General features: G+C 34.4%; 5 protein-coding genes across 6 annotated transcripts; 4 read left to right on the top strand and 1 right to left on the bottom strand.

The window, feature by feature from the left end:
• The first annotated feature begins 12,193 nt into the window (after nt 1-12,193).
• LOC121738907 (coatomer subunit gamma-2-like) lies at nt 12,194-17,629 on the top strand. Its single transcript, XM_042131177.1, has 2 exons — nt 12,194-12,830; nt 15,443-17,629. Exons 1-2 carry the CDS (start codon nt 12,285-12,287, stop codon nt 17,489-17,491), a joined length of 2,595 nt encoding a protein of 864 aa, XP_041987111.1. The 5' UTR covers nt 12,194-12,284; the 3' UTR covers nt 17,492-17,629.
• Nucleotides 17,630-30,092: 12,463 nt separating this feature from the next.
• Nucleotides 30,093-72,815, top strand: LOC121739130 (period circadian protein). Its single transcript, XM_042131467.1, has 25 exons — nt 30,093-30,412; nt 33,667-33,775; nt 46,804-46,878; nt 47,260-47,432; nt 49,103-49,200; nt 49,597-49,704; nt 50,335-50,466; nt 50,828-50,888; nt 51,930-52,127; nt 52,607-52,835; nt 53,139-53,250; nt 53,864-53,983; nt 54,872-54,994; nt 55,276-55,388; nt 56,819-56,902; nt 57,257-57,388; nt 58,187-58,361; nt 59,951-60,080; nt 60,444-60,560; nt 61,116-61,243; nt 62,366-62,533; nt 63,532-63,642; nt 69,159-69,260; nt 70,447-70,584; nt 72,585-72,815. Exons 2-25 carry the CDS (start codon nt 33,687-33,689, stop codon nt 72,693-72,695), a joined length of 3,027 nt encoding a protein of 1,008 aa, XP_041987401.1. The 5' UTR covers nt 30,093-30,412; nt 33,667-33,686; the 3' UTR covers nt 72,696-72,815.
• Nucleotides 64,374-65,452, top strand: LOC121739136. 2 transcript variants are annotated; one of them, XM_042131476.1, is made up of 4 exons: nt 64,374-64,571; nt 64,732-64,896; nt 65,003-65,047; nt 65,362-65,452. In XM_042131476.1, the coding sequence occupies exons 1-4, from the start codon at nt 64,480-64,482 to the stop codon at nt 65,396-65,398; spliced, it is 339 nt and encodes a 112-aa protein (XP_041987410.1). In that variant the 5' UTR covers nt 64,374-64,479; the 3' UTR covers nt 65,399-65,452. The 2 variants fall into 2 exon arrangements, with proteins under 2 accessions (XP_041987410.1, XP_041987409.1); XM_042131475.1 differs by having other exon boundaries at nt 65,003-65,379.
• Nucleotides 67,257-68,801, bottom strand: LOC121739133 (THAP domain-containing protein 1-like). The gene is made up of 3 exons (XM_042131470.1): nt 68,556-68,801; nt 67,917-68,440; nt 67,257-67,639 (listed from the first exon to the last, which is right to left on the bottom strand). The coding sequence occupies exons 1-3, from the start codon at nt 68,737-68,739 to the stop codon at nt 67,619-67,621; spliced, it is 729 nt and encodes a 242-aa protein (XP_041987404.1). The 5' UTR covers nt 68,740-68,801; the 3' UTR covers nt 67,257-67,618.
• Nucleotides 72,816-77,891: 5,076 nt separating the features above from the next.
• On the top strand, nt 77,892-116,402 carry LOC121739135 (protein grindelwald). Its single transcript, XM_042131474.1, has 5 exons — nt 77,892-78,054; nt 97,302-97,504; nt 110,428-110,493; nt 112,213-112,346; nt 115,784-116,402. The coding sequence occupies exons 2-5, from the start codon at nt 97,303-97,305 to the stop codon at nt 116,093-116,095; spliced, it is 714 nt and encodes a 237-aa protein (XP_041987408.1). The 5' UTR covers nt 77,892-78,054; nt 97,302; the 3' UTR covers nt 116,096-116,402.
• The last annotated feature ends 5,100 nt before the right edge of the window (nt 116,403-121,502 follow it).

Below are 121,502 nucleotides of genomic sequence, written 5' to 3'. Positions count from 1 at the left end.
ATTAGCTTTATCCACACTGTGCCTTTTTCTGTTCGTCAAGGGCATGCGTTATAGCACGCGATATATGCGTAACAGCGAAAGTGAGGCATGCCCGCGAGGCATGCCCTCTGACCGTATCCAAAAATCAAAAATGACAATGTTGGCGGTGCGTACGGTGACGTATTAAATTATTGAATACGCCAAAACGAAAGTTGAATGAAAGAAGATGACGAAAATTGAAGACTAAAGCGCATGGTGTGGACATAGCTAATTAGATTGTGACGACACGGTATACAGTGGGACGTTAGGGGCCATGCATAAAGTATGTGACAGGGTGTGACAAGGAGGGGGTAGCGGTCCTAAGTTTTGTGACATCACAATATTTAAAATTTAATAAATTGAATAACAAAATTTTAAATATTGAGGTGGTTTTAATTTTTAGATGTAAAATTGTGACGTCACACTAGGGAGGAAGCCGGGAGGGGCTCACCAATGGGGGGGGGGGGGGGGGTTTTAAAAATCATGAAAATCGTGTAACATACTTTATGGATGGTGCCTTATTGGTAGCTACGAGTATTGTACACATGCGCCTCAAGTAATTTTCAAGTTGTTCTTGTGTACCAATAACTATATTGTAATCATATTTTGTCGATGATTATTTTAGTTGTATTTTGTTCACTAGAAAACAAGTCGAATGTGCCAAAGCTATAATTGTTGTGATTTAAACCATTGCTGTACGAGTTATTGGGTAAGACTCTCGAAAGTGTTTCCGTGCCGGCCTGTTCTAAGTTATTTTTGTTATAGCTAATTATTTCTAATCTGTGATTGTTTTCTTGTCAATAATGGTAAGCGGTCTTCACGCACACCGTAAACGTATGACGTTGTAAATAGAATGTAGTGCGTAATGTAGTGATAATTATTTAGGTTTTGTGTACGTAGGTGAACGTTGAACGATGGAGCGAAATGGGATTAGGCTATAGCATAATTATTAGCATCTTGTCGCCTTGTCGACAAGAGCTATTTTATACGAGAACCTTATATATACCATATTGCTACATCCCTCCTCTCGAGCAGTGCTCTAGATGTTTCCATTTTGGCACAAAAATGCCAGCTCTGGTCAGTGAAGTGTTATTGACGTTAAAGTTTAAACAGTTAAACTCTAGTCTCTACAATTTTAAATGTCCATTATATGACTACATCATAAAGTTAATATACTTACCTAGCGGAATATATTAACTTTATGGACTACATATTATATTGAACTATGGTCCGATAATGCAAATTGCACTCTTGTCTCTTTCTTTCACGAAAAAATTATAGGTTTCTCATTACCAAAGCTCATTATCTTTGGTAATGAGAAACCTTTAAGAGGATTCCACACCGCCCTTTTTTCCATACAAACGTTGTCCCCTGTTTCCTCCCTGGATAATGCTAGTAGAGTTATAATTTTTTTCCTGAATATCTACGGCCACTAATACAATGTCCCTATGTTTTCTTTTTTTTCATAATTTAATTATTAAATAAGATATGAACGTTCAAAAACCCAAAAAAATGGCCAGATTTTCCACTGTGTTCAAATGTCCAGAAAACAGATTTGGCTAGATTATACAAAAAAAGCAAAACATAGGAACACAGCTCAAGCCTTTTTTTAATCTTTAATGAAAAAAGTACTTAAATCGGTTAAGTTTTGGAGAAGGAATCAGGGGACAACGAATCGTTGATTTTCTGGATTTTCTGCAGTTGTCTCTATCGCGTTCTGCGGTATAGGCTTGAGGTAAGGGAGACAGCTATAGATATTACACGTACTTTTTTTTCATTTCTCTAGCCGCTGTTGTATCCTCTTAATTTATATCGCATCACTATGCGATATAAATAAAGCAATATTTTCGGGCGCTCAGCGCAAGTGAACGACACAGACAAGAGAGTTAAATCGAGATCGAGATATTAAGTATAATTATTATTATGTTTGTAATTGTTATTTATAATTACTATTATGTCGTCTCAATATTATGATTCACCATCCACAGGGACAATTAATCAATACCATACAAGCAATTTAACATAATACTTTCAAACAGGTACTACAAGTACGTAACAAGGGTAGTACTCAAATATTTTCCAATTACTATTTGTGATTAAAAAATCTAATGAAGTACACAGTTTTAATAAGAAACATATAAAAAACCGTAATAACGCGCTAGTTTTTGTATTTGAACATTTGGAATCGAGTATTGTCCTGGAAAAGTAGTACTTTCAGCGGAGTTTTTCTAGAAATTATTAGTAAAAACTGCACAATTTCGAAACATAAGGGTGACCAATATAAGTATAGCCTCAAAAACCTTCTGATGACGTTTTGTAATCGATAAAATTAAAACAGATTTTCTCATTAAATATTGTATAAAATACGTTTGTTAACGAAATAGTTAAATTGAAAACAGTAGCTTTTAACGAGTCGTGTAACGTAACTAGAATAGTGTGAAATAAATGTTTATATTTAGATAATCGTATAAACTAAAATAACGTCATAATAGCTACTATGTATGGTATTATGTAGAGTACCTGTGTACTATGTTTTGGTCGTAACTCAACATTTTCTCATATTAATTAATATTACGAATTACGATTTTTAGTAAAGACTACTGTAAGTAACTTTACAACAGCTGTGTAACGGTAAAAAGTAATATGAAACTGAGGTTTATTAATTATTAATATAGAAATTACGTAAATATTACCTATGTTAAAATCTTTAAATGGGTACCTATCTGGTAAGTTATATTCGCATTTGATTTCTTACAAAAAACTGTATCCCTTTTAAGTTTAGGCTACTAAGTATGATATTAAGTCTGGCTTTAATAAAATAATCATTAATATGATAACGAAAAAATAACGAACACGAACCTCCGATTTCACCAAAATAAGTATATTTTTCACATTTTACCAACACCAGCTGTTATCTACAGCTGTTAATAATTGGCTTATCATATTAAGTAATACCTATTATGTTTTCAATTTGTATATAAGTAAATATTTAACGAAAGATTTATTAACAGTTTTCGTGACATAGTTATTAAAGTATTATTAATTTTAAAATTCCTTTGCATTAAACTTATTTCTCATCAACAACCATTTTGAAAAGCATAGTTAGCTTTCCTCATAGATTCCTGAAGGGATCAGTTTATCTGTTTAAACCTTATTACAAATTAGTTATTTTGCATGCGACTTTGTATATTTACCTAAAATACTTACAATAATATTCGTCCGACAAATCGTAGACATGCTTAGTCATAAAAATAAAAAGACAAATAAGAAAAGTCCATACCATTCGGACAAACGTTTAATGACCGACTTCCAAAAAGGAGATGGTTACTTAATTATTATGTTTGTCTAATATCTATTTATATCATGTTTATAGTAACTTTTGCAGGTTTTCATCAACCGCACTTTATGACTAGTTGAATCTCTACGTACGTATCTATGTAGGTTGGTATATTTTGGAGTCATATTATTAGTTATTAGTTATTACCTATACCTCAGTAGGTACTTTCTTCTTAAGACAAAAACGTATCGCTTTTAATTATTAGTCACCTTTCAGGTTTTGGATTTAATTGCCACAATTCGCAGCAGCATTCGCGTTGGTGTAATTTTATAAAATAGTTTTTTTTTATTTTTTATGGAAGAGTGCGATTGGTGAAAACGGGCATTAAATTAATGAAAGAGATGCGTTGCTCTTAATTAACTGAGGAGATCTAATTTTTTTTCTCTCAATGTAAATAAAACTAATTTTTAGTTTGTAGACATATTATGTACTTTATTAGATAGTTCAAGGATCAATGATTAGTCAACATTGTGTTTAGTTCAAGGATCAATGATTAGTCAACATTGTGTTTAATTCGATTCGATATAATAATATCTAATTATATCTAATTCGAGAATATAATAATATCTAATATTGTGAAGTACTTGGTCAATGTTATAGGATAACAATATTATATTTAGGAATAATCGAGATCATCGCGGCTAGGAGAAATTATGTTGTTTTGTTTAGTACCTATAAGGAATTTTAATAAGTAAATTAAATTATTTTTTACAATGGTAAAGTTGTTATTTTACTGCTTGGCAGCTATTAAAATCTATGAATTACTAAATATTATTTAATAAATTTGGCTTATTTACAAATATGAACTTGTCATAATGTACATTTTAGCCAAGCTCGTCTTAATTATTGAGTATCTTTAATAATATTTTAATATAATATTTATTAGTAACATTGCCTATATTATTCCACAGTATTAAAATATACTTAGGCTGTTAATTTCATGTTGATATTTTTAAAATAGGTACCTAATTCAAGATTATGTTACACTTTATGTCTTCTGTTATTAAATAATTGCTTAAAATGATTTGTTTTATTAAAGTATATAGCTGTTATCCTAGTAGTTAATATTATTGATTGTTAACCGTTGTAAGACTTTGTAACCTATTAAGTACCTACTGTCCATACTAAATAATTATTATTAATGGCTTATAATTAACTGACCACAAAGTAACATTTCACACATAAAAATAGTAAATAATCACCTAAATACAGACCATCATCTTAACTACGCAACGGATTTTGATGATTCTTTCAGTGTTAGATAGCCCATTTATCGAGGAAGGCTATATTTTATCACGCTAAGGCTAGCATTCCTTTTATGACGTATAAAAAAACAGGTTTTTTAAGGATAAAACGTAAAAGTTAAAGTTTAAGTATAAAACGTTTTTATAAAATATGTAAGTATCAGAAATTCTTTCTCTCAAAAAATCCGTCTTCTTGCTTTATCCATCAGGGCCCAGCAGGCCTTGCAAAATATAAAGAAGAAGAGGCATTTTTGTACGGGACCCGTACCCAAGCTGTAGCACGTTGAGACATAATATATTATTAAATGAAAGGACTAGAAAAGCTGTACATTTTCTTGTATGACATAAAATTTATAAACCATGGGAGAAAAAAGTTAACGAGGGTAGAATGTAAGAAAAAATCACAAAAAAACAACCTGTATTATTGCATCAATATCTAACCTGAATAGTTTGCGAGAGAGACTCTTCTTCCAAAGTTGTAAAATGTGTGTCCCCCCCTCTAACTTCTAAAGTAGGGGTATGATAATTCTAAAAAAAATATATGATGTACTTACCATAAAGTTAACATACCTAGCGGAATAGAGAAACAAAGGCCTGAGCAAGAGAGATGTCACTATCAGTAACACTGCGTGGTAAAAAGAGACGTGTGATACATGACAGCAGCACTCTTTTTTTGACGTCCGGTCGGCACGTGCCGCACGTTGACAATTTAATCTCATAGAATTCATGTTCAATCATGCTTGTGTAAGTGTATACGTACCTACACATATTTTTCACACAGATGAAAACCAATTTTGGTTTCGTTTGACAGCTCGCGATTTTTCCTCTATTTCGCTAGGTATATTAACTTAATGGTACTTACTTACATTACTATAAAAACTACCAACGAAAATTGTTTTGAACGAGATCTAGCAAGTAGTTTTTTTTTATACGTCATAAATGGTAAACCTTAATTTAACTTTCATTAAATCAACTGAAATATAAAAATAAATCAAAAATCTTTTAATTTCATAAAAATAAACCTTATAGCTGCTGCGAAACCCTTCATGGGCGGATGCTACTCGCACTTGTTTTAAAAAAAAACGCCATTGAATCATTCCGTAGCGTCCAAGAATTTATCGAAAAAAATTCTTTGACCGGGGGTGTGATCATAGATAATCCTATATTAAACGAGCAATTCTTGTAGTTATATATGTCGCAGGGAAAAGAAGATATCAGGTATATCCCGAAATCCCTAGGGATAACACGAAATCGCGGTAGATACCGAATATTCTTGTTTCTTACGTCTTCTTACTAAACAAATCTAGTGACATGTCATTTCACTAAACTAAATCTAGTGAAATGTCAGAAAAGCGGAACCGCCGAATAAAAATCGAGCTACGCAATTCTCTCGCTTGCTCGTTGTTGTGAGGCGCTTAAAACGACCAATCAGTGATTTTTTTCGATAATAACTAACGATTCGTTTCGCAATCGTACTAAGGCGACTCGCATTTTCGCGAAAACACTACCTTTTGACAGTAAGATTAAAAAATGTAATCAACATTATCTAATTATCCGTGTTTTCGCGAAAACCCTAGAATTTTCGCGAAAATTCGATTTATCAAATCATCCTACGACATATTATATAATATATATGTCGCAGGGAAAAGAAGATATCAGGGATATCCCGAAATCCCTAGGGATATCACGAAATCGCGGTAGATACCGAATATTCTTGTTTCTTACGTCTTCTTACTAAACAAATCTAGTGATATGTCATTTCACTAAACTAAATCTAGTGAAATGTCAGAAAAGCGGATACCGCCGAATAAAAATCGACCTACGCATTTCTCTCGCTCGCTCTAATACCCACACGGGCACTAGTGGGAGTGAAACAAATGCGTCGCTCGAGCTGGCGCGGCTCGTGTGATTTTAGTCGTTAAATTATTACGTGTACGTTAAGTTTGAATGCGATTTTCTAAATATCACCTTTTACGACTCTCGAGTTTCAAATTTTTTTAATATTTTCCAGACTTACGCGCATGTTACTTGCATGGTTCGATAGCCTGTTAAATGTATATTATGGGGATATTAATAACTCAATACCGATGATAAGATCCCTTCACGCTGATAATGCCCCATTCGCGTTAAGAGGGCGACTAACGCAAAAAATCGTCCTTCTCTCTTCACACTCACGCCCGTCTTTCATATGCCAGGTGAAAAAGGACGACGCGGATTCATTTAAATAAAAAGATTTTTTTTTCCTTATAACTCGATAAATATGTAAACTTTAAAAAATCCGCTAGGTCAGTTCCTCAATGATAGAATTTTATACAATGTGTTAAAATATTAACTTAGTTTAATGCACGGTTATGGCAATATATGAAAAATTCGTGAAAATTATATGCATCTTTGTGATCGAGAAAATTTTAAGATATCGTGTTTTTGCTAGGTCTGATTCTCGGAAATATAATGTAGTATTTATGTCTACAAAATGAAACAATTCGGGGCTTATTTTCAAGCATAAAAATGAATTATAAAATCGTCAATTTAGGGTTAGTCGCCCCCATAAGATAGTGATAGGGTATTAGAGCGAGCGAGAGAAATGCGTAGGTCGATTTTTATTCGGCGGTATCCGCTTTTCTGACATTTCACTAGATTTAGTTTAGTGAAATGACATATCACTAGATTTGTTTAGTAAGAAGACGTAAGAAACAAGAATATTCGGTATCTACCGCGATTTCGTGATATCCCTAGGGATTTCGGGATATCCCTGATATCTTCTTTTCCCTGCGACATATATAATTAGAATCTCGAAATTGGCTCCAACGATTTTCATGAAATTTAGTATAAGTATAGAGTCCAGTACAACAATACTTTCAGAATGCTGCTGGGACTACCGTGGCGCTGTAGCGCTTCTGGTATGTTTGCCTCTGCGCGTACCGACGGTTTTAAAGCGGTTATTCGCAAAAAAACAGCCTCACTTTTCCAGCGTCTACGAAAATCCGACAAGTCATTGCGGATAGATTTGACTGCCCTATCCAAGAACATTGGATAAGGATAGTCAAAGGAGTAATTTAAGACAGGTTTTGGGACTTGCTCGAGGATGGCAAGATACGTTTACCGAACGGTCCATTCTTGCAAAATACTAAGTAAGTTGGATAGTTTCGGGTCCTATCAATCATAATAATATTATGCAAAAATATGGACACGTCCAGTGTAACTTTAGTACATCTATAGACGCTCAATTACGTCAGTTTTGGGAGCTCGAAGAGCTAACTCAGCCTCGGAATACGTACTCTAATGAAGAGATAGCTTGTGAACAAAGCTTTACAACAAATACTACACGTGACAAGCACGGTAGGTTTGTTGTTGACATTCCGCTCAAAAAATCAGCTGAGGTTCTGAGCGAATCGTACTCCCAAGCTGAGCGACGTTTTTTCGCTTTAGAAAAACGGTTGCTACGCGCACCCACTAGATTTAAGCAATTATACGTAGATTTCATGCGAGAGTACATCGACTTAGGTCACATGACTAAGATCGATAGTTATTCGAACCCCAACTATTAGGTATCACGGCGTGTTTCGTGAACACAGCACTACTACAAAACTCCATGTCGTGTTTGACGCCAGTGCAGCCACTAGTAACGGAATTTCGTTTAATGACATACAATTCGTTGGACCTCCTATTCAGGGTGACTTGCTAGGTATACTGTTGCGCTTTAGACAGTTCCGATACACCGCGTTAGCCGACTGCGAAAAAATTTAACGTTCGGTCCTCGTTAATCTGAACCAACGTGATTTACAGCTAATCGTGTGGCGCGACGAACCGTCTAAACCGCTTGCAGTGTACAAGCTGAACACGTTCTTGAGTGTACGCTGTTTGAAGCAACTGGCTGCTGAATGTTCCGACCTTGAAGTCAAAAGAGTCATAAATAACGATATTTATGTTGATGACCTCCAGCCCTCTAGTGACGACAAGGTCAAATTATTGAAAATTTGCAAGGGTACCGTAGACGCGCTAAAGTCCAGTTGTTTTACTTTACGCAAGTGGGTTTTCAATTTTGAAGTCCGCGAGGGCGCATACCCAATGTCCCCGAATGATAATAATATTATTGATACATTTCGCAACTTAAACTTCGGGGAACATAGCCAATGTAGAACTTTAGGCTTAGGTTGTTGCAACGTTTCTGACGATTTTAATTTTAATACGCAGTTACAGCAGGCTACTTCTAATGTAACGAAACGCACCATATTATCTTTAGTTTCGCAAATATTTGATCCATTAGGTTTATTAAGTCCGTCTATTATTATAGGCAAAGTTTTATTACAACGTCTTTGGTTGCTTAAGTTACAGCGGGACGATCCGCTTCCCGCGGATATTTTACGTACGTGGAACCGGTTTGTTGATAGTCTGTCTCATCTTTCTTCAATAAAGATTCCGCGACACGCATTTCAGTGTGACGGCACACGAGTCGAGCTGCACATTTTCACGGACGCCTCACAGACAGCTTACGACGCTTGTGCTTATGTGAGAACCGTATGCGATGATCGTGTTGTCGTAAAATTATTAATGTCGAAGGGTAAGGTAGATAATTGAAGCCTGTTAGTATACCTCGACTGGAGCTATGCGGCGCGTTGCTAGGCGCTAAACTTTACGATAAAATTCACAGTTCGCTCACTCGCGAGTTCGACGAAGTCATATTCTGGACCGACTCGACTATTGTGCTAGGCTGGTTACGTATGACACCTAATTTACTTAAAACGTTCGTACAGATTCGAGTCGCCGAAATACACGAACTGACGAGTGTATTTACCTAGAGGCATGTAAGTGGCAAAGATAATCCAGCCGACCAAATCTCTCGCGGAGTCAGCCTTCAGGATTTAGCTTTATCCAAGGAGTGGTGGGGAGGCCCTTCATTTTTACACGCATTAAATTTTAATTTTAATTCAACTTCAGATATGAATTCAAACACGGAGTTCATACCTACTGATTTGCCTGAACTAAAATCTTGCACTATAAATACATTTTTAAATCAAAATATTAATACGGACGAAACATTCTTTCCATTCAACAAATTTTCAAACTTCAATCGTATGAGTCACGCGGCTGCCTATTTACTGCGCTTCACGCACAATAGCTGGCCGCGCCACAGTACCGATCAGCTGACGGGCGCGATTGGTGTCAATGAGTTGAATCGCGCGGTGATTATACTGGCTAAGTTATCACAAAGGGAGTCATTTTATTTGGAGTACAATTTGCTAAAGAATGGAAGGAATGTTAAGTCAAGCAACAGACTTTCAAGCCTAAATTTATTTTTAGATGAAAAGGACCTAATTTGTGTAGGTGGCAGAATAAAAAATTCTATAGATTTTAATTATTATAATAAAAAACATGCTATACTTTTATGTTCTAAGCACTATTTTACTCGCTTGCTATTTATTCACAAACACAATCAATCTTTGCATTGCGGGCCACAGGCGCTGCTGTACCGCTTGCGCGAGCAGTGGTGGCCGCTGTCCGGTAGGAATCTTGCTCGGAAGGTCACTCATCAGTGCGTCGCTTGCACACGGGCCAGGGGTAAAACGCTAAGCCCACTTATGGGCAACCTGCCCAAGGAGCGCTTGACGGCAGGTTTCCCTTTTATTCGCACTGGTGTGGATTACGGTGGACCAGTATTCATTTTAAATCGAAAGGGTAGGGGAGCAAAATTAGTAAAGTCCTATATCTGTCTGTTTATTTGTTTTATTACTCGCGCTATTCACTTGGAGCTTGTCAGCGACCTATCTACTGACGCATACCTCCTCGCTCTCAAACGATTTATGTCTCGACTTGGAAAACCGTGTGAAATTTTCTCGGATAATGGACGAATTTTTATAGGTTTAAAAAACGAGTTTGCTCAGTTTTTATCATCTTGTAGTAAAGAAGTTGTAGACTACGCAAAGAGTCAAAATATTAAATTCTCGTTTATTCCTCCATATTCCCCGCATTTTGGTGGCTTGTGGGAGGCGGGGATCAAATCGTGCAAGTACCACCCGCGGCGAGTGCTCGGCAATGCTCATCTGACGTTCGAAGAATTCACTACTGTACACTGTCGCAGATAGAAGCAGTGCTAAACTCACGTCCACTGGTACCTCTGTCTTCGGAGCCCTCGGATTACTATCCCCTCAGCCCTGGCCATTTCTTGATTGGCTACAGCACTTACCTGTACACCGGTTGAGCCGCTATCAGAGAGTAGAGCAGCTGCGCCAGCAGTTTTGGACGCGCTGGGCTAGTGAGTATATCTCGGAGCTGCAAATCAGAGCTAAGTGGAGGGAAAATACGGCGGAATTGAAGCCTGATACGCTTGTCCTAATCAAGGACGTGGCTCTTCCGCCGTTAAAATGGCAACTTGGTCGCGTGGTTAGGACCATTCCTGGTGACGACGGCATCGCCAGAGTGGCGGACATCAGGACAGCATCAGGTGTCATAAGGCGATCTTACACGAAGATCTGTCCACTCATGAGAGAGGAATAGTGTTAAAAGCTGGTTCTTTCAGGGCCGCGGGCATGTTTGGGACTTAAGTGCTAGTTTCCCGTGACATCTTGTATATCCAATCATAGTGCGCGAAAATGTCGTGATATACGAAACGATACACGTACGCGTCGCCTATTGGCTAATTGTTCCTACCCTCTATCCTAGAATATTGTAACTTTGCGCTAGAATACATATTTTTTGATACGTTAAGACCACACGTTGTTATTATTTTCAAATTTCACAAAAATCGCCATAGGCCTTAGTAGTTCTAGTTTTTCAAGCCTGTATATGTAGCTAAACACACGCTGCTACATATATGTATTTTATGTAGTATATTCCATTATTAATTATTTCGATGTTAAAATTTTCAATAAATAAAATTAACTCTTACATAATTTATTTCATTTCTTAGTCTGTACTAATACTTTTGTATCTAGTGTCCACTATACGGCTATTTATGTTACTCTCTACGCACAAGAAACTTTGCAGTTCGACGTTTAAAAATAGAACTGTCTTTTTTATGTAAATAGCATTTCGTATCTTTTGTTTCACTTATCTGTAAAATTTGTCAATGTTTGCAATTTTGAATTTAAAAATTGTTCGGAAACTCGAAAAAAAATGGAAGAGATTTAAGCCGGAAAATAATATGAACGTAACATATCTATATGTAGAATATCATTGGGTCTAGTCTAGGTACCATTACCAAAACAACTGATTTGACTCGTTGACTATACTGACTACTTCTTTTTTTCTTCACTAGACTTACGACTTGACGATAATCTGGATAAACGACTTCAGTCTGTCAAAAAAGTCATGAAATTAAAAAGTGGCAACATCGTAGTGTCATCCCTTTCAAATCAATCTAAGAAAAAAGGGATGACACTACGATGTTGCCACTTTTTAATTTCATGACTTTTTTGACAGACTGTATTTTGTCCTTTAAACGATTTTTTTTCCCCGCCATATTTTACTTGACACTGGCCATGGTTAAAAAGCCGAGCGCCATAATAAGAAAAAAAAATGGCAATTGACAAGTGACATTCAAGTGACACGTGAATATTTAGATTTTCTGACGGCTGACAGCAATTTGGTTGAACGTTGTACATATCAATAAATTTCACCGAACTTTATTTATTTTCTGGTGAGAACCTACTCCTACTATCGCGTATTAATATTATTTTGGATACAAGATGAGTTCATTTCGACGTGACAAGAAAGATGACGAAGAAAACAGTGCAAGTTTGTTCCAAAACCTCGATAAAACTTCTTTACTCCAAGAGGCTAAATACTTTAATTCCTCGCCCGTAAACCCTAACAAATGCATCCACATACTTACCAAAATCATTTACTTGTTGAATCAAGGAGAAACTCTTAATACCCAAGAAGCTACCGACGTTTTTTTCGCAACTACAAAACTTTTCCAGTCGAAGAATGTAATGCTACGTCGGCTGGTTTATCTTTGCATCAAGGAGCTGAGTTCAATGGCGCAAGATGTCATCATAGTGACGTCGTCACTGACGAAGGATATGACCGGGAAAGAAGACATGTACCGTGCCGCCGCCATACGCGCTCTGTACAGCATCACCGACAGCAACATGATACAAGCTATTGAGCGGTACATGAAGCAAGCTATCGTCGACAAAAACCCCGCAGTCAGTTCGGCAGCCCTCGTTTCAGCTTTACATCTGTCTGCCACTGCTCCAGACTTAGTGCGCCGCTGGGTAAATGAGGCTCAGGTAAATTTTAAGTACCTATTATTTCATTTTACCTTCATTGTTTTTAGAAATTATTTCTACTATAGATGAATTTAAAGAAACAATATTACTTTAGTTAGCTAAAGTAATGTATGATAGAATCATTGTTTCCCTTTAAAGGTTTGTCCTGTTTTTCCCATGCACTCAGCGAAAGATTTGAAATAGAATAAAAAAAATTAAAACATTATTATTATTGATACTCTGCCCATATATTGGTCATCATAATATTATGATGTTCAATGCTATAATATACAGGGGTGTGCACTCCTTAAAGGCAGAAATGCAGTGCATTACCTGCCATTCACAGATATTTAAATTAAACTTTTGTATGTTTTAGATATATGTATATGACTTTAATTAATAGTAAAAAAATTAATACACAAAATAGTAAAAAAAATTGTACACTAAAAACTCTTATATTTATAAAATAGCACCAATATGCAAGTATTTAAAGTTTAAATTCTAGCAGTGTGGACAAACTCATGCGGCGATCTCCCGCATGCCTTGCCATTAATATGTGAGTTATGATTTTGTGTATTGTGCACAGTTCGAAAACACACACATACATAAATATCAAATTCAAGCGTATAGGCAAGGTCTGCCGCAGGACTCAGGAGTTCACCTACGGAGTTTACGATTACTCCCGTAATTGGACATTATGTTTGTTGCCCGGATTATAGGCAAAATTAAAAATAGTAGACGGAAATCTAATTAATCACGTACATGCACATGGTGCATTTTTTTTAGTAAGGTTTATAATTGTTTACATAGCAGAAATGTTTTGTGTTTTGCCTTCCATTTGCTTTTTTCATATTGCAATTGTGATGAGCACTGTATAATATTATTTTTGTTTGCGCCAGTATATTTATAGTTTTCTAAGAAAGTTTTTTTAAAAACATATGAAAGTTTGTAGATTTAACAGTTTATTACTGATTTTCTATAATAAATGCGTTTTTTGATTTCTCAAAAATGTTATTTGACTGCGAGGTTTGAGTTGAAAATGTGTTTATTAAAAATTTAAAGTAACAACTTTTCACAATTATCATTCAGTGAAAATATTGAAATTGTGTCTAAAGGTAGGTTTACCCGAGTTACAACAATTAAACCTCAAAAAGGAAATTTAACTCGAAAGTTTCATTCTAAAAGTTATGAATCATATAACTGGCTGTGTACACACGGTACACAAGATTAAATTATATTGTTTTCCTTGCATATTGTTTAGTTCAGTGTAGACTGCTTCAGGATATTTCATCAATTCAGATTTAAATAATTTCTAGCCATCCGACTACTCTGCTGGGCCCCGCTTACCCTGTATCATATTCCTGTGCACGCTCCTGATAATATATTAGGTCCTTACATATGAAATTGGCCTTTTGTATGGGAGGAATATAAAGTCGATTTTTTTTTGTATAATATATCTTATACCTTTAAACAAGCAATTCTTGTATTATATATATATATATATATATATATATATATATATATATATATATATTATTGGAATCTCGGAATCGGCTCCAACGATTTTCATGAAATTAGTATACATAGGGGGTTTCGGGGGCGATAAATCTATCTAGCTAGGAATCCTTTTTAGAAAATGTCATTTTCATCGAATACCGATACCGAGCAAAGCTCGGTCAAATAGCTAGTATAATAATTAATTATTAAGGTGACGCCTTGATAATTTGGTGGATATCGATTTTTCTCTAAATTAAAGTTCATTGTCAGTATTAATCACGTCTTTATCTTTGATTTAAGCGGGGAATTGACTACCGGGCCGCCCGTCACGGGCAGGTCTGTCGCATGTCTGCTCGTCAATTCCTAGGTTGCCCGTTGCCCGTGCCTGCAGCCTGCTCGCGAGATCGCATTTTTCCCGCGCGGGCACGGGCAAGTCTGTAGTGTACATGAATGGTCGCGACGGGCGGCCCGTCGTAATTCGCGCCTTTTCGAGCGCTTAAAATATTATTTTAAAACATATTATTGCAAACATCACAAACAATGAACTTAAGAATTAAGAAACAAAAACAATTTTGGCATTCGTTTATTTCCATTTACCGGTCGCATCCTTGTTTGTGGAAAGTTAAAAGCAAGTATTGAACGAACACCGATCTATGTAATGCCGCTTACAGCGAACTTATTGAAAAATCCAAAGAATGCTGATCTATCATCTGTTAAAAAAAAGATCGAGTCCATCAGTCCACGACCGAGCTGCAGCTCTTTATCTATTTGACTGACTTGCCTGTTCTGTGTGTGTTCAATAGGGGCAATCGGCAGACTTGTGCCAGACCATAATCAAGAAAAAATAAATGAATGACTGTTTTGGAAACTCAAATGTACCAAATAAATGATATTTGAGATCAAATTGGCCTATACAACAAAACGCCAATTTCATATGTAAGGACCTAATACATTGCTGCTTTTATCAGTACCTCCTGAGATTAGCCCATTCAACCATTTGGTTGAATGAACTAATCTCAATAAACTCCTTATAATCATAATATTATAATGATATTATACTATTGAATAGGTTTATTAAGAAAGTACATTTAAAATTATGAAACAAAATATTAAGCATGCATTTTTTTAATTTTCAGGAAGCAGTGATGTCCGAAAACGTGATGGTGTCATACCATGCTTTAGGGGTTGTAGCAGTTTCTAAGCGCAATGACAGACTATCAACAGTCAAACTGGTTACTAAATTAACAACTTCGTCATTGCGTTCGCCATTTGCACTATGTCTTTTAATTCGTCATGCTGCAAAACTAGTTGAGGAGAATCAAAATGATTCTGGTGAATCATACTTGAAGTTCATTGAGTCATGTTTACGCCATAAATCAGAAATTGTGGTGTATGAAGCAGCTCACGCCATAGTGAATTTGAGAAACACAGCAAGAGATTTGGCACAAGCTGTAAGTGTACTTCAACTGTTTTGTAGTTCCTCAAAAGCTACATTACGTCTTGCTGGTGCTCGCACTTTAGCAATGCTCACTACTAAAGTACCTAATACTGTAGCTGCGTGTGCAGTGGATCTCGAAAACCTTATTTCAGATCCCAACCGATCAGTTGCGACATTAGCTATAACAACACTTCTAGCAACTGGGGCAGAAAGTTCTATTGATCGCTTGATGAAACAAATATCTGTTTTCATGTCTGAAATATCTGATGAATTTAAAATTGTTGTAGTACACGCAATTAGGCGCCTTTGTTCTAAATACCCGCGTAAACATCAAGCCCTAGCATCATTCTTGGCGGGTATGTTACGGGATGAAGGTGGTCTTCAATACAAAACTGCAATTGCTGACGCTATCATTGCACTCATTGAAGAGAATCCTGATGCTAAAGAATCTGGCTTGGCCCATCTTTGTGAGTTTATTGAGGATTGTGAGCATGCCTCGTTAGCCGTGCGCATACTTCATGTTTTAGGACGCGAAGGACCTAAAGCTAAGCAACCATCCCGTTACATAAGATATATTTACAACAGAGTTATACTAGAATCAGGAGCAGTAAGGGCTGCGGCAGTAACAACCGTTGCGCGTTTTGGAGCCGCTAGGGAGGAATTGCTACCAAACATCAGAGTACTTTTAGCTCGTTGCCAACTAGATGATGATGATGAAGTACGTGATCGCGCTATACTATTTAGCGCGATTCTTGATTCTGGTGACCGCCAATTAATAGAAGATCTTATCACTAATGTTTCAGTTCCTAATCCAGTACTACTGGAAAAGGCTCTTAGTGATCATATGAATACAGACCCTGAACAGCCATTCGACATATCGATTGTTCCCACTAAAGAGGAACATAAGGAGCTGGAAGATATCACCCCACAAATAGAAACCCACAAACAGGCACCTGCCTCTCTTGAAGAAGTTTATTCTGATCAATTGAAAGTTATTCCTGGTATAGAAAAACTAGGACCATTATTCAAAACTTCTGAACCTGTTGACTTGACCGAACCAGAAACTGAATACCGTGTACGCTGTGTTAGGCATGTATTCTCCAGGCACTTATTGCTACAGTTTGAATGTCTTAATACATTACGGGATCAATTGTTGAAAAATGTTTACATACGCTTAGAACCAGCTCCAGAATACAAAATTCTGTGTGAAATACCGTGCGACCAACTACCATTCGACAAGCAAGGTAGTGTTTTTTGCCTACTGGAGTTTCCGAAAAACCCAATGGATACCATGATTTCTTTCGGAGCTACAATGGAATTTGTCGTACATGACTGTGATCCTACTACTGGTGAACCTGACTCTGGAGAGGGCTATGCTGACACATATCCAATTGAAGAAGTAGAGATTGGTTGCGCTGAACAGTTCCGTACTCGTGCTGCAACTGATGATTGGGAGGCGAATTGGGAGAGAGCCGCCAGTGCTGCTGAAGCATGTGACACTTTTGCTTTGTCTCAGTCTGATGTGAATGAGGCCGCCGCTGCTGTTTGTAAGCACCTGGGATTGCCCAGGTCTGCGATCAGTGGTGATGCGGTAAAGGAAATTTGTGGTGGTGGATTATGGCGGGAAGGGGTGCCTATGCTTGTAAGAGCAAGACTAGCATCCTCCCAGGGATCTGTCACTATGCAATTAATTGCAAGGTCACCCCGTGAAGATATTGCAACTTTGATTTTGGCCGCTGTTGGTTAAGTCAATGTGTACGACCAAAACTTTACAATAGACCACTAGTAACTAAAAAGTTCAATAATAATTTTTAATAAGTAAGTACTTTATCCAATGTTAAATGTACCATCCATTTATGATAAATTTTGGAAAAATATTTTCACTAAGAAATTATACTATTCAAATAATTTAATTTCATAAGTGTATTTAATATGGTATAATTTGATTTTGTTTTAAAAGTAACATTGATTAGGTTAGGTAAGGCATTTTTATTTTATTTCATAATATTACATTTGTTTAGAATTTAGATGGACATATTAACACATAATATTATTATATATAGTAGAAATAGACCAAGGTTCTTATGAGTAGATTTAGTACTTTAACAAACTTTCAAAATGTATACAAAAATAAAATTATCTTGTTTTAAGCTACGAATAATAAATACTAAGGAAAAGTAACTCCGTCAAAAAACATGCTCCACAATACTTGTCAAAAAAGTGTACCTTAGGTACACATTTCAATACATTTGCAATATTTAGGTGACCTTAATGAGCGGTCGACCTAGGCTGACATTACAGATCAAAAGGAACCAAATTTAAAGCGGTAATAATACTGGAATAACGATTCCTTAGATTTTATTATTCGTAGGTTTTAAGGTTTTAAATAATATACTTAGGTATAAAAATGTATGGAATATTAAACAATGTTTTCTAACTATTACATTTTTTTGAGATTAATAACACTACCTTGGATTATGTTAAAATACATGAACTTGTTACAATATTTATTATTTAATGTATTATATTCATGGGCGTACCCAGGTTCTGGGCCAGGTGAAAGGGGGGGGGGGGGGGGGGGGGGGCAAATCAGATTTTATATAAGATAGGTGTTATATAAAGATTAAAAATTATACATATTTTTATAGTATAATTTCTTTAACCAGGTACTTATACTTACATTGTCTATTTCAAAATTTTCGAGGGTCTTCGTGAAATCGAATTATTACGTCTACTGTAAAAGAATCGTATCTTTTATAAGTTTTCTATAAATATAAATCTAGTACGATTTTCGATAAAAGTACTAGATAAGATACTTAGTAGGAACGTCAAAATGATCCATGGGGCAGATACTTATCCCTCCCTTCCCCCCATCGGTACGCCAATGAATATATTGTTGTTTATTATTAAACCCCCAAGCCAAGTTTTTAAACAATATGTAGTAAGTATCGAGATGTATGGCGTGGGGCACTGCTGTGTCTCCAGGTATCTGAAAAATACATTTTCTATTTAACTTTTTATTGATAATAAAGTCTTTTTAAAACTTAACTTACATGTGTAAACTAAGGTCTAAGCAAATATTGTAATTCTAATAACAGTGTCACTTTTCTGAATAAAACTTTTTTATCTATTACAGTCACTATATATTTGCTATTATTTTTATATATTTTCGGATGTTGTCTATTATTAAATTATATTTTAAAATTAATAATTGTTTTATTTACTATTAATATGGCGGTAGGTTAGGATAAGATTCATTTGTAATTCGAAGTTATCCAAGATATATGAAGGGTCCACTGCAATAATGGTGAATGTCCATAAGATAATTGAGATTTTAAATTTATAACGGTATAACGAAACGAAACGGTGAAGATTATTTTAAAGGAAACGCCTGTGACGTTGAGCTTTTTAGCCGTGTAGCCAGTAGCCGAAATATAAAAAACATATTTATCACGGAACTTTAAGCGATATTGCTAATTTTGTAAATACATTTTAAAAATATTATTTCAAGTGCCCGAATGGCATTAATCATTAAGATTTAAATTTTTTTGGACGTTCATCATTATTGCAGTGGACCCTTCATAATATTATAGCCTGTCAAGTGAAGAAATTAAAAAGTGGCACGGCTTGTCGCGACTCGCGAAACTGACCCAGTTTCATCAAGCAATGTTAATTAATATATTTATTTATTTAAATGGTTGCCAACAGCATATGCATTTAAAAAATTACAGTCAATAGTATACAAGAATTTTCTTCTGATTCTGTTTTCTGATGCACACACCTTTATAGGCAACACAACATTCATTTCAAATATGCAAAATTACATTAAATAGAGTTTAAAAACAGTTAAAAATAATGTGTACATATTATAAAAAAATACAAAATAAATTGTTAAATAACTAATACTTACAACATCAATTTAAAATTTAAATATAAATTAAAAAATAAATAGGTAATGATCAAATTTCAATTAACTACATCATATTATTTAATAATTACTTATAATTTGGTATATTAAAACTATTTTATACTATGTTCATTGTGATCATGATATTATTATATTATTGTTTAAACAGGAAAATTAATAAAATAATAATATAAATGTTACCTATTAATTCTACGCCAAAAAATTGATAATAATCGTAATTTTTTTTTTTTTGTACTGAATATTGAATTATTGGTGGGTTAGCTCAAAGCACCGTAGGACTCTTTAAAGAAGACATTAAAATTGTCATGAAAAATGTCGACACTATTCACTATTGTCCTTTGCACATGTGTAGCTGTATAAATCACACATACGCTGAGGTGGGGCATGCTTCCCCACGTTTGTTCTCCAAGGAGGCCCACACAAGATTTTAGTTATAGGGTGCCGTGGTCGATTATAAGGGACAGACAGTGAAAAAAGTTCCAGAAGATCACAGCAAGACACTTTACCATTCATAATTTTGTGGAGCATGGCAAGATGTTAAATAAACAATGGCAGTTAATGGCCTGTTAGAGCTATCGAGCGTTCCACCATGCCCTAATGTCATGTTAAATCACCTAACACGGCGTTAAATTTAATTCCTGCTATGGAGGTCCGTTAAATATTTAACAGGCTGTTATATTTGGTCGCATTATCTACTATTATACTACTATGGAAGAAAGTCACATATTGAAGCAAACATGTCGTATTAATCTTGTACATTGCAATTTCGTCGCCTTATAACAAAAATGAACGAATTCATAGTTGTTCACTCGTTGTTCACTTAACATTGCATTTACTAATCCGCTGTTACATTTTTACTGTATTTTAACGGACCTTGAAAAATTAAACAGACTGCTAAGTAATGCCTTGTTAGGATTTAACAAACAGAGGTTGGTGAAATTGGGTCTAAATTAACGTACTTGATAAATTCGTTAAAATAAAAATCCCACCAAAAACATACCTGTTAAAATGGGGCCAAATTCCTGTCGGCAAATTTTTGGTCTAAAAAAAGAGTTGAAATCCAATCCAATGCCAAGTTTAGATGCACTTCATCGATCGTTAACATTTTCATCAACAGCCTGATCCACATAATACTTCTAATTTGAACGTGGCAGGTTAATTTAATTATATTATTATCTAACTATACAATAATTATGAATTAATCAAGAGTTACGTTATACGTATAGCACGAAAACCTGCTAAGTTCAAATTTAGAAGTATTATGGATCAGGCTGTTGATGAAAATGATAACGATCGATGAAGTGCATGTGCATCTAAACTTGGCATTGGGTTGGATTTCAACTCTTTTTTTTAGACCAAAAATTTGCCGATAGGAACTTGGCCCCATTTTAACAGGTATGTTTTTGGTGGGATTTCAATACTTTTAAGAAATTATACCTATTTTAATTTTTTTATTAATCTATATAATATTTAATACTAGCACAAGAATGTCTCAACAAACGAAATCCGGCTCATGATGACCTTAATCTCTCTGGTCCCTCTTCTCACACTTCTTCTTTTGTTTTATTGGAAACCGATGAATCGGAAGTCAATTCTATTATAAATAGTTTAAAATCTAACAGTAGTCCTGGTTGGGATTTTATATCAACAAAATTAATTAAAATGGCTAAAACCGAACTCGTCCCTGTAATTACTCAATTGGCCAATATGTGCTTCAAAGAAGGCGTTCAAAGAAGGATACGATCACTTGGTACTCCTTGGTGATCTGAATATCAACTTATTAGCGGTGCAAGATCTGAACACCAAAAAATTCACTGATTTCCTAAATTGCCTATCTCTTCATCAATTTGTTAACGTCCCAACCCATTTTACAGACCATTCAGAATCACTAATTGACACCATCTCCTCGGACTACAATTTGAACAACATACTCGTGAATCATATCCCTGCTTTAAGTAATCATGCACTAATTACTTGTGAACTAAATTGCAAAAGGAGTAAAATAGACAAGAAATGGATCTGTTACCGACCAATGAAAGATATTAATGAACAAAACTTTGATAAAGATGTGAAAGATATCAACTGGGAAGGATTAATAGAATTTAACACGGACATTGACAGTCTTGTCACTAGCTTTAACGCATATCTTACCATTCTATTCGACCGTCACGCGCCATATAAATATACTTACATTCATCAACGGAATTACCCGTGGATAACAAATACTATCAAAGAAATGATGAGGATTCGTGACAAAGCCAGGTCCACATATCAGAGAACTAAAAAGGAAGCCCACTTATCATTCTATAAAGAAATGAAATCCTTGGTATCCTCAGCACTATATAACGAAAAGGTAGCATACTTCGATAAATATATTAACAACAATTCTAACAAACCGCGTACACTGTGGAAACATATCAAAGAAAATATTGTAGACTTTAAAAATAAAAATCACACTCTACCAACCTGCTTAAATGACCCCATATCAATCAACAACCATTTCACAAACATACCACAGTTACAAAACAAAAACCTATCAACTCTCACATATTACGAGTTTCACAGGTTTAATGACAAGACATTTTCCTTACAGACAGTTAGTGAAAATGCCGTCCTTAATGCTATCCGCTCAATAAACAACAACGCAAAGGGTATAGATGATATTAATTCAGAAATGATACTATTAACACTTCCACATACTCTGAAAACTATAACACATATGATCAATAAATCCATAGAATCCTCTACTTTCCCCGACTTATGGAAGACAGCAATCGTTAGACCTTTACCAAAAAAACCAGATCCAACTTCACTTTCCGACCTTAGACCGATTAGCATTCTCCCTTTTTTATCTAAGGTACTCGAGAGAATAGTCAGCAAGCAATTGGTAGAGTTCCTTGAATCCAATGACATACTTCCTAAAAAACAGTCGGGGTTCCGCAGGCAAATTAGCACTACCACTGCACTTTTTGATGTAATCGATGATATTCTGAAAGCATCGGATGAAGGAAAAGGAACTCTTTTAGTCCTGTTGGATTTCTCTCGTGCTTTCGACACCATAAACATCAATTTACTCCTCTCTAAATTAGCTTATTACGGTTTTGACTCTGATACAATTAAATGGTTTGAGAGTTATCTGGTCGGTAGGTTGCAGAAAGTACTCACTCAAAATTCCAACGGTTCCACTAACTTTTCAGATCCTATTGCGCTAGAATGTGGAGTTCCACAAGGCTCCATACTGGCTCCAATCCTCTTTATCCTATATGTTGCAGATATGACTGATAGTATTAAAAACTCAAAATTTCACATGTACGCTGATGATCTACAAGTATATATTAATTTTAAACCACAGAATACGCAAGAAGCTGTCCAATTGCTAAATGATGATCTTAAAAACCTGGTAAAAAAATCAAGAAACCACGGCCTCATCCTAAACCCTCTCAAATCCAAACTTCAAATTCTAGGTACAAAACAACAAATAAAGCTTACACAACAACACCAATCAGTAATAAAAATACAAAACAATATCCTGGAACATGTCACTATTACTCGAAACCTAGGACTCCTAGTAGATAGTGAATTAAATTTTGAAGAACATGCATTGCATATAGCCCGAAATTGTTTTTACAGACTAAAGGTGATTTACGAAATACGTCAATTCATTTCCACAGAAGTCAGGGTAAAGCTCTGTGAAGCATTGATTCTATCAAAATTAAATTATGCCGATACAGTCTCTGCAGGCTGCCTCTTGAACCGTAGCAAAAGAATACTACAACGAGTACAAAACGCTTGCATCCGCTTCTGCTTCCCTGTCCCACCTAGAGGTCACGTAACTCCCTTCATAAATAACGCCAATCTGTTAAAAATGGAAATACGTCGGCACTTTCATCTCGCTACACTAATGTTTGGCATCATTAAATCTCGCCATCCCTCATACCTATACGAAAAACTCGTATTCTCCAAGCGAGATGCTAGAAACCCCGACTTACTCATATTCCCCACTTACACGAAGTCAGCTTTTCGTGGCAGTTTCAGATACTCTGCTACAAAATGCTGGAATAATATCCCACCACCCCTTAAAACTTGCATCACCATTGGAGTTTTCAAACGTAAATTAAAGGAATATCTTTTAAATGAACAAAAAAATTCTGCGTAATTTGAAATAACCTCCCACAGCTTCCTGCCACTAACTTATATTTTTACTTACCAAAATAAGAAAAAAATTATCACGATGTAGAAAACTTAAATAACCTAGCATTTAGTGTGTCGCACCTATTCTATATTATAATATTTTATCTATGTTGTTAGTTTGCTAATTATTAATAAATAACCAAAATATTATATCTAAGATGATGTATACTGTACTTAGATAACTTTTATAATTATGTTAATGTCACCAATGCCTTCAAGAGTTGTTTTATTATAAACTTATATACATACTTATTTTTTAAAGTAGCTTTAAATACAATAATATTTTGTTACATTATGATTAGTAAGGATTTTTATAATTTTTATGTTTTTAAGTAAAAGTAAGGTGTCCATTGAAAATCAGCGTTGCGGATCCGTTCGCAACATTGCTGAATGGGAACCAATTTGGTATTACATAGGATAGTATTAGTAGTTAAGAATTATTTTTGTAAGATGCTAAATACCAAATAAATTTATTTTTCTTTCTTTCTTTCTTTCTTTTCCCTGCAGTACTTAAAAAGTCGATTATTACTCCTATATTTAAAAACGGAACAACAACTGAAACAAGCAATTACAGACCCATATCTGTACTACCTGTTATTGCTAAAATAATTGAGAAACTTATAAATAGTCGCATAATTGATTATTTAACCAAATTTAAATTGATCTCAAAAAATCAGTTCGGTTTCACAAAGGGTAAATCGGCAGAAGATGCAATTACTCTGTTAACCTCCACCATAACTGACCATCTCGACAAGGGAAGAAAATGCTTGTCAGTCTTTTTAGATCTTAAAAAGGCTTTTGACACAGTCTCAATATCCATTCTAATAAAAAAGCTAGAAAACATAGGTATCAGAGAAAAAGCCCTAGATCTTTTAAAAAGCTACTTGAAGCAAAGGACTCAATCAGTTAAAATTGGAGCCTATATTAGCGACGATCACGACATCTCCTACGGTGTGCCTCAGGGAAGCGTTCTTGGACCAACGCTTTTCCTGATTTACATAAATGACCTCTGTAAACTCAAACTTAATGGTGCCACGATAGTGTCCTATGCAGACGACACGGCCTTGGTTTTTTCGGGTACAACTTGGGATGCTGCTCAGGTAGCTGCAGAATCAGGTCTAAGAAAGGTTGCTCTGTGGCTGGAATCCAATCTGCTTACCCTGAATATATCAAAAACTAATTACCTATGTTTTTCTATCACTAACCGTACCTCGCCTGGTGATACTTTCAAAATCCAGCTCCATACTTGTAGTGCTACAAAATCATGCAATTGCCCCACTCTTCAACGATTAAGTGTCACCAAGTATTTAGGGTTAAAAATTGACTATAAGCTTACCTGGTCCTCGCAGATTGAAGCGTTAGTTGGTAGGCTAGGAAAACTGAAATGGGTTTTTAAGACACTAAGAGATATCGCCTCTGAAAAATTATTAAACCAGCTTTATGTCTCACTAGCACAATCAGTCATATCATATTGCATACCGGTCTGGGGCGGAGCTTGTAAAACTAAAATTATCGACGTCGAGCGAACACAGAGATCCCTTATAAAAATAATGTACAGATTACCCTATAAGTTTCCTACAAATGAACTCTATAACATGAGTCAGCTGTTATCTATCAGAAAATTATACTACGTAAGACCTTACCTGTGCAACCAAATGATGTAACCAAAAGAAGAACTGCCATCATCAATTACAAAACATGTAAAACGCATTTTGCTTCTAGACAGTTTGAAATTCAGTCTGTAAGATTATACAATCGTATAAATAAACTCCTTAACATACATATTCTAAGCCACATAGAGTCTAAGAACCGTATCACGGAATGGCTTAAGTCCTTACCTTATGAAGAAACTGAATGCCTTCTTTACATAACTAAATAGGATGCACACACACACACACACACACACACACAAACACACACACACATACCTACTAACAACAATTAATGTAGTAAACTATAAAGAATAATTATTAATTATTAGTATATAACTATGTAACAAGTATTGAACTGATGTAAGCTGTTTAAATATTTTGCTAAGGAAGAGCGGAGATTTCTGGCACAAGTCTCTACTTAATAGAAATCTCCACCAATGTTTTTGTAACGCTGTATTGTTTGTGAATAAATAAATTTATTATTATTATTATTTATTATTATATTATAACACACGACCTGAGTGTCAAATTTCATTACGTTAGGAAAATTGGAGGTAGTATCTAAAGTTCGTAGATGAACCGACATTTCTCAAATTTCTAAATTTTTTTTAATCTATATAAAACACATGACCTGCGTGCCAAATTTCATAAGGCTAGGATAATCGGAAGTGGCCTCTAAGGTTTGTAGGTGAACCGACTCACGCTTGACCGATTTCTTAAATATCTAAATTTTTTGTTATTCTACATATAACACACGACCTGTGTGTCAAATTTCATAACGCTAGGACAATATGAAGTGGCCTAGAGGTTTTGATTACCGGTCAGTGAGTGAGTGCCAAAATTAGCTATTTTCACAGGGAGATATTTCAGGATCTACCGAAGCTATATCTATTAAATTTGGTATACTGCCTTAGTACTAGCACATTATTAGGTAGGTATAATTTTATGTTTGCACTCGCAATAGGCACTGAGCTACAGAGGGGTCAAAAGTGCGTCGAAACGGTTCGTGTAAATAGTGCACGGCATGCGCGCGGCCTGCTGGAACTTGGCCGCGCACTCCGTGCGCTTTGTTAAGCAGCCTCTACACGTTGGCCGTGTTTGCTGAACAGAAGAGGACGGCGCTATACTAAAAAAAAAGATTGAATTATTTGCGTCTTTCTTTCTGGTATAGCGCCGTCCCCTTCTTTTCGGCATACACGGCCAACGTGTAGAGGCTGCTTTATATTACTCAGTTAAATTGTAACAGGGAAAACAGGCAAAACAATGTTGCCGGGACAGCTAGTTCTTGAATAAAGCCTTGTCGAACTGTAGTTGACACTGTATCCGACTTTGAAAAAAAGTTTGACCGTACCAATTACCATAGACAAAAAGTGTTGCTAGCAATTAGCATTGATAAACATAGCTTTGGTAGAATTAGTGCACCGTGTGTCCCACAGGAATCTATAGTGCGTCAAGAAAGTGAAGAAATTAAAAAGTGGCAACATCCTAGTGTCATCGCTTTCAAAACTTCATCGCACCAGAGGGTGGCAAATATTTAAATTAATAACATTCATTTCCAGCTAGTTTAAGAATTTTCCTACGGGTTATATTTTACCTGAAATAAACGTATTTTATTTTATTTTATTTATTTATTTTTAAAACAATCTAAGAAAAAAGGGATGACACTACGATGTTGCTACTTTTTAATTTCTTCACTTTCTTGACGCACTATAGTGTCCCCAGTCCCCTACCATCTATACTAATATTATAAATGCGAAAGTATCTCTGTCTGTCTGTCTCGCTTTCACGCCAAAACTACTGAACCGATTGCAGTGAAATTTTGTACACAGTTATTCTAGAGTCTGAGAAAGGACATAGGCTACATTTTGGTGTGGGAAAATATCTTATTTCCATGAAAATATCGATGAAAATTAATTCGCATTGCGCGTGGCCAGCGCTCATCCCGGGGGTCCTGGGTTCGAGTCCCGCAGGCGGAACAAAAAGTTTTCAATGTTCCTGGGTCTTGGATGTGTATTAAAATCATATTTCAAAGATCTTAAATATATTTTATGTATAATATTATAAAAAATCCAGAAATATATCGATGCAATGAACATTTTAGTTCTAATACGATTCGACAGATGGCGTTTTATTTTTTACTTCATTGTAACATAGAACTAATCATATTGTTATTATGTTTTTGTTTATAGTTTTTAATACGTTAGAATATTATGTTTAATAATATTATCACTTGGTATAATAATAATCAATCTATCTTATCTTATAGAACTCCTACTGCATTTCTATGGAGTTCGAGTGTACCGTGTTGGCCTATATTCCATCCAGAAAATATATCAATGCAATCAACATTTTAATTCTAATATATGAAAACAGATGGCGTTTTATTTTTTACTTCATTATTGTAACAGAACTAATCATACCTACTTTATTATATATTATTGTTTTTATTCATAACTAGCTGTTGCCCGCGACTTCGTCCGCGTGGACTTTAGTTTATAGCGCGAGTTGTCAACAAAATTTGTGTAAAATTTAAAAATTTTTTAAAACCCTGGTAAGTTGTACCCCTCTTAGGGCCGCGCTACACCGGTCGAATTAGTATCACGTTAGCTGTTTCGTTTTTCATATGAATGAAAGAGAAGACAGGACATTTTAACAAGCTGTTAACACTAACAGACGTTGGTGAAATTGGGGCTAAACCTATCAATGATAAATAGTTTATGGGTAAAGTTGTGTAATCGGGGGGCTAAATATGCTTTAAAATTTGGCATAAAATATAAAGTTTAATATAAAAAATGAAGTACTTATTGTGTGCACACTGCACAGCTGTATTGATTTAAGGGGTACCTACCAGGGTTTTTTTTATAAAAGCTTTTGACACCAATTTTGTTGACATCGCGCGCTATAAACTGAAGTCCGCGCGGACGAAGTCGCGGGCAACAGCTAGTCATTTAATAACTTTATGTGGATTCATGCCAAATTATAGCTTTGTACCTAGGTCCAATAGTCTCTTGAGCAAAACCGCGGACAGACAAACAGACAGACAGACAGACAGACAGACAGACAGACAGACAGACAGACAGACGGACAGACGGACGGACGGACAGACCGAAACTTTAAGGGTTCCTTGTTGACTACGGAACCCCAAAAATCGACTTCGTTTTATATAAACTACCTATGTAGTGATAATAAAACAAAAATAAATTAATAGGTACCTACTTTATTTTGATGATGATGATGATGACCTTAGCAATCAAATATTAAATTTATAATAATTAATAAAAATCAATTCATACTATTCTACTGACGCGTCACACGCGTGTTCCTAGCATATTTCTATTTCATTCACACGCCACATGTTCGGACACACGGCTGCTATAGCGTAGGTATCCTACTTTTCATTTCTCACGTGTTTTTGAGCGTGAATTGTAGTGATGGACTCGGCTCCTTACAAACGTGTTTTACAATATCGATGTTTTATTACATAACGAAGCACGTTGTTTGAATTCAAAGTAAGTTCTATTTAATAAAATCTTATTCACAATAGTGTAAAGATGCTGACTATCGGATAGTATTTTGTATGACATGGATAATGCAGACAACATTATCTTATATATAAAATTCTCGTGTCACAATGTTAGGCCCCGTACTCCTCCGAAACGGCTTTACTGATTTTAACCAAATTTTATATGCATATTCAGCGAGTCTGAGAATCGGCTACTGAGAACTTTTTATATTGATAAGTGCATTTGAATAAATAATAGTACATTATTATAACTCGAGACTGGCGGCGACCATTGTTTGTTCGACGGAATAGCGATGGACGTTGCCATGGTAACAATTTTTTATTATTTTGCATTTTGTATCGCCATGTCACTGATTGTCTCGTTTCGGTTCGCTGTGAACTGACCCTTAAACTATAATGCTATGTGAAATCAAACATCTACATTAGCGGTCCCCCGACCATGAGCTGAGCATGACCAAATGAGCCCAAAGACGAAACCATTGCTCTAAGTTGGTAAGGAGTTGGGTATCCTATTCATTATCAGGTGATGCTGCAGCGTGACGTGGGAGAGCCATGCTTCGGCACGAATGGGCCGGCTCGACCGGAGAAATACCACGTCCTCACAGAAAACCGGCGTGAAACAGCGCTTGCGCTGTGTTTCGCCGAGTGAGTGAGTTTACCGGAGGCCCAATCCCCTACCCTTTTCTCTTCCCTACCCTCCCCTATTTCCTTACCCTTCGATCACATTTTCACATAATATATGCCATATTTCACATAATAAAATATGCCATAGATCATGACATCAAAGGATCGGACACCGGTATCGGGACACATTGTATACCTATGCGATCGAAGCGTTTACCGTTTAATTTTTTATCAAATGATTATATTTTACCTTCTAATTATTTTAATTTCGTTTATCATGTTATTATCTGTATATTCTTACATTCTATTGTACACAAGATTGTGAAAAAAAGAGACAAAAATGTTATGTAGCTTGAAACTCACAATCAAAAAGTATCGAGTCGATAACGCTAACAAAATGTACATCCCTATTGTGTTTTGTTAGTACGCGGTACGTCAGAGCAAAGTTGGCTCTTCATGATTTGGTACCTACCGAGTTACTTTTCTCCTATAAAAATCTTTAATTCAGAGAAACAGTTAAACTTGGAATGAAATATCGTGTAATAAGTTCCAGAGCAACTTCCCAAATATAAACCATAATTAAATTGAACCTGAAAGTTACCATTTGAGTGTTAAAAGTTCACGAACGCTGACTAACATTTTCTAAACACAAAGTGTAGAAACTGCATTTAAATTTATTACAAGTTTATAGTTATTGTGGTAATTATAAATCAGTGACAGAAATGGATTTTTAAGAAAACTTTTCATCAGGTATGAATGTCTTGACTCTTGGACCTTGGTTTTTTGTTTTGTTATTATTTTCTGTCATTTTGATGTTTGATAATAATTTAACCTCTATAAATTAGGGCTGCTATCCGTCCGGATTAGTCCTAGTTTGAAGGGCTTCCAGGGACCGTCCGGTCCTGTTTTTGAAAAGGGGTCCTGTGAAATCCGGAAACTTTTGTTGAGAGAACGGTTTCTTCTCTGATCGATTTCAAGTTGAGTTTATCAGATTTTTTCAAATTTATATTTGGAAAAGAAATCTTTCTTTTATTAAATCTTTGTTTTAGCAAAAATTGGCAAGACATATTTATGGGCGTACCCAGGATTTTAAATTTTAGCTAGGGGATACATGTTTCCAGAAGATGGTCACTCTGGTATATTGAAACAACAAATCATAAAAATTGACTTTTATTAATCTGACTGAAAATATATTTTGTTTCCAATACTTAATTTTGCGCAGAGTAGGTAACACATTTTTAATTCCCACTTGCCAGGACAATTAACGTTTATTTTATCTTCTACGGGGTCCCCCTGCCCCTACCTGGGTACGCCCATGGACATAATCTTAAATTCCTTTTAAGAGGTGTCTGGGGAAATAGCCACATTTCATCCAAATGTCCGGGTTTTTGTGCTTGACCGGCAATGGCAATTTAAGTGATGGCAGCCCTATATTTTTATCAATTAACGGCGGTTGCGAATATTCAAAGTATCTCTGGTTTGACATACAACATTTTTTAGTCCTTACTTAACTATTAATTAATTTAATATTCCAATAATTAAAATAGTAGAGTAATTTTTTTTAATACTTACTATTAACTTTGGCTAAAGCGTTTTGTTACTTTATGTTAACACTTTTTATTATTTTTCGATTTCATTTGTACATTTTTAATAATCATAATATTATAAAATTCCTAACAATAATGGATTAATTTAAAGTTATACTTACAGGCCTTACCGTTATATACGTGAAGTGGCCGTTATGTCATGAAGCCCTAAGTTGCCGCATCCGGCCGCGATAACAATAGATAAGCTATTGTGTCTCGTTATTCCACGATCGATGGGTTATTAAATATTAACATTCTCCAGATTGATTCTAAATCCCAGTTTAACCTTACTAAAGGGTTTATTCCTCCTTACTAAATCCAACTTACAAAAGCAGACTTGAATCTTCAAGTTTAAGTTGCTTTCCATCAGATGACCCGTTTGCTCGTTTGCCCCCTTATTTCATAAAAAAAAAAATCACAATATGGTAAAATGATTTTATGTATGTTGTCCATGTCACCTTCACACTTCAGTATAAACATAACGCAGTTGAACCCTGTGTAATGATAATTATTTGAGTATGACCTTAAATATCATAATATTTTCATGTAATAACTGATTGGAAATCCTATTTTGAATATTTGTCTTTAAAGGTCTATGGGTGCAATTGTAAAATTTATTTTGAATAGTGCTTATGTAACATATTTTCGAATACTCTATTATTTTCCTCAATCTCAAGTTGTTAACTCTGGACTAATGCTTGGTATTAAAATAGTACTTTAGTCATATTTTGTGCCTTAGTAAGCACTAAGCAGTACTTAAGAATTTAATTTGATTCTATTTATTATCTGAGTAAGTTTTTGTGAATTTGCTGAAAAGCGACTGTTTAAATTTCAGAAAAGAACCTTTATTTTGAAACTGACAGTTGTGCTAAAATAACAATGATAGTATAGTTAAGTTCTAGTATTATTTTTATAAATTTATTATTGAGTAATGAAATATTTATCCTGCCTAGATATAATTTGCAATGCAATAGATGTTTTTTCATAAAACATATATAATATAATATGTACACGCTATGCTATCTCATGCTATGCTATCTGATGCTATGCTATCTCATGCTTTGCTATCTCGCGCTAGATATAATCTGTGTAATAGCTGTACCTCTGACAAATGACAATGAACAATGAACATGCCAATAATAATAATTATTGTTGTACCACTTGTGATCTTATTAATTGCTAAATAACTGAAATTATTATTCTTTATTTAATCAAAAGTTGTTGTTATAATACTTTGCTGTTAGTTTATTAAGGCCCATTCACACCAGCCTGGATAAAAGTTAATCGTGGATAATAAATCTTAGAGATTTTCGCTCGTAATCTTAATTCAATGAACATTTTAACTCGCGGCTGCGCCCGCGTAAATTAGATATTTCACAGACAAATAAGTCCACAAAAAATAGCATGATCCTTCACGTGGTCTACTTCGTATCTGTACCAAATAACAGAAAAATAATAGGCTACTTGACCTACCTATATTCAATTTCATTGAACAAATGCATATTTCTAGTAGAACTTGGCCTAGGAAACTTGTATTTTTTTATACGTCATTAATGGTAAACCTTAAATTAACTTTCATTAAATCATCTGAAACATAAAAATAAACCAAAAACCTTTTAATTTCATAAAAAATAAACCTTATTGTTGCTGCGGAACCCTTCATGGGCGAGTCCAACTCGCACTTGGTCAGTTTTTTAATATATAATTTCTCTTTATTATAAAGTAATCTGATCTCAAAAAATTATGATAAAAATAGTTTTATTTTAATTTATATACTTACTTAGTTTAAATTTAATACTACTAGTCGATGCCCGCGACTATGTTGCGCCAGACAGACAGACAGAACATACGTAGAATTCACTTTTTTTATTTAAAATATTTTTCCCGGTTCTAAACCCTCCATTAATTCAAAGAAACGAAAATATTAAAATTTTTAGGGCGGATTCGACCAAACTGGAGTAAAATTTTACTCAAGTATAACTGTCTCCTAATCTAAGAGTAAGCTGGTTTTGCGTTTTTCCAACTTCTAATCCAAGAATAAGGTAATTAACGGGAGTAAATATTAAACTGAGAATAGTTGCACAACAGGGTTCAACTGTCACGGTCGGTGTCATTGTGAACTATAATTGACATTTTATTTCATACTCTTTGAGTAACTTGGTAAAATGCAAACGATAATTACCCTAGAGTAAATTAAAGGAGTAAAATTATTCTCATGATAGTTATACTCGTGAAACTTCAAATTTGGTCGAATCGGGGTAATTTACTTTTTCCACTTATGACACATATATCTTCAATTACGAAAGAGAAGGCAAGATATTTTAAACGATACTATGTTTAAAAACCAGACTGGTGCAAGTGGTCCTAATTAGCCCACATTCAAACAGAAATAATTCAATTGTCCATTATTTATTTCAGATTTTCCCTCCATACATATTATGGAGATTGTTGAAGATACAGAGAAACGTAGCGGAGTTGCTGACTCCGCTTATTCGTACAGTTGCAGCAACAGTAAATCTACTCAAAGGTGGGTACATTTTATCAGTAGTACATATCTTAGCTCAGTATCCCACGGGAACACTGTATTTTTTAATTGAGTAGTGTTTGTTCATCCAGAGGCTGCTGTTATAATCTACACCAGCGTTACTCAAAGTGTGCTCCGCAAGGCCTTTATAGGAGCTCCGAGAACGATAAATGAATATATTTTTTAAATGTAATCACCATGTCTCAAAATCTGTGATAAATATTCGGTTGGGGAAAAAATTTGATCGCATTTTATACACAGAAAATTAAAAGGCTTTTTATAATGTTTATTTACATTGTACATAGTGCCATTTTGTTGGATAACTTTTTTGCTACTTGTAGGTAGGGACGTGATCCCATTGCTATAACAATTTTGGGGTTAGAGCGCATTCAGACGTGCGCGTGTTCTGCGCGTGATCTTCTATAGCGTATGGGAAAATAGGGGGGGGGGGGGTCAAATTACCCAGGTTCTAGGCGCCAGGGTGGGTGGCAATCAGATTTTTCATAAGCTAGGTGTATATAAAGAATAAAAAAATAATAATTTTTAGTTTTAATAATATTGCAAACAAATGGCAAAAACTAGTTTTCGTAATTTTTATAGATAAAAGTACTAAATAATATACTTAGTAGGGACGTCAACACGATCCAGGGGCTGCGGCGTGCTTGATTAATTCCGGACACTTTCATTCTCTGAACTTTTTGCTTTAATCTCATTAGTTGAACCGCTTTCGAGATTTTTCGCAGATAAAAATGTTTTTTGTCTTATCAAAATGAAGCTACTCACAAAAAATTTGCCTGATAGTAATAAAAAAAAAATGTTCTAGGGCTCATGTACCATTATTCATTCATTTCACCAAAAAAACTAATATTTTAAACAGTAGAAACCCATAAAATGTTGATTGAAAAATATGCCTTTTAAATGGCCCCGAAAACACTGTCCCCCACATTGTGACGTCATAAAAATAAAAATAAGTGTCCTACAAATAAAACAGTCCATATTTTAGGACCATCAATTCAAAGTATGAAATCCTTTCTATTTCTGTTAGCTACCACTTTCAAGATTTTTCGCTGACACATTTGTTGTTCGTCTTATCAAAATGAAGCTACTCACAAAAAATAATTAGCTTGATAGAAATCTGTCTGTCTGTCTGTCTCGCTTTCACGCCAAAACTACTGAACTGATTGTAATGAAATTTTGTACACAGATGGTCTAAAGCTTGAGAAACTTGAGAAACTTTTTAACTGGAAAAAAGGGTTGTAAGGGGCTGAAAATGCGTAAATTTGTTCAAATTAAGTTAGTTCCAAAAATGCACAACAGATGGCGCTTAAGAGTCATTTACATCGCGCTATCGCTTGCTCATGCGTGTTTCTATAAGAGGTGGTACCATCTCAAGCTATGTTTTTCGATTCTTTAGATTGTTTTACATGCTGTTATAATAATTTATAACTCATTACTCAGTACTCAGTAGGTACTATATCTATGCAGTGACGCAACCTTAAACCTGAAATATTATGTGCACACTGCACAGCTGTTTTTGGGTATTTTGATTTAAGGGGTACTAGGGTTTTAAAAAGCTTTTAAAGCTTTATTTCAAATAATTCCTAACTTGTGTAAAGTACTATTTTAGTCCATAATTGTTGTCAAGGTGTGTCCGGGGACCGCTATTGTAGATGTTTAATTCGACACAAATTTTGTTGACACGCCGACGAAGTCGCGGGCAACAGCTAGTATTATAATATATACAATCTGTGAAAATTTCAGAATTCTAGCTGTAGCGGTTCTTGAGTTGCTGCCTAAAGATAGACAGACATACATCGAAGTCTCAGTAATAGGGTCCCGTTTTTACCCGTTTTGCGTACGGAACTCTAAAAAGTAGGCCTATTTTCGACGCAACAAAAATGCGGGTTAAATCTATTAATATTTATTTCTTTTTACACGTTGTTAGGTACTCTATTCTTTCGCATTTCTATTGTAACTACCCCGCTGGTGTACTCACGTGCAATCAAACTTAATTATACTTTTTACCGACTTCCAAAAAGGAGGAGGTTATACGTTCGGCTATATGTATCTTTTTTTTTTTTGTATGTTCAACGATAACTCAGCCATTTGTGATCCGATTTTCAAAATTCTTTCTGTGTTGTATAGGGTTTAACTCGAATTTGGTACCATGTTCACAAAAGTGGTGATCTGATGATGGGATCCTGGAGGAATCGAGGGGACTCCTTGAAATTTGTATGGAAACATATAGTGATTTAAATTTTTTCTGAAGCATTCGAGATAAATGCTACCAAAAAGTAAGATTTCGTACCAGGTTATACCCTGAATCCGAAGGTACCCAACAGAACTTTTGAATCCTTATAGATACAGGTTCGGGGATTTCGGCGTTGTTTAAACAACTGAAAGCATAAGCCAACACATCAATTATTTGATCATCATCATCAAAATCATAATTATGCCATGGGTCATCACATTATGACCCAATTATTGATGCTTTTCGTGATATTTTGCATCGAAGCAGATGTTTTTGATGATAATTTCGCTGTTTGTGGACCGATTTTCAAAATTCTTGTGTTGTTGTGTAGGATATAATCTTGATTTTGTATAATAATTACGAAAGTGGTAAGCTGATGATGGGATCTATGAGCAATCGAGGGAAATCCTTGAAATTTATCAAAAGACTCGTAGTGGTTAACATGTTGTTTCTAGTAACTTAAACATATGTTAGGAATAAAAGAAAGTTCATACGAAGGTGTCTCTTGGACCAAAGGCACTGAACAGAACTCCTGAACCTTTAAAGATAAAAGTTTTTAAATTGCAGCATCGCTTAGATAACTGCAAGCATTTACCACAATTTCGTTTACAGTAACATAATGTGAATAGTTAACATTCGTAGTGGTTATTTACGCATAAAGCCTTATCTTGTAGATAACCAAAAAGGGTGAAACTATTATTTTTAACAAAAAATGAAAACCGACTTCCAAGGTAAAAACAATAATAATATGAACTAAAAAGTATTAAATAAGTCTTACTCTATAATAGTGCCTTTTTCAGAATTCGTCTAAATCTCAACTATTTCTGTACATACTACAGTCTTCATTACTTTGAAGTCACCAAGATGTACCAACTTCAAATAATGAAGACTGTGGTATGTACAGAAATAGTTGAGATTTAGGCGAATTCTGAAAAAGGCACTATTATAGAGTAAGAGTTATTTAATACTTTTTAGTTCATATTATTATTGTTTTTACCTTGGAAGTCGGTTTTCATTTTTTGTTAAAAATAATAATGAAAAGTATAATTATATGTAACAAAGTGAAATGGAAACACGTTGAAAAATATTATTTAGATTGATTTTCTTTCCAAAGTTTCTGGTCTCGTGTCGGTAACGGGTCACTCGGGCTGCGTGCAAAATAAACACGTTTTAAAAAAAAATTGGAACGGTGGAAAGGTCATGGGGCAGTGGGCACCTTAGTATGGAAATTGGAAACTATACCCATGGCGGATATATAAATGAAATAATATAGAAGAATGTAATGATTTATCATAGCTCTTATTCACTATGAAATTAGTCCTGTGACGGGAAATGGGAATCTTAAAAAAATCAACTGTATTTAAACTGATATTAAATTGAGAAATGATTATATTAATACTCGAGCCAAAAACTTTGGATCCCTTTTGACGAAAAATGCCGAAACGTAGGTGAATGAAATTTTGCACAGTAATTATAGTTTACTAGCTATTTGGCCGAGCTTTGCTCGGTATTCGATAAAATACGAATAAAATGACATTTTCTAAAAATGATTCCTAGCTAGATCGATTTGTCGCCCCCGAAACCCCCTATGTATACTAAATTTCATGAAAATCGTTGGAGCCGATATATATTATATACATATATTATTATTTTTTTGCCGAAGTAGCCCTGATGTCACTGCGACCTGTAGTAGAGCAGGGCAGTCAAGGAGAAGGTGTATAGGTGTTTCATCCTCCTCCTCGCAGAATCTGTACATACGAATTATACTCTTTTGTTTATGGTTGAAATCTGGTTGTCAAATTAATAATCGACCAAGAGCGAGTTGGACTCGCGGATGTAGGGTTCCGAACCATTATATGTAGAGCAAAACTAGACCAACAATTGTGTTTTTGTATGGGAGCCCTCTTAAATTTTTATTTTATTTAAATACTATTATTAATAATTGAAGTACACGTATAATAAAGGACTTTGTGAAAATATCAAGTGCCAATAAAAGGCCAAAAAAAATACGTTTGTTGTTAAGCCCTTAAATATTACTGACTGATAACTTTTTTATTGTCTAGGGGTACGGCAGTGCCCCAGCCTTAAGAGGGATACACCAGGGGCTAGAGAAATGAAAAAAAAGTACGTGTAATATCTATAGCAGCTGCTGTCTCCCTTACCTCGAGCCTATAGCCAACTGCAGAAAATCAACGATTCGTTGTCCCCTGATTCCTTCTCCAAAACTTAACCGATTTAAGTACTTTTTTCATTAAAGATTAAAGGAAGGCTTGAACTGTGTTCTTATGTTTTTTTTGTATAATCTAGCCAAATTTGTTTACTGGATGTTTGAACACAGCGAAAAATCTGGCCATTTTTTTGGATTTTAGAACGTTCATATCTTATTTAATCATTAAATTATAAAAAAAAGAAAACATAGGGACATTGTATTAGTGGCCGTAGATAATCAGGAAAAAAATTATAACTCTACTAGCATTATCCAGGGAGAAAACAGGGGACGACGTTTGTATGGAAAAGAGGGCGGTGTGGACTCCTCTTAAGTCTAGAGCAAAAGCACGGCCGTACCACGTTTTTCGCAATATTTCTACTTCGATCGCTTATGGAACGGTGGCGAAATCCCACCAGGTGATGACAACGCAGCCTTCTCCATTGCGCAAACAACGTTGACTGACGTAAATCTCGCATGCGGTTACAGCGACAATTGACGTCAATCTAAAAAATCGACCGCGCTCTTCCCCCCCTCCGTTTCATTGACTTTCGTACGTAACCACATCGCATAGTGTTTTTTTCGACCAAAAAAACGGACATCGTCTTTTTATCCTCAATCCCACGTCCATAAAAAACTGCAAAGTTATTATAGTTCAAAATTCGTAAAGATTAGACAAAAACATGTTAGATAATATTTGTAGGACATACAAAAATCTATATTACACCCATAAACCCTTTTTCAGTCGGCCATGAAAACAAAGAAAATCGATTTTCAGTTTTTAATTTTTTCTGACTAAACTAAGGCGATGTTGCAAGCGCATGATGCTTTAGAAGAATGCTAATCATCCTCACTATCACTGGTAAAAATACCAAATCCCTAACGCGTGAAACTTTTGAGTTCTATGACTTTGAAAAATCCGGGATTGGCGGGATTCGTGGACGTCGATTTTTTATTACACTTTTCGATCGTGTTGCTAACAAGGAACAAATTCTGCAAAGTAACTTTAAGTGTCAAACTTTAAAAATACTGATTTTTTTTAAATGTTCTATTTTCATACATTTTGACGAAATATTAAAAGAAAATGTCTAAAAAATAAAAAAAATACGTGTGGCATTCGGGGACTGTCGCGGGAAAGCTATAGAACAGCAATATCAGCTCGTCTACGTGCGTACGTTTAGTCGCACGCACACAAACACCGAGCTGAAATCTGCCGAACTAAATCGACGTTAGACGAATTAATATACGTTATAGTAATAGGTATTTTTCGTTACGGAATTTCTTGATTCGGTCGGCGCGCTCAAAGCCCGCGATAACAGCTTATAACATGCAATGGCTTAAAAATAAGCATTAAGCATATAATTTATACACAGAGCCTGTGATACGTCAACACGGTTACGGATCGGATCTGTCTTTGTAACTGAGCAATTTAAAGACATAACTTTTTTCAGGTATAATAATAATTGCCCTCAACATTCACCGCTGGTGAAATTAGAAAACCAAAGAAATGTGGCTTTCAAAATGTAGGATTAGCCCGAAAACGTATATATTAAACTTCGTTGTCATTGGACAGTATATTACACTTTCATATTTCATTTTATTTTCATAATTGTTATGACTGTTCAGGGTCGATGTGATAAATTTTTCTTACTGCTATTATTATTATCATCGAGGTATAGAGGTCCAATAGGTATCAATAAGTTTATTACGTCAGGTGGTTTTTGTCGTACGTTTTTGTCTGTTTGATCAAGGCCTAAATGGGAAACTATTGGGTCAGATGACTCTAGCGCTCGATGAAACAAATCGGTCATGACTCACCAGCCTGTTCTGAGAGAACTCCTATAGGTAAAAGTGCTATTTTAATTTTGTTTTGGCCGTGGACTAATATTTTATGTAGAGTTATTTATTGTCATATGATGCCATCCATACGGCTCGGCGCATTTTGACAACTCGTCAGGAGCAGGAGGATCCAAGGTCGTGATTGGTTCTAAGTTTCCATCGACTCCTCGCTTCCAACCCCATATTTCAGGGGGCAGTTGGTTCCCAAGCCACTCCTACACAATCCGTTAAATTATTTTGTAACTTTTAATTATATACAGCATGACTGCTGAGACAATATGTTCAATACTCGAGGACGTGATATAAAAAAAATAATATAAAAAAAATAATATCAATTGATCACTGAGTAAATATAGCTTAAAGTTAAATAATTATTTACTCAACGCATGAACACTGCGCGCGGAAGGGGTAGTGCGTGGCACGGGGCGCATAATAATTTACTAAGTGTTTATGATTTATTTATTTAAAGGGAAATTTGGTCAAAAATTAAGTATCTAATTTTATAACATAATGGAAATGAGAATCGAGTACCAAGTACTCTCCTTAAGTATTGATCATGTCTCACCAGTCATGCTGTATAGATGTTAATTTTTTACATTGCATAGATTAAGTTGTCAATTTTCTTTTTTTAAAAAACAAATTTTACTGTTTTGCTTAAAATTGAGTTTTTACGCCTTACAGTTATGTTTTCAAACCCGTGGTAGGTCAACATGTATTTTTTTCATTCGGAAAAAATATCCCAACTACGAAGTAAAACTAATTTTATTTTTATTTAACTTTTATTTAGTACAAAGAAAGATCCGATGCGTAACAGTGACACTGCTTACAAATTTCATACAATATTATTTTCTTAGGCTTTTTCTTTAAATATTTCGTCAAATTGTATGAAAAAAGTACATTTTAATTTTTTTTGTACTTTTAAAGTTTTACAACTATAGTTACTTCGCAGAATTTGTTCCTTGTTAGCAACAAGATCGAAAAGTGTAATAAAAAATCGACGTCCACGAATCCCGCCAATCCCGGATTTTTAAAGTTATAGAACTCAAAAATTCCACGCGTTAGGGATTTGGTATTTTAACCAGTGTTAGTGGTGATGATTAGCTTTCTCTTAAAGCATCATGCGCTTGCAACATCGCCTTAGTTTAGTCAGAAAAAAATAAAAACTGAAAATCGATTTTCTTTGTTTTCATGGCCCTCATAAGTCATAGCCGACTGAAAAAGGGTTCATAATATAGATTTTTGTATGTCCTACAAACATTATATAACATGTTTTTGTCTAATCTTTACAAATTTTGAACTATAATAACTTTTCACTCTTTTATGGTCGTGGGATTGGGATTTTCTTTTTGAGATAATTCAAAAACTATTCATGGGAGTCCATGGGAGTCAAATGTTGTTGAATTTTTAGTATAGCGGCAAAAAATACACAGTCTGTAAACATTTCAGAAGTCTAGTATAGCGGTTTTTGTGATACAGCCTGGAGGCAGACGGACAGACATCGAAGTCTCAGTAATATGGCGGCGTTTTTACCCTTTGGGTACGGAACCCTAAAAACGACCTCTGGCTCAGTGGATGAGCGCGTTGGTAGTTCAAGCCAGTGGTCGCGCGCTCGAATCCCGCCGACGGAATAAAAGTTTTCAAAGTTCCTGGGTGTTGTATGTATTATGTAGTTTATAAGTGTTAAATATATTTCCGTTGTCTGGTAAACGTATTACGTAACACAAGTCCTTCTGGTACTTAACACGAGGCCAGACTGACGTGGTGAGAAGCGTCCATATTATTATTTTTATCTTACCGAGATTGATGAAAATTACCAAATTCCAAAATATTCAGAAATCCGTCAATCACAATATCTACATCTATCAGTCCAACAATCCGGTCTCCGGGGGTTAGAGTTTAGAACTTTAGACGTTCAGTTTCGCGTCAATCTTACCAGATTTGGACTGAACTGATGAGAAACTGAGCGTGTAACTTACATCTAATAAACGTGTAACGGCCTTGTCTATGGAAAACTCGTGGACTCGTATTTTGGTCGGATCATGTGAATTCAATCTTTTGGTCAGTACTCGCATACGGTTTTGCTCGATAGAGCTCAATCACGTAGAGTAAAAACCACGGCTCGGGCTTTCGTCCACACATTCAGTATAGCTCGATAGTTTTAGTAGTAGTACTAGTCGCAGACACTAGCAACATCAGCGTTGCAGGTGCGTTGCCGGCATTTACGTGCTAAAGATACTAAAAACAGAATCATCCTCCTGTAGTCGGGTAATTGGCGAAAGAGGGCGATATTGCTATCGAGCCGCTTATAGCCTCATCCGGTTATAACACGGTGTCACGTGTATCACGTGCCCCGTCGTTCGTCGGCCAACTTATTACGACTTTAATTATAGTACTCGAGTTTTTGGGCTTATGCAATTGCAGAATCGCTGTTTGTTCGTCTGTCTATCACTTGGATGTAGATGTGATAACTAGACAGTTGAATATTTTCCAACTTTTACTTTAATAATAAAGTTATAATATAATACCCCTCTTTTTTGTCGGGGGTTAAAAATCCATATTAAAATAATCGGATAAGTGCGAGTCGGACTTGCGCACGAAGGGTTCTGTGCCATCATAGGGCAATATTAAGCCGAAAATTGTGTTTTTTGTATAGAAGACCCCCCCCCCCCCCCCTTTTTTTTTTGTTTTAATATTATTATTAAAGTACACATATAACTAAGGACTTTGAAAAAAATTCAAGTACCTACCTCTTGCCATTATTGATATAGAGCAAAAAAGGCCAAAAAATCACGTTTGTTGTATGGGAGCCCCCCTTAACCCGGCGACAATGACGCCGGGTCATATTGACCCGAGCCATGTTTAATTGTATATATTTGTCTTTGCGCCAATCGAATGTTTTCCAATCTTCGTATAGCTGGATATACAACCCCCTTCCATCCGCCTAACTGATACGGCTAGAGCCATACCTCGTGTGCAGCAAGATACTTGCGCGTCAAGTTAAAACGGGTCATTATGACCCGGCGTCATCGTCGGTGTAGTATTTTCGTGACTCACTTTTATTAGTATTAAAATAATGTTTTGCCTAATTTTTTAAGTTTAAAAGGAGAATTTCATTGACAAATAGCCCAGAAAGGATTTAAGATTTGTTACAAAAGTAAGACATTGAAGAAGACGAGTCACAGGCTGCTTTGGGCATTGAACTTGTAGACCACGTATCTAGGTAAAAGTGAAAAAATTCCTGGAACTTACAAAAGATGTGAAGTCTGTTCATCTAAAAAAAAAAAAAACACTTCACACATGCCCAGCATGTCCAATTTTTATAGGCTAGGCCCTAGGGCATGATTACATATTGTGATAACTGTAGTAGTTCTATAACTCTGAATGAGGAATTAGAAGACTGATTTCTTTTTATTTTCATGTTAGTAAGTTATACCAACCGCTCTTTAAATTCATCATTAAATTTTTTCTTTCATTGGTAAGAAATTTTGCGAAAATATAAAATTAACGTACACATTAAGTTTTCAAGGTTGATTTTGCGTCTGCCGTGAAGAAAGCCAAGAAACAAAAATATTTTTTATATAACACAGAGGTTTTTATTTATTTTATGCATAATTAAAGTGCCCTTTTAAAAAAAATTATAAACAAAATTGTGGTAGTGGTGACGTCATAGTTCATGTAATTATTTTCACGTCATTGACGCCGGGTTAAATATTAATTTTGTTTTGTTTTTAATATTTGTTGTTATAGCGGCAACAGATATACATAATATGTGCAAATTTCAATTTCTTGAGTTACAGCCTGGAGACAGACAGACAGACGGACAGACAGACAGATAGATGCACTGACAACGAAGTCTTAGTAATAGGGTCCCGTTTTTACCCAAATTGCCTTAAAAAGCGATTTTCAGCACCGGCCAAGACCGAGTCGGTGTATAAATAAACACACTAGGCCGAAAAAATGCGGCGTTCAGCATGATTACGCCTCCAATGTATTTTAAATTACTGATGGCATGGTGTATGCCGAAATTACATCGCGTTATATCGCGTTGTAATGAAATGAAATGAAATATATTTATTGCAAAAATGTAGTGCATAACATAGGTCTTCAAATTAAAAATACTGTTCAACATCCTGCCATCCAGGTGGCGTGCAAAAGTCAAAGTAAACATTTAATATAATATTGAAAATTAATTTACAGAATTACAAAATTAGAATCAATTACAAAACGAAGTCCGTAATTATTAAATTAGCATTAAAATAGAAGTCAAAATAAGAAAAATTCATAAAAAATAAGTAGCAAAATGTCAAAATTACAGTTATAAATTCAATTATAATTCATAATATTATATTTTTGGATTCTATAAAAACTTTTTTCTGCTAACCATTTTATGCGTAGTTGTATTTTATGCGTAGCTCATTGTTCACTCACAGGCGTAATCTAGTGTGTTTTAGACACTCAGACTTATCACTTATCAGGTCCTAGATACTACTGCCGAAGCACACAACAAACTTATTCGGAGGTATGCTCATCGAGATACAAAAATATTAATTTTTAAATCTAAATTATATATTTTTTCCACTTATTTTATTTTTTTGGTATGTAAGCAACTAAGTATATGTACTTATAAGTAAAGAATAATTTAAAAATCAATAGGTAAACTTTTTATTTATGTTATCAGCTACATTAAATATTCAATTTTTAGGGTTCCGTACCCAAAGAGTAAAAATGGAACCCTATTACTAAGACTTCGTTGTCTGTCCGTCTATCTGTCTGTCTGTCTGTCTGTCTGTCTGTATGTCATCAGGCTGTATCTCAAGAACCGCTACAGCTAGACTTCTAAAATTTTCACAGATTGTGTATATCTGTTGCCGATATAACAAAAAATACTAAAAACAAAATAATATTCATATTTGAGGGGGGCTCCCATACAACAAACGTGATTTTTTTGGCCTTTTATGCTCCATATCAATATTGGCAACAGGTAGGCAGTTAACATTTTCACAAAGACCTTAAATATAATATTATGTGTACTTTAACAATTAATATTAATAATTAAAAAAAAATTAGGGGGGGGGCTCCCATACAAAAAAAAACAATTTTTGGCCTATTTTTGCTCTATAACGTTACGGAACCCTTCGTGCGCGAGTTCGACTCGCACTTGGCCGATTATTTCTTTTCAATTTTCATCCACTATTACGGAAATCAGAGGTTTGCATGATTTTTACGCCCTAGGCACTCCACTACTAGTAGTAATAAAAAAAACGAAAAGCTCGAAAAACCTGGGTTAGGTTTCAAAAATGGATTTTCGCGATCCCCCGTCCCCGAAACCTGAGTTTTCTAGTATCGGATAAACCCGGTCTCGATGTCTAAGTTTGTGCGTTTTATGATGATATGGGTGACACATAATAATTGTCAATAGTAGGGAAGTTACCTAAAAAATTAGTCGATAATTTAAAAATATCGAATCACTTCGTAAAGGAATTGCAATCGAAATTATCGATTTCGTACTGACGTTTCAGAGTGGCGCCGGCAATTTAAAATGGCCGTCCTTTTTATCGATTTGATTTCGATTCAACAGTGTCAATCTCTATTGGCATAAGTTCCGTTTCATGCATCTGACATTTTTCAAATATTTTCGTAACAATAATTTTTACTCCTGTTTTTATAATTTTATATTAATAAGTAAGCATTTAGCAACTTTTCATTTTTATTTATTTACAATTATAGGAAACATTTGGTTTTGTAGATGGAATATAATTTATTAAATTTTGATTTTTTTGTTTCCTTGTTAAAAAAAACCCGTAGCAAGGAATATGAGAACTGTCACCCATATCATCTTAAAACGCACTTAAACTAATAGTTGTGGTGTTACTACTAATAATTATGTCCTGAGGGCTTTTTAGCGGATTTACTTTATTCTAACCCAGTTATCGAATCCAGCGCTGGATTGCTACGGAGAGAATGTTTAAATGGTCTTTTTACATTATTCTAATTCAGTAATCCAATCCAGCAATCGGCCATTAAATTCAGTATCGCTTTTCTATTCTATGGAATGTGTCAATTAACATATTAAGATATTAACATAATATTATTATTATTATTATTAAAATATTAAAAATATTTTCCTTAGCGAAAGTTGTTTTTTGTGTTCTGTTTCTTGGTACTTTGTACTTGTAACTTTGTATCTTTTTAGCAAGGTTTTGCTTCCTTGCTTTATCATATAATTTTTACAATATTTACTTTATTAATAATTTTTATAATTTTTACAACTATTACGGCAAAAGCTTGTATTTCTACGGATGTTATTATTTTATTTACACCGCATATTTTTTTCTTTCTGTTAATGGTTATCTTATTTTTTCCGTCGTATAAGTATAATTTCTGTAAAGACCGTAAATATAAAATTCATCTCCTAAATTAAAAATAAAATCTTAAAAAATTTAAAAAATATATTTACTTATTTAGTTCTTAATACCACCTAATGTGATATAAGTTATAACTCGAAACCCTAAATAAGTAATCAGATTCAGGACATTTTTTCTGGTCCAGTGGAAAAATACTGGTTACATATTATAGTCTGTTAAAAAAGTGAAGACATTAAAAATCCCTTTCAAATCAATCTAAGTAAAAAGAGATTACACTACGATGTTGCTACTTTTTAATAATCTTCTCTTTTTTGACAGACTATAAATATTCATGTGTTAAAATTGTAATATCAAAATTTTCTTGTTTCAGTTCAAAATCTACGTCAGAGAGTAACTCGAGCGGCAGCAGTGGCTACCGAGGGAAACGCACTGATGCTGATTACATGTATGCATAATATGAATTTACACTGTACGATATCGTAACGATAAATTTCGTAGGTATGAGAGAGACATGACATGTGATGACAAAGCTAGTTTTGTAACGAATCCTTACAATATTGTGAACCTGTATAAACAGTTTACTAAAGAAATTAGTCTAAGAAACTAGTCTTTGATCTTTGTCCAATACTTTAGAAAAAGTGATACACCGACAAAACAGAACTCCTTTTACCCAATTTTCTTTGTTTTCTGTCTGTATATCATCTATGCCATACTTACCTTTTTTATTTGATTAATAATAATTATTATAAGGGAGGATAGTCCAATTTTATTGGCTCAAACATTTAGTAGACAACATTAAATGATTTTTTCCTTCTTACAATTACAGCAAAAACAATAATGCACAACCTATTATAGAGAAAAGAGTTAATGATGAGATCAAAACTGCGGAAGTTAAACTAAAAAGCGCAGAAGTTGTTAATAATCATGATGCACAAACTATAGAATCTAAAGATACATCACCACCAACAACAGAAGATGTTAAAGATGGATCTGACAATGGTGAGACTTTTGAAAGCATTGAAATTTTAGCGACACCACTGCGGTTGTACACATATCTCCTTACTAATAAAATTGTTAACAAAGCTAATAACTATTACAAGGTCTGCTAGTGTATGTCTAGCATATTGAAAAAGTGTAATTGCAGACAAAAACAACGAACCTTAAATAGTTATTCACTGTGTAAATATTTTCTTAGTGAGTGGGTAAATAAATAAATGAAACATAATATACTGTGTTAAGGCGCGTTTACACAGGCCGATTTTCGCCGTACGAAAAGTCGTTTCACTTGCTTCTCGTATTATTGTACTTACTTTAATCGTGTCCTTGTCTGAATGCAATTTAAATGGTCGAAGACCGAAGCGAAAATCGGCTCATGTAAATCCTAACATAGAACCGTCAGCGGTTGAAGCGACTAACACAAAGACAATAATTTACTGGAAGTTTGTAAATGGTTACGCATATGCCGATTTCATAAGTTAGAGCTTTTTCGGTGTAGAAAAAAATCTATTTATTTTTGGAGTATTAAGAATAATAATTAAAAAAATATATATGTAGCGAGTAGGCAACACAGTCGGGTGACGGTTGCTAGGCGACGGACTGTGAGGGATCGGAACTTGGTTCTTGGCGATAATTGTATGTTTTGTAACCATTTCTAATTTACATTTTGTGGATTCTGTGGTAATAAACGATTGCACTGCATTACATATATTGTTTCGGACATTATGCGTAATCCATCTACCGAGCTTTTTTGATTGTTAATAATACATTTTAACAGATTTGAAATTGAATATTGTAATCACATATAACTTTTTAACTTAATAGTTACATACACCAGTTTAAAGAGGAAGTAAATTTAAGAGCATAAGTTAATTTAATACCTGTTTGTATTAAAGCTATCTTGACAGCCTTACATTTAATACTGCTAGCTCTTCCTTTTTCAGTCTTCAACACAAACATGCAATTTTACTATGACTACTATACAAATTATGTATCCATTGTACTTGAATAATAATATGATATCATGTTATTTTAAGACTATGTGTTATCGAAGACGCCGTCTTTGAGACACTTTTGTGTGTTAAGGACATTTGAGATTTTATGGTCACTTACCGATTTGTCACCCAATATAGGAGTTTATACACCACCATGGTCAAATGTTAACTAACCGGTTTAAGCAGTGTTATGGACTGGAGCGGCTCGTCGGCAAATGAAGAATTTGGTTTGTTATAAAATACTTTTTTGGACAGAGTAGAACCACGATTCCTCCCAACCCCTATACCCCACTAATGCACATTATCTTTGTTTACTACTATTATTTTTAAAGATATCCTGATATTGGTCGTTGATAAATGATAACAGTTAAATTGCGGGGGTAAAACATTTGTGAAAACATAACACCTATATTTGTTGTTCGTGGGTGATGATAAAGTATTGCTATTATTACAGACTGCGCAGGACTCCACTATCTAAGTTCGCGTTTTGATTATTTTATTTAATGGGTAAATTATATTTTATCGCATTCGCGAAGATTTCAGGTATGTTTAAAACTAGGAAATAGAAAACAATTTGCTTTGTTTATGCGGAGATAGTGACTTTCTTTCAGAGCTTGTATAAGATAATGTCGTGCTATAGGTTCATGTTTATCTTCCGTTAATAATGTTTTTCTGCAGTTTACCTTAGTTCTCCACCGCCTACGGTTGGAGAAGGGGGCAATGAGTTAGATAACATGGACATATCTACGTCAGACAAAAGCACACGACAAAATAAAGTGAGTATCCAAATATTTAGTTCCAGTTGCCTCACTGTAAGTACCCCTCATTTTATAAAAGGTGGGTTATTTTGCATGTCTTGTAAAACCATACAAGACATAAAAAATAACCGAATTTGGACTTATTTTTGCCGAATTTGCACTTATGCAAAAATAAGTCTTTATTCTACTTCCAAAAAGAAAGAGGTTCTATGTTCGTTTATGGATATATTTCTTTTTTTATGTTAAAAATAGTTCATTGTCTTGCTCAGTTGGAGCAAGACTATAATACTTGTTAGACTATAATAATTGTTAGAACATTATTGTCTCAATAGAACTCGATTTTAGTTGTAGTTTAATTGATATGTGTAAACTTGTTATTTTTTCGCTTTGTTATTTTTTTTCTAATCTTTGTAGGACCTGGTATTCTGTATCAAGACGAAGGACTTTTTCCAGAGTACAGTATGTGACCCGCACGCTTCTTCTATAATTTGCACCATAGACTATCCCAATACACATTGTTCTGTAAGTATTAAAAACAGCTATTCAATATATTTAACTAACATTCTCAGTATTTTTAATGTATGCGAACACATTATATACTGGCATTTTAAATTCTTACTTAAAAATCAATGTTATTGTTCGTATGCTGTAAGTTTTTTTTATAAAATATGTAAATTTTGTCGTACGACGTAAAATAGTAGCGTGTAAACACACTTTAAGAAGATTATGGTGAATAATGAAAACCTGAAATTAAATTAAGATTTTGACATAAGCCCCATACATCTTCTGTCAAACAATTTATTAAATTAAAGTTTAATCATCATTAAAATATGTCTCTGAGTGCGGCAGCAATTGTTTGTACATAATTTTGCAATTACGTGTTCACTGTTTAGTTTGATTAAATGTATCTTATATCTTTAAACGAGCAATTCTTGTATATATATATATAATTGGAATCTCGGAATCGGCTCCAACGATTTTCATGAAATTTAGTATATAGGGGGTTTCGGGGGCGATAAATCGATCTAGCTAGGAATCATTTTTAGAAAATGTCATTTTCATGGAATACCGAGCAAATCTCGGTCAAATAGCTAGTAATTTAATTAAACGTCTAATTTAATTGAGTGTACTTAATTAAGTGTAATATTTCAGGATGGATTCTTTTGTGTAATCTCAATGCTCGATGGGGTTGTGATGTACACGACATTGTCTATATCGTCCTCTCTGGGATTCCCTAAGGACATGTGGATTGGCAGATCTTTTACCGACTTCATCCACCCTAATGTAAGTTTTCATTATTATTTCATGTGCAAATACGTGTATTTTTTTTAAATAAACATTCCTTTTACTTCGACTGAATAGTTGAAGATGAACACAGATAATATAGCCACAATCTTTCTTATATACATTTGCTGAAGTAATGTGGTAAATGGTTGTAAATTCATAAGGATGGCTCTCGCATTTATTGCAATAATGCCACTTCAGAGTGGGTTTATTAATCTCACCAGCTCTCACAAGGTCACAAGCCAAGCAAATAAAGTCATTATGGGTCTTCTCATTCACAGCTGTCTTAAATTTGAACGCCTTGTTTTTAATCATCGATTGAGACTTTATTACTATTTTAAATAATATTTTGTCTTTCCAGGATCGTGAAACCTTTGTGTCCCAGGTCTCAAACGATTCTACGTTATGCAAAAATGTTAATGGTACGTATTAGACAACAATTATTAATGTTATACTATGTTTTAAAACTGCTTATAGTACGAGATCCCACCGCTTAATCCTGCAGGTGTAAGCGATTTTGACGATTTTTTTTAAGTAATCTTTAGAATGTACGGGATGCATTAAGAGGATTCCACACCGCCCTTTTTTCCATACAAACGTTGTTTCCTCCCTGGATAATGCTAGTAGAGTTATAATTTTTTTCCTGAATATCTACGGCCACTAATGCAATGTCCCTATGTTTTCTTTTTTTTCATAATTTAATTATTAAATAAGATATGAACGTTCAAAAACCCAAAAAAATGGCCAGATTTTCCACTGTGTTCAAACGTCCAGAAAACAGATTTGGCTAGATTATACAAAAAAAGCAAAACATAGGAACACAGCTCAAGCCTTTTTTTAATCTTTAATGAAAAAAGTACTTAAATCGGTTAAGTTTTGGAGAAGGAATCAGGGGACAACGAATCGTTGATTTTCTGGATTTTCTGCAGTTGTCTCTATCGCGTTCTGCGGTATAGGCTTGAGATAAGGGAGACAGCTATAGATATTACACGTACTTTTTTTTCATTTCTCTAGCCCCTGTTGTATCCTTTTAAGGTTGGGTTGCCTTGTGAAAATTTGCCGCAACACGCAAGTGTCCGTAATTTTAATGTGTATGTACCATCGAGGAAATTGATTCCTATGCAGTTGACGGACCTACGTCATGTGGTCAGCTTATGCCAATTCGATACTAGCTGTTGATCGGTCTGATGGGTTTGACTTAATGCGACCAAATTACTTAGGTCCGCCATTTGCCTAGGAATCAACTTCGCTGATAGTACATTAAAATAACTTGCAGGTATATTCTTTTTAATAAATTTTACAATATTATTTGAAAGAAAATATTTGTGAGCGTGAGTGAGACAGCTTGCACGAAGCGACATTCTCATGAGAATGACCCCAGCTTGCCCCTATATAATTTTTCGATTTGATATAATATGCGTAACTGTAATGTTACCAGTAACTAATTTTTTGTTTTCTACCAGCGTCTCATGTAGAGAACCACGTGTCTACAATGTTCTGTCGAATACGTCGTCACAAAATTCTCACATCTGGCTTCGGAGTGAAAGATAGGATGCCAGCATTTAGACCTTTCTTCCTGAAGTTCTTCTTCAAAAATATCATAGAGGAGGATGTTATTTACTTAGTGATCCAGGCTATATCGCTTTCTTCGGCTTTCAAAAGTAAGTTATTTATTTTTTTATTTTTCGATAATATTATGCGTGAGTTCTAAAATATAACTAAGCATACTGCCAGCGCTCATGACTCCAAATACCTACTAGTGACTGTTGAGTAGTGTTGAGTCAGTGCGATATAATATTATATCGCCGCCATATACCTACCTAGTGACTGTTGAGTAGTGTTGAGTCAGTGCGATATAATATTATACTGGCTTATGGCTAGTGTATTGACGTAATAATATGATTTTTTGGGATGGCTTGGATTGGAAATGGAAAATTAATATAATATAATACCTATTATACCTATTACTAATATGTCAGACCTGTCTCACCAATACAATATTATGGTGTTTGATACCATAAGACACACCACACTGGCCACTGGCCAGTATTTATTACATTATGGAACACATCATGTTTTTACATACAAAATAATATTTGACGTCACGTGCAATAAAAATAAAACTTGTCTTTCATTTTAGCTGCAAACGAAAAAGTAACCAATCCGATACCGTTTGTAATAAAACACTCTGCGAATGGCAACCTTAAGCACATAGACAGAGAGTCTATGTCGTATCTAGGGTATCTACCTCAGGATATCATAGACAAGGACATGTTTGAGTTCTACCATCCGGCCGACTTGGTGTATCTTCTACAAGTATATGAAACCTTGGTCAAAGAGGGGAGCTATGATCGATGCAAGCCGTATAGGTGAGTAATAATAATATAGATACCGAGAGAACCATCTTTTCATAGAAAATAAATACGTGTTGCACTCGGGGACTGCCGCAGTACATTTATGGCAACTATGGCTACGGCAACGCCGCACTGCTGTGCCGGTCAAAGTGGGGGTGTTAGGTCTTTTCGTTACGGAATTCTTGATTCAGTCGCGCGACTGCCGCACTACTCGCGACTTAATGTGAAGAATGGAATTTTCGTTATTTTTAAATAAAATAATTTGTAGCAAGGAATTACTTAGTTCATTATCAGTCTACATATTTAATTTGTTTCCAGAATGTTAGCGCAAAATGGAAACTATATAAAACTAGAAACTGAGTGGATGTCATACATTAATCCCTGGTCTAGAAAACTGGAATACATCATTGGTAAACACTATGTTGTAGAGGTAAGCTTAATTTTTTTAGAATTACTGTAAATACACTGTGCCTGTCTTGTAATGTAATACATCATTACAAGTAGCTTAATATTTTTATTCCACAAGACATCAACAAAATTTACATTCTATCAAAGAAAATAATATTGATAGGCATATGGCGGACTTTGTTATTTGGTCTGAGTTCAACAAGACTCAAGTTCAGTTGACAGATTACAACTAAAGGTGCCTCTAATTGTAGAGGCACCTTTAGTTGGACCATTGATTAATTTTTTTCTCACTTTTTTTGGTAAAAAAGTGGGCCCCGTGCGAGTTTCTTATGCCGGTTCTTCTCGCCGGGTTAGTTCCCGAACCGGTGGTAGGCATCATGTAGGACTTTCTGAAAACATTTATTTTAAATTTATTCAGAAATAAAACAATGTTGATTTTGATTTGATTTTGATTGGGTCTACTAGTCACTACACCATTGTGTAGACGGTGTAATGGTGTATGATGGCGGCGTGGCCTGCAGTGGAACATCGTGGGCCATTGTGTACTGGCCACTTAACTTACTTGACATACCCGGCCAACTCTGGCCTGCCATTTGCCTGTGAATATATTTTTTGATGCACTTAAAACATTTTAGGGCCCAACGAATCCCAACGTGTTTGATTCGCCAGAGGAAGAAACATCTGCCAAATTGAATGAAAAAGAAAGAGCTAAAATACAACAAGTGACCAACACCATTAAGAAACTATTGAATGAAGTAAGTAATTAATTATTATTTATTATTATTAAGTATCTTATATCTTTAAACGAGCAATTCTTGTACAAGTATATATATATATATATATATATATATATATATATATATATATATATATATATATATATATATATATATATATATAATTGGAATCTCGGAATCGGCTCCAACGATTTTTTAGAAAATGTCATTTAATTCAATTCGTGTTTTATCGAATACCGAGCAAAGCTCGGTCAAATAGCTAGTATTATCAATTAAATGTCTAGTACATCAAAAATGTATGTAAAATATTGGTTTATCGCGGATAGGACATACGATAGTCTTTGTTCTGAAACATACTTTTGTTCAGAACAAGAACTATCCTATTTTCAATCCTGATTCCTGGGACATGTGCTAAAATTCATTATGATTGATTGTTTTCACATGCAGGCTTAACAAATATCCCTCCATTCACATTTATATTCAAATAGTCAGGAAATTTTAAGGTGGCACCAGCGGTCATTGATCTTTCTAGACTAGAAGCTACGTGAAAAATACTCGCACTGCATTCTGTTAGCTTAATTCTTGTAAAGAAACTGGAAACATACTATTATATTTTCATCGGAAAACGTCATGGTTACCTATGATAATTAATCATCTTCAACTATTTATGAGTTTGAAGTGATATAATTTATACTTACAGTGTTCACACCGTGTATGCAAAATATGATATCATCATATCATTGTCAATCGCGGTCTGTATAGTAAATGACTAGTTTTTTGACTGGGAGTTAATGACCGCTACATGCCGAATTCCGCGATTTCAGATTTGAGAATAGCGAGGAGGCGTAAAAGTATTGATTAAAGATTTTCATATTATGTATTTCTCACGATGTGTTTATTTTCTAGGTGTTATCAAAACCAACGAAATTGGCCAAACAGCAGATGACTAAAAGATGTCAGGAAATCGCTGCCTTTATGGAGTCTTTCATAGACAAAACCAACGCTATGCCGTTTAAAGATAACAAATGTGTAAGTAATGATATTTCATTACATTCAAACTACATTTAGCTTATTTGGCTGTAGTTTATCTATTCAACATAATATTTATTGGTTGGTTAAGAAAAGCTATAGGTCAATGGGTTAATTCTCTCTTTGCGGCGACCGGACTTGTTACTTTTTATTTTATTTTAAATTATTAATTTAAGTAATACAGTTACAACTTTGCTACATTGTTTCTTACTACCATTTAATTAACGTTAAAGTTAAACAGCATTCTGATAACAATAATTACTTAATAATAAATATTTCAGAAAACTGACTCAATCAAACTCGGAGGTATATTATCACACTGCACCGACAGCAAGTCGAGCACAAACACATCTATTAGCTACGATCGACTCAACTACGATGAGACTCTGCAGAGGTAAGTTTTATTACAGTTTTTTGTCATTCCATATGGTCGCTTTGCATTTGTGTATTAATCTACGTATTAACCCACAAAAGAATTGTGTTGAGCTATGAATGCAGTCTTGTTCTAAATAATCTATAGGACACTAGACGTTCCGCGCGGCTTCGCCCGCGTAATTTAGATATTTCACAGACAAATTAGTCCACAAAATATAGCCTATGATCCTTAACGTGGTCTACTTCTTATCTGTGCCAAAATACAGAAAAATTCCTCCAGTAGTTAGTGAGATAAGCCCTTTCAAATTAATTTCCCCGTTTTTTCCCAATTTTCCTCTATTTCGTCGCTCTTATTAGTCTTAGCGTGATAAAATATAGCCTATGCCTTCCTCGATAAATGGGCTATCTAACACTGAAATAATTTTTATAATCGGACTAGTAGTTCCTGAGATTAGTGCGTTCAAACAAACAAACTCTTCCGCTTTATAATATTAGTATAGATGATTGTATTTATAACTCAATACGTAATTTTTGTGAGTTGATCGTCCTATAATAACTATTAAGAGTCAGTTACCATACAACCTGACGAGGCCAGTGATGCATTTTAGGGCTCCCACACAAAAGTGCGAATTCGCATCGCATCGTAATGTCATTTTATTATGAATTTTGCCGCGACACAATCTTATATATAAAAATGGATTTTCAAATGTGTTAGTCGCGCTAAAACTCAAAATCTGTGAAAGGTGTTTAAGTTCGCGGAGTAAATATTACGAGAGTTTTGACAGAAATACCCTAGAGTTACACAATTCCACTTGGTGGCTGGTGGTAGGCAGAATAAGTGTCAGATAATTATTGTTATATTGACAGTTTTTAGCGCGCTTTTATGAGCTTGGACTGTAATCTGTATGTAGATATGTAACGGAATGTTTGAGCACTATTTTTACCTATCTCCAGCAGACTAATTAATTCGAAACTTTGCATACGTAATAAGAGCCAATGACAATGCGATAACTTGTTAAAATAAAATAAAAAATTAGAAAAAAACGTGTTTTTTTTTTAGTTTTTTTAAAACTTTTATAGTACTAATGAAAACGCTAGTCCACCAAGCAGCGCTTTAGTTCTGTGTACATCTTCTTGTATAGTAATATTAGTAAGTAAATTTTCAGTTTTGGGTTCATTTAAAATACATCCCCATCGCCTTGTCACGTTGCAATGTAAACGTGCACGTCCACCGGATCGGAATCGGAGCGTACGAAGCGGACGAATTTGTTGCTTTGTATTGATTTCTATGGTACTGCGTGCACTGGGACGTCTTTTCTGCGCCTGACAAATTATAAATTATGACACTCCGTCCGCACCGTACGCAACGGTTCCGGTGGACGCGTAGCTTAAACTGACAAGGAACATACTCCGTGCATCAGCCTTCTTTACCTTTTTTATTGCCAACAGATACTTCGATAGCCATGAGACATGCATCATCAATAGTTATACCACCGATTACGCGTTCCAGCCGCAACCGTCCACTTCCAAGGCGTAAGTCATCACCGTTATCAAAAATCACCTTGTATCACATCATAGTAAATTTTACAAGCCATTTTTTTTTAAATATTATATAAATTAGTACATTTGTTACCTTCAAAAATCTATTTGATAGAGAGCCAAGGCTTGCTTTAAGTAGTCCTATCTCTAGTGAAAAGGTTTAATTAATTATCTTAATTTTTAAAAATTCTATTACAGGACAAATTATTTAAGCCGTTACAATGATCTTTGCTGACCATTATCGATGCTTATTAATAACTGTATCTATATTCTATATCACGAAACTTGGTGACCAAAAACATTTTTATCGTGTCATTTTACCATCTTTAAACAAATACGTTATTTTAGAGTCCCACCCACTACAAACGCGAAAGTATCGCCTATACCGTCTGAGCAGACGACGACATCTACAAGCTCAAGCCCCAACTCAACTGTATTACAAAACAAAACTGTTTGGCTAACAGAATCGTTGCTAAACAAGTGAGTGAATTATTATTCTATTGCATGCGTGTTCCCACATTTTCCCTTAAAACCCAGTACAATATTTGTTTATAAAAACTCCGGAAGGTGAATTTTTGTCCATTAAACCCCCAACAAGGTTTTATAGTCAAAATATTAACCTTAAGGGTAATATTTTGACTATAAAACCCCAAAAAAAGTAAGGCCCTTACCAATAAAAATGTCCTGAGAATGATTTTTCTTTTTTAACCGACTTCAAGGTTGATAACCTACTTTTTTTGAAATCGACCCGCATGTATGTAATATTTCCAGAACTGCCCAGTTTATATATGTATGTATGTCTGTAATAATCTGTATAAGTATGTATGTTTGTATGTTTGTGTTCGCATATCTATATATACTAGTCTAATTTACGTGATCCTTTTTTGTTGTACTAGGTTTTTTTTGTTCAACTTAGGGGATAATGCAAGTTTCATCAAAACCGATCAGTAGTTTTTGAGATAGGCAATTTTAATTCCTCATTACTTACAATTTTGAAGACGTTTTTATGTTTTTAAAATACTACTAAGTATCTGTCAATTAATTTTTGTAAAGTAGGATTAAGACAAAACATTGTATAACTTTAACTTGGTGTCGATGTTTTTATTAGTAAGGAGTTAGCATTTTAATCTCAGAAGGACTGATTATCGCTTCATAATCTTACTATTATTAAAGTAAATCTTACATTCAAAATATTGAAAAAAAAACAGCACAAGCTAAATATATTAGCATGTATAACCTATAAGATATGGTAAGTATTAACATAATAATAATTTCAAGGCATAACGAAAAAATGGAAAAGAAATTGGTTAAAACGCACTACAAGAATAAATCTTTGATGAAAGGAGAAAGGGGAAAGTCGAAAGAGATAAAAATTACCAAACAGAAGAACAACGAAATTTTGGACCGGTGCAACAAGTCCTACCAGCCCACAGCAGGCGACCATTTGGCTCATGTAAGTCCACCATAATATTATCATACTGTTCTATTAATTTCTATACAGGCTGTAACAAAACTAAGTGTAACTTTAAGCCACTTTAGGGTGTGAATGAGCCCCGGATATAGAGTTCACTATAAAAATAGGAGCGCTGAAAGAGCATTTTTTTCACTTGTATGACAAAACTCGTAACGCTGAGGCGCTTGGCCATACAAATAACAAAGAAGGAACACATACACATTACACGCCCTGAAGTATTAGTTAGTTTTGGTTACACCCTCTATATTTAAGGGTCCAAATTGGCAAAAGATGTGGGTCTTTCTCATTCCATCCCATTTAAAAGATTGCAGACCCCTGTGTAAATTTTAGCATAGTAGTATAGGGTTCCCTAGAACATTTTTTTGACTTGATTACTACCAAGCTAATTTTTCTTGAGTAGCTTTATTTTGACTAACCAGCAGATTTTTTTTTATTGATAGGTTTTCTCTTATATATAAAATTCTCGTGACACTCGTTATTTAGTCACTTCAATAAAAGAATATGGGCGAAATACTTTATATGGCAATACAACATTTGCCGGGACAGCTAGTTATTTATATAATTTAACAGTAACATTGTCCTACAAATAGAACAAACCATATTTTAGGAATTAGGACCATCAAATCGAAATATATCTCTGTTAGCTACCAGTTAAGTACCACTTTCGAGAATTTTCGCAAAGGAAAAACGAGAAATTAGCTTGATAGTAATCTAGTCGAAAAAATGTTCTAGGGAACCTGTACTATAAAGAATTTTTAGCCAATGATGAAAAAAATTGCGAGTAGATAGGAGAAAACTGCCTTGCTTGTGTTTTTTAATTATTAATTAAATATTTTTCTAACCGAGGAAAATGAAGTGAGGATTTTGGAAGAAAATTAACAGACGTGTTTAGTTTAATAATAAAGCGCTAAAATTCTAAATTCGGGACAGTAATAAATACATAATTTATTATATGATATTTTCATAGCTTTTTTCTTTACCTGGTTATTTTAAACGCAAACAAACCTTTCTTCTTGAAACGTGAGGCTGAAACGTGAACACCAGAACAAATGAAATGTGTTTCTTTACAAATTAATCAGAACTTTGAACACGATGCAAATTCGTGTTACGAAAGTCCTCGGTTTCGTTTAAAGGAGAATGGCCAAAGTGGTGCCAAAATACACATACTATTTATTATTTCATCAATAAAATTAAAGTCTTTTTGAACTTTTTATCCTAATTGAATGTCATAAAAGTGTGCAATATAAAAATGTTAAATAAGTATTAAATTACAATTATTTACTTTCTTTTACTCTTTCGCAACCCTCTCCACCGCTTGATTTGCAATTCGTAATATCTTTTAATCTTAAAGGTTGAATACTTGGATTTAAGTTGAAATTATACTTTTAGAACATTCTCCTACTCTTTTTAAAAAAAATAAACATAAATTACTATATTTTTTTTTCTTTGTTCCAATTTAGTGATTATTGAACAATGATGCCCTACAGCATAACCGACACACAGAAATTACGTAATATAACACCGCCTAATTATTTTTAAGAGTATTGAAGTATTTTGTATGATTACAGTTGAATGGTTTAAAGCGTCCTACGGACTCTATGAGCTGTCCCATTCCATGCAAAACTCGCTGCACTGTTGTTAACGGGGATCGAACAAAATCGGTTGCAATGGTGCCTGTTTTCCCTAATGCTGCTATTGGTAAGTGTTAAGCTGATCGTGCATTTGCCAGCACATTTTTATTCAATTTCATAATAATTGTACGTTTTTAGGGTTCCGTAACCAAAGGTTAAAAACGTCTGTCTGTATGTCTGTCTCCAGGCAGTATGTCAAGAATTACTAAAGCTAGACTTCTGAAATTTGCACAGATTATATATTTCTGTTGCCGCTATAACAACAAATACTGAAAATAAAATAAACTAAAAATTTAAGGGGAATACGATAAAAACACATTTTTTGTCTACTAATGCTCTATAGCGGTTCGGAAGCCTTCGTGCGCGAGTCCGACTCGCAATTGGCGACTTTTATTTTGAGCTGTAGATATAAATGTATTTGTATTTTCAGCACCCCATGTGCCTATTTACTACACACCACTGCAGCCCCAAGCGATACCAGTATTGGAGAACTACCCTCCCAATCCGTTCGCCAGCACCATATTACCAATACCAACCACGCAAGCAGGTTTGTCGACGGGAACCCTTTACCGGTCCTTACTAACGTACAGGTCTTTCTAGATGAAAGAACTAGAATCCTATGATAATACCAAGAATAACTTTTTTATGGTTATTTAATATTTATGTATTCATGTAACTTTTTTGAACCAGCTCTCTAGTAGAATAAATCCTATAAAACAAGAGCTAATAAGTTACATACTCGAAATAATTACATTCAACAGGTGAAACAGGTTTGTTGTATGGTAGCCTAAAGTATCCATACTTCCATACTAGTTCACAGTTCACACTGTTTACTATAATATTATCAATGCGAAAGTGTGTCTGTCTATCTGTTACTTCTTCATGCCCAAACCGCTGATCCGATTTCGATTTTTGGTTTGGAGATACTTTGAGCCCTGTACGGTTCCCGCGCGATAAACGAATTCTGGCGCAACGGAGAAGCGGGCGTCAGTTTATTATATTCCTAAAATATTTAAGATCTGCTGTAACAGACTCAGTAAGCTCCCAAAAAATAAGGGAAAGTTATTCATAAAAATTGATTTGAAAATATTTCCTCTTTCAGTGCCTTACATGACGTATAGTATACCATACCCGTATGCTCCTATAAACCAGCTCCCTTATACGTTAGAACAGAGTTGTATGAAGCAACTCATGAGCCAACAAGGGAAGTCCAGTTGCAGCAATGGTGAAGTAAGTATTATTAAGTTTTTTTTTTTATTTAAATTTTATATAATAATTATTTAATAATATCATAATAATAGCAAATGGCAAAGCAAAATCACGTAGCATGCTATGTCATGAAAATTAGCACCTTAATGAAATTAATAGAAAAAAGATTTATTTCCATTAATCTACATTTTAAGGCTTTGCTTTTCAAGCATCGAAAGTCGGTGCGAGCGGAGGCTGTGTGATGTGTCACGTGCATGCATGCATCACGAGAAGAGAGAAATACTGAGATCGAATCAAATGAACTTTGCGAAGTGTTGCTTCAAAAACAAAACATACACTCAGAACAAGCACTTCTTTTTTAACAATATTAGGTGGTTTCGTTGTAGTCGCTAGATGGCGTCAGTGTAGTATTCTCTTGATCATACCTAAAATAAATTTGCAATTTTTTTTCGTATTATCGTTTTAAGACATGGTATTCTGAATAATGAATACAGAGTGGCTAGTTTTATTCAAGTGTGCTTCAAAGAAATCAACCACTTGTAATTCTAAAAACTCAAGTTGAAATGAAATGCTGTATTTTTATTAGGAAATTATTGGATCAATAATAACTAGTTAATGTTGAGATATTATTACTCAATTTTCTATTACGAATAGACGTCATAAAGCCAAAATTAAGGCCTTTGCATCCTATGTGGATGATGACAGTATTTTCAGAGCGAATTTCAGTATTTTCTCCTTACGAGCGTCCGAATCATGTCCGAATTATGATATATCATCGAGGAAATTGATTCCTAGGCAGTTGACAGACCAAAGTCATTTGTTCGATCATGTCAATTCAATGTTAATTGTGACCTGTCGGCTGGGATCTGATGTAAGGCGACAAGACCGTGCACATTGTTAAGTCGTATCCATCAGCCGCGACTTATAGATGCGTCCGATAATTTACTTAGTACTTGAAATCTGAAAATGTCTCATTTTTATACGCCTCCACCATGGATCGAAAATGCACCCTCTCGAGTGCGAACTAAAGGTCTACCCACTAGGCCACGGACGCTCTCTTCATTGGCTAAATACATCAATATACTATGATAAACTTAATATGATATACGCTTCCATCTAAGTACTATGTTTTTATCTTTTCAGAGCACCGACACAAACCAATTCGGCGAGAAGAAAGAAAACAGCGAGGGTACGATATTCAATACGGACGAGGACTTGAGTTTCTCTTCATTGTATTCCTCGTTCTTTAAGACTGAATCCAAAAGCGCTGAGGAGTCAGAACCGAAATCGGGAAATAAGGATGACGGCAAAGTAAGTCTGACCGCCAGATAGAGAGAGTAAAGAGAGAATAAAGATCATCAAGTAAGCGAGTGAAAGATACAATCTTGTATCCTTCGCTCGCTCACATGGTGATCCTATTTTTATTTCTGTACGAAAGACTAGGATAGACTAGAATATGAGTGACTCTGCGTGTGAGTGATAATCAATCAAGTATATCCCACAACCTGAACATTTTGTGGTACAATTTAGGGAAAAACTATCACGCCTATTGATTTTTACTTAAACATAGTACAGTACTCTAAAATTAATAATGCGCATGGAATCTTCGCTTATTGTCTTAATCACGAAAACACCCGAATCTATGAAACGTAAGAGCCCCAAACAATGCACTTGCATTTTGCACCTTGTTCAAAGGAAATAGAAGTAAATATAATATAGCCGGTGGCTGTCCGCTGTCGCCGGTTCGTCAATAAGTGCTACAACTCACCGGGAAGCCGTCGTGGCGTTACCATGGTAACGGTCCAAGCAACGTCAGACGCCTCTACGTCGCTGCAAAGCGCTGTTTTTCTTAAAGTTAAGATTTAAATACAGCGCTTTGCAGCGACGTTTTCCGACGCTCAGGAAATACGACCGTTGTTGAAAAAAATTACGAAAATTTCTATGCGCATTATCACTTTGGTTGTTGTGTGTTATCATCATGTCAGTTAAGATTTTTTATATCATGTAACTAGATGTGCTATCATCAGTCAGTCAAGGTGGCTTGTCTAATTAGAAATGACGCGCCCAATCACTTCAAAATTTGATATAAATGAAACGTTTTGTACTATGAATATGAGGGAGGGGCGCGTCATTTTAAGTTAGACAAGCATATTGGAAACTAACGTAAAATAATACTATTTATATTTTGTATTGAATATTATGCTTTCAAAGTTCAGAGGATTATTCAATATACGATTGTCCAGTTGTATAGCGGCAGAATGTATTGTTTCCTTAACTCTCATAATATAATTTCATAATACTCTCCACAGTTCTGGCAAAGAAGACTTTTGATGGACGACGTGAGTAGCAATGCCAGTTGCGAACCGCTCCGGTCGCAGAACGTAACGAGAAGGAAAAAGGAACCCCCGTGGATGGAAAGAGTGGGTATTGTTTTATGTTCTAGAATCTAGACTCTAAAGTTTCCATTGTTTTTAGCTTGATTAAAGGTCTACTATGAATGTACTATCAGAGAATTTGATTCCTAGGCAGATGGGGGACCTACATAGTTTGGTCGCGTTACGTCACACATTAATATTGAATCGACATGATCCGACCAAATGACGTTGGTCTAGGAATCAATTTCATCGATGCAGTGCCCTAAATAGCCTTTTTTGCGCCCTGTGCGAATGCGCCCTTGTTTTTTTTAGATAAGTATTAATTATTATGCTATGTATATTGTATAGGCCTGCTTTATTTCATTCAGGGTAGTAAAACAAAATATTATGGTGTTGACTGTTGGTAGACCAATTATTCTATTATTATACAAACATTTTGGAAAACATACTTTTTTTAAAGAACTGATATGGGCAAACAAGTAGGCGAGCCGTCTGATACCAAGTAGGCCTTTGTAGGTTCCCAGTGGGAACTTATCGGGAGCAAAGCGAAAAAATATTAGTCCTGCCTCGTCTGGCGATTTTTGCGCCCCCCAGAGTCTACGTCCTGTGCCTGGGCACCGGTGGCACCGCCCTATTTACTGCACTGCCTCGATGGTACTATCAGATAATTTGATTCATAGGCAGATGGCGGACCTACGTAACTTGGACGCGTTATGTCAACCCGACTAAATGAGGTACCTCCGCCAATGGGGATCCACACGCAAAACGAATAGCAGATGGCGCTAGTAGCGATCCGGCCATGTCAAACTTTGTTGTGATTTATCAGGAACAGGTTGTGTTGTTTTTTTGGTTATAGAAGCGTCCAACATCTTGTTTATCAAAATGTACTCATCATGGAAGCTAAGAGAACTCAAAGAAGAACTCAATAAACGCGGGGCAAAAGTAACTGGAAAGAAAGCTGATCTCGTAAAAAGGTAGGTTGTGTCGGTGGAATACACAAAACTAAGTTGTATTCAATGCTTCTAGTGTTTTTCTCGTTGTCTTGAAGTATTTATTACACTAATAAGGTCTGAATTTCTAAAATTGTTGAGCTTGAATATGTTTTTAATCCTAAATTGTTTCTTAATATTTTAGGTTAGAATTCTATGACCAGAATCTTCAGTGTGGCAATCAAAGCCCTCAAAGTCCTCAACATGGACAGAATATGGATGTTCCAGCTGCAGAAACATTTCGGGATATCAATAGCTCAGTTGTTCTGCCCAAAATCACGAAACAGCACATACAAAGCTACTTTGACAGGTTAGCTCTTACATTTTCTGAAAGTATTTTGTTTAAAAATGGGTAATCCTCAATTCTATTGAAATAAAAATACAGAATTATATTAAATCTGTGTTGTTTCTTACAGGTTCAATAAAAATATTGGTGATGCAATAAAACTGTATGAATCAAGGTACCTGTATGTTTTGAGGTCGAGTCAGCAAGGACAAGATACATTTTTGAAAGGTATTTCAATTGTATTTATTTATGCTCATCACATTTAATATAATATATCACTTATCACACTGAAGCAGGCCATGTTGTAACAGCTCCCACATAAAACCAGTTAGCTCTCTCTGCACAAACTCTCCGATTCATCTTGAGCAATCTGGTGTTTGTATACTTTGTATGTATGAATGTTAATTAAGGCTTTATACAACAGCTAAAACACCTTCATTATAAATGAAAACAGTTTGGATATTGGTATCATACTTTCTTTTTTTATAGGTTTTTGCAAGGCATCTATGAAACAACTTCAATATGAAGTAAATATCAAAATTAGCCAAGAAGGGGTGCCAGAAGAGGCAAACTGTGAATGTGCAGCAGGTCAAGGCAATGAGGCTCACTGCAAACATATTGCTGTAGTTCTTCTGGGTGCAGAAAGTATGGCTCAACAGAAAATAATATTACTAAACGAAGTGTCAACTTCAAAATTACAAACATTCCACCAGCCGGCAAAGAAATATTATGCTACACCACTGAAAGCTTCAAGATTACCGTCAAAGCGAGATGTTAAAAAGACAGTATTTTCACCATACTTGAAAAAACATCCAGACTTTGACAAAGCAGCATATCAAAGCCGATTCCAAAGCCTGATTTTAAATTTTCCAGCTTTGATGCCCTTGAGGCAGGTATATCCACCAGCTAACCAACATGCCATAAGTGTTGATCATGACTACAGGGAGAAAAGTCCAATAAATGAGTTTTTAGAAACAATGTATTTAGAAAATGTCTCCGAAGAAAAAATTCTTGAAATTGAGACCAAGACCAGAGGCCAAAGTACCTGTAAAATGTGGCATGATCTTAGAAAAAGTCACATAACTGCAAGTATATTTCATACTGTGTGCCACTTAACAGATGAAACCAAACAGAAATATGCACAGCAAATATTATACAAAAAAAATATAAAGACAAAAGCAATGGCTCATGGATTAATAAATGAAAAAGTAGCATTAAAGAAATATATTGAGCTGTATGAACTGGACGTTATGGAATGTGGGTTATTTTTATCAAAAGAACGCCCTTATTTAGGTGCTTCCCCGGATGGTCTACTTGGATTGGATACAATTATAGAAGTAAAATGCCCATATGCTTCAAGATACAGCATGATTACTCCAGAAACTGTGCCTTATTTAAATTATAATGAAAATGGGCAACTATCTTTGAAAATAAAAAATATTTATTATTATCAGGTACAAGGGCTGTTATACGTGACAAAAAGAAAGTTTTGCAATTTCATTGTATTTACCTTTAAAGATATGAAGGTAGTGTTTATAGACCGAGATGATACATTTATCCAGGAGATGCTACAAAAGCTTGATTTCTTCTATAATAGGTTTTTCAAACAAGCTCTTATTAATAAATATTTGTATAAAGACTATTATAGTATAATTAACCAAAATTGATATATTTTTGTTTTAACTAGGTATTTGTTTCTACATTATTATTTATTTTTACAAGTTAATTGTTAATAGGTAACCTTTTCTCTGTTAATTAGGTTTGTATACCTACACAATGTATTCTATCTCTTATATAGACAATCCGATAAACAAAAGGTTGACTGGAAGAGATTGCTTGTTAGCAATAAATTCGCCTTTTGTGCATCATCGAGATTCTAGAATATTCATTTTGTATTATATTGTTTCATTTTGTATTTTTTGGTGTGCAATAAAGTGTTTTTGTATTGTATATATATTGTACTTGACTTTACATAATATTATTATGTATCTGAACTGAACTGAAATATTGTTACAGTTCGACAAGGCTTTCAATGAACGTGGCGAGAAAAGGAACTAACACTGTTTTCATATAAAAATGTCAATTGACAGTTCTTTACCAGCAGCGCCCATTGACATTCATTTAAGCCTTGGTGCACTATATTATATGTTATAAATTGTAATTTTCCATCTTTTTAGTAAAAGATGGCTCCGTGCGAGTTTCTTACGCCGGTTCTTCTCGCTGGGTTAGTTCCCGAACTGGTGGTAGGCACCTTAGTATCAACGTTTGGAAATGTTTTTGTAAAAAAAATTACTCTGAATAAAGAATATTTTGATTTTGAACCATTAAAATTTTAAGTGCTAATTTAATGATGATTAGAATAAAAATGTAATAAAAAACATGAGTGCTTTGTACATTTTATTTTATTTCATTATATTTTCCCTAAAATTACAAGCCATTGCACAAACAAACAAAATTCTTGAGCCTAAAGGAGTGAAGTAAGGAGACAATTCAGATTTTAATATTTTGTATGTTTTCGCCAAACCTATAATTCTTTCTATATGCACCCTTTTACTGGCCAGATTTCGATCTTTTAATACCTGAACACCAGGAATTTGTGTACGTCCTTTCAGAAACATTGGTATGTTGATCGTTACATTTCTTGGTATCAAAAGATCCTGAACATTAAATCCCCTGTCTGCCATTATGGAATCACCACTTTCACATAACTTGTCAATGTTGCTTCTTTCCATTATTTGTCGGTCGCTCACAGAGCCTCCATAACAGTCTGAAACATATGAAATAAGACCTCCCGGTGTGGCCCCTATCATTGCCTTCAAAGTGTTTTTATGTTTGTAGCTACTGAATGTGGCTTGTTGAGATATTGGGTTTGATGGTTTCATGATAGGGATCTCTGTTGTGTCAATTATGACTCTTGTGTTTGGAAAATCTTTTTTAAATTGTTCTGGCATGTAGAATTTCACCAGATCTTTATTGGGCCAAATATTAATAGTTGACCATATTTCATACATGAAATTGACCCATGTAATAAATATATTACTCACATTAACACTGGATATACCAAATAAAAATGCTAACTCTACATCTGGCAAATTTCTTCGTAGCTTGATCATTGTGATCAGTAGTTGCTCCTGTGGAGAAACATTCATGACTCTGCTCTCCCGGTAGGTCAGATCATAACACATTGGGCACAATGTATCAAATAAAAGCATAAACTTATCATATGTCTCCATTCCAGTATAAAAGTGAATTATGTTATTATCATTACTGATGGCATTTAATGACAATATACCACAACTGTGAGCAGTTTGTGTAGACGCTTCATGCTTGTTTGATGATACAGTGTCATCTGGCTGACTTGATGTGGCTATTTCCACTTCATTGGCTGATGGAGGAACTTGACAACTGGATTCAGATGTACTTTCTTGTGCAACAGAATAATCAAGACGTCTTTTTCTTAATCTCTGCTCGTATCTAAGTGCTCTTGATGTGGGTGTTGTCAGTTTAGTCCAAGGAAAAACACTAGGCACAATGCCTTGTTTTAAAAAGCGATGCTGCTGTTGATACCCTGCAACACATAATAGGTAAGTAGGTACTTATTTTAGTTTATCACTGGGTGGTAAAGGTTAGATTTTTTTTGTTATTTTAAAGACGGTATGTCTTTATAAAAGGCTAAAGCTTACCTGTATATGCAGATTCTCCTACATAATCAGATTCTTTAAAATGATCTCTGCATATCCGTGAGTGTTTTGTGGCAACAAAGTTCTTCCGCCTTATCGCTATTTCCCATTGTTTTTTCAGGCCGGGGTTTTTGGGGAATAAGTGAACACCATTGTTATTACAACCTGGTACGGTACAAAGAGGCATATCTTTAGAAATGTAACGAAAATTTATCGATGACCATAAAAAACACAACAATTTGTACGAAAATGACAGTTCAGCTTGGCCGCATCGATGATGCGCCCTCTGCAGGGATAAACTGGCAGTGTGGATCCCCATTGCCTATGAATAAATTTCTTCTATGGTATATGCGTTGTAGTATTACAATGTGTTTGTCTGATACTTTAGAAAAGTTGAGTGACAGATGAGGACAAAAGATTCATGCGTGTAGATCTTTTTATTACAAGGAGGGTAAAAACCAAACTTAATGTGTCTGAGACTATCTCAGTCTAAAATTAAGAGATAGTTTTAGAAAAAAGTTCCTTTACATCGAAAAATAATGTGCGTACGAATACGCCTTTTTATTTTTTCTTTTAACTAAACATCATTGTGTTGTTTTTTTACAGGTATGTGTAACATCAGAACTCATTTATAAATATCAAATATTCAGCAAGACCATGGAAGAAGTGTTGTCAGGGGATAGAAAAAAGTTAGAAAAATTAGAACAGGTAAGTTTTGATTTTTATATTAAGTATAATATGATATATTATGTGATAATAATGGCTTCTACAGACTTCTCTTGGCTCCTAACTAAACTCTATATATCCGAAAATAAAATAACCGAAAAATCTACGGCTGCCCGTGGCCGCTCGTGGCCGATGGCGGCCGCGATTTCTCAAGCGATACTATGCATTACAAAAATGAAGATAAAGTTTAAAATCATATGACACTGAAAGTGCTCGCCTCGCCGCCGCGCCGCCGCCATTCCGGTGTAGCGCGGCCTTATAGGTAGCAAGGCAAAAATTAAAGAAGAGAAGGCGCAGTATTTTGATTTTTATTAAGGTTCCATACCGAAAGGGTAAAAACGGAACCATATTACTGAGACTTCGATATCTGTCCGTCTGTCCGTCTCCAGGCTGTATCACAAGAACCGCTATATCTAGACTTCTGAAATTTTCACAGATTGTGTATGTCTGTTGCGGATATAACAACAAATACTAAAAACTAAATAAATTAAATATTTATGTTACCCATACAACAAACGTGATTTTTTTTTGCTCGATATCAATAATGGCCAAAGATAGGCACTTGAAATGTTCACAAAATACTCAGTTGTAATTATACTTTAATATTTAATAATAAAATAAAAATTAACTAAATAATTAAGGGGGCATCCGTACAAAAAACACAATTTTGGGGCTATGTACGGAACCCTGCGTGTGCGAGTCCGACTCGCACTTGGCCGATTTAATCCGAAAACGTGAGGCGAAAAATAAGTGAGTTGGTAGGCAACACTATGGCCAATATTATTGTGTGTTATTGGTAGATATTGTACACATACGCCGATTGCTCCCTATGCAGTTTCGCCGAAAGATCTTAAAGCTATGCGCGGACAATCCATACAGCATACTAATATTTTAAATGCGAAAGTGTGTCTGCCTGTCTGTCTGTCCATCTGACTGTCTGTTACCTCTTCACGCTTAAACCGCTAGATCGATTTTGCTAAAATTTGGCATGGAGATACTTTGTGTACCGGAAAAGGACATGGGATACTTTTTATCCCGGAAAAATGTACGGTTCCGGCGAGATAAACTAATTTTGGCGCAACGGAGTTGCAGGCGTCATCTAGCAGTGATATATAATAACTTAACCTTTTGACATTTCTAATTTTTTAAATTTATATTACAATTTCAGCCGGCCCTAGTTAATGAGCAGCTCGGCCAGTTATACATCGACATGCAGCTCGAGGGTGTGGCTGCCAGGCTGACCCTGGAGGAGGGGATCACCAGCTCCGGGAGCTCGTCGGACGAGAACACCGCACATGCCTCCACGGTACTTATTCAGATTAGAAGCAGAAGATAGAAGCATACAGTCGTTGCGCCTGCCAAATCCTGTATGTGTTTTTAGTCAAATTTTCAGGGGTAGTAAACTATTTTATTTAATGATGGTTAGACGTATCAATAAATTAAAAATGCAGTATGGTGACAAATCTTATTATGTATAATTATGAATTATGAACTAAGACCTTTAATTAATTGATAAATGATATAAAAACTTTATTGTTTACCCCTGAAAATGTGACTAAAACACACAGGATTTGGCAGGCGCAACGACGATATGAAAAACTGTGAAGCTGGTCATCTTTTTTTTCTCCCCCCAACATAATCAGGGCTTGTTGTTTTCTTTTATTATGTCTTTTTATCTTGTTATTTTCTTTCTCTTTTTAAAGTTCTTTTTGATTCTTTCTTTTTATAATTTTTCCAGCTGGTCATCTTTACAACTGTGCACTCGGGGCCGGATCTACCATATGGCTATTTGGCCTTAAGCCAAGGGCCCCCAGCTAAGTCAAGTCAAAGTCAAAAATAGACGATATTATTATCGTCAATTTTTCGCATTGCGAAAGAATTCATAATTTTATTAAATTAAATAAATCGTGTGGTTTGCACTTTGTATCCCTGCAAATCCTACGATCTAGGTTTATGCAATTTTACTGACACTTAAAATTTTGTATTAAGGGGGCTAACCCAAAATTAACGATTTTATAATTCATTTTCATACTTGAAAATAATCCCCAAATTGTTTCATTTTCTAAACATAACTACATTATATTTTCAAGAATTTGATCTGAACAAAAATAGGATATCTTAAAATTTTCTCTCTCTTCTCTAATTTTCACGAATTTTTCATATACTGCCGCAACCGTGCATTAAAGTAAGTTAATATTTTAACACATTGTATAAAATTCCATCATTGAGACACGTGTCTCAATGACGCCGTTGTCGTCGTATCGAGTTATTAAGAAAAAACTAACTTGTCGATGATTCCGCGTCGTCCTTTTTCACCTGGCATATGAAAGACGGGCATGAGTGTGAAGAGAGAAGGACGATGTTTGATTTTTTGCGTTAGTCGCCCTCTTAAGTAGTTGCAGCCCAGGGTCACGGTCCGGTCCTGTGTACACTGTTTTGATAATATGGACACGGTGCAAATGTACAGCTAAGTTGGACTTTCGTAACTAAACAGCTTCTCAGAACTTGGACTTTCTCTCAGCTAGACAGTTTCGCAGATTGTCAGCTAAAATTTTTCGCAACTAGATTTTATTTCCTATCAGTGCCGTAAATAGCCTTTTTTGCGCCCTGTGCGAGCTGATATAACTGCACCCTTGTTTTTTAACTGACTTCCAAATAGGAGAAGGTTATAAATTATAATATGTTCGGCTGTGGATATATATTTTTTTACTACATTAGAAAACATCTCTGGGGCGCAGCGGGAAGTACTTATCGGGAGCAATTCGAAAAAATAAGACTCTACCTGGTCATTCTTGTGCCCCCCCAGAGTCTACGACCTGTGCCTGGGCAGCGGTGGCACCGCCCTATTTACGGCACTGTTTCCTATGCGCATAGGTTCAATTAAATGAAGACTAAAACTGAGCCAATACGAGCAGCTAAGCAAGGATCTTTTGGCGCGTTGCTAACAAGAAGGAATAATTAGTATTTCCACACCGCATCGGCAACGGCATACAAACATCAATTTGCTTATGGCCGAAATAAAAATTAATAAATGCTCATTTTATGTCGGATGACAGTTATTTCGCATTCATGACCCATTTTATCCATCCTTGTCTATCAGAGAAGTTGATTCCTAGGCAGATGGGGAACCTACGTAGTTTGGTCGCGTTGCGTCAAACCCAGCCGACAGATCAAAGTGAACATTGAATTGACATGATCCGACCAAATGACGCTGGTCTGTCAACTGCCTAGGAATCAATTTCGCCGATATTACCTCTGCATTGCATCGAACTACAAATAAAATCTGTGATTACTCCTTTTTTTCAGACCAAGAAAACCGTGAAACGTCGTCATCGAGGCTACGATAAGATGGTGATAGTGTACGAAGAAGACGCCCCCCTCCCCCCACCTCAAGAAACAGAAACGGCCACGACGTAGTAATTACTTAATATTAATAACGTAATTTTTAAGACTGACTGGAAATATAAAACGCTGTCCGCTATTTATATAAGCTCGAGTTTGACTGGCAATGCGTATGTATGTAACGAGATGTATATATAATATACTGGCTATTTGACCGAGCTTAGCTCGGTATTCGATAAAACACGAATAACATGATTCCCAGCTAGATCGATTTATCGCCCCCGAAACCCCATATATACTAAATTTCATGAAAATTGTTGGAGAAGATTCCGAGATTCCAATTATATACACAAGAATTGCTCGTTTAAAGATAAAAGATTATAAATATATTTTAACAAGATGCAACTTCGTTGTATCTAAATTCGTTTGTGTTCTTTACGTTGTCGTGTCGTGTTCTTTGGTCGTGTTCAACATATTATAGTACCTAATTGAATTTAATTCAGTTTAGCGGCTTAAGCGAGAAAAGATATTTACACAAGAAACTTTCAAACTGCCATATGAAAGACGCCGTTTTTATTGAGATACCACATTATTATCTTAGAGTAGGTATATCTATAAGTGCCAGAGCTAAAACATGTATTCTAAATCTATATTAATATAAAAATATTTTAGTAACTTCGAGTACAAAATATTAATACTTAATTGTAATCAGTTCGAAATCAAAGAATATCAATGTTTGACTTTAATTTCATTTCACGAATCAAATTGAATGAATTATTATCAAGTGTTTTTATATTTCTGGTCACACTAACCACTAATGTATCTTAATGCTCGGAACGTAACATCATTAGAGATAATATGCCAAATTGGAATTACTAAGTAAGTAGTTAGAATATCTTTAAAATAAAGAATATATTTACATGCTATATTAAATATTTTTAATGGCGGATCTACCACTTTGTGGTCATAGTGACGTCAATGCTTTGTAATATTTTTCATAATGAATTCGAGTAAATTCTTACGCACTTATATAATTCTATGTAAGACATTTCGAAAAATTTGTGCGAATAATTTCAAGAGCTTAGATTAATTAAATTAGTAGAAAACGGTAACGAAGTTTGAGAATGATCACTTAGAATTGACATAACATAATATTTATGAATCTTTATCTATCACATTTTTTCACAAATATCAGCGATTTTCAGGTACCATTTTAAAGAATTAGGAGTCACACTGCAAGGATATTTTGGTTTTAAATGAAAGATAATATATTCATCTCCACGTCTACACCATAAAAATTGTATAGCCGCATACAAAATTTTCACATAAATACGTTTTAACCATCACAATAATCGCAAAATATTAAAAAAAAATGGGGTTTGATTAGGTGCCATTATAGCTAAATACACTGAACTAAAGAAAATAAATAAACAAAAAAATTGTTGCTTATTTAGTCCCCTATACGAATAGCTAAATATTTTATATAAAAATAAATAACATTTCCATTTATAAGAAAAATAAGAAACGCTCTCAAATTTCTTCATACATTTTCGCCCTATCAAGAAAGCGGCGAGCGTAGTAACCGCCACTGTACCAGGCGCGCTGATATTGAACGTTATTTTAATGTACGTAAGGTCGATATTCGTACTGACCTGCTAATTTTTGACATAATTTATGTGATAGCCTCCTTAAAACGTTAGAAAAATATAAAAGAAGGGCCACTGCAAGGTTAATATTTTATAAAATATTGTTTTTTTTTTTTACAAAAATGACGAATTACAAGCAACTTGAAACGGAACGGATTTCAAAACACCAATCAGCGTTCAGTGACGTCACACATGCTATCCCCGCGTTCCATTTAGCGTTAAAAACGATCAAAATGAGCCTCCATTTTGATAAGGTACACGGGGCATGACAACTTTTTGAAAGGTACGATCAGGTGGGGCATTGTCAATAATTGTCAAACAGTAGTGACGTCATACAGACTATAGATCCGTTTTGGCTCCAAAATTTAAATTGACAATTTTAAACCGCATTTTTTTGCAGTAAATTCCAGTGTTTCAATATACTTGTGGTCTATTCTGCATGGAGTTCTTTAAAATAAATACAAAAATAAAAATATCCCTCAAAATCTCATACGATAATTTCTTGTTCTTTTAAAACTTCGTTATCGTTACGATATAGTAAATATAGGATACGTCTAAGCCCTCTTGGTAATTTTAGGCTCTTTACTTTAATGTTGGTTTAACTATAATTTTACTCTTTTTCGTATTTCTTACAAAAAATACACAATATTTGAGAAACTTTTCGTAATAACCCAGTTTGGCGCCGAAAGTCGTAAGAATTTTTTAACTTCGAAAGCAAGTTTAGTATTGCAGGGTATGCAACTTTTACTATTTATTCTTACATTTTAAGTAAAATTAAAAAATGGCAAACACAGTACAAGAGTTAATATAATGTTTAATGGGATTCAAATAGGTTGTTCTATGATTATATTAATAGAACCTGATATTTTATTAATACAATTCTAGTCTGATTGTGACAAAAATACGAACAAAATTGTATATTTAATAAAATGTTACCTTTTTGTAGTCGGTTAAAATCAAAGTGGTAACCCTAAAATCTAGTAAGTACCTACTATAATTTGCGATGTGTGCATTTTTTGTAACTTTTTATAACTTCTTACAGGGTAACCAAAGACTAACAAAAGTGTTTAGTAACATTATGTTAAAAATCAATTTAGGTTATACGGATTTGAATCAATATCATAATTTAACCAAATTATAATATTTGAGAACACGAGTTCCTAAACTTAGCGAATAATGCCAATGTGTTCTACAGGATTTCTCAAAATAATATTAAAAAAGGCATCGCTTATTTAGACTTATATGTGGCGTTTTAATTAAGTTTAAGTATAACATAAGTCGTTTTTAAGTTTCTAAGGTTATGCATACACACCTAAAACGTAATTAATGTTTTTTGAAAGTAATTTTCTACTTTTAATTTTACAATAACGCTGAAATGTAATTGTATATATAATATGTAAGTTGCAACATACTGTTGATTGAGAATTGATTAATCTGATACATAAACAATGTTAAGGTCTATTGTCAATGTTAGGAAAAGGTATTCCTTAGTGTCAGGTCACACCGAAACAAGACGAGACGAATCGCTACTTGGAATACAAAACTGAATTTTCAAAAGCGAAGGTGCATGATATTTCAATTTTGTACCGCTATTAGTCACCGCTGCGTCTAGTCTCGTATCGTTTTAGTGTGAAGTATTCTTTGCGCTGGTCTTTCAAAGCGAGCAAACGAGGATGTTTGAAATTCTATTTGGCACCAGGCGCCGCTAATCGCTATGTAGCCTAAGGGTCTATTGTGTCAAATAGGCATATCATCGTGACGCATGACGGCTATATCGTGACATATGACAGTAGTTTGACACGACAGACCCTAAGGTCCCGACTACATAGCGGCACCTAGTGGCAAATAAAATTTCAATCACCCAATTTTAACCGCCGCAACAGACCGACAGATCAGTGTACGAAAATAAGGGTTTATTAACCCTTTTTGACAAGTACGGAGTCATACATATCACTGATTTTCTCTAGAGCATGCTTAAAACTACGTGCCTAAAGGGAACAGATTAACTATAAACGGACATCTATAATAGGTCATATTATCATTCCAAATTACCTCCACTATGTGCCTATGTACATATATACCAATAGTAAGCATGTAATGCTGATATAAAAATACCTGAATATCTTTAAAATAGAGCTTATAATATTAAAATATTAATGTATCAGACCTTTTTCGGGAGAGAGTATTGGGGTTATAGGATAGCTTAAGACTTGTTGAAAAATGAGAAAGCGGTATGTGTTATTATGATTATAATTTTACAATATTTTTGTTTTGTGAAGTTTCGTGAGTAAATATACAACATGAACAATTTGTATTATTATTTTAATGTCCTCTTCTATTAGTAATTGTAACTGATAAAGTTTCGTTTGATGATAATAGAACTTAAAAACTATATTATTAATTATATAGAAGTAATTACCGACTAATATTAATTATAATTAGCCGTCTACATAATAGTGTACTATGCCGTCTAAATAATAAACACGCCCAAGCCCAAACCACTAGACGGATCGGGCTGGGCATGCTGGTAGATGTTGTGACGAAGGCATCCGCTAAGAAAGGATTTTGATCACTTTACCCCCAAGGGAATGAAATAGGGCATGAAAGTTTGTATGAAACTTTGTAAATTTTAAACCGATCGGGCTGAGACTTTGATACTTATTTAACAATAATTCTTATTAACGCGAGCGAAGCTGCGGGCAACAGCTAGTACTTAATAATATATATTATAATTAGCGACCTAATTCTCATATTATTAACTCGAATCTCAGATCAATTGTAAGGCCTGCGTCCCGTGAACGAAGAGAGATGAGAATCAGGCCCCAGTTGTACCTATTTGGTACTACTATATAAAATATTAAGTATATTCTGTGGTTGTATATTTAAGGCTCATACAAGGATACGTGGGAGAGCCTTGATACGGCACGAATGGGCCGGCTCGACCCGAGAAATACCACGTTCTCATCGAAAACCGGCGTAAAACAGCGCTTGCGCTGTGTTTCGCCGAGTGAGTGAGTTTACCGGAGGCCCAATCCCCTATCCCTTCCCATGCCTACCCTCCCCTATTACCCTATTCCCTCTTAAAAGGCCGGCAGCGCACCTGCAGCTCTTCTGATGCTGCGAGTGTCAATGGGCGACGGAAGTTGCTTTCCATCAGGTGACCCGTGTGCTCGTTTGCCCCCTTATTTCACAAAAAAAAAGGGTTCCATAATCTACTTATATTCTAATTATATAATATTATTGGTCTTTTTAGAGTCTAAACATTTCGATTGCTCTAGCAAGTGGGGTTTTAAGTCTTAGTACGGTATCTAACATTTTATCAAAATAGAGACAGATAAGCGATAGTTTGTGTGACGAAAATCGAAATAAGGATACAAAAGGCTTCTAATTTAAATAATATTAATAACGGAAAAACTACCTATTGTTACCTAACCAGTAACCAGTAAAAATATACGTACGCAAGTTTACTTAAACATTCGTTCAAACAAAATTCGTTAAACCCGTTCGATAACACCCCGTATCGAATAAAGGTTTTCCGAACGTTGAGGTTGTAACATCTCGTCATTTTATCTCTATTCTGTTAAACACAAGGACGTGAGGTTTTAAAGTTGAACGCACACATACAAGACGCTCGGCTATTAACGCACACGCGCAGCTCTACCTGCGCAAGAGTCACATTCCGTCATCCACCTTCGTGATTGGCCGCGGTTGCAACTGTTCGAAATTTAATGTAGAAAGTGTTTGTGCCATTTTGTGCCATTTAAACGCAAAATGATAAAGGATTGAAGGTAAGTTTACGCATAATTTTATATAATATCATATTCTCCAAAATTTCTAGAAGCATAATAAGTACCTAATATTTTTCTAGAATAACTTTCACCTACTAAGTGCCGTGTAAATATTGGTTATAGTCGTGTTATAACCGTCCTTAGAAAGTTTCCTCAAACCTTAATTGAATATGAATATTAGGGCAGGTGCAAATTTTAACGTAGGTACTCAACTTATTTTATCAAGCACGTGATTTTAAGGTGATTTAATGATCTCATTATAAGGATATCTAAGCGTTCTACACGAATGACTAATCTTATTTTTCCCTAAAGGTGTTTGATAGATCACCTGACGTTTTAAAAGATAATAAGCCATTAACAAGTGTTATTAGTTAATCATTAAAAACTAATTAGGTTCATCGTTAAAACAGTTGTTAGGCTATTGAAGACACAATTGTAGACAAAGGTATGAATTTTCATTCTTTTTTATTATTAGAAGTGTTATACTTACCTACTAAATATATGTAGAGGTATTAAGAAAAAATTGAATTCTTGTTTTTCGAACAGAAGTCAGAACAAACAGATCAACAATGTAGATATATCTATAGCTATATGTACGAAATATTATGTACAATTTTTTTTTTATGAAATAAGGGGGCAAACGAGCAAACGGTTCACCTGATCAGAAGAGCTGCAGGTGCGTTGCCGGCCTTTTAAGAGGGAATATGGTAATAGGGGAGGGTAGGGATGGGAAGGGAAGGGAATTTATAGGTTTCCTAAAATTTAGTTTCCCAAAAATTATGCGTTCTCATTAACAATAAGAATTTGAATGTATTTTGGTTTCTTGAATGACTTTAGAACTACTAAATCGATTTGGTTGAAACTTGGCAGTTGGCACGGATGTAGAGTTGAACGCGCGAACGACATGTTTCTTTATATTTTACAGTCGTTGTATCGTTCCCGGAAGACTTCCTTTAGCTCATTTTATTCTAAATTTTGAAAACACGTTCAAATTATTGTTAGTAAACAACATGTAAACAATACTCAATTTTGGACAATAAATTCAAAAACGCATCGCAGCATTTTTTATTAGGTACGTTTCAGAGCCCTATATTTATTGTATAGCATCATAATTATTATAATAGCAATGGAAAATGCAAGCTTAATACGTTTCGCTTACCTTTCATATTATCAAAGCCAAGCCATAGAGGTAGAGAGAATTAATTTCTGTCTAGGATTACAATAGGTAAGTAATAAGTTATAGTCTTTGACTGGTCGGTAGTTATAAGCGTAAAGTAGATATTAGTAGAGCAAAGAGTTCATAATGAAAAAGTTACAATGGTTTGCTGCTGACTACAAAGTCTAGAAATAATAAATGTTCATAATAATTATGATCTTGCTACGAATAATTATTGTTCGTAGCACGATCATAATAAAATCTCTAATATAAGCAATAATGTTTTAAACTAAAGCAAGAATATTTTTCAAAATAATATTATTGAACTTGAATGCAAAATATGTACAATGTCAATAATCTAAAAGCGTTATTAACATAAATTACTAGCTGTTGTTTTGCCATAAAATATTTTTTCCCGTTCTCCTGTTTTTCCTTTAAGTTTTTACTGAATTTGTTTCTATAGACCTCACGGAGCCAGAGACCTTTCCAACGAATGCAAAACCGTGGAAATCGGTTCGTGCGTTCTGGAGTTATAGCGTCAGAAGGGAAAACCCGACTTATTTTTATATACTCGTATTAGATGAGGATTTAAGAAATTGATTAGAATTATTGTCATAGTTTTCCATTAGCTCAATAATAATAAGATTTAGGATGCCATTCTCAACCGACACACAAAAAAGAGCTCACAAGGCTTCACCACTGATACTGTAATGCCTGTTTTCACCAACCACCTTCCAACGCTAAGTGTTACCTAGCCGGTGTCTTAGGGCCATGTACCTATCTCTTTTGTTTTGATGAAAAATATATGCATTTTCTAGCAACGAACAAGAAAATTCATGCCCTAACAACAAATGTAAAAACAAAAATCGGCCAAGTGTGAGTCGGACTCGCGCACGAAGGGTTCCGTACCGATATAGAGCAAAAATAGGCTAAAAATTATGCTCCCTTAAATTTTTATTTTATTTTAATTCTAATCTATTTAGCCGTTTGTGTCCCACTGCTGGGCAAAGGCCTTCCCTCTTTCCTTCCACACGTCTCTATCCTTTGCTGTGTTCGGCCACTCTTTATCAACAGCGTCTAGTTCGTCGCGCCACCTTTTCTTGGGTCTGCCTCTGTTTCGCCGACCTTTCGGTAGCCACCCCGTACTATTTAATATTATTATTCAATATTAAAGTACACATATAAAACAAGAATGCGTGAAAAATCAAGTGCCTACCTCTTGTCATTATTGATATGGACCAAAAAAGGCCGAGAAAATCACGTTTGTTGTATGGGAACCCCCCTTAAATATTAATTTTATTTTGTTTTCAGTATTTGTTGTTATAGCGGCATATCTGTTGCCGCTATAACAATCTGTGAAAATTTCAGCAGTCTAGCTATAGTGGTTTTTGAGATACAGCATGGAGAGGCTGGAGACAGACAGACGGACAGACAATGAAGTTTTAGTAATAGGGTCCCGTTTTTACCCTTTGGGTACGGAACCCTAAAGAGTATACACTTGTCGCGTGTGCTCAAAGTAGCACATGCAGTCTTTGTATAAGTGTTTTCATCATTAAAATTTAACTCCCCATTGCATTTGTTGCACAGATGTCGAATGTAGATCATTACTGTTAATGGCAGCTTAGCACCTTGATAACTGTACTAAAAACCATGAGATGAGGCACATTTTTGACATACAAAATAACATTTCTTTGTGTCATGTCTTTTTTGCGCCCTGTGCGAGCTTTTACAACTGCGCCCTTGCTTTTTTAGATATTATATTACCCAAAGCAATATATAGGTCTATTTTACTGTCGGAATCGTGCTCTAGGGGCGCAGCGGGAACTATTATCGGGAGCAAACCGAAAAAATAATACTCCTGCCTGGTTTGGCCATTTTTGCGCCCCTCCCCAGAGTCTACGCCCTGTGCCTGGGCACCGGTGGCACCGCCCTATTTACGGCACTGTTCCTGTTGTAGAGATCGTAGTTAATTCGGCCTCAGTTTGTGGTAGAAGTCTGTATATTTTTATAACCGACCATAAAAGGAGAAGGTATATTATGTTACAGAAATTTTAAGTGATAACAGTGCCGTAAATAGGGCTATTTACGGCACTGTTATCACGTAAAATTTCTGTAAAGCTCTGTACGTTGTACGGTTTTAACTATAATATCATTTTTAATTACGTTCTCGTTGAAAGCTTTATAATTAACTTGTATATCCCATCCTCGTTTAAAATTTTTAATATTCACTTTTAATTATCGTATTATTAAATTTTGCATCTGATTTTCAATTTTGTGGTAAAATTATATTAATTATATTTGTTCCATGAACTACTGATTTTCGGAGAATAGTGTTTCATTTATTCCGTTTTAAATTATATGGCTAAATTAAAATTGATATTTCATTTCATAGAAATACGTTTTATACAGGAAGTTGCTCGCAATTTCTTCGCATCCAAATTTATTGATCGTCATGCAACCATGAATTTTCCCAAGACAAAAACTATCCTAGATGCCTTCCAGGGACTCAAAACATCTCAATACCAAAATATCCTTCGCACTTACAATATTACTATTGGGTACTAGATGACGCCCGCAACTCCGTTGCGTCAAAATTTGTTTATCGCGGTGGATCCGTACATTTTTCGGGGATAAAAAGTATCCTAGTATGTCCTTTCTCGGGTCTCAAAGTATCCCCATACTAAATTTCATCAAAATCAGTTCAGCGGTTTGCTACCCTGTTACGACAAAACGCTGTATCCTGTAACACGTCAACTTTAAAAAAATGAGTTTATTTTTTTTTTTTACTTAAGCTCGTTATCAAATTTTATCCAGTATAGATAGGTAATACGTACATGGTTTCTAAATGAGCTGATTACTTATAAATTAAAATATTACCAAATGTTCATTAGAACATTATTTTATCGTATATTTTTTAATTATCTTAAAATAAAATAAGCTCAAAGTTGGGAGATTGTTATGCTACTACGGGTACAAAACGCTGCAATATTTAAAATTTTTGCAAAATGCTGTAAGCCTACAGGCCTGCAGCCTACAGCCTGCAGGCCTGTAGGCTTACAGCATTTTATACGTGGGAGAGCCATGTTTCGGCACGAATGGGCCGGCTCGACCGGAGAAATACCACGTTCTCACAGAAAACCGGCGTGAAACAGCGCTTGCGCTGTGTTTCGCCGAGTGAGTGAGTTTACCGGAGGCCCAATCCCCTACCCTATTCCCTTCCTTACCCTCCCCTATTCCCTTCCCTTCCCATCCCTACCCTCCCCTATTACCCTATTCCCTCTTAAAAGGCCGGCAACGCACCTGCAGCTCTTCTGATGCTGCGAGTGTCCATGGGCGACGATAGTTGCTTTCCATCAGGTGACCCGTTTGCTCGTTTGCCCCCTTATTTCATTAAAAAAAAAAAGCCTGTAGGTGGCTTACAGTGTTTTGCTGAAATATTTCAGTCTCATATTTTTGGGTTACAGCAAAATGATACATGGAATATTTCGGTTTAAAACTTGTCCTCAATTTTTTGGGTTCAATCAATATAAAGCTTACATCAAGTACATAAATTTAGACTATATTATTACAAAATGATGTAACCCGGGTTGCATTGTTTTGCCGTAACAGGGTAGTTTGGGCGTGAGGAGGTAACAGACAGACAGAAAGACACACTTTCGCATAAAATATTATAATAATAGTATGGATAGAGATCTTTCCTGTTCAGTGCCGTAAATAGTCTTTTTTGCGCTCTGTGCGAGGTTCTACAAGTGCCCCCTTGCTTTTTTAGATATTATATTACCCAAAGCAATGTATAGGTCTATTTTACTGTTAGAAACGTACTCTAGGGGCGCAGAGGGAACTATTATCGGGAGCAAACCGAAAAAATAATACCTACTCCTGCCTGGTTTGGCCATTTTTGCGCCCCCCTAGAGTCTACGCCCTGTGCCTGGGCACCGGTGGCACCGCCCTATTTACGGCACTGTTCCTGTTGTAGAGATCGTAGTTAATTCGGCCTCAGTTTATGGTAGAAGTCTGTATATTTTTATAACCGACCATAAAAGGAGAAGGTATATTATGTTCGTCTGTATATATTTTATTATGCCTGAGATAAGAACAAAAGTCGTCCAAATGAAACTGAACGATGAACGATATTGAAATGTCCAGGCAATATTGTGATTTGAAACAACATTTCCACCTCAACTGTATTGACATTTCAGGTAGGTCGAGCCCGTTTGCTCTAATATCCGGAGCAAAACGGCCCCAATCGAATCCAGCCCTCCCGAGTCTGTGAAATATTATTGTTTATTACGCAACAAAGCCCTTCAGAGCTTCCGCAAAATCTATTCATGTTAATATTGATTTATAAAATTGGAAAGCGCTTTTGAATAATTGTGGTGTATGCTAAATTTGATTTTGGTCGATTTTAGAGATTCTCCTCTTAGTTTCGACCATAAACTTATAATATACTGTCGGTTTGGACCATATATTAAGTCTATGGTTTGGACACATAATCTTAGAGATACTAAAACAACGATGCATTCTTTATAAACTTAATTCTTAAACTTATCATATCATGATTGTCACACGTGTATCACTAGCGTCTTGACTTTAGGCTTACGTCATGTTCTTACGATGTAAGTATTCGGAATACGACAGTATATATATTATGTCTATGATTCGGAACGTGCACGTCAGTAGTGACATATTTCAAACGAAGTTTTAGGGGCATGTGTCAAAAAATAAACAACAAGAGTTTGTTTATTTTGTAAATATTATAGCAAATAAAATATATATAGAACAATAATTAATGGTATTTGGGTTATATTCAGTTAAAAGCTACTTGTGAAAAATGAATATAATCATAAAAAATGGTTTTGGGAGTTCAAAACACTCAATAAGTTTCAAGGCCCAATCTATGCTAAAAGGAAATAAATTGGTGGTAGCAGGACATGTAAGGGATGTAGAAGAGCTAAGAACTAATGGCAATGTTATATAATACGAGCCAATATAATTCGCCGAACATCGGTGACTTTAGCACCCTATAAAACAAGTTCAAACGTAAGTACACAACCAACCAAAAAACGTTACTAAACATTTGGATAAAGCAAGTCTAAACATTTTTATTCATTCTTACAGATAGATAATAATGATCGGGTTGTTGCTGAAGTAAAATGCAGCTGCGTTTATAACCAGAGCGGCAAGTGGAAACATATTGCTGCTTTAATCAGTTATAAAAATACGAGCAATACTTTATACTTGAAAAAAATAAATGTAATGTTATTAAAAATCTTGTTTTTATTTATTTTTTACAACATTAATACTCTTGAAGAAAATCGGAGTCTATAAATTTACTAAAACACTGCAAACATTCTTCATGTTTCTGAGTTACACTTTCAATCAATGAGTTTCTAAAATAGTAACGTATACTCGAGCAATGTCATAAGTCCTTTCGGTTTCCTCTTCAGAGTACGGTACTCGTTTTATTTTGCTCAAACCATTTTGAGCAAAATAAAACGAGTGAGGCATAATAATTTTAACTTTTTTACCCCTTTCATCTAAAACTTGCTTACTTGAAAAACCTTTTTCATTCATAACTCTATCTCCAGCTTCTAAAAGATCAGTTAAACCAGATATAGTATCTGGTTTATCGTCATTTGTGAGTCACTATTTCTTCCACCTGATAGGTACTTTGGATTTAAATAAAATATGAAATTCTATGAAACTATCACTGCAAGTTTTGTCCAGAGAGAGAGACCATGGTGATCCATCATTCATCAACACTAAAATAATAGCTAGGTACTCATCAGATATTAATAATCTTTATAAAATGCAACTCAAATAAAATTGACTTGACTGATAATGCAATTTTAGGTTATATCGAATCACATACTTTTTCATTTTTACAGCAGCTATCTGATCTAATTTCCTAGTGGATTTAGGAAAAACATTAAATTTGTATACTGACTAGTGACTACCTATTTCTGCTGTTATTTTTGCAGTCTACGAATAAAGACCAATGTCTAAAAATTTCAAAACAAGATTGACAAGTTTGTTTGACTACTAACTGAGCTCAACGATGTCAATACTGGATCTGGCATACGCCATCAAAACCATAGACATAATATATACTGTCGTAGCATTATAGGTTTATGATCAAAACTGTAGCTATTTTTGCATGCAAAATGTGTATCGAGAAAATGTCGTCGTCCTTTTTGTCTTACAGTAATAGCATATACTACTTTCTCTTTCACTCATTTTGCGCTTTCAATGTATATTTTACATAATCAATGCATTAAACACGTCCGACTGTCACCGCGTCCTATGGCATACTGCTCTCAGACGAGTGAGCTCACTCATTTCGGGGATGACACATTTGCGCGCATACGATTGTATGGAATGCCTTTTCTAAAGGTTATAATTCTATGTTCTAGATTATTCAACCAAAGGGGCTCAGTTGAGCCCCTTTGGTTGCATATTTTTGCCGCGGCAAGCGTGGCAATCGCTTTCTTTACCCCCTCCACCCACTTCGCACGCTCCGAATAAGACTAATAGAGGTTAGCATAGCCCTTCCTTAACTAAATCTCAATATATTGTACTCGCCCTAGGTAGGTTAATACAATATATTGAGATACTGAAATCATCAGCTACCTACCTTAAATAATAGGGCTGCAACTCTATAACTTTTGCTTAAAAATACTTCACATATTAATTCACCTAGGTGTTTTTAACAGAAAACCCTATATGCTTGAAGGAAAGCGGATATTAGTTTCCTTCGTAGGAAAAAACACTTTACAGTATTTTACTTTTTAGTAAACATACTACCATTATTAACATAATGATCTGATGACTGATGATTACAGGCTTGGTAGGCTTCTGGTCCAATCTGATAGTGACTAAAGAATTAAAAAAAAAACTTATGACAGCATTATTTTACACCGGTTTTCTGTGAGGCTGTAAATTAAGATATTGCCCCTTGGAGATAATAAAATAATAACATTTAGAGTCTTACTTTGGATCAAAGTTATCGTTTTTGTAGAGCCTTAGAAAACTAAAAATCAAAATAACTAATTAGATTAATAATGGTTTTTTTTCACGAATTTCATATTTTTGTGTCGCTATAATAATAAAACAAATAATACAACAAAGGTAGCCATTGCATCGTACCATGAGCGCTAACGCATTTTGCATACCAATGAGATAAAACAATAAAAATTCTATTGTCATACTCAGCGTCTATACCGTTTTAACCTATGGTTTTAACTTTCCTTAGTGTCCAAATGGTGACACATCATGAGCATCGATAGTCATCCTGCAGGACGTATTCGTCCGTCTGTCTGTTCGGCCGTTAAATACAAATAACATATTATTCTATACTTACACTAATATTATAAAGCGGAAGAGTTTGCTTGTTTGAACGCGCTACTCTCAGTAACTACTGGTTTGATTTGAATAATTATTTCAGTGCTAGATAGCCCATTTATCGAAGAAGGCTATAGACTATTTTTTATCCCGCTAAGGCTAATAGGAGCGAAGAAATAGAGGAAAATGTGGAAAAAACGGGGGAAATTATTTGAAAGGGCTTATCTCACGAACTACTGGAGCATTTTTTCTGTTATTTTGCACAAATAAGAAGTAGACCACGTGAAGGATCATAGGCTATTTATCGTAGACAAATTTGTCTGTTAAATATATAATTTACGCGGGCGAAGCCGCGTGGAACGTCTAGTTAATAATATAAAATGTTCTATATAATATTAATACGTGAGCCAAAAACTTTGTATCCCTTTTGACGAAAAATGGGTAAAGGTAGGTGAATGAAATTTTGCACAATTATAGTTTATATGGTGAAGGAGTGCATAGAGCTAGTATTATTTTGAAATTATGCTTTTATCATATATTTTAACAAATAAAACATTACACACTCAACAACACACAAACTAGGAAAAATTACAGATTTTTGAGTGACAAGCCATAACATAACATACGAATTATACTCTTTTATTTATGTTTGAAGTCTGTTGACAACAAGGTGACAAATTAAAAATAGATTATAGTTTTTTTTATTGAATCTTAGATACTATTAGACAATGCTTACACGGCCAGTCTGAGTGCAGCTGAGTCCCAGAGACAAGAGTTGAAAAAATATGATGTAGTCCAAGTATAATTATATTATGTCTATGATGTAGTCAATATTTTGAGTCCTAATGTCGTTGAAACTAAGGTCGAATTTCGACCATTGGGCGATCTCTAGTAATATATATTATGTGGATTAAATATATGTACAAGAAATAAATTATATGGGTTAGTATGGTTATAAAATATATTTTTACCACAGAATCCCTCCGCTTATAATAAATTATCATGCAGTAACTCTACAATGGTTTGTCCCATCATTTCTAACGCCATTTTTAACGCATCAAATAAAGAAGAAACATTGAACTATAACGTAACACACAGTGTAGTTCTTTTTAAGTAAGTATAAAAATATTAAAGTATGTAAGAATATTCTAGTGCTAATAAATCCTCACTTTAAATAGGTTTCTAGCTCATAAGTTCCAGGCATAGAGTTTCCTTGATAATTAATGTGTAAGCGGATAAAGTGGGTAATTGTAAAACTATACGTGTGCGACGCCAAGGTGATCCATTGCATCATTGTCACGTATGACCATACTTATGGTATTAGTAACCACTAATAGGCGTCTGTTTAAAAAATCGGCCAAGTGCGACTCGCGCACGTAGGTTTCCGTACCGATATAGAGGAAATATAGGCTAAAAATTGTGTTTTTTATATGGGAACCCCCCTTAAATTTTTATTTTATTTTAATATTATTATTAAATATTAAAAAAACACAATATTATATTATAACAAAAATGTGCAAAAAATTCAAGTGCCTACCTCTTGCCATTATTCATATAGTATAGAGCGAAAAAGACCGAAAAATCACGTTTGTTGTATGGGAATCCCCCTTAAATATTAATTTTATTTTGTTTTCAATATTTGTTGTTATAGCGGCAACAGAATACATAATCTGAGAAAATTGTAGAAGTCTAGCTATAGCGGTTCTTGAGTTACAGCCTGGAGATACACAGACAGACAGACGGACAGACAAAGAAGTCTTAGTAATAAGGACCCGTTTTTACTTGTTGGGTACGGAATCCTAAAATAGGAAGTGTCGAGGCTTAGGAGGACGAGTAGAACTAAAAATAAATAGCTCCCCCGGGCAGATTCCCTAAAACAGCGTTCCTCAGAGATTGCTCTACGAAGCCCTGGCCGCAAGGCCTTTGTTTTATAAAATAAGGGGGCAAACGAGCAAACGGGTCACCAGATGGAAAGCAATTACCGTCGCCCATGGACACTTGCAACATGAGAAGAGCTTGCCGGTGCGTTGCCGGCATTTTAAGAGGGAATACGCTCTCTTCATAGGGGCTCCGAGGGCGATACTTATAAGAATCTTTTTAGAAATGTCATCAGCATAAAAATCAAAATATTATCTACTTCTTGGATTTTGCTTAGTTTTTTTATCTCTGTCTGTACTAAAACTTAAAAGGGAGAGCTGATTGATAGAGAAACGAACGTATAATATATATTATTATACCCTTCTTCCCCTTCGATGTAAATATGTGTTAAGTATATTAAGATTTAAGACTAAGTATTTTAAAATGTAAAGCCGGTCAAATTTTTTAGGGCATTAGGAAAGTCCATATAACTACAAAAATAGGGTGTTCATTTTTTGAAATAACGGTGGTGGCGCCAAGGTGGGCGGGAGCCATGCGCCGGCGTATATTATGTGGTGTTTTTTAGGAAAACTTTCGGAGGATATTTCTCAAGATTTTAGTACTGAGTGATCATAAAAAAAAAAATACGTATATTTTTATTTTTAACAAGGATCTATTGATCGGAAGGTTTAATTGCACCCTGTATATTCGGTACAAAATAAGGTTATAAATGTGTGTGACACAGTGACCTACTTACTGTATTTTTATATAATATTACACTGACTTCTGCGTATTTTATTTCTTTAAAAATTCTTTGGTCTACTTAAAGTATGATTTTAGGTTAACTACAGGAACAAAAAAATAACAGTTCAATCAATTTAACAAAAAACTTACATATTGTGGGGCAATGTTAACATTTTGTGAAAGGATACGATTCTTGCTATTCCTACGAGTCCTACGACTGTTTCTTGTGTGTCTATTCCTCGCCGTTGCTAGGTAACCGCAGTAAAACTTCCCTCGTTCCACGACCATGTTCTTACCTGTTTGTCGTAAAAAGTTCCAAATATCCGAGCCAATAATACCTCCTTGATCTATCATAGTGATTGTGTTAATCTAATTTGGATTCAAAAATCATAGTGCTTATAGCTATAGCTCACTAATCACTATGATTCAAAAATTCACTCTACATTGGAAATCACTTACGATTTCTATATAGATTTAAAGATAAATTAAAACTTAATTTGCAGCTTACAATTTAAATGTAAGTACCTATTAATTATTTCCTTTCCTCTCGAAATGTAAATTTACATAATATTTAATATTACTACCGAGTATATTTTAATATTTCACAGTTTTAATTAACCGACTTAATTAAATACGGCTTAAAATAGGTTACACGAACATCAGGTACACACAAAACAGATTCATATACCGTATCAGTTGATATTTTAATGCTAATTACTATTTTTATATCGGTGCACACATATTTTGACAGGATTTCGTATGAGTCACCATCATTTAAAATTCATAAGCATTTATTACGAAAGTTCAACCACGTTCAACTAACTTATTGCTTAGATGTAAAATAGTCTTTATGTTTTATAATAGATAATATTTTATTAATGTTTATAGTATTTCAATAAAATGTAGTTTTAAGTAATATAGGTAAGTAGTCATAAAAGTCACCAGTTTTTTTAGTTTTTCATTTGATTGTCGCTATTGTGTTGCTTTTTGTTTTAGCAACGAATTTAAAAAGAAAACATTGCAAAAGCTTTACTTTAATGTCAATAAGCTAGAAAACAAAAACATTTATATAAATATATCAAGACATTAAAAAAGCTCCACCTACGCACCTTTTTGTGTAAACATAACAGTCCCTATAATTAAAAATTGCTTTTGAAACGCACCTGAGCAAAGTATACAAAAAACGGTGAAAAGTACCTGTTTTATGGGACGCCGCGCCGGTGTCCCAAACAAATATTAGCTTACATGCAGTGTTTTCGATAATTTACCTTCGGCACCACCCTTGTATCAACGACTTAAGGGCTACTGTATAATACCTGTATAATCTCAGAGGTAAAATCTTTCTGAACAGGTGACGATGACTCACCGCCACATGACGGTAGGTTGCCACATTCTCAAACATTCATAGCCAAAGACGTTCAATACGAGTAATAAAGGTAAAAGCAGTCAATGACAATTAATATATCAGCATACTTTTAAAGGTTGGCAAATTAAGTATTCTTAGTTAATGCAGGTCGTTATAAAAGTGGTCTAAATGGTGTTGAAGGTAGCAAATTTGCCAAAGTGAAAATAAAATTTGATCATAAAAGTATTCATCTTATTGTCTGAATGTAAACTAATTAAATTCAGACAATTATCCTGTGTCTCTCTACTTTCTATAGTCTATAGTCTATATAATAGATATTTTTAGCAACGCTTATAGTCATAACAAAAATAAACTCCCAAACGTTTTATAATTAACGACAGAGATTTTTATCAGATTAAAATGAACGGGATGTTTTCTGCCCCATCGTGGCGTTAATCCTATAAAAGCCGCTCGTATTAGTCAAACAATTAGTCAACTTGGCTTTTTGGCTACTAGAATACCACGATTCATTACCCTAGTCTAGACTCTAGAGTCTAGACCATTCCTAAACTAGACGGTTCCTAAACTTATTTTGTCCACTGCCCACTTTGAGAATAAAATAATATTATTATGTTATAGCCTCCCTATTGTTTCAATTTGAAATGCATCCAGATAAAATAAATCACCCCCCAAGCCTCTACACAACGCACCTATTTAATAACGCCCACAATTATCGCGTTATCGCCCACTTTGGGAATGGCTGGTCTACACTCTAGATTTCGGAACTTTTGTTATTCAATTTGGGGTACGGTAACGGTAAAATAATAATAGTGTTAACCATTTTACAGAAATGAGGCTGGTAGCATTATAATTATTACGATTTCATATTAATTCCGAAGAAATATAAAACGGGGTGAGTATATTGCTGAAATTTTGGGAGAAATCAGGACAGCGCCTTTGTGGTCACTTTAGCGGGGTCCGAGAGAGGACGCCACGACATCAAAGTCCATTGTTTTTGTGTTCTGTGTGTTGTCCGTCCTTTTTGTATGATCCCATTTTTTTGTCTATTTTTGGTCACAGTTTGTTCGAGAATTGTTTGTTGTGGATTATGAATGAAATAAAATATACCTTTATGGAGAACGTTTCAAAATCTAATTTTTCATGTACTTAAAATCAGACTAGGTCTTATTTTAAGTACATTATGAATTAATTTCTCAGCAGATCAACAGGATCAAAACTAAAAGAAGCTAAATATAATCAGGTGCGGTCGCAGCCTGAAATTTTGGAGGGGGTCACTCACTATACTAAAAATTTATTGGCAAAAACTTTCTTTGATTATTTGGCAAGATTTTGAGATTTTTCAATTTGACCATTGATTTAGGGGGGGGGGGTCATGTCGCCTGTGACCCCCCCTTCGGACCGTGCCTGAATATAATATAACATAAATAAACATTTAAACAATAGCAATAAGTGTAAGTAGGTACGGTCTATGTGACAAATTTTATTCGCGTCAATTAGTGATCGAAGGCGTCAATCTATACAATCGATTTCCATGCCGTATGAATCATAAATCATAATATGCCTCCCAACGGGTTTTTCTTCCAAGTCTAATTACTAATAAGTAATAACTAATGACTAAAAAGCAATATTTTTATAATTGAAGACGTGAGTGGAAGAATCGAACAAGTAACATTTCGTAACATACGGACAATAACTAATTTTTTCCCTAATTATTTTAATAAAACTTGTGACTTATCTACTTCATAACCAAGCTAATATATCTGGCTACACATATCTTTTTCTATTTCAAATATTTTCGTAATTTTTTTGAACTTTTCTGCTCGATATCAATAATGGCAACAGGTAGGCACTTTATATTTATGTCTACTTCAATATTTAAGAATAATATTAAAATAAATAACTAAGGGGGCTCTCATACAAAAACACGTAATTTTTGGTCTATGTTTGCTCTATAACAGTACGGAACCCTTCGTGTTCCGTACTGTTATAGTCCGACTCGCACTTGGCCGATTTTTTGTAAATATGATTATCATTGATTACAATAATTATTATGTTTATAAGGCCTGTTAAAATTATCTAATATATAAAATTCTCGTGTCATAATGCTAGTTACCGTAGGTACTCCTCCGAAACGGCTTTACTGGTTTTTACCAAATTTTATATGCATTTAAATCAGTAGGTCTGGGAATCGGCTACTGGGTACTTTTTATATTGATAAGTGCATTTGTTGAACAAATAATAGTAAAGTATTACAACTCGAGACCTTTGTTTGTGCGACGGGATAGCGATGGACGTTGCCATGGTGACATACTTATTTAGTGACTTCTATAAAATAATATGAACGAAATACTTTATATGGCAAAATATTTGCAGGGCAACTATACTCCACTCGGGATAACTTGTCGCTGGCGGTTATTGACTCCCTGTCAAAAACTTGTCATTTTCCATATAAAACCACGATTGACAATATCTGACATTTCATTGTCAATTGCGGTTTATATGGAAAGTGGCAGGTTTTTGACAGGAGGTCAATGACCGCTGGCGACAAGTTAGCCCGAGTGGAGTTTAGTAATAATATATAGCTATTAAAAACTGGCGGATATATGAATTACTTTCCAGGAAAACTACATCTGAAGCTCGATAACTGTGTTAAGTCACCAACTTCCCTGGAAAACTCAGCAACAAGCAGGAAGTAAATGAGTAAGCATCATGAGCGAATAGCAATGCCGAATGCGCATAGCTTTTTGCCCTATTTGTTTGTCGAAATATGTCAAAATTGATTCGTAAAAATTCGTAAAAAAATTTACGGGTTCCCCCTGTGGTCGCTGCCCCGGGCACGCAGAGTAGTTTTATGGCCAACATCATATTTAGACATCGGATTATATTTTGACGATGAAATTGCCGAAATACGCAAGCATATATGCACGAAAAATGGTCGAAATATGCACAAAACATGCACAATCAAAAGTCACTTAATATTAAAATTTATCATTTATTTATTTAATAATATGTTTTAAACATTAAAAACAAACTTAGAGATACATTTATTATTTTTTGAAGAGTATTCCGGTGGTGCCGTTAATAAATGCGCCAATTTTCATCATTCCATCAAATCCAAAATTTTGCATTTCTTATAAGTACAGTGAAGTATTTTGATATCTATCGTACCAGTGGGCCTACTGCGAAACCGTTCTGAGACTCAAACAATCGAACGAGAATGCCGCGTCCTGCTCTAACAACGCCATATCAAGTTTGTTAGAGCAGGACGCGGCATTCTCATCCGATTGTTTGAGTCTCAAAACTGTTTCGTGGTAGGCCTACTGTTTTGTGGCCTCCGTGTGAAGAATGTAGATAGCTAGTTTAAAGACTACGAGGGCATCATACGTCCGAAATGTGCACTATCAACGAAAAATTGCCAAAATATGCACTAACGCCAAAAGTGCCATTATATGCATTTGCATATCGACGGGTGCAAAGTAAAAAGAGTCATCTACAAAACAGCAACTTTTCAGGAGAGCGCATAATAGGAAAAAATGCTCCCATTTTGTCAATTTCCGATCAAATTTATTGAAATTTTTATCATTGTTTCATTATTTATTAATGAATCCACATGTATATTTAATTTCTTCTAATTATGTTTAATTTACGAGATATTGTAGTTGTCTGCATCTACATTGCGCTTGAAAATATGACAACTGAGTTAACTACCACTTGGTCGTTTCTACGTGGGAATTAAAAATTATATTTATTAAAGTATTTTTACCGATTACTAGTACGATTATCAGTAACAACGTAAAGTGTAACACTTTATATTATTATTAAAAGTAAGTTATATTATTAAAATATTTAGTTAAACGTTTTACATCTTAAACACCCCAAGTTCAGAACATAATTGCGTAGATATCTTTTTCTACGTTGTCGATTCGGTGCAAGGTACACGATTAAGAAGGAAGTTAAAATATGAAATACTAGCTTTTGCTCGCGGCTTCGCTCGCGTGGAATTTGAAAATCGCGTAAATTGCAAATATTCCCGTAAGCTCCCTTAGAAACATGATGTTTTTCCAAGACCAAAAGTAGCCTATGTTACTTTTCATCCTTTCAATTAAGTTTATGCCAAAAAACAATACGATTTGTTTCTTCGTTAGAGCGTGAAGGAAGGACAAACAAACAAATAAATAAATAAACATACTTTCCCATTTATAATATTAGTATGGATATACTTAGGAATCATTCATTTACTTTCGTAAAAATCGTATTTTCTCACAACAAAAATGAAATTCTGTGTCAATACTTTAATTATTTTAAACTAATTTAAAAATTATTCAGTATCATTATCAGTACAGGAACTATGTTGTAAATTATTATAATTTAGGCAGAGGCTTATTAAGTCTTTGTACTTGGCACTTGTAAGCATGATGGGTTCATTATAACATCATAAGCATCGCCGGACGTTTTACACCATCGGAGGGGTGCATACGATTCATCAGAACACAAAATGAAATTTTATTTCAACGATTTCTCAATTGCTTCTCGTGATCACAGAGATCCCAAAACCGGTCAAAGATAAGTTAATAAAAAAATTTCGCGAGAACTTGCAAATGCCGGGATATGATGTTACGCAGGTTGCAATTTACCATTTCTGGACTGATGTAATTGTTTACCTAAATTTTGTCGTAATTTACGTCTCGTATCAATACACGTGTCTTTATTTCTCAATCGCCTTTTCTTTAGATCAATATGTAACTGACGTCTTTTTCTACCGTTTAACGAGGAAGGCGTAGAACATTCACTTGATGCCTCCACTGCCGAAGAAGCATCAATGGTGTTGTCTATAGAAGATTTAAAGTTTGAGAGGGACAATATACTCGATGGCCTGTTTGAGTTAATAAACTCAAGCAGGTCATAGATTATATGAGATCAAAGTATCTGTTTAATAAAAAAGAATATATAATATTTTGATCTAATACTGATAATGGACGCGGCGGACTTGAAGTGATGAACTGTATTCTGAGGGTGTTGGCGTATTTGTTAATTTGCTGAGATCGACAAATTTTCAAAATCATTTTATATTTCAGACTGAGAGTGAACTGGTGTGACTGGCCTAGAGTATTCAGATCATGGGGACTTATCTTATATTCATTTGTCTTCATCGGTGACACATCAAGGTTTTCTATAAGATGTTCAATAATTTCATCGGACAACACAGTATTTTGCTCGATAAATTTATCACTTATGTTCTGGAAACTTTCAACTTCTTTAAAAAGTCGTTTTGGACTTTCTGAACATGAAAAAACAGTAAAAAATAACAGTAACAAATTAGAAGTCAATTAATATAGCTAACAATAAGAATTAACATAAATAGGTACTCATAAACATAATAAACAATACTAATTTGCAAAAGTAAATTGAGACATCTAAATCACAATCGCAACGTAGAAAAAGCTATATGGCAGATAGCCGCTTATGCCGCATAACATGACCCCCGCGCGACCCGCGTATAGACGACCAGCGGTAGTTATCCGCATCTACATCGTGCAATTTCACAAAACAAGAGTAGATGTCTTCTTTTACGTGACAAAAGTACCAAAAATAAGGTGATATTTGAATTTTTGTTTTTGGTATGTTGTAGAACATGATATTTTAAGCTAGTTTCTACAAAAAAACGAAAAACTCAAAATTGCAGATGACTTTTTTTACTTTGCACCCGTCGATATGCAAACATGTAAATGTATTTTTGCATATGAAAGTGCATATAATCTGGTGTCTAGTCATCGTCATAATTTAATCAGCATCTGCGGCATATAATGTATAAACATAAATTGAGATTTATATTACCAAAATAATATACTGTTTTCAAAGTTACAAGCTTTCAGTCGATTTTAATTAGGCTTAACATTTCAGCCCATCAAAGTATCTTGAACCTGAACACTAAACCTAACGCTAAAGACTAAACTTTACCCAGAATGTCTAATTGCGATGCTGGGGCAATTGACTATGTTTGGGTCCAATTTGGCTACGTACTCTGTTGTTGATACCCCAGGTGGGGTCAAACTGATATCTGAATGTTGCTAATCCATATCCGTACTAATATTATAAATTGAGTGTCTGACTGTATGTCTGTTACTCCGACCTGTCCTGTCCTCACGACCAAACCGCTGAACTGATGTTGATGAAATTTGGTATGGATATACTTTGAGTCACATAATATGTCCTTTCCCGGGACTCTAAGTATATCCGTACTAAATTAACCAAATTTAGACACTTTTTATCCCGGAAAAATGTACGGTTCCAGCGCGCTAAACGAATTTTGGCGCAACGAAGTTTCTTACGTCATCAAATCATAATTATTATATTTAATATAATATAAAAGGACTTTTACCCATAATGTTAGGATTGTTTGTTATTATCTCTTTTAAATACCTGCTTAAATTTATAATATAAACAAAAGGGCAAATTTTTTTAAATCTTATTCCCAATAATAGGATTATGTTTTTAGGCAAAAATTATTGTTTGTTGCCTCCTTATAAAATAAGTTCAGTACACAAATTTTTGAATATATAGTAGGTATATATAATTATATATACAAGCTTCATGTCGTTTTTTTCCATGGAATGTTACTTAATCGTGAGGATCTGCTGAGTGAATATTATTTTCATTGACAATACCATAATATCAAGAAGTGGTTTCTATTCCCCGGAATAAATTGTTTCAAATATTTACATTGACAGCCCTGTAAAATTAAGAAAATGCCACTTGACCTCAAATCACTGCTATCTCTTTCAGGATGTCGCACGTAGCCTGTCTCCTAGCCATGGCCGGAGTGGCCTCAGCTCAGCTGGCCATCGACGGCATCAGGTGTGGCCAGTTAACCTGTCAGCTCGAAGAGTACTGCTCCCCGGACACGAACAGATGTGCACCCTGCAGCACAGTCTGCAACAAGACCGACCATAACTACGACAGCGGCCTCTGCATTAAGGAGTGTCAAGGTGAGTTTTTTCTGTTGGAGGTAATACAGACCTTTGGCATTCACGTTGATGACATAAGGATAGGAACGCCAAGGTAAACGATAATTGAAGGCAGGTAAGTAACAGTTAAAAAATTTGCGTTTTTTGCGTAAATGGAGGATGGAGCCGGAAAAATGATTTGAAATAAAAAAAAACTGTACATTTTATATGTAGCCAGAGCTCAGATATGTTAGCAAGGTGATGAAGTTGATAAGTTACAAGGATTGTTCGAATTATAAGGGAAAAAGTAAGTAAATGTCCGTATGTTACAAAATGTTCGTTATCGTGATCCACTCGCGTCTTCAATTCTGTGTAGTTTATTTATTTGGTTGGTATCCGCGTAAAGACGTTATAGTTATGTACGCATTGGTTTTCACGGGTTTTTAACCTGGTAGCTTGAGTTTTTAACGGTAACTTTTTATAATCCCTTTAATAGTGGCAAGTAATATTATTATTATGTAATGGTAGATGATTTACTATAGTGAATTAAAATATTACACCCGTTACTTTACCAACTTTCAAACCTCTTTATAATATTAGTATGTAACCGTACTTTATTGTGAAGGGGTAGTGTGTACTAATATTACAAAGAGGTAGATGTAGTACTAATTAGATTACCTAAGCATTAGTCTGTGAGACTGAAAGCTTTAACCCGGTTAGGTTGACATTTTGACATTAGTTTACATTATTGCCGAATTTCCCAGAATTACGTTGAAATAATTTTCTCTACCCTGAAAATTCTTGCGTGCGTTGTTTATAGTGCCAATGAGTAATATTTATCTAGATAGTTAAATAAGCCTTCGAGACGGTTCAAGCTAAATTCGACTTAATTGCATTAGCACAGAATCACTTATGGTATGTTGACTGTGACTCCAACCAGTTTCGTGACCGCAAACCGCCTACGATATTTTCCTCTCGCTCTATTATTTTGTTTCTCGCTCGTTCGACGATCAAGGAATGCAGTTTTCAGGTCAAACATCTCAGCCGAGAACATTTTAAGTCAAGGATAGGCTTTGAACTTCGTATTATTCAAGCCTCTAGCCTCTAGGACATAAAGATAGCAACGGATGGGATTTGGGAATAAAATATTGTGTTATCCTTGGGCTATTCAAAGGTATTTAGACTTGGAATTCGATGGCATTTAATAATGGTTAGTCAATTTAAGGTTAAATATAGCACGATTATTCGGAGATAATAAATCAATGACAAAAACTGTTTTACAATAGGAAGTATTGGCTTAATAGTATGACTCATCGATGACTACGGAGAAAAAGGTATTAAATAATAAATAATCGTTCCGCGCCATCATACAATGCTGGTCAATGAGTGTTGAAGTGACCACGTTGCGTCGCCATATTGTTATGTAGATTGAAGATTTTAAGTTGTAACTTCTATTTTTAAGGTTCCGTAGCCAAATGGCAAAAAACGGAACCCTTATAGATTCGTCATGTCTGTCTGTTTGTCCGTCCGTATGTCACAGCCACTTTCCTCCGAAACTACAAAAGCTATACTATTGAAAATTGTTAAGTAGATGTAGTCTGTAAACCGCATTACGATTTTGATCCAAAAATGGAAAAATTATTACAAATTTTAGGGGTCCCCATAGGTACAACTGAAACAAAAAAAAATTTTTTTCTTTTTACCTATACGTGTGGGGTATCTATGGATAGGTCTTCAAAAATCATATTAAGGTTTCTCATGTCATTTTTTTCTAACCAGAATAGTTTGCGAGAGAGACTCATCTAAAGTGGTAAAATGTGTGTCCCCCCCCCCCCCCTCTAACTTCTAAAGTAAGGGCGTGGTAAGTCTAAAAATAATATATTATGATGTACATTACTATAAAAACTACCAATGAAAATTGGTTTGAATGATATCTAGCAAGTAGTTTTTTATACGTCATAAATGGTAAACCTTAAATTAATTTTCATTAAATTAACTGAAATATGAAAATAAATCAAAAACCTTTTAATTTCATTAAAATAAACCTTATTACTTCTGCGGAACCCTTCATGGGCAAGTCCAACTCGCACTTGGCCGCTTTTTTATCTCTCTTTTGTCTCTTTTATCATGTATCAGTGACATCATAATATCACTTTAGTTTATAATTAATTGCCTGAATTAAGTATAATCTGAAATTCATTAAATGATTATAAGGGGTTACATAAAAACATTAAAAAGTTATTTATTACAGTAATATTCTCTTTTAAAGCCATCTAAACAATTTATTGTGTAAAACACACTCGCTGTAGTGTAAAGTAACCCCTTCGACGCTGTAAGTCCTCTTACAACTCAATAAGTTTAAAATAGAGTTCGATACAAATAAATCAGTGGAAGAAATATGTTCATCAACCGAAACGTAAGGGCGAAGTAACAATGTCCATCGTGACGGTCTAGTGGCTCGACACAGGTATGCACCTGTGTGGGTGACCACGAGTAGGTTGCCGGGTAGAGGCGTTTTCCGAACTATTTGTGCCTATCAAGATGCGCTGTTGACACGATAAAGGTTATGCAGCAATCTGGATATTGCTAGGATCTAGGCTCTAGCTAAATTGACAAACAATCTCCTCTAAATTTAAATAAGACTAGAGATCTCCTCTATATTTAAATATATCAATCTCTAATTGAAATTGAAAAATCGTAGCGCTTGTTTGACAGACATCAAGATAATGAAGTTCGTCTACATAATATCGGTCAAAGAAATAAAACGTTTTGTGTGTGTTATAAATTATAATACATTATTTATAATTCGGTAACGTTATGCGTTTGACATGAAAAATACTACAATGTGGATAGATGAAAGCAATTATCCACACATTAGCTGGTATAAAGATACCTAACTGTTACGCTAACTCTCTTTTTGCTTATTTATTCTCTTCACCGTATTGTGTGAGTTAAGCGGAACGTAACAAGTGAATATGCACTTAAAAACTGGTATCGACATGAAAACGGTATTCCATTTGTTATGCAGTTTCTAGGGTTCCGTATCCAAAGTATAAATAATAAAACCCTTACGCAAACATTTAATGATCACTTAACTTTGTAAGGATAATAATATCATGTCAACATTTTTATGAAATTAAAGTTAGTATTTAATATTTATAAGCACCTGGATGACCGAGCTTTGCTCGGTATAGCAAACACTCATTGACTTCGTGTTACTTAATAACGCCATCTACTGGTCGTTAAAACAATTAGTTGCCAACAAAATAGTATTATTATTCGCCATATTTTTCAGTTTAACGATTATCGATAAAACACGAACAAAAAGACATTTTCTGAAAATTATTCCTAGCTAGATCGATTTATCGCCCCCGAAACCCCCTATATACTAAATTTCATGAAAATCGTTGGAGCCGATTCCGAGATTCCAATTATATATATACATTTATTATATACAAGAATTGCTTGTTTAAAGATATAATAACTAGAGATCGCCCAATGGTCGAAATTCGACCTTAGTTTCAACGACATTGACTTCATCATAATTTATTTTTTTCAACTCTTGTCGGCCGTGTCAAGCATTGTTTAATATTTATCTAAGATTCAATAAAAAAAAAACTATAATCCATTTTCAATTTGTCACCTTGTTGTCAACAGACTTCAACGATAAATAAAAGAGTATGATTCGTATGTATAGGTTTGTCACTCAAAAATCTGTCATTTTTCCTAGTGTGTGTGTTGTTGCGTGTGTAATGTTTAATTTTTTTTTAAATGTATGATAAAAGCATTACTTCAAAATAATATTAGCTATATGCACTTCTTAACCATATTTAAAACTATAACTGTGCAAAATTTCATTCTTCCCTATTTTTCGTCAAAAGGGATACAAAATTTTTGGCTCACGTATTAATATATAGATAATAATTACTCCACTGTATTTGTGCCTGTCACTGACCAATTACTCGTGTCTTATGGAACATGACAGAAGCTCTAACCAGCTGGCCGATACCACAAAATTAGTATACTATAAAAAAAATCTAAGCAAGGCATAAACAACAGACATTAGCGGAATCACCCAAGCATAATGTCAGTTTGAACTTGATAGAGCTAAGAAATCAACAGTATTTTCCTTAATATAATATTACATTGAGAGCACGGACGTAAAAAAAGTACGGACGGATCGCCATTAAGAAATGAGTGAAGCACCCTTAATAAGCCCAGGCGATCATATGTACACATCTTGCACAAACACTCGCACTGTAATAAGCCGATCGTACCGCCATTACGCAATTAGACTGCATCGCGGTGACACATCTTTGTCATTCATAAATAAAAATAAATATGCCATCTTGTGTTGTAAAATGGTGCAAGAACAATACAACCTTACACAAAAAACATCAAGGAATAATATTTCATAGGTAAGATAACATATTTTTAAAGTATTTTGATAAAATAATGTAAATATTAATTCAACTTCAACAGGTCAGTAATGTCCATAACAAAGTGGGGAAATTTTCCCCAAACCGGAGAAAATTTTAAATTATTTTTAAATAATCAAATAATTAATTTTATTGTCTTTTATTAGTGTCATGTAAGTATTTAGCATACTATTGACCAGTAATTAGGCAGGAATACAATAATAGGGGTGTAGACAGTAAACGAAATCTAATACAAATTATTGTTTTTTTGAGAGTTTGTATTATAGAATTACCGAAAATGGACATATTTTACTTAATAACTTTATAATATTTTTTATATTTAATAAGTGATTTTTTTAATTGAAATAAGAGTGTATTTATTTTTTATACATATTTTTAGGTGTAACAAAATACTTATGTACTATCAGAGAAGTTGATTCCTATGCAAATCGGGGACATAAGTAGTTTGGTTGCGTTACGTCAAACCCAGCCGACAGATCACAATTAACATTGAATTGACATAAGTATTCGACCAAATAACGTTGGTCTGTCAGATGCATAGAAATCAACTTCCTTGATGGTACATCTGTAAAATAAATATATTTCCTAAAAATAGTCTACCTACACCCCTATTAATTTCTTAATTTACAAAAGTGGATATAACTGTTGTTTGACGACCTCTGTGGCTCAGTGGGTGGGCTGTCGGTGGCTCAAGCCGGGTGTCGCGGGTTCGAATCCTGCCGACGGAACAAAAAGTTTTCAAAGTTCCTGGGTCATGGGTGTGTATTAAATATGTGTATCATATAATAAAAATCTTAAATATATGTATAGTAAAACAGTATTAAATATATTTCCGTTGTCTGGTACCCGTAACACAAGTCCTTCAGGTACTTAGCACGGGGTCAGACTGACGTGGTGTGAAGCGTCCATAAATAAAATTGTTGTCTTAGATTTTTTTCAGTAGTAGGGGAGGGAAGGTGCTATTGGTGTAGTCACCCGAGCGTCATTGAGACCTAGTAGGAATGAAAATATTTAATGGACCTCTAGACCAGGAATAAATTTAACACCATGTTAGGTGATTTGATTTGACGTTAGCGCATGGTAGAACTCTCGATAGCTCTAACAGGCCGTTAACTGATTTAACAAGCCATTATTTATTTAGCATTACTTGATTGTTTGATGAAACGGGTTACGGGACTTAAGTATCTTATATCTTTTCGTATACATGTTTCTTATATAGGTTTCGGGGGTGATAAATCTGTCTAGCTAGGAATTATTTTTAGAAAATGTCATTTTATTCGTGTTTTATCGAATAGGTACCGAGCAAAGCTCGGTCAAATAGCTAGTAATAATTTTATTATTGTAAATATTTGTACATAATCATTATTACTAATAATGTTATGTAAATAATATACTTCTCTGTACGTAATATGTGTTTTTTTTCTATCTATAGTGTCATAAAAATAATATTTTCATTATGACATCTTTAACAGCCGCTTACATTTCTGAAGCGAAAAAAACATAAAAATATGTTTAAGTATAAAAAATACATTTAACTTGTCTGAGTTTACAAAATTTAAAAGTAGGGAAATTTATGATTTATATGGCAACCCTCATATCACGCACACATCCTACACGGGCGGCCATAACTAGGCTTCACTCGTGATTAGAGAAGGTTACGTCCGTACTTTTTTTACGTCCGTGATTGAGAGTCAAGATTATTAACAAGTAAACGTGTAGCATGCAGTAAATAATATTAAAAGTAAAAGAGCAGAAAAGTATCTAAAATTTAGTATTACTTAATACTTAGTGATGATGACAAGGTCAAAAATTAGCAAATTTTGCTAATAAAAGAAATAAATAAATAATGGTAAAAAAATATGTGTTTCCGCAGCTTAATTTTATTTATGCGCTTTCAAAGTTGGATATTCATGTCGAATTTTTATTTATTTGTTTAAACTTATATACAATTCGATAACTTATTATGTAATTTAAAGCAATTTTTGTTATGAAACCACATTCATAAACGCAATAATATAGCTATCAAACAAAATAATTCTCCCGCGATGCTTACAAGTAACTCTACGGTGGCGTCATAATCGAGTAGCATTTTATTTCTATTTTCTTTCAATTACCAGTAAGAAAAAAAAATTGTGATCATGTCTATTTCCGCACAATTAATCTTTAAGTTCACTCTCAATGCAAGAAACTTTAATTTTTGAGTGTGACTTTATTATCTATGAGACTATGAACAGACTTACACGTTTCATACTGCATACAATGCTCACGCTTATCAGAACTTACAGTTAAATGCGTTTAAAGACTGGATTTAAGCTCATGTCGGTCATTCACCCGTGTCATTTGTAGAGATTAAACATTTTGACATGGCTATGAACAATTTCACTACGTGAAGAATTCGACCGTGAAACTGTGAGATGAGGCTCAACATTTTATACACAAGATAATTAGAACATAAAATTAAACAAAACCCCTTTTGATAATATTGATATGATAATAACTTACGCAATAAATTTAAGACAGAAGGTCCCTTCAGTGGGGACTGAATAAATTAACCGACTTGGTATTACATGGATCTCACAACTTTTTACGATAGAAAAAAATAAAAACTGAGTTGCGATACTTGGTTTTTTTAAAGCATGTTTTTGATGGGATCTCACTTTTTTTATAGAGTCCTGTCCTTTTTTTATAGTCCTTTTTTCCTGGTACCTTTTAGTTCTAGAATATCAACGATTTTTCTTAAATCCTCTTTCTCATGATTTTTTATATTTTTGTAGGTAGTCTTCCTCTTTTTCTTTAGTAACATAGGCTACTTTTGGTCTTGGAAAAATATTATGTTTCCAAAGGAGGTTAACAAGAATATTTGCATTTTACGTGATTTTCGATTTTCACGCGAGCGAAGCCGCGGGCAAAAGCTAGTATCTTATATATGTAAATAGATAATTATCTACAACTATTATTCCTTTCATTATACGTACGATCCGTACGATATCTCCTGTACGGTACGGGAGATATCGATGGTACGGGTACAATGATTCATAAACTGCAAATGTAAGTTTGAAATCCTGTACATTTATATGGGTTACAAAGTTATTCACGAAGTTAGTGTATGTAGAAAACTGGTCAGAAATTATGAAATGTTTAGGTTTTTAATTTAGAATATAATTATTAATTAGTGTTTTACACTAAACACTAATTACGTTCTAAATTTGAAGGTTCTATGTCCGCTAGAAGTGCCTTAGACAATAATAATTCTGATGATCGGTCAGATCAGTCAGGGAGTTACAAAATTAAAAAGTTTAACGAGTTACAATTCTTAAGCTACTGGTTCATATTAAATGAAAAAAATTTAAATATACCGTGCTTATACAATGCTTGCTTAGCTACTGAAAATTCAGGCTTGTTGTTAAATCCATAACGGTCAACGAAGTTATATTTGGGTCAAAAAAAGCCAGAATCGCTTCGAGAAAAGGATGGTACGGCCCGCTTTTCTGCTCAACTTGGCGGGGGCACTGACGTACCCCCAGATAAATTCTGTTAAGTTCCCGCCGTTTTCACAGTTTTGCCGTCTGTAATCAAGTAATTTCGACAGCGAAGTAAGAAATCAATAATTCACAATGTCAGAAGTCAGGAATACAATCCAAACAACGACCATGGAGCTCGCGATGCCTCATGTCATTAATAATATCGTTGCTTAAATCTCTAAATTCATTTTTGACTAGCCGGTAACTTTCTAATGCTGAAATTCTTGCTACTTCTAACTTGTTGTGAAAATTTTACTTGTTGTGAAATCGTCAGTATTTTTTAAATATCCTTGCATATAACGGTAAGCATCAAAATTTATATGCTGCAAACTGTAAAACCAACTTTGGTGACAGTACTCCTTATTGCAGTGTATCAGTAAGCGGCAACTAGTATGTACAAACTAAACTTTGTGAACTAAGCTTATTTTGGAAGCTTTCCAATATTATGTCACGACTCTGTGTATGAATTGAGTAATTAAATTAAAACTTTGATGGATGTTTACAGCTCTAATATTAAATTTCAAAAGCTTTTCAGAGCTTTAAGCTTTTCACAGGTGTTCGGAAATGGTTTCTGGCCACCTGGCAATAGATTACATAAACGAATTTATACCGTGCATTTAGTCAAGTGGCATTCGAAAATTCGATTTTTTATTATACTTATTATAAAAAGTCGAATTTTCGAATGCCACTCTATAGAATCATAGCTTTTGCGATGCCTTAAGATAAATCCATAATTATATACTTTTTTTTTGTTTTTTTTTTTCATTCAAATCTTAAAAGCTTGTTAGTTATTACTTATTAATTAGTTAGTCAACAAATTCTTATGCATGTTAATTTTGCTTGCTTTAATATACACGAAATTTACTTCGAAACGAAACTCATTTCCATCACAATAAATTCATTTTGATGTCACTGCGATCTAGCTCGCTTCACTTCGCCAAAGTCATATCACTTCGCAACAAAACTACTCAAAAGCTTCAAAAAGCTCAGAGGAGTTATTAAAAATTATTCAAATAAAACACGAATACATTTCGCGGTACTCTGTGGTGATGGAGTTTTTAAAACGTTCCCGGATTTCGTGATAAGCCAACTGGAAAATCGATATTGAAAACTTCATTTGGCCCGTTAATCACTTTTAGGGTAGCTGGTTTGATTTATAATCCTACTATTTAAAGGTGTTACTAATTTATTATTGCAAAATGTGTAAAGTTTGGGATTTTTTCTTTTTGGAAAAAAAAACATTGGTACTTTTTATCGGCTTTCAAAGAAAGGTTGTGTATATTTTTTTTTTGTTCAACGACAACTTCTTCGCTTGAGTACCGATTTACAAAATATAATTTTTTTGTATAGGGTATATTAACATAAAAGTCCTGACTTCATTAAAATGAGATGTGTCTGGGAATCATCATAAATAGAGGACACAATATAATAATAAAAAAATATTTCAACTAATTCTGAAGCGTCACAAGCGTATTTATAAAAAAAATCGGCCAAATGCGAGTTGGACTCGAGCACGAAGGGTTCCGTACCATTATAGGGCAAAAATAGGTATAAAATGTATTTTTTGTATGAGAGCCCCCCTACATTATTTATTTTATTTCGATTTTATTAATAATTACTAAAGTACAAATACAACTTTCAGAAGTCTAGCTATATCGGTTCTTGAGATACAGCCTGGAGACGGACAGACGGACAGACAGACAGACGGACAGACAGACAGAAAGACAGACATCGAAGTAAGTAATAGGCTCCCTTTGGGTACAGAACCCTAAAAAAGGATTTAGTGACTCAAGAGTACATAAATCCACGTTCACAACATTTGCTTTTGATAAATCGTTCAAACACAAAATGCTAACACATTTGAAATAGTTTCAGTGGGAGCACAATCGAGTCTGTTTACAAAACATTTACTAGACATTTTTAAGCCGTCCACGACGCTTCGTGTTATGTAAAACCTCCATTGTCCTCACGCGAAATACGCCACTGTTGTGTAAGCCGTCCTAGCCCAGTAGAGTTAGTTCAGCCTTGTATGGGAATCTGGAATTAATTATAGTCAGATTTTTTTTTTGCACCTGCAGTGTTTAGAAGAGGTCACAAATAGCTTAAATTCAAAAACTCGACCAAATCCGACGTATGCGTTAGCCGCCGTATTGCTTTGAAGATCAAATCTTTCTTTAGACATATCTCCTTTATTTTTTATGTTTTTACGAAAATACTAAGAACTAAATTTATTGTAAATTAAATTTTCTACATTTAGAGTTCCTACAATTTTCATTGTAAAATCAATATTTACGGACATAAATGCAAAAAACAAGTCAAAGTATAATTTCGCTTGTATGTCAATAATTATTGTCGAATTTAGCGAAAACAATTGTAGAAACAAAGTTTTGGGTGATAGATCATTAAATTTCCTATAAATTTGTTTGTTATGACTTTTTTTAGAAATCAATATTTAAGCGGGCGCAGCCGCAAACCAAGCAGAAAACCTGAAGCGGCACAAATATGAGAACCTCAGTTGAGATCTCATACTTGAACCGTTTGGGGTGAAAACCCCAAGGCACATGGGGTCCGGGGGCACATAAGTTTTTTAGACAGATATCTAAGAAGATTATTAAAGCCAACCTAGACCCCAGAGCCGGGAGCTACCTGAGCTAAAGCGGATAGCAATTGCCATGCGACGTGGCAATGATGTCAGCTTGCTAGGCACTCTGCCAGATGGGGATGACCTGGGGAACACAGAGTACTTTATTATGCTGGGGAAGTTTTCCTTTTTATCTATACTAATATTATAATTCTGTAGAGTTTGTTTGTTTGAACGCGCTAATCTCAGGATCTACTGGTCCGATTTGGAAAATTCTTTTACTGTTGGATAGCCCAATTATTGAGGAAGGCTATAGGCTATATTTTATTACGCTAAGACTAATAGGAGCGAAGAAATAGAGGAAAATATGGAAAAAACGGGGGAAATTATATGAAAGGGCTTATATTTTGAACACGCTAATCTCAAGAACTACTGGTCCGATTTGAAAAAATCTTTCGGTGTTAGATAGCTCATTTATCGAGAAAGGCTATAGGCTATATTTTATCACGCTAAAACTAATAAAAGTGAAGAAATAGATGAAAATATGGAAAAAACGAGGGGAAATTATATGAAAGGGCTTATTTGAACGCGCTAATCTCAGGAACTACTGGTTCGATTTGAAAAATTATTTCAGTGTTAGATAGCCTATTTATCGAGGAAGGTTATAGGCTATATTTTATTACGCTACGACTAATAGAAGCGAAGAAATAGAGGGAAATGTGATAAAACGGGGGAAATTATATGAAATTGCTTATTATCTTAAGAACTACTGGAGCAATTTTTATGTTATTTGGCAAACATGAAGAATAGGCTACGAGAAGGGACATAGGCAATTTTTTGCGGAAAAATGTACGGTTGGGTGAAATTCCTAAATTACGGAACATCTATAAATAATAAAATCGTAGGAAAGCCAATTCTGAATATTGAATACTTTTGTACAATAAATAATACTTGGGATGTGAATTGTGATCTACTATGCTAACGCGGACGAAGTCGCGGGCATCAGCTAATAGTTTTATACTTTGAGTTTTTCATATAATATCATTGGTTTTTATACTTTAAGTTTGTATATATTTGTATATTTTAGATTGTATTTTCTTTAGAATGTTGTTGTCTATTGTAATTAATATTTAGGCGATCTAGCTAGTATTTTATTTATAATACAATAAAAAATTGCTTAAATATAGCTCCTAAAGAGCTTAATTGGAGTTCCGTACCATTATAAGGCAAAGATAGACAATAATTTGTGCTTTTTATATGGGAGCCCCCCCCTAAATATTTATTTTATTTTAATTTTATAATTAATTATTAAAGTACAAACATAATTAAATATTTTATGCATACTTACCTATTTTAACTGTCTTAGTGCTGCTATTTTTAATAAAGAGCATAAAAGACCACTAAAATCCTGTTTTTTATATGGGAGCACCATCAAATATGAAATATAATATTATGTTTAAGTATTTGTTGTTATAGAGAGAAAGAAAATACATAATGTCTGAAAATTTCAAGTCTCTACCTATCACCGTTCTTGAAACCTGAAGACAGACAGACGGACAGACAGCGAAGTCTTAATTTTAATAATTGTGGTTAATTTAATGAGCTACAAGTTTATTTCTGTATTTGACAATAATCGCGATACAGGTTGAAAAGGTCGAAATTATACTTTGACTTGTTTTTTGAAGTTATTTCCGTAAATATTGATTTTACATTAAAAATTATAGGAACTAAAGTTGTAAAAAATCAAATTTTCCACAAAAATCCTAATCATTTTCTTAAAAAAAAAAAGATAAAGGAGATACAGCTAGAAAAAGATTGGACCTTCAAACCAATATGGCGGCTAACGCACACGTCGGATTTGGTCGAGTTTTTGAATTTAAGCGATTTGGGACACTGGTGCAAAAAAAATCTGACTATAATTAATTTAAAAAAATCTAACTCTACTGGGGTATCCGTGTATTTATTCGAGTGTCTATAAGTTTTAATGTCCTAGATAACGCCCACAACTACGTTGCTCCAAAATTCGTTATAGTGAAGGAACCGTACATTAAAAAAAAAGTATTCTGTGTCTTTTCCCGAAACTCAATACCAAAATCGGTATACCGGCTTGGGCGTGAAGAGGTAACAGATGGACAGACAGACAAACACACTTTCGCGTTTCTAAATTAGTATAGATGTAGATATGGATTCTTTGAGAGTTTTTCGTCGCCATAAAGTATGACGCTCATAAAAAGCTCTCATAAAATAATATAGTATATCTTCGAATAATTTTACGATAAATCATATTATGTTAATAATTATTAGAAGTAAATAGTAGTCCATCTTCTAAGCTTTCAAAACCGTATAAAATATATTTAAGTTTTAAAAAGGATTTTTTTACAATTAAATTTTTAATAAATTAATCATTCATCTATTTACTTTCAGGATATCTACTCGACTTGAGATACCTGCGTAGAACAGAAAACGTCCAACCACCTTCGGATATTAGTGGTAAGTGAAATTAATTATTTCGTCTCTTGTATTAATATAATTTGCTGTTTATTCAATATTTTTAAGAAATTTAATTAAAATATCGATATTTTTTTATTTGTAAAACAATTTTTATTACTACCTTTATAATTGTTTTTGTAACAATTTTATGTATTACTAGCTGTCCCGGCAAACGTTGTTTTGCCATATAAATAATTTTAGGTATGAAAAATAGATGTTGGCCGATTCTCTCAATATGCTCACAAAATTTCATCAAAATCGGTCAAGCCGTTTCGGAGGAGTATGGCAACGAAAACTGTGACACGAGTCACAATCTGTAATCCTTGTAGTTATCATGATAATATTATAAGTATTAAAACTCATCCCTTTACATTATAAGTATTAAAACTCATCCCCGTCAAAATCTGTTCAGTAGTATCCATTCATGCAAAAAAGTTTTTGAATACAAGACAGTAAAGTTTAATCAAAAATAGGTCAAATAATTTTAAATAAAATGTGTGCTAAATATATTTTGCTTTGCGAGCTGAGCGAAAGTTTACTAACTATGTGTTTGTATTTGCTGTGTTTTTTTTTGTGTTTGATGCTGCAAAATTACTTTTTTTTGTTTGTAAATTGTACGTAAAAAACTGTAAATGCCCAAAATAAAACATACAAACCAACAAAGGCAGGCCTACAGGCAAACAAACAAATTCAGAAATGTTGAAAAATTTATTATTTTCTTTTATTTGCTACTACTATCTATATATTACTAAATATTATGTACTAGCTTATATTTTCATAGCGAATTTTATTTTGTTTTATTTTTATGCGATGTTTATGTTCCAAATATGCTATTTTTTCTCAGTACTCAGAAGCTTTATTTTTTATTTTATTTTGTATGGCATGGCATTGCGACTCGCTTGGCGTTGGCTGCGTATGACTTTTTGATATATTATAATAATATGTATGATTTATGATTTCAGCTATGTTAAGTTTAAATCCTAGTTATTAGTAACATATTTAAGTAATAAATATTAAATAATAACGAAATATATATATTTGTCAGTCAAACAGTGTCGTAGTGGTTTGTTATAAGAGTTTCCGAGACACCCAACCCGAATTAATATTTTTTAAAGGTACTTACCGAAGGTATAAAAAATATAAATTATTCGCGTGCAAGTTCACCCACATGGGACTTACATTGCGATCTGCGCGACTTTTTGATGATTTGCTACGCGATTTAATTTTAACATCTAGATTCTAGACTAATGAATTATACATACTGAATAGTTATTGATTGCTTCCTAAATAATATGAATTGTTCAAAAAAGGTTTTTTTGTTAGTAGCTCAATAATAATATTCAAGTAAAGGCTATTGTTGCAAGCCAGTAAGTACTCAGAATGAAAATGCTTCATGACATGTACCATACCATTATTTGCTTTCGATTTCGAGTACTCATCCTTCTGTGTGTAAGCGGTGCCGGTTATGACACTACCAGCGCCATGGGCGAATTTATTTGGCGCCGAGGTTGCTGGTAGGGCCAAATAAGGGTTCCTTGTTGACTACGGAACCCTTAAAAGGGCCTGCGGCGCCTCTTTTTGTTTACCTTCGACGCCCCTTCTTGTCCGGCGCCCTGGGCGGTCGCCTAGCGTCACCCCCCTTAACTAATGTGTGTGTGTCTGTAATTTATACGCAAGCTTCTTTGTTAAAGAATGTGTTAATTTTGATGTTTTTTACAGGTGTCCAGCGACAAGCTCAGACTGCACTGATCATCAGTTGCGTCGCCCTGGCTGTTTTGATACTGATCCTCATCATCTTGTGTCGTGGCAAGTTGTCATGGAGATACATCAAACAGAAATTGCAGCCATCTAAGGTTTGTTCTACCGTGTAATTAGATAGCCACCGATAGCCAATTCATACACTTTAATGTCTTTAAATATGCCTGTGGCCGAAGTGAAGACAGCCTCCAGACCAAGTATATTTGTAAATGAAAATGTATGCGGTTTGACATAATATGTCATCGCTAAATGACATTTCGCTTTCGAAGACTAATGTCAAATCCCTAACATTTTGATAACGAATTTCGTCATCTTTTTTAACGAAAGGGACTCTGGCTACGGCCTCTGGTGTCATTTTCAATTTTGAGTGATAACTGTTTCACATCTACGCCACCATGTATGTCCCACAGGTCTTGGATCCTTGTAGGACTCTTAACGCCCTCTATAAGCAGTTTCTTGATGACTGTGGGTTCAGCAGTTTACCAAAATGAGTATGAGTAGTATGATTACCTTGTTGAGATAGAATTTTGCTTTCTACACTCTATTGAGAAGACGTAGAGAAAAATTAATTAGGCTTTTCAAAGTTTAATTTCATCTGTCTGAACTTTAAAGCTTAGGCCAAACCTACGCGTCCAGGCGACTGCGAAGCGGAGCGTCAAGTTGTCAAATGTGTTTTTTGTATACAAAACACACATTTGACAACTTGACGCTCCACTTCGCAGTCGCCTGGTCGCGTAGGTACTTTGGCCTTAGCTTTATTACTTAGCTACCAAATTAATTAATTAATTAATAATTGCTCTCTGGCTCTTATGGTTTTAAAAAACTATTTTACTAAGTATTTAAGGTAGCTTATAGCTAATACTATTAGAATCAGAATCATTTATTTCTGGAAATTGGTACATAAGGTGTTATGATATATGACATAATTATGACCTATACACAATCAAGTTTACTAGATAATATTATATATTGCCATACTCAAAAGCCGTATGAAAGTATGTATCATAAGTATAATAATATGTGAAAATTTACATATAATTAGAAAATATTGTTTTAGATTTGGTGCTTCTAACGTTAAATTTTAATTTCAATGAGTTTCCGGGTGATGTGATGGTAAGTGCAAACATAAAGTATATACGTATTTCATGTCATGTGGTGTCATGAAATCTGTAACAATCCATTGCATGCCATCATAAACCCGTGTAACTAATAATATATTTTATCAAATTTTGTGGCATATCAAGCTATATACTTATTAAATATCTGATATTACTAGATCACGCCCGCAACTCCGTTGCGTCAATATTCCTTTATCTAGCGGGAAACGTACATTTCTCCAGGATAAAAGTAGGTATCCTATGTCCTTCTCGGAAATAGATACCTTTCAGCAAAAACGGTTCAGCGGTTTGAGCGTGAAGAGGTGACAGACAAACAGACAGACAGACATACTTTCACATTTATAATATGGATAGTATGGATTAATACTTAATTTAATTTTTGTGCAATGTTTTTTATCCTTTGACTTCCCTATTGATAAAAATAATGGCTTTATTAATTTACTCTATGTTGCTTTCTTTTCTTACTGCCTCACTCAGAGAGACGAATATTAAAACCGAAGATGATAATTAAATAAATGAAGAGTTTGACAGATAATATTGTATGGGGCTTAAGGCCGGTAGTCACTTGGATTAGTGATAAGTACAGGTGATTAGTAATCAAGAGAAAGCAAGCGTGGAGAGCGACTGATAAGTGCAAGTCCTTTATTTTCTCCTTATCACTAATCACCCACACTAATTACCTGCACTAGCACTAATCAAAGTGAATAAGTGCCCTTATGTCAAATATCGCACCGCGCCTCATCTCGCTTCGTCGCGTCTCGGTCTGAATTGACCATTAAGCCCGGCCGCACATTGTCCGAAATTTCTGATCAGAAACAGTTGAACGTCCGCGCTGTCTCTTGCATTTTGTACTGAGCCAAGTGAGCTCGAACTCGCCGGAAGGATATTTTGGATAGTGTGCAGGGTGGCGGTCCGGCGAAATTCAACTGTTTCTGATCAGAATTCGGACAATGTGCGGCCGGGCTTAGGGTTTAACTTATTTGTAAACTTCAAAAAGTAACAAAAAATATTCTTGTTTTCTTCCGATCAACGCGGCAAGCGACCGCGACCCACAGAAATTCAAATAAAATGCCATTTTATGACATAGGCTATACTTAATAGGTTTTTAGACAGTTGCAGCGGTGCCATAGGTTGCTAGACCAATTTCGGTCATAGTGGCATTTTATTTGAATCGGAAAGCTACCTTTAGAGATATTGTTAATCAATGCAGTCTGTGTTAACCTTAACAGCCAGAATGATAATAATAGCATGAAACGTAATATAATTCATATTGTTTTACATTAAATCATCACTACATAATATAGTATAAAACAAAGTCGCTTTTTCTGTACCTATGTCCCTTTATTCCCTTTAATCTTTAAAACTACGCAACGGATTTTGATGCGGTTTTCTTTAATCGATAGAGTGATTAATTAAAGAGGAAGGTTTATAAGTATAATAACATTAATTAAATAGTGGAAAAATACTGTTATTTTTAAGGTTTCTAATGTGATATCGTAAGTAATTACATTATTTACAGAGAAAAATATCTTCCAAATTATGATATTATCTTTCAAAATAGTCTACTACAATAATGATATTATAATGATAATATGACTCACCAGAAAACCAGAAAAAAATATAGAAAAGTAAAACTGATGTTATAGTCTATACTAATATTAATGGGAAAATGTCTGTCTGGTACCTCTCTAAGCTCAAACGGCTGAATCGATTTGCACGTAAATAGCACACTGCAAGTACTTCTGAGATCTAGGAGAGGATAAAGCATAATTTTTATTCCAAAAAAGTGTACTAGTCAGGGATCCCTAGAATTTTTTTTTGTTACTATGAAGCTTATTTTTATCTGCGAAAAATCTCGAAAGTGGTAGCTAACAGAGATAAAAAGGATTTCATACTTTGATTTGATGGTCCTATAATATGGATTGTTCTATTTGTAGGACAGTGTTACTTTTAAATTACATAACTATTAACCTATCAACATACAAAAAGACAGATAGTTAGGGTTCCGTTTAGGATTCTATAGTCAACTTAGTTTTGTTGATCACAGAACCCTAAAACGGAACAATAAAGAGCAGATTTTTTGTATGTTGACAAGTTAATAGTTATATAATTTAAGAGTAACATTGTCCTATTGTCCTATAAATAGAACAATTCATATTTTAGGACCATCAAAGTATGAAATCCTTTCTATATCTGTTGGCTATCACTTTCGAGATTTTTCGCAGACAAAATAATTGTTGTTCGTCTTATCAAAATGAAGCTACTCACAAAAACTTAGCTTGATATTAAAAAAAAAATGTTCTAGGGATCCCTGACTATAGATACGTTTTTCGCATGATAATATTAATATAAACTTCGGGGCAACAAAGTCGCGAGCAGCAGCTATAAAATAATTAAACAATTATAAATTACAGAATCGAGTCAAGCAGTATCCCGCTGATCTGACACACCACAACCCACATGCAGAGATGCCGAAACCGAAACACGACTTGAAACTAGAGATCCGCATTCCCGAACCGAAGAAGAACCCTCAACCTCTTAACGTTAGAGATTTGGACACGAGGACACAAACAGAGAAGAGCCAAGGAGGTTCCACACCGAAGACTATAAGCACCGCCATAAGTAACAGACATCCAGCGGAGGACACAACTTTAGATTTTTCTTACGACAACATGGGCATGAACGTCACCCCTCCTGAACAGCCCACAGTCAGTCAAAGATTCTGAGTACGGTTTGGAGGAGAAACTGTGAATTACATAGATACTGTCAGCAGTACTGTTAGTGCTCAAAGTTGATTATATATTTACTTGTATGTATTATTGGGAATCTCCAAATGGTGTTATAGCAATATATATTTGAAATGTTAAAGTTACTCTCATTGCATAATTTGAAATTATTACTTTATTAAATGTTAAAATTATAAATAGATAAATTGGTACTTGTTATATTGTAAATAAAGTTCGCAAAAATCAATTACGGATGTTTTGGAAATAATTTTGATGATCATCTTAAGACACAGAAAAAATATTATCTTTAAAAAACATATTTTGACTAAAACACCCGTCCCCAGTTTGTGTTTGGTATATTAAAATATCGATTTTTTATCGACAGTAAATTTTTTTTGAGCAAGATCATATTTTATTTTTCAATTAACATCAGTGGATCATAATATTATTATTATGTCCGAAATAATATTAATTGATTTTTCCAAACCTTATAATATAAAATTTTACCTAACCGACGAAAGTATATTATATTTTCGTCGTTTAGGCAAGTAGTAGTAATCTAGTAGATATTATACAACAATGTACTTTTAATCTAGAATCTAGATTAAAATATTTGAATTGTTATGTACTTAAGAGGAAGAAAGTAGGAACAGGTAGCGTTGGTGATTAAAAATAAAAGAATTACTAATTAATGTTAGCACAATGACACATCACAATTATTGTTATTTTTATGTGCCGCCAAACCACATTACAAGTCATTTTATTGATGCCAGGTGGTGTACTAGTAAAGATGTAAAACATGTTCAGCATAAAATGATTCATAAATAATTCCTGAACATATTAATTTGTGATTTGAGCGAGGGATACTGCCAGATATTTAATGGAGCTCAACAAATTTACTGGGGCATCGACAATTTACGACGTCGAATTAAAATGTTGACACTTGACATGTGCTTATGATATAATTTTAATTAAAATATACACAAAATTCACGAATATTGCAAAATAGCAGAATTTAATTCCATTTATTACAAGATTTATTAAGAGGGCGTATAAAGCAAAAAGCTAGCGTAGGTCTTAATTTTGTCCGTCACCTATATTGTGTTTGATGAAAATGTTGAACTACTGATAATCCCTCTGTAATCTAATTTGAACCTAAAATTAACTCAGTTGAATGTATACATACTAGGGGTTCCGTACCCAAAGGGTAAACGGAACCCTATTACTAAGACTTCGATGTCTGTCTGTCCGTCTGTCTGTCTCCACGCTGTAACTCAAGAACGGAATAGCTAGAGAATTGAAATTTTGCACAGGTTATGTATTTCTGTTGCCGCTATACAAAAAATACTAAAAACAAAATAAATTAAATATTTAAAGGGGGCTCCCATTCAATAAGCGTGATTTTTTTGACATTTTTTGCTTGATATAATAGATGGCAATAGATACCTGAAATATTCACTAAACACTCTACTGTATTTATGCTTTCATAAGTAATAAAAAAATTAAATTTATTTAAATTAATTAAGGGATTAATTAATTAAATTAATTAATTAATCCCATACAAAAAATACATTTTTGTTCTATAATGGTACGGAACCGTTCGTGCGCGGGTCCAATTAGCACTTGGCCGATTATTAAACATTATGTATCTATATTAGGCCATAAACCCCGACAATTCACTAGGACGGACTCTGTCAAGTATAATGATAATGTTTTCAATCAAAATTGGACTTAGTTCTAGTTTTACATTTGTACGCCCTCTTAATTTATCATTATTTTTAACAAAAAATTAAAACCGACTCCCAAGGTAAGAACAATAATAACATCCTTATTCGGCTAAACCTCAACTATTTCTGTACTCAATCTTCATCATTTTGAAGTCGGTACCAGATAGCTGAATCTTTAGTTCTCTGACAGAATATTTGAAACTTTTGGAACTGGCACCTACTTTAAAATTATGAAGATTGAGTACAGAAATAGTTGAGTTTTAGCCGAATTCGGAAAAAGGCACTATTAGATAGGAAAAATTATTTAATACTTTTTAGTTCATATTATAAGGATGTTATTATTGTTTTTACCTTGGAAGTCGGTTTTAATTTTGTGTTAAAAATAATAATTTCACTCTTTTTAGTTACCTACTAACCATCGCGTAAGTATATTTAATATTCTACGTATCTTAATTCTTATTACAATTTGTTAAGAGTCAGACGTCGTGCTCACAAATATCAGGTAGATAATTTTAGACAATACATTTAAAAAAATCGAAGTGAACAGTAAACACGTGCTAGCCGCTAGGCAATTATTGGACCTATAAATTGCATAGGAATTCGATCTGTATATGTATCAAAATCGTGTAAATATAAACCGTATAAACAAAGTATTTTTTATACTAATTGCGATTGTGTTTCTTAATTTCTCTAATTGTGTTTCTCAAAAGAGCAAAAAATCCTCTTGGTGCCCCCTATCGATTGGTATATTCAAAAAGGGTGGTTATAAGAGGTTAAAATTTTGACGAAAAATCTTTCTGTCTTTTTTCCATAGTGCCCCGTTTCCTTCAGTCCAACCCAAATGTGTGCCTTACGCTCTGGAGTAAAGTTTGACTTTGTTACTTATGTTCAATTTTGTGGTACTTGAAATATTATGTATTTTGAAACAACATTATGTAATATGTATATCTTTTTGTATTAAAATCGCTTAGAAACTGTGCGAGAATAGTTATTAAGATGTAAATTATTGTTAGATTCCTTAGTTATGCTTATGAATTTACACATTTGTAGCTATAAGTGGCTATTATTTCCAAATTTTCTTTAACATAAGAACTTTAAATTATTGAAGTTAGTAAGTTTTGTAGAGTTTGACTCGTAAAATAAAAGATCAGCATGGCTGAGGTAGCATTTTTATTTCGATGTAAATGTTTATGTGCACGTAAATGCTTAAGCTTTTTACGTCGTAGGTAACAGTAATCAGTATTGCTTTATAACAATTTTGTGACTTACCCCGTTACTAATAAGAAAAACGACACCATGTATACAGAAGTTAGTTTACAATTGTTGGCCATCATCGATCAGAATTCTTTAAACTTATTATAGCTGATGAGTAAAACAGGTGTAACTAAAACGTCTGTGTACACAGTGTTGATCTTTTTACTAGTAAGGGTAAAAAGAAACAGCTATGAATTTTGCTTCTTGTAATGTTTTTTACTTGTTTTTTGTTATGATTGTTCTGCGTTTTTTCGTTTCCTTATATTCGAACAAATATTGAGTTATTGTTTGTGTTTGTACCGTCCAAGTCATGCTGCATATATCAATCCATCATAATTATCTATAGGAAAACTTTAAAATATTTAAGCAATCCTGCAAGGATGTTTTGATAAGAATTACTCCATTTCACATCAGCTCACACCACCAAGTCCTATCAATGTCATCAAAGTATACTTAACAATGTTTGAATAATTAACGTCGCGTTGGTGTCTTTTTGAGTGACAATAATTATTGTTTTACATCTACGGAATTTCCCCACGTCAGATAAAAATAGCTTATTTTCGTAGCTCTCCCCAATATTGCCCGTCTAGAATGTCACACGTATGACTTTAGGGGAGGGGGCCAGGCCCCCCTCATTGTTTATTTCGAAACCAACTAGCAACAGACTAGTTATAGCCACGATTAAACTACCATGGTCTTAACCAGACCAGTAGCTTAGACCCTTTCGAAAAAAAAAAAATCTACGGAATTAGGGTGGGTTGCACCAGTATAGTTACAGTTATGGTCAAAGTTATGGCTATAGTTAAAGCTAACTTAACTTTAACCTTAAATTTGATCACAGCATTTGACAGATGTCTGTTGCTGGTCCGACAAAGCTATAAATGAACGTGGGCGGGGCGCTGCTGGTAAAGGAGAACTGTCAAAAATGGCGTTTTTGTATGATGACAGAGTTAGTACCTTTTTTCGCCACGTTCATTTAATTAAAGCCTTGTCGAGCTCTATAGTTATGGTTAAATATAACGTCCATTTTTGACTTTAACCAAAGATTTGACATTTTGCATTGTAGTTAAAGTTATAGTTAAAGTAAGTTAATGCAACCCACCCACAGAGTTCAAAATACGTCCGTAAAATTAGTAATGAACGTTGCTACAACATTATTAAATATTAACTACGCGCGCGCCGCGTCTTCGGAACTTCTTTTGTGATGCGGACTCAGAAACTCTATGAGGCCGCCATAATAAAAAAGAAGACCTATAATATCGACAATGTCATTCATCTAAATATCCTTGTAGGTTTTAACATTTTAATTAATCTGAAACACGAATAAGAGACAATCCTCTTTAGGTTATTCTCTTTACGTCTTTACGCTTGGAAGTATATTTACGTTTCAATTAGGTGTATCTACGAGCTATAATATTTAAGATTAGCCCCTAGGGCAGCTATTTGATTTAAGACTAGGTTAATCGACGCCGTCCATACGATACATTCCATTTTATAGGTTAGTTATCATTATATACTTATTTTATATATTCGGGGTGCAATTTTATTAAGTGTGCCGACTTGTGCAAATAAGAATTTACTAGTGTAAATATTGACTGCAGTCCGTTCGGTGTTGTTCAGAGCTATTTTACCTTTGACATGTATTTTATCCCAAGGACTTAAGGTTCGACAGCGTTCAAAATAAAATATGAACGAAGCCAGTCAGGATACCTAATCGTTTAAAAGGGCACTACGGTGCTGACATCTAGTGCAGTTGTACTTACTTCAACTTAGTGACACTAAAACAGGCTCTTTTCAGTAAGAAGCCTTTCACAGGTCACAGGTGTTGCATCATTTTCTTAAAGTCGTCGAATATTTTACTTTATAGGTATTTTTTATTTAATTATATTTGTACGAACAGTATTTTTACTTCTCAACATAGGTGTTAAATTATAATTATTATACTTAACAGTTAAAATATGGTACTATGAGTAAGTTATTATCAATTTAAATAAACATTTTTAAAAACATAAAGAAACAATGATATAGTTAATAATTATGTTGCTAGAATGCGTAGTTAAAAATAAACTGGACAGTTATAACACTGTCATTCATAACACCAATAGTTTTCAGATGATTCACATTATCTAATACTACTACAAAATATTAAAATTTTTGAGTATATTATAAAGTTTTGCAAGCGTAGATATATTTTTTAGCTTTAATATTATAAATAAATAATAAAATAATATTCTTTAGAGGAAATCATTGGGTTACGTCATTGATATTTAATAAACGTTTAATAATATAAGGCTCCGCGGCAGGAACACTTAATAGTATAAGGAGTCGTAGATTGTATCGAATTTTTATATACTAACCCCCTTACTAATTGGTAAACGCTGTGTAAGCTTTGAATAGTTATACAGTGTTTTGTCTTCTTCAATTAT

Source organism: Aricia agestis, chromosome Z (assembly GCF_905147365.1).
Source record: "Aricia agestis chromosome Z, ilAriAges1.1, whole genome shotgun sequence".
Classification (NCBI taxonomy): Eukaryota; Metazoa; Arthropoda; class Insecta; order Lepidoptera; family Lycaenidae; genus Aricia; species Aricia agestis.
The sequence above is the reverse complement of the archived record's forward strand: the minus strand, read 5'-3'. Positions and strand labels throughout refer to the sequence as shown.

Coding starts and splice junctions, on each gene's coding strand:
- LOC121738907 (XM_042131177.1), top strand. CDS start 12,285: ATGAGTTCATTTCGACGTGACAAGAAAGATGACGAAGAAAACAGTGCA. Junction 12,831..15,442: donor GCTGGGTAAATGAGGCTCAG/GTAAATTTTAAG, acceptor TTTAATTTTCAG/GAAGCAGTGATGTCCGAAAA.
- LOC121739130 (XM_042131467.1), top strand. CDS start 33,687: ATGGAGATTGTTGAAGATACAGAGAAACGTAGCGGAGTTGCTGACTCC. Junction 57,389..58,186: donor ACAGAATCGTTGCTAAACAA/GTGAGTGAATTA, acceptor AATAATTTCAAG/GCATAACGAAAAAATGGAAA. Junction 70,585..72,584: donor ACACCGCACATGCCTCCACG/GTACTTATTCAG, acceptor CCTTTTTTTCAG/ACCAAGAAAACCGTGAAACG.
- LOC121739136 (XM_042131475.1), top strand. CDS start 64,480: ATGTACTCATCATGGAAGCTAAGAGAACTCAAAGAAGAACTCAATAAA. Junction 64,572..64,731: donor AAAGCTGATCTCGTAAAAAG/GTAGGTTGTGTC, acceptor TTAATATTTTAG/GTTAGAATTCTATGACCAGA. Junction 64,897..65,002: donor ATACAAAGCTACTTTGACAG/GTTAGCTCTTAC, acceptor TGTTTCTTACAG/GTTCAATAAAAATATTGGTG.
- LOC121739133 (XM_042131470.1), bottom strand. CDS start 68,739: ATGCCTCTTTGTACCGTACCAGGTTGTAATAACAATGGTGTTCACTTA. Junction 68,441..68,555: donor AGGAGAATCTGCATATACAG/GTAAGCTTTAGC, acceptor TATGTGTTGCAG/GGTATCAACAGCAGCATCGC. Junction 67,640..67,916: donor TTGGTATATCCAGTGTTAAT/GTGAGTAATATA, acceptor CATATGTTTCAG/ACTGTTATGGAGGCTCTGTG.
- LOC121739135 (XM_042131474.1), top strand. CDS start 97,303: ATGTCGCACGTAGCCTGTCTCCTAGCCATGGCCGGAGTGGCCTCAGCT. Junction 97,505..110,427: donor CTGCATTAAGGAGTGTCAAG/GTGAGTTTTTTC, acceptor ATTTACTTTCAG/GATATCTACTCGACTTGAGA. Junction 110,494..112,212: donor ACCACCTTCGGATATTAGTG/GTAAGTGAAATT, acceptor TGTTTTTTACAG/GTGTCCAGCGACAAGCTCAG.